This window comes from Medicago sativa, chromosome 6 (genome assembly GCF_051527215.1).
Source record: "Medicago sativa cultivar Bolivia chromosome 6, Bolivia_mono, whole genome shotgun sequence".
NCBI classification, from domain to species: Eukaryota; Viridiplantae; Streptophyta; class Magnoliopsida; order Fabales; family Fabaceae; genus Medicago; species Medicago sativa.
The window spans coordinates 5,591,780-5,735,958 of NC_140754.1; the positions used below are offsets into that span (position 1 = coordinate 5,591,780).

A 144,179-nucleotide genomic window follows, 5' to 3' on the forward strand; every position below is an offset into this window, starting at 1 on the left:
CAAATACAACACCATGGATAGTTTGGACATCTCAACCATAAAAAGAGGGGTAGTTTTGTAATCCCACACCCCATCTTCTTTTCATCGTCTCTGCCTTCTCTCCATTCTTCCCCACAACCCCATTCTAACCACACCACCATCCTCCCCACCACCGTCCTCCCCCACCATCGTCCTCACCACCGCCCCCTTCATCATCAACCACCATCGTCCTCACCACCAAGAAACTGTTCAGATCAGTTCTACCTCACGTCGCGGGAGACCCATTTAGATCACCATCACCATGCCGGTGACGACCTTCTCTCTGCAACACCGTCTTCCTTTCATTTCTTTGCAGATCTTCAAGCGACGATTCGGGCCTAATTTAATATGGATTTGAGTTCTAAATATCCCCAGTACTCTCTTCTCCCATTAAAACACAATATACCTTTTTTTTCCTTATTTTTTTTAAAACACTTGTCACATTTTTCTCTTTTGAAAAGAAGCAATGATTTTTTTATTAGAGGTTCTATCTTTAGAATTAGAGTTGAGCCTCCAAATTTATAGGAACGACCCTGCGTATGAGGATCCATTGACGTGAACAAAACACAATTGTTAAAGCAAAAATAATTTTGATGAATATTTTAATGATAACAAACATCATGGAATAAATGATAAGTTTTATGACAGGAGATCTAATGATGTTTGCACTTGAGTTTTCTTTTAAAAGAACAAGAATCACATAAGTGGATAAGCTAGAAACCACTCATATCAATAAGTGCATTATCTCTACTCAACAATGAAATAAAAAGTTTATCATCAGTTACACAGTAGTATCAAAATCTCCACGAAGGTTCATATAGTAGGCTTTATGACTTAACGATGAACAAAATGGAGACTGTGGAAGATATTAATGCTTTAGGCTGGGGAGTGAATGATGAGGCATGGAAGTCGTGAATGAGGTTGTTTGCTTGGGAGGAGGAGTTGGCGGGGAAGTGTGTTGAGCAGTAAAATTCAGTTGTTTTGTAGGTTAGGATGGGAGGTAAAGGGTTTGAAAGTTACATTCCGCCCAATGTTATATGGTCAACATTGCTTATAACAACTTGATTGAAGTGGAAGAAAACTTCTATCCGGTAAACAATCATATTTTATGGTTAAAAGATGTTAAGATAAAAATTAATATTTTTGCTTGGTGTTTGCTTCTTAGTTGTGTTCCGACAAAGGATAATTTTCTTAGGTGGCGGATTATTGCTCTAAACGATCAAAATTGTTCGACAAATTATGGTTTGAATGAAGACAAGAATCACTTATTTTTTAAATGTAATTTTTATGGTAGAAGTAGAACCTGACCACTAATTTCAAACACTTAGATCGGTGAAATTATTTTGTGGCTTAAATAGGTCTTTCGTCCCTGCAAATATATGTCATTTGAATTTTCGTCCCTGAAGTTAGTAATCCTTCCAATCTGCCACTACAAAATTTAATCATTTGACTTTTGGTCCTAATTAGGTTTTTTTGCTGAGGTGGGCTGTCATTAGCGACGTGGTGCCCATGTGGCAAGAGATGATTGGGCGACGTGGTTGGCTTAAATAGGTCTTTTGTCCCTGCAAATATAGGTCATTTGAATTTTCGTCCCTGTAATTACTAATCAGATGTAATTAGGACCATTTTTCAAATGATTAATATTTGCAATGGCAAAATGGAAGGATTTGTAATTTCAGGGACGAAAATTCAAATAACCTATATTTGCAGAGACGAAATACCTATTTAAACCTTATTTTGTTCAACAAAATTATGTTGAAATCTGAGGTTTTTCAATTCGACAGTTAGATCTTTGAATATTAGTTCAATTATTCATGCATGAATAGTTACATATTTGTATAATTTTAACATTAATTGATTTATAAATAATTGTCAATATTTAATTTATTTTCATTTTGAAAATATAGATTATATGTTGTAATGAAAACTTATAACATGTTGCAATACTAGGGTGAAAACTCAAAAAAAATAAAAATTAATGTAAACAAAAATAAAAGGATGAAGTTTTATAAGATTGAATTTTAGAGAAAGTGAATATATCCAAATTATTGTGTATGTAGGTGAGTATATGCTTTAACACGCAGACGTTATAAAAAAATAATAACATTCATAGTAAAGGTACAATAAAATATGAAAACCAACGTGTAAACTATGAAATTATAATCTCTCATTTATTCATATTATCGTATTATTCAAAACATAATAGAACTTTCTCAAGCTCAAGTATGTTATTCCATAAAGTAACAAAAAAGCTACAAAAGTTTAAGGATTTGTTGCCTTCCCAGAAGGAGGGGCGCAACAATGGTGTGGCCTAAAGCATGGCAAATATGGAAAACAAATAAACTTTCCTCCCCCAGTCTCTTGAACAACTTCATTTCCTTGAACTCCTCCAACAAGTGTGTTCACAATGGCAAAAAGCATTACTACTAGCTTTAACACTACCTTCAAAGAAGAATCCATTTAACTTCACTTTCTCGACAAATAAACCAAAGCTGTTATTAGCTTGTAATGATACATAAGAGGGATATGTGCTTATTTATACAAATTACAAAATGTTGATAATTAACTAATTTCCATTTTCCATGGTCAAAATTTTGAATAATTTGTTGACTATAATTAATTTTTTATTCTTGCTTTGAATCTATTAAAGCTAAAAATATTTTTTACGACTTTTTTATTATGGAAAAATATTTCAAAAGTATATCGGTAAAAAAAAGTATCAATATACTTTTAACTTATAGTAAAAAAGAAAAACAAGATATTGGCCAAAATTCAATTTTTTTTTAGACCAATAGCAAAATGACATCAAAAAGAATAGTGTCCAACTAAGTTGGTACCTCACTCTTATCTGTTGCCAATTGCTCATATATATTATTAAAAAAAATTACATAAAAACTAAGGGGACATAAAACCTGACCCAGTCAACAACTCTAACGGACAAAAAAAAAAAATCCACAAAGTGGATTCAACCCTAAACAAATCTAACACTTAAGCGTGGGTCTAAATTTTGAAGCATAAATCAATCGTCAATACGAATCAGATCACGTACCATCAACTCTCTACAACAATGACAACAAGCATTGACGACTCTTTTGAGTCCATACAGTCTCATGTCAATCAACAAGATGACTGGGATACCCGAGAATGGTGTGTGAATCAATTGTCAACATAGAGAGATTCAACAAATCTTTAGAGAATATATGGATATCTTCACCTTTAAAATGAATTACCAAGTAAGCGGAACAAGACACGCTTTGATGTCGTACCAACATGTTAAGACATCGTATTTGACATTTTGCTAGAACTAATGTTTTAACAAAATGCAGCCATTACATGTCTAAAAACCTAACAATTTTAATTGATAGTGACAAAAATTTATCATAAGTATGATTAAGAAAATAAATTATAAGCTAAATATAATTTATTTTCTTAATCATACTTATGATAAATTATTCATTTAAATTTTTGGGCATATCGATCATTTAATAAGTTATAAAATGTGTAGAAGCCATTATGCTTTTTTTTCTTCCAGGAGCCTATTTAACTAAGGGTCTTGTTAATATGTGTCCTAGAGGCACAAGATAAGACACTACATGTAGAAACTTAATCTTGGAAATTATGTATTCATAATCTGAAAAGCATAAAAATTTATCTGTTCAATGTAACATTTATTTTTTAATTCTATTTTCAGGTTCTTATCTTGTGTCCTTGGGACAAAAGTTAGCATTTTCCTTTAACTAAACATGTCTTGAAAGTTAAAAATTAGTCTGATTTTTTTAAAAAAAAAACACATTGATTCTTTATTAGATTAAATGTTTAAAATACAAATTATTTACCACCAGGGTTTAGCGTAAGTATTTGGTGTGATGTATGTTAGAATATCATAAACACCGTTATGAGCATTTTTTTTAATGACAAATATATATTATATATTGAAAATAAAAAGGAAAAACTCCAACAAGAGTCCAAACATACATACAAATTTTCTTACAAGAACTTAGGTCAAGCAATAACAAAATCCAAAAAATCCTCCCACACAAAAACAAGAGAAAAAACTAAAACCACAACAGAAGAACAAAACTACTAACATGAACATCCAACGATAAGTTGGATGGGTTGAAGACACAACTTAACAGATACTTTGTCCATTTTGGTGAAAATCAAAGACAATCTCATGTATTTTTACAGGTGTCATGTGTGAATCTAACGGTGGATATAGATGACGACAATTGAAATACCGTTTATATATTTTCCAAAAATTATCTATGATGATGGCGATGTAGATTAAATGTTTAGGTTCATGGTTGAAAATAATATCCTACATCTTTGTGACCGCTCCATTGAAGTGTAATATGTATTGAGGTGTAATAGTGTATTGTTCGAAATTGTGTCCGCTCCATTGAAGTGTAATATGTATTGACGTGTAATAGTGTATTGTTCGAAAAAATCCTTGACTATGTTGCACTTTTAATGAAACTCAATCTTTTGTGGATTGTGTATTATTTAATGAAGAATTTGTGTAATTTGAATCAGTTATGAGCGATTATGTTATGATGAGTATTATGAGTGAATATGGTTGTTGAATTGATGTAATTTGGATCAATTATGAATGTGCATTGATTACGGGTCATTAATGAATTGGTTACATGTATTCATTAGCATACCAGAACTCAACGTGAGTTAACTCACGCTGCTTCTATCGAACATGACTTAACTCACGTTGGATCAACGTGACTTAACTCACGCCGGTTCTAGCGGATGCGAGCTAACTCACATTTGAGGTTATTTTTTGGAGTTTGAGGTGGGAATGAGCAAAGCTAATAGGGAAAAAAGCAATTTTCCCTTGCCTCCAACCTCCTCATGACACTCTCTAGTCTCATCTGATCCCTCAAGTATAGGGGATGTGACCACCAAATGCATATAAACACCTCCGCCATGCAAAATAGAAGCACAAACTTCCGACGTGGAACCCATTTGATAATCACGTGGTCCTAAAACAGAACATCACATCTATCTTCATCATCTTTACCTGAGGGTTATGCGCTTGATTGTTACTTATAAAAAAAATATAAATTATTCGATGAGTAATTACCATTCCTGTAATTATTTTGTTTGACTATATTATGTTGAACAGTGAGGTTTTTCAATTCACCAATCGGATCTTGAAATATTACTCTAAGTAATCATACATGAATACTTAAATATTGAAAATAAATATGATAGGTTGTTAGGAAAACTTATAAGATGTTGTAATTTTAGGGTTGATTGGGTGAAAACTTTTAAAAATTAATATGAAAAAAAATAAAAGGATGATGTTTTGTAAGATTTATTTTTAGAGAATGTGAATATACCCAAATTATTGTGTATGTTGATGAGTATATGCCTTAACATGCAGATATTATAACAGAAATAATATTTGTTGTAAAAGTACAATATAATATAAAATCAAAGTGTAAAATATGAAATTATACTTTTTCATTTATTCATCATATTATTGTACTATAAAAATCATAATAGAGCTTTCTCAATTGAAAAGGTGACAAAAAAACTATAAAATTTTAAGGGTTTGTAACCTTCCTAGAAGGAGGGGGGCAGCATGGGCCTGGCAAAAAGCATGGTAAATATGGCAAGCAAGCCTTTCCTCCACCAATCTCTTGAACAATTTTATTCCCTTGAACTCCTCCTACTAATGCATTCACAACAGCAAAAAACATTACCACAAGCTTCAACACTACTTTCAAAGAAGAATTCATTTTAACTTAACTTTCTTGACGAATAAAACCAAAGTTGTTATTAGCTTTGTAATGATATGCAAGAGGGATGTGTACTTATTTATACAAATTTGCAAAATTTGGATAATAAACTAAATTTCCATTTTTTGTCAAATATAACTCATGACCCTTTTTTTTATTGAAAAATAATACAAAAGATATTTGTCAAGAAAAATAAAAATAGTGTTCATTTAATTTTTTTAAGGAAGTGTTAATATACTTTGACATGTGAAATTATTGTGATCAATGTCAAAGTATCACAATTGCAAATAAGGTAAAGATACGTATTCGTGATGATTAATAGCAAATTCAATTCAATTTAATTCATGTCATATCGAGACAGCAAATCGGATTCATGATGATAAACTGAATTAAATTCAATAAATTTGCCATTAAAATGAGATATTTACTTGACAAAAAAATAAAATAAGATATTTATGCAATGATGTCCCGACGATTATTGAACAAATTTTAAATCAAATTCCAAAAACATTCCAAACAATGTTTTAGTGGAAATTTTACCCTATACCCCTACATACATACTTTCACCCCTGCAATTCTTCAAAAATTCCAATTTTATCCTTTTAGTCACCTAAGCTTTTAAGCATTAATTTTTCACCCTCCCTTTCATCATTTCTCAAAGTATGAGTTCACCCCACATTTTCCAGTAAAAACAATTCCGATTTGTATTTTTTTTTTTTTTGACAAAAACAAAGGATATTCATTCATTCATTCATATTGATAGAATACATCAAAGCCAATAACATGATCAATATCGCTAAAAACGTAAAGGGTGAATCTGTGAACAAACTAACAGCACCCAAGTTAATAGCATTCAACGGCAAAATGGCTACAAATAATATGATAAAATCTAAATCACCAGAATACTCATGCTTCTGGATCTGCAACGTTGACGCCCAAATCATTGATTGAATTTGTGATTGTCTGAAGTTGATCTTTCAATACGAAGCAAACGAACACCACACAACAAAAGATGCGAAATCAAACAACGCCGCACAAGACGACAAACAACACAACGTCGCACTAAGACGACGAAATCACGAAAAAACACAAAAGAAAAACTTGATGTATGTGGAGATCACTTATTAAGATTGAAAGAAAGGGGAAAAGAGATGCACAGGGGTGATTTTAGGTCAAAAATTGACCTAAAATCACCCCTCCTCGATGTGTGAAAGAGGAAGAAAACTTAGAGAGAAGACAAAGTTTCTCTCACTAAAATTGAGTATTTGGCATTTAATATTATTCCGATTTGTATTTTGTTTTCTTCCAGAAATCAGGATAATAAACGTACTTTTCCGAATTCAACAAATTGATGTAACACTCATGTTTATGTTTCCAAATTGCTTCCATAAAACTATTTTTTAACACTTTAAACCTTTCCGAATTCATCAAATGGTTTCCCTGTAACAAATTGCTTCCATAAAAAATTAAATAAAAAAAAAATACACTAGATTCAATCGTAAAAATAATGTCAACAAAGAAACAATTAAAGGGTATACCATTTTGGTAAAGATAGTAGATTCAATCCCATCCCAAAGATTGGGATGTATGGAAGCAATCACCTGGAATGCTTTGCATCCATTTTCCGGATTCAATCGAGCAGAGAATCAAGCAATGGTAAAGGATTTCGGAAGTTATATTTTTCTATAATCGAGCAGTTCTAATTTTCCAAATTCAAGTAGTTTTAAACCTTTTCCGGGAAACAGAACGATGCAAGGAACAAAATCCAGAAAAATCAGTGTCAAATCCTTAAAACTTCAATCAATGATTCAGGGACAAAATCAATCGATTGTGATAAAAGAAACACAAAATCGATTGATTCCAGGAACAAGAAAGGATTTCCGGTAATGCATTTGTTTTGTTGAGAACTAAGTGAAAGTTATTGATGGTTTTTATCTTATATAAAAGGATAATTTAGGTAGTTTGGGTCAAATGTTGGGGTCAAAGAATAAACGTAGGGGTGTGGGGTAAAACTTCCTGTTTTAGTCTTACTATCTTAGTGCCCTTTTCTTTTTTTATGGCTTTTTTAAGAAGAAAATCAATATTTTATCTTAAAAAAAATCAATATTTTAAAAACAAAACCTAATGCGTAAACTAATTTAACTCCTTCAAAAAAAAAAAAAAACCTAATGCATAAACCCTAGATGCTAACGAAGATAGTTCATCCTCTAATCTAGTTATCTCACCGACTGTCTCTGTAATCTATAGGATATACAGGATTGGGATTCTCTCCATTGAAAATTCTCTCAAGTTTTCTCCATTTTCAATCTCCACCTTTAAAATGCAACAACCATTTTTCTTTATAATTTAATTATAACTTTCTCTCTCATGTTTGACGGCTGAGATTCCACATGAGAAAACTTGAGAGGATTTTCAATGGAGAGAATCCAAATCCGGATATACGTATTCTTAATGAATATGCATTGATCTGTGTTTATCTATGATCTATGGTTAACTGTTATTTCTAACGATTGGTATTAAAGTTTTGGAGCAACATTTATAGCAATTTTTAGATTGATTGCTAAGAAGACATTATCGTAAAAAATAAAATAATAATCCCTCAAATTAGTTTTTTTAGGGAAATCCCTCAAATTAGTTGAATATCGATATCGATAAATCTGGGTGAATGCAATATTAATTTGGAACATAATCTGGTCATACGAGTATCGTTAGAGGTGTAAGTGGTTCAGACAAAACCGGCGAAACAAAAAATTCAAACCGAGCCAAACCGAAAAAGTATTTGACCTTGTTTGATTTGGTTCAAAATTAACCAAACCGAATCAACCTAAACTGATCTAGTTTGATTTTGATTTTTTCAGTTTTTGATTTTAAGATCCGAATAACCAATGAACTTAATCGATGTTAACCACACTCTTTATTTACTAATATTATCCCTCATCACCCACACTTATGATCAGGCCTAACATAAAATACTTCTTAATTAGTCCATTTACTTTCTACCATCATCATCTCATCTCATTACTCAAACTCTATTGCATTTCTACTACAAATGAGAAACCCTAGCCACCACCTATCTGCAACCAGAGCCGTCTTAACAAATTCATAGGCCCCGTTTTAGTTTTATAAGGGATGCAAAAAAAATTAAATTATGGGCTGGGAAAAAAAATTACACAAGTCATTACACACATTACACTTTGGTGGGACTTGAACACATGACCTCTCATTCACCAAAAGCTACCCGCGCCACAGAAGCACACTTAGTAGATTGATATTATTTGCTTTTAATACATATATAACCATTATTTAGTGTCTTAAATATTTTTAAAAAAAATTTTTGGGCCCCAAAAAATTGGAGGCCCGGTGCCGTAGCCCAGCCTCGACGGGCTATGGGCCGGCCCTGTCTGCAACCCATTGTTCCTTACTGCTGCTGAGATTGTTCATCCCTTGGTAGTATTTTCAAGTTTATTCCTTGAAACTTTTGGAAAAATACCGTATCATGCCTTGAATTATACTCAATATATGCCTTAATTTAATGCTCGTTCCTGCCTGATAAATATCGTTTTATTTTCGTTTAGTTTGTGTTTGTTATCTGTCATTCGAAAAGCATCCTCATATTTGTCCTTTATATTTTTTCTAATTCCAAATTGTGTTAAGGAAATCATTCAATGGTTGATCAGCTGAAACCTTTTTCTCATATTTTTTCTCAAACTTTAATTATTCCCACTAGTATTTAGATTGTATTACATCGTGTCTACATGTATTATGTGACCCGAGGAAAAAGTTTGATCACTTGTGTGTTTCTAAAAAATGAAATGAAACTAATAAAATAATTGTATATTTGGATTAACTCGTATATATCTATATCAATATTGATATTTTTTTAATTGTGTTTTTCAATAAACCGATCAACCAAACCAAACCAAACCAGTTAGTTTGGTTCTTAATTAGCTTTACGTTTTTAGACTTAGCAATTTTTCAAGCTCCTTTGTCGTCAGTAACAAAAAACGGCTCCTTTGTCGTCTTCATCAAGCTCGTTAAAACCCATGGCAAGCAAATAATTAGGTCATGTACACCACATATCAATCATTGAACTACCGATGTGAAGAAAACACCTGAATTATTGAAAAATTGTTATGGTGTGTCGATGTTGGGTAACACATAACTTAGGGTGAAGATGAGAGATTCAAGTAAATTTTATGTGGTTCACTGTGAGCTTTTTTTTTTGCAGATGGGATAAAGATGAAGAAATAGAGAGAGGCACATAATCATTTTTTTTTCAAAAAAACAAAGAACCAGTTGTTTTTTTTTTTTTTATTATAGACAAAGAACACAATTTTTAATTTGTAAGAGAGTAGTGTGTGTTTGTGTTTGCTTGTTGAGACGTGATAGTTGTTTTTGAGCATAATTTTGTTTTGGCAATTCTTAAAGGTCAGATATATGCGCTCAAAGAATGACATGGATGATTTTTTTTATTTTTGAAGTTTGAATAAAAAAAGATAGTGAGCCTATGTAAACCAACATAATAGGTTAGTAACAGGTACTTGGTTTTAAAAAATTGATGACGTGTGCCAATAGTTGAGGGATTATTTGAGAGTGTGAGAGAGATTGCACATTCATTCCTCTTAGTATTAACATACACATTGGTTATTTATACACCCATACAACACATATGATACAATTGTATCGCTCAACTAAATAGCTAACTAACCAATTGTACTCTAACTAACAGTAAAAGCGGTTATACACTCCCATATCTATTATTACTTGCATCACAAGTAATCTCTAATAATTTGAATTAAAAACTCTGAACATTTAATATATGTATGTTAGTTCCTTTATTATAGTTTTGAGAAATGCTTAATTCTTTCACATGTTTATGTTTTTTCCTTCTCTTGTTACTATCACTTTTTATCTTGATAAGGATCCTACCGTGGACAATGATCAATACCTATCAACCTTTTAGATAATAAAGTATTGTGGTTAAGTTACCGAGCCTTTTGTAATGTCATGTTATTGGTATTTGATAGGATTTTGGCAAGTGAACCAAAACTATCGAAGTAATAAATAAATTCGTATCCACGGGGATCGTTGTTAACTTCTCAGCAATTTCATTATCGAAATGATGTATTAAATTCATGGTTGCCGTAGGCAGTTAGATTGGTTTTTGTAACATAAACTGTTTGAAAACGATAAAAGCTTGGTTCTGGAAATTAAAGAGAAATATGGTTAAGACCTTCGAATCCTCTGATATTCTTCCACGGTAATTTGCACCCCAATCCAATCAATGTTCGTCTATTTTACCGAAAGATTAACAAAGTAATTATACCCAATCTTTTGACCTAGAGTTCTCTCCGCAAGTGACAACCCCTTATTTTTTTCAAAAAGATAACCTTTTATATGTATTTTTTCAATTATGGCGGGGTTTACTCATTATTGTGTGGATTTTTCCCTTTTGATGTGAAAACCCTATTGTGCAATGTATATTTTCTATTAGTGGCGTTCTAGGAAAACAAAGGTGTGGCGACGCTGCAACGTGTGTGTGTGTGCACGAGCATGCATGCGTGCATAGGTTTGACATATGTGCATAGTTGTTCGTCTAGTTTAAGTTTAAAAAGTAGAAGAGAGACATTGTCATATATGATGTCTGCCTTTTGATTTTCATAATATAAACTAAGATGATTGAGAAAATTATGAAGTTGGATCTTATCATATTACTCAAACAATCACAATAATTTAGGTATAATATTTAGACACACTAACCAAAATGCATATTATTTAAATATATTAAAAATACAAATTTCACAATTAAAGCTAGGCTACACCACAACAAACACCTACTGCCCTAGCCAGCTAAAGCAGCGCCCAACAGGAGCTGTTACAGGCACCAAAAACTGCTTAAAAACAGCAAAATTGTGCACAAAACAGTAACATTTTTGTTTTGTCTTGTTTTGTTTTTTGATTTTTTTTTTACTTGAAAAAAACCAATTGTCAAATGACTTGTGTATTGATGCCACGAGTGAACTTTTTTATATTGTTAGTAGATATATTTAGATGACTTTTAATCAAAAAATATATTTATATGACTATGCCGCATGTAGCAAAATAGGACAGTGCCACGTGGACAAGTGTTAATTGAATTAATAATGGAGTAAATATTGTTTACTTTTTTTTATTTAGTGAATTTTTTTAATAAACCTAACTCCTAAGTGAAAAATAATAGAGTTAATATTGTTTACTTTTACTATGAAATTTACTTAAGTGAAAAAAAGAATAGAATAAAGTGTGAACACACTCTTAGTGTTTTCTTAAACATTTTCTTAAACATAAGTCTCATTTCATCTCTCTTCTCTTAACAATGTCTTCGAGTGTGTCTTCCATTCAAGAAATGCAAACCAACATTTCATGGGATGGTTTGATTGAGGAGTGCTTGAAAGTCTTCACTTGGGGAGACTTTTTAGAAGCCCTTTTAATAGCATTTTCCATGTTTTTTGATGCTTAAGCATCATTCTTAATCATTTACAAAGAACGACTCCCAAATTTGCATTGCATAAATATATTGTCGTGCAATGTCACAATCTCTGTGAAACCCCAAGATCCTCTTGGTCTTGGGTTTACAAACAATAGGCACATGTGCTTGTATTGTTGACCAAGAAAGTTGGTGGTAAATGGAGGGTCAAGATAGGGTTGTTAGAGTTGTTTCAATTTAGGTGACATGTTGTTACCGGGTTTGGGGTACTTTTTGAGGAATTCCTCATGGAAATATCGGGCGTTTGTTTAAGGGTTATAAAATGTATTCCCATGTATCAACTTTCCCAGGAATGTGAAGGTTAAAATTTTATTCTCAGGAAAATATAGAAAAAAGTGTTTGGTTAATTGTTTAATTCCTGGGAACTTTTTTTAAAATAATTCCAGGGGACAAGTAAAATACGTTTGATTTGTGATATAGAATCCTGGGAATGAACATTATAATTACACAAACACCCCCATTGTATAAACCATAAAACTAACGTGTATCAGTGATCTTTCTTTACACTCCAATTTGCTGTGTGCAAATCAATTGAGAAGGAGTATCGTTGTGCCTTGATTAAAGATGCTGGTAAATTGTGAAAATAATTAACATCTGGGATTTTGGAGATTTTTTAAAATATGCCTGGATTGTAATTCCATTCTACTTTTCGATACCCATGCAAAATCAAAATTGTGAAAACAATTATTTGGAATTCCTACCCAAATGGAACATAATCATTTTATCAATCGAAGAACTACAACAATTGTATCACAAACTGCCACAATTTTTCTGCAATGCCTCAAGATTATGGGAAGTTGGTAAATTTGAAGGTGCTAATGTTTTGTTCCTCTTCTGATTTAAAAGAGATGCCAGAATCCATTGCAGGCCTTAACAAGCTATGTTGTCTCGACATCTCAGACTGTGGGAGTCTTCAGAAATTACCAAATGGTATCGGTGATTTGAAAAGGCTTGAGAAGTTCTACATGAAGGGTTGCTCAAACTTGAGTGAGTTGCCTGACTATGTCATAAATGCTGGAAACTTAAAGCATGAAATGCAAGTGATCTGTGATGAAGAAGGTTCTGCCTTATGGGAACAATTTCCCAACATTCCAAATCTAAAGATAAATATGCCTAAAGTAGGGCATGAATTAGTTTGGCTTCATGGAACTCATTCCTGAGTGTTGTTTCATGAAAAAAAAAGTGACTTGAAGTTGTGTTGAAACTTGTAAACTTGTGTATATTTTCCTATTACAATAATCTTCTCCTTGTATGAAAAGAATAGCGGGAATGAAAAGGGTAGAAATGGTATTTTATTGAAGATGATGGGTTTCCATTTCCTGGGAATAAAACTTTCCCAAGCTATCTCATGGGAATAAAAAGGATATGGAAAATGGCTTGAACGTGGGGGTGTAGTGGGGGAGAACGTGTCTAAATTTTTTTCCTGGGAATAATGTATTCCTAGGCATATTTGTGTGGTTCCCACCTACCAAACATAGGAATATTCAATTCCAGCCCTGGATTCCTGGGAATTATATGTATAACCCTGAAACAAACACCCCCTTATGCTTTCTTTACCCTTAATTTTTCTTTCTGTTTTCTTTCTTCATTTTTCCTTGTCAATGAGTCGCCGAGATGGCATCTCATGCAAGGAAAAGAAAAACAACTCATTGCCGTGTTTAAAAGAGGTAACCGTGCAAGTTTTCCTCCTAGTATAACCAGCTTGCCTCTTCCAGCCCAAAATCAAAATCAAGTCTCCTTTTACCAACTCTTAACCTTTGTTAGTGATATTTTTAGGGATAGGTGGACCTTATAAAGGATCACCTTAGTTATGTTCCTAGGTGTCAGTAAATATCTCAGCAAACTACTCATTATCTATACTTCTATACTATACTACACAAATATTAAAAATAAATTAAAAACTTAAATAAAATATTTAGTTTGATAAGAACAATGTAATAGCTTATTTTGGATTGAGCTTATTTTGAGTTTATGAAAAATAGCTTATGTAAATAAATAAGTTTTTATTTTAATTTATAAGCTCTGATAAGTGTCATAAAAGTGTTAAATTCATGTTATATTTTAAGCACATTTTGTTGCTTGCTTTGCAAGTAATTGAAGGAAAAGCCGAGAAATAAACGTTAAATGCCTTATTACGCTTTACTTATCATTACTCTATCCTTTTGTGCAGTAATTAGCCTCAAGACACTGATCAAAGTCCAATTCATCATGAAAAAGTGCAAAATGGTAAAAGCTGTCCAGCAAGCTTGAAGAAATGGCGCTAATAGCGTGTTCTACGCTATTAGCGTGTTCAAAGAAGTGTCAAAGTCCAGAGAGATACGCTATTGGCGTATCTGGAGCTTAAAGAAATTTCGCTATTAGCGATTTTGGCGCTATTAGCGTAAGTTAGGCGGTTTGCTCAATTCAAGTGGCCCACTTGCTATTCTTGGAAGATATTATGTTAGATATTATTTAGATATTATGTTAGATATTATGTTAGATATTATTTAGATATTTTGGGCTTGATATATTATATATTATTAGAATTTCATTAGAGAGATATATAGTTCATATTAGTCTTAGTAACTTAGTTAGTTTTTCATAGCTTTTCTCTTAGTTTTCATTGTAATATCTTAGAGAGAAAATAGGGTAGATCATATGAAGTGAGAGTGATTTTGGAAGTTGGATCCTTATTCCTTTGTTGAGACATCACAAGTGTAATGGTTCCTTCCTTTTCAATCCATCCTTGCAAGGCTTCCATGATGATGTGTAGCTAAACACTCTTTGTTGGGATGAGAGGTACTTGATTCTTGCTAACATGTAATCTTTTGATCTTGCAAAATATGATTCTAGCAATTTATATTCAATATTGTTGTTATTCTTGTGTTAATGCTTTCAATGAGATTCAAGATGATTTGGACACAAACTCTTGAATCTAGAGCTAGAGTAGCAATATATCTTAGGTTATATCATTCTTGACAAGTTTGTTAATCTTGTGATAATCACCATAATCAAGAGTTAAATGCTTTCGGATACTTAATCAGGCTGGACACGGTCGATTAGGTTATTCGATCGACTTTGTTATCGTTTAAGGGATTTGGACACGAATGTTTAAACGATACCTTAGAATTAATTATATCGCTTTGGGCACGAAGGATAGTTTAGAATTGATTGTGATAATGTTGTTTATAAAGCTAGAATTCGTATGGATCATTAGTTTACGTGTGACGCTTGGTTAAGGAACGCTACTCCTAACAAGTTTCAATCCTTATTAATCTCATCTTTTACTTTTTGCATTTAGTTAACATAGTTGTAAATTCAAACAAACAATCACCCTTTTTACTTAGAATGATATTTGATGTTGAAATATCCGTGATGTCGCACTAATCCATGTGGAGACGATACAAATACTTATCTTGTTTTTGATGCAAAACTACTTCATCAAGCTCTCATTAATGAAAATTGTGTCTTCATAAATTGTTGTTTCATAAAATACCTTAACAAACTTATAAATAATACATAAAAGCTTATTTATTTGTATAAGCTGTTTTGTATAAGCTCTAAAATAAGCTAATCCAAACGGGAGAATAGGGGGTTTTGGAAAGATTTTGGGATGTACTCTTTTTTATTATTCCAATTTTACTCACAAACAAATTTTTCTATAATGGTGTTATATTGTTGTTATTATTAAAAAAGATAAGAATTTTTGTCATATTATTGTTATCATTAAAAAAGAAAAATATGATTTTTTTAACAGAAAGATAAACATGGTTCGTCACATTGAAAAGTCCCAAATATTTATACTTATATTTTATTATATATCAAAATATTTATATCAGTATCGTTTGTAATTTACACACAATTTCTATGAAATATTGATAATCTACACGTGTTAGCGCAATAAACGGGCGGAGAGATGGGCACGTGAGTATTAATGGATATTTAACAAAACTCATATTATGTCGTTGTCACATTCGTGTAAATAGGCGTTAGATGAGTATTAACGGATATTAAAATGTTTATAAATATTTGCAAATGTTAACGAGTAAAATGATTTTTTTATCCAAAAAAATGCATAATTGTAAAATAATTGAAATTATGTAGAATTTATTCCTTAAATTTTATTATTAATATTTGTGACACTAATAATCATTTTACAACTGTTCCCTGTGAGATTTGAACAATTTCTCTTGAAATTACAAAGTCACCGTTGATTTGACACATCTTAGACTCATTCCTTCTATTTTTATAAGACAAAAATATTATACCACACACTTTCACTTTGAAAACAAATTACTAATAAAATAAAAATGATTAATTAAGAAATTAAGTTATATATTATTTCTCGATGATTAATTAAATAATACGACAATTGTATAATTTTATAAATTTGATAATGAGTATAGGTTTTTGTGAGTCCGGATACTTAAAGTATGTTAATTTTATTCTATATGTGTTAATAATTTTAATAAATCCAATTAATTTCATCAGTCTACGCATCTATTAATCCACAGGTACTTAAAATATGATTTATTTTATTCTATTCGTGTGTGCCCATTAAGATATTGTTGGTGTACATGTTTTTGGTATATTTTATTTGCAATACATGTATACAAAATTTTGGATATCCTTAATTATATGTATAATCCGGGCAACGCCAAGTAAATACACTAGTTTATGTATAATATTTAGGCACACTGACCAAAATACATGTTATTTAAATATATTAAAATACAAATTATTTAAACTTGTTCACTTTCTATCTTTTTCTAAATATGTGAGTTTGATCAAATATTATGTTCAAATTTTTGCGATACTTTAAAGCTCTTGTATGCAAGAGTAGATTATAACACTTGAGAGGTAAGAGTATATACACACAAATAACAGGTACACACAAATAAAACAAGTGAAAAAACTAACCCACTTGGGTTGGCCTAGTGGTATTGGCTTGGGACCTGGGAGTGTGCTCCTCTTCGAGGTCTCAGGTTCGATTCTCTCTAGTGTCAATTTGGATGTGCTATTTGGATGGGCTAATCGAGGTCGTGTCAATTTGGATGGGCTAATCGAGGTCTCAGGTTCGATTCTCTCTAGTGTCAATTTGGATGGGCTAATCAAATGAAGACGACATTCAAAACCTACAAAGCACTGAATTGGATACAAATACCTAACACGAAGCACTGAATTCGATACAAATACCTAACACATACAAATACCTAACACGACATAAACGCGTCGATACGGTTGTGGTCAAAAAAAAAATACAAATACCTAACACATACAAATACCTAACACGACATAAACGCGTCGATACGGTTGTGGTAAAAAAAAAAAAAAAGAGAACAACATTGATACCTATATATAATTTTTTTCTTTCATTATATCTATCCCTTTTTTGTTTCTGAGTGAAAACGAATATAATTTTTTTCTTTCATTATATCTATCCCTTTTTTGTTTCTGAGTGAAAACGAATGTTTATAAAAAGAGATGGAGGAAATAATTAGGCATGGCAACAAAACCCATACCCGTGGTTACCCATCCGAACCAAACCCAATTTGACGGGTTTCCCCGTTTTGACTGGGTTTGGGTATGGGTTTGGGTTTTCCCCGATTTCAAAACACGGGTATGGGACGGGTAACGGGTATATAGGTACCCACCCCGAACCCATACCCAAACCCGTCTCGAACGCAAAAAAATACTTTATGTTGATATGTCATGTTATTTTGTTTAATAATTGTCGTGTTATAAAAACTATCATTGATATTTAAATGAGCAACTAAATGAGTCGGTCCAACAAATGTTAAAGTGAACATATTGTTGGATAATCCATTACAATATTTCTCTAGGGGTTTCAAAAAAACTTCCATTTTTTATTAAAATAAATTATTCAATGCGGGGATGGGTATGGGGCGGGGATACCCGAACCCGTCGGGGACGGGGATGGGGTTCAATTTCTCATCCCCGTTGGGTATGGGTAGGGTAACGCCATGCCTAGAAATAATAATCAAAGCATGAATAACCAAAGCAATTACTCTAATAAGAAAAGATTGTTTTAAGTTTGGGGCAGTTGCATCATAAGGTGATGGTCCCCCAAAAGGAGCAAGACAAGTCACACTAAATTATTCCCTCAACTTGCCCTAACCCTAAACATTACCTTCAAAATATGTCAATTCAAAAACAGCAAATATGAACATAATTCATAACTTTAATTTTATTAAAAAGTTTCAAAGCATTATTTAGAAAACTGAAATAAATCCAAACTAAATGTATGACAACATTCTCCTTAATCTATATTAATAAAAAATCTTCCTCATATTTTTCACTTGCCTCCTCCACCTTTTCTTCAAATATTTCACTTGCCTCCTCCACCTTTTCATAATTGTTGTTTATCTTTTTCTGCTTTCAGTTGAGCTTTCTCAGTCTTTTTCTTTTCTTCCTCCTTTGCCTTTTTCTTTGCAATCTCAAGAGACTGAATCAGATTCTTCAAGCAAGTTTCGACATCTTGGATGATCGTCTTTGGCATCAAATTCTCAGCAACATCAGCCGGTGACATATTAGTCTCTCCCAACAACTTTTCAATAATTGGAAACAAATCATCATGAGACTCAACATCCAAGTAGTTCTTTGCAAGCACCTTGAAGGCTTGATAGCTACAATAGGACATCTCTATGTGCTTGTCCATCCTTCCCCTCCTTATAAGAGCAGGATCAAGTTTGTCCACAAAATTAGTTGTGAAAATTATGATCCTTTCTCCTCCACATGAAGACCAAATTCCATCAATAAAATTCAGCAAACCCGAACGAGTTACCTTGCTTTTATTTATCTCTTCTTCATCTTTGTCTTCGTCTTCCTCATTCTCATCATTATGATCTTTCTCTTTTTTCTTCTTTCTTTGGCCAGTGAGATCGAAAGAACAATCAATATCTTCAATAACTATAACTGATTTGCTTGTTGTCTCAATCAAGAGTTTTTTCAACTCATAGTTATCCTTGACAATTGTTAATTCAAGATCATACACGTCGTAGTTCATGAAATTTGCAATAGCAGATATCAAGGAAGATTTTCCGGTACCTGGTGGACCATAAAGTAGGTAACCACGTTTCCAAGCCTTTCCAACTTTAGCATAATACTCTTTCCCTAACTTGAATTTAACAAGATCGTTTATGATCTCTTCCTTCTTCTCCTGTTCCATGGCAAGTGTTTCAAACCTTGCGGGGTTCTCAAAAGTTGTGTGACTCCATATCGATTCTTTACATCCCCACTCATTGCTTGGTTTGTTGGTGTAAAGCTTTAGCTGCCTGTTCTTCTTTGCAATAGTCTTTCCTTGTTCCAACACATGTTGGATGTACGAGGTAGTGATGAGATCACCGTGCCTTTTGTCGAAGGTTAGGGTTAGGTATCTCATCGCATCCGAATTAGGTCTTCCTGAAAATTCTTGTGCCATTGGAATTGTGCAGTTAGCAGACCACCAAACTTTGACTCCGTTGAACTCATCGACGATCTCTTCGTTGTCATCCATTCTAAGGACAACCGGAGTTTGGCCATCTTCGACAACTTTTGGTCTCTGTGTCGAGTTGGCACCGAGATATGTTTGGATGAGTGTGTAAGTTTCGCTTTGTTTGAGAGGCTCTCCGGATAACTCAAAGAAACTTATTTGGCTGTAAGGGGACATAAGGTCTACAAATTTGTGCGTGTATTTTTGAACAAACCTACGAAGATCAGAAGGGCAGAATTGCTCAAACATGGCACATACAAACATGATAAAAGCCACAGCTGAGGCCAGTTGTGTCAATCCCCCAATTCCCATTCCCATTCCCATCGCTGATACTTTGAATCGTTTGAATGAATTGGGTTGCGATTCTATTGTTTTCTGTGTTGTTTACACTCTCTAATGGGGTGGTATTTATAAGGAGTGGTTTAGGGTTTCTTCATCAAAGCAGGTTTTGTTTTTTTCTTGCCAGTTTCTTAGTGACCAAGTTATACTAGGAGACACAAGATTTGTTTTTGTTTTTTTTTTTTATGGAACACAATATTTGTTATTTTTTGTTTTTGTGGTGAAGATTTGTTATTTTACACAATTTACGGAGAGATTAAAAAGAAAGAAATTATAAAAACGAAAAAAAAAAATCTATTCTCATATTTTTTTGCGGCTTTTGTTTTTTATTTTATCATATCTTGTATTCTCACAATCTGGCAAAGAAATATTTAGTATCTCCAATTTGTATCGATTGTGTAACTCAAATCTTATGGCTTAATTGCTGTTTTTTTTTTTTAAGGTAGCTTAATTGTTTTTTTTTTTTTTGCGTCTCATATTGCTGAATTTTTGGGGTACTTCAAAATAAATTGTTATTAAAATTTAATGATCGACTAATGTTTTTTTACTGGCAAAGTAAATTATATATAAAACTAGCATGGACACCCGTGCCAAGCACGGGCTAGAATGTCGTTATATTTGATGGAGGGAATATTGTGATGTATCAGGTGTTACTTAAAATTTTAGATGGAGTTTTGGTTGTATCATTATCACTTGTGCGGTTTCTCTTTATCCAAATTGTCGATCTACATCAACGTAGGCTCCCACAGAAAGCCCAACGGTGGTATCACATCCGGGTTCGACGTTGTGGGGGATCGAGAGTTGTTCTTGGTGGTGGACTACAGACACAAAGATCCTAACACTTAATGGAGGGATGTTAATGTCTCAAGTGTGAGTTAAAATTCCGTATTGTATGCAAGAGTTGATGTGAGAAACATATAAGTGAAATGACTCATATACATAATGCCTTAAGACTTTGAAAGAAGATAGGATGTGAATCTCACTTTTGTGATTGATCTTAGCTTAGTGGGATAATACAAAAAAAAATAACCTTTGTCATTTCAAATTCCTTCACTTATGGTATTTCATGGGATCTTGCAATGGAAAAATGTATATGTATGATGAGTTGACAAAATACACATTCGTTAGACATTTTAAATAGATGTACATATTTTCAATAAATCTAATATTTTGGCAGCATAATTGCCCAGTAATATTCAACTTCTTCAACAAATCCATAAAATCACCAGCAATTCATTATGTTTCCTATGCTCTCACGAATAAAACGCACACTCCTTATTTTTTTTTCTCTTTTCATTTCTATCAAGTTCAAATTCATTTTTAATCTTCTTTTCTTTTATAATTTACTTTATCTCTTCTCATGAAAGAAAGAAACAATCACCCCTCTATGAAACTGCCGCCAACCCACTTTTCTTCAAATGTTTGTATTAATTTAATACTGAAAATAAAATATATGAAATTCCGTGAGAACACATAATTCAGAAATAAAGTTGCAATAAAAATTTAGATTTTTTTTAAGCCAAATTCAGAAATAATCATAGTAATAAAATTCAGAAAAACTTTTGCAACGTAAGAATCTAGAATATGTCAAAAAAGAAACTTAAGAATCCAGAAGAGAAGCTGCAACAAAGAAAAATGAAACCCTAATTCAAAATTCTTATAATGTAACACTAATCCAAACAACACAAAGAAGAAAAATAAACAAAAGCCTTAAAAAGACTAAAATACACACTTATTACATATGATTCGTGGTATAAAATGAGTAAATGACAAATTACCAAAAAAACTAAAGTTTGGCCCTAACAGTTAATATAGGATACACGACCTTGAACTGAATATATAGATAGGAAACTACTTTGTTCTCAATATTATAAAGGTCTCTGCAAAATAATGAACACATTGTAAACAAAATCGATAAAAGAAATTTCAATAATGTTGAGTTTCCTCCCAATTAGAAGAAACACAACCAAACTGGAAGGAATTAAAGTCGATTAAACTGAGATATACTTTAGTTATAAATTCGATAAGTTCTTTGTAAATTTGAGGAACATTGAGTTGCAATATGGTCATCCGCAAACAAATATATGGGAAAATAAATGTTACATTAATAGAAAAAGAAATTTAATGAATAAGATCATATCGTTATATGATGAAAATAATGTCTCAAATGAAGCATTTTCAAAAATGATATATCGTAGACAATTATTTGGAACAAAATATAAATCAGAAGCTTTTTCAAAAATGATATATCGTAGACAATTATTTGGAACAAAATATAAATCATGAGAGAATTGGAACAAAATATAAATCATGAGAGAAGATTCAAGATCCCTTTCGTTTATGCCTTTCTTCAGCTTCAAAATCAATTTCTCAACAAATTATTTGATAACTAACATTCTCCCTCTTATTTTCTCCTGTACAGCTAAAAATCCAACTATTAGCAATAAAATCCTAAACCATGGTCACAAACCATGATGAAGGGGAACGGTCTGATGCAATCAACAATAAAATTTGATGAAATTGTAGGAACTAAAGGTGTTCTTGATCTTCTTACAGTTCTCAAAACCATTTTTGAAAAATAGTAATAGTGATGAGAATAGGATGGGAGATAAAGATCTGAGCTATTTTATTAATTCCTCTTTGTGACAAAAAGAATCATTACCTTTCACTATTTTATTTTGGTTTTAATTTGATTTTAATAGGTGAGAAACAATTCAACGATGGTCTTGAATTAGACCAATTGTCAACATTCTTTTTTAGGACTGTTATAAGTGTTGAATAATTTGAATTTAATTTCATTTCATTAATTGGCTGTTGATAGTTTCTTGTTTGATTTTTTTATGGGCAGTTTCTTGTTTGATTTGATATCAGGCAATTAAATTTCTAGATATCATTTTGATCATAATAATAAATCGAATGATTTCTTAAAATAGAGGCAGTATATGGAAGTATGTGTTGAGACTGAAATACCAGGTGCTAAGCATATATCATGTAATGGAAATTTGAATTTTTCTAGCATTAATTAGCCTGACATTAATTAGAATGAGACTATAACATGCCACATGTACTTTTGAATGAAAATGGTTTCACTTGTTTATATTGTAGATGTAGATGTAGATTGTAGATGTAGATAAGGATACGGATAGAGATATTGATAGTTTAGCCGAGATTGTTGTCTTTTTTTTAATATAATTTTAAAAAAAATAAAAAAAATATGGGTATGAAATAAAGGCAAATAAATATTATCGATGTTGATGAATGACTCAAACAACCATAAGTAGTGTTTTATCATGCAATTTGTAAAAAAATTAACAAAGAAGTTTGAGTATGTGTTGATGGCAGAAATAAATAAATATCGGGAGATAAAAATGGAATGCTTGATTAGGTGATAAAGAGTATTTGATGCATGTGAACTAATTTATCAAATGAAATGAATGGATGAGATTTGATGTTAAAATAATTTATGTGAAATAATATATATCAACGCCATGTTTAGTGAAAATGAGTGATTGACAATAGAAACGAAAAAACTTAATAAATTAAATCAGTTCTTTTGAATAGGAGCAAATGAAAATAATAAAGAAAATAGTGAGGTTTAGATAAAATTCATTGAAAAAAAAATAACTAAAATAAATTTTCTACATTTTCGCAGGGGTCGGTCTTGTTCTACAACATACATGAATAGTTTGCACCACAAAAATGTAAGATAAAAATATAATATCTTGAGAACTATCAACTAATATGTTACCCAAAAATACTTGAGAATTCTCTGTTTTTTTTAAGGAAGAATTCTCATTTATATGCACAACTTCAACGTTGGAAGAACAAAACATTAACATGCCTTTCACATATCTCTCATTATTAATAGTGGCAAAAAAAATAGTTTTGTAATGAAGAAATCTGATTTAAAACATCTTTCAATTACGTCGCTTCAAATTAATAGAAAAATAATGAAATTCATTAAAACGTGAAGCAAACTTTTTCAAAAGGTGTAAATATATATATTGTAACACCCATACTAGAAATTACCTAGGATATCTAGTATGCTCGTTAAACTTGGCATTGGATACATTAAAATTACAATAATAAAAATTTCTTCTGAACATATTATAAAACAACTTGTCTATACATTTCAAATAGTACCACTGACGTGTACAACATACATGCAATGACAAGTAAACATAATTGTCCAGCTTCTTTTGCTACTTCATCACGAACTGCCCTGCTTGCGAACCACATGTGTATCTGAAATAAAATAAAAGGGATTGGGATGAGACGGGATGTCTCAGTGAGTTCCAACTATCCTAGGCTGTAGGCAATCTCAGGGAACCTAGGATTGCCATCTATCTCTAAACTCAACCCATTTTGGGTTTATACAGTTGTGTCATGCATAACTGAGCGATTGAGGGATAACTATGATCGCTGTCTGAAATACTAATATAATTCTGATACTAATACTAAAATCATAGCCATAATTATAATCTTAATGTCTGTCATATTATGTTAGAAATGTTAGCGTTGAACAAACAATATTATCTGAGTTGATTTTACGGAATAAACCCAGGTGGAGTAACCCCGGAATTTATTCCACTCTGACCGGTAATAATTCCAACTGGCGGGAACCCAACTGACGGGGATACCGGACTCCTCTGATTATCGTGGGGTCATCCTTACGGATAGTGCCCGTTCCAACTGGCGGGAACCTTTCGTATCCAACTGGCGGGATAGCGAAAGCCACGACTTAAAAATATTTTAATAATATAAACTGACTGATTTCTCTAATAAATGAAATAACCCTCATCTCCACTACTAACGGGGAGTTAGAGAGACATTTTATCTTAACTGATTTCCTTATAATAATATTTCTAAATCTGTTAATAAAGACGTAGTAATTCCGTATTTATCCTGAAATAATAATAGGATGCTCATAGCTCTGTCATAAAAAATTTTCTCGGGTTTGTGACCTACCCATCACTGATATTCATGGCTAATTTATTCTAAACATTTTCTTGCTTTCTCAAACATAGGCATTATGGTAGGATATAAATTGGAGAATTCCAAAACATGTTCAGCTACATATCCGGAGAAATGAGAATTTAAATCCTTAGCTGAACAATGACCATTCATTTTCTTAAAAGTTTCATTTACATTATCTAAGGATTGAATTAAAGTCATAAAAATCCAATAATCTCAACTTCCGGAATTTTAGCCGAAATCATGTATTTATTCACAAATGCATTAAAACTTGTCTAACAATCTTTCCTCCAATTCCTACACTACCATAAGAATGTTTATTAATATAAGAGCTATTTTAGAATACACTAGCATAGGTATTTAATTTAAATCATAATGTCACTAATTATGTTCTAATGCACAATATCATAAACCATCATTTTAGTGGCATGATATAACTACCCAAAGGAAAGTTTTTCTATCTAAAGGAACTCACCTCATCCTATTCTGAATCCTTGAACAAATAAGCATCAGCCATTGCTCTTCACTTCTGCCTTTATTTCAATTCTCCAAAGAAAAACCAAAGTTGCACTAGCTTAAACATCAACAACTTAATCTTTGGTATAGCACAAGTCCTACATCAGTCCCCATACTTCAAAGTAGTCTCTAGACTTCAATAATGGGTCAAAATTCGTGAAACTGGTACCGAAACGTCGGAAATTTCGTTAGCTATCCATAGCATTAAAAATCACTTGATTCCAAGGTATAGAGAGAAAGTTATTACCATTTTAGTGGAGCCCTGTCCCAAAACCCGTAGCAATTTTCCAGCAGAAATTCACAACTTCAAACGCACTTTCTGAGTTCATCACTAATTCAAATCACACGAAATTTATATCCGATTTGAAGGGAAATAAGTGTAGAATCCGAAACTTCAACAATTACTTAATTCCAGATTACACAGAAAGAGATATGATGAATATACTACCAATATGCCATACGAATTTTTACCCAATTTTCATAAGGTTCAAGTACAATCACCTTTAACAACAATACACCATTTTGATCACCAACTCATCTTTCTTACATCAACAACAAACCATTAACAATGATCTTCAACAACAATTCTCTAATTATCTCATTTCATGAACCAAGCTACCATACCATGAAAATTTATCATAGAAATTCAAACTTTCTCACACAATTCACATACCCATTAAACTTAATCAACAATTCAATCTATAACAATTCAAATTCAAGTTTTAATTTAAGATTCTCACCTTGTATCAACTTTTGCATCAAACCCCTGACTCCTTTATTCTTGTATCTTGCTCCTAACCATCTTCATAACCCACCATGAGTACACACCAAGTCCAAAATTAGAATCAAATTCCCAAAAGCTTGATTTTGGAACACTTCTCAAAAGAGAGATGGAGGGAAGGTTTTGATTAAGATGGAGAAGGGAAATTTTTGGTGCTTATAAGCTAACCAAAGTGGTCTAAGAATCCCATGCTTGTAATTTGTGTGTTGATTACATGAAGAAATTGAAGAAAAGGGAAGATAAGCATGAAGAGAGGTGAGGGGCGGTTGGGAAAAGAAAGAGAAGGGTGGAAAAAAATCTGATTTTGGTAGGAAGAGAAATGAGTGGAGAAAATGAAGAAATTTTGTATGGTTATCCTTTAATAGCCCTTAGATTGTAATGACCAAAATACCCTTTTCTACACTCTTCCTCAACTAAAATATCCGATAAAATGTCGTGAAAGTTTTAAGCGGAATATTACATTCACCGTGATCCGTTGGAATAATTTGATTCGGTCCAGACAATCTTATGCGAAATTACTATTTTGCCCTTCTCTAAAAAAAACAAAGATCAAATAATTGATACTGAATTTTTATATGCGGGGTATTACATATATGGGGATGAAAACCCTAAAATAATTAACAGAGCCGACTGCTAAACCTATAAAAGGGAATCAAAATTCGGAAGGAAAAAAAAAGGTGCCTAAATCAATTTGATAATAATGAAATCAATAAAATTGAATTGGTCAGGAGGTAGAAATATTTGCATTTCAAATAAATGATATTATAAACAATTTGTACGAAAGGAAGATGCATATACAAATGATGAAAGACAAATTGACTATATATAGGAAAAAAAACTCAAGATTGGCTAACTTAATATGGTGATGTGTTGATTACAATTTGATTGGATGATAATTAAGAATTATGTACCAACATGTAATTGGTACATATCTTGTCATAAGCCGTTAGAACTCGAGGGTATCATAGGATGAATATGTGAATTTGAACAAAATACATGGATATATACAACATGTAGTGGAGTAATATCATAAATTGAATCAATTTTTGAAATTAGAGTGATGAAAAAAATATGTTAAGAAGAAAAGTGTTTCAATAAAATAAAAGAGAGATTTTGAGAATAATTTTAAAATTTTAGTATGAATTCTAAATGATGTGAAGATGTTTGAGATGAACAAACAATATTTATAGGAAAAAAGAAGCAAGTAAGTCACATCAATTATGCCATTAATTTAGTAATGAAATTAGTAACACATTAAATAGCAAAAATAATTTGAATAAAATATTCCATTTATTTTTTTGTCATTATAAGCCTTTTAGTCAACTTGCATAATCATGTTAATTACATAAGTCTTGCACAAATCACATAATATGTACCAATTACACAAAACATTAAATGCACCTTTCAATATAAGGATGCCATGTGTACTATCAAAATAAAGTAGTGCAAATATATATAATAGAGATAACAAAAATCACAACCCAAACCGGAAGTTCCGGGACCAAGTACAAAAGAAGCCACAAGAAAAGAGTACAAGGAGTACTCAGAATCCATGACTCAGAGTACAAATATCAAAAAATGCAACAAAAGAAAATCTAATATATATATATATATATATATATATATATATATATATATATATATATATTAAAGTAAGGTTATTTTTGTTACGACAATTTACAAGTGTCATCACCTTATGCATTCGATTTCCCTCCTATTTTATTTTGCATATATATTTCAACAAACTAAATCTATTCTTTATTTTTTTTTCTTTTTTGCATAAATATCTCAACAAACTATTTAAATCTTTTTCATAAACAAACTATTCAAATCTTTTTCATATTAGTGTGTGTGTATATATATATATATATATATATATATATATATATATATATATATATATCCCTCAACGTCACGGTTATTATATGTTGAGCACGTGTTTACCGTATTTTGGTTAAATCGTTGTAGGAGTTGGAAGCGTAAGCTTTGTTGCTCGACTTCAATGGCCGCAGCGTCTTCTTCTTCTGTTCGAATTGTGGTTGTCGGTGATGTGCATGACTGCTGGAACTTTCAACAAGATTCCAAGGCACTTGAATTCCTCCAGCCAGACTTGGTGCTCTTTACAGGTGATTTTGGCGAGGAAAATCTTGAAATCGTTCGCAGTGTTGCAAATATTGAATTTCCTAAAGCAGTTATATTAGGAAACCATGATTCCTGGTTTACTAAGCGGTTTTCTGACAGTGAGAAGGATAGAGTTGAGCTACAGCTAGAATGCCTTGGCAAGGAGCACGTGGCTTATCAACGTTTAGATTTACCTCTAATAAAAGTAAGTGTCGTTGGTGGGCGGCCATTTTCATGTGGGGGTAAACCATTATTTCGAAAAAAGCTTCTGTCTGCAAGATATGGAGTTAAAGACATGGATCAGAGTGCCAAGAGAATCCAGAAAGCTGCTATTGGTACACCATAGGATCATTTTCTGATATTACTTGCACATAATGGACCCACAGGCCTTGGTTCTGGTTCGAATGATATATGTGGAAAAGATTGGGAATTGGATGGTGATGGTGATCATGGTGACCCAGATCTAGCACACACAATATCCTTGCTAAAAGAGAATAATCAGGTATCTATTCCTTTGGTTGTGTTCGGCCACATGCACAAAGAGCTCGCACATGGCAAGGGTTTTAGGAAAATGATTGTCGTTGGGGACGACAACATCATATACTTGAATGGGGCCATTGTTCCTAGGGTCAAAAGTTTGAGCGACGAGGACATGAGAAGCTTAAAGGTTGAAAGTCCTATTTCCTCACTAGAGGCAAAAGGTACAGCAAGAGCCTTTACTTTAGTTGAGCTCTCGGAAGGAAGAGTTACCAGAGTTGCAGAAAGTTGGGTATCAGTTATTGACGATAGGACCACATTAAAAGAAGAACATATATTATTCGAAGGCAATTAAGAATCAAGATCCTCATCTTCTAAGTTGTCGTTTTTACTTAAGTGACATGCTATCTAATGCATAGATGAAAACAGTTCGAGGTGACATGCTTTGATATTAATTCCTTATATAAATGAATATATCGTATCTATTGTTAATATAGGGTAATAGACATCATAACATCAGCTTTGATACCAATTCCTTATCTAATATATATATATATATATATCCAATTTCCCTCCAATCGTTTGTTTCTATATTTTTTACAATTATTCATTTTAGTCCATTAAATAATATTTAATCAATTGAAAATATTCCATTATTAGATTATACATATAACAAATTAAGCCAATTCTAATTCTAAATTTACTATGCATTCATTTCCTTCTTCTTTATTTTTCTAAAATTTTAATATTTTTTTAATAATATGAATTATACATACATCCACGTTTATAGGCTTTATTAATCATTCAATTCATACGTTCTATAAAAGCATAATATATGCAAGGTCTGGGGTTCGAACCCAGCCACCACCAAAAAAACAAATTAATCCACTATCCCTAAAAAAAATTAATCCACTTTTTATGAATCATACACTCCTTTTTTATTTGAGGAAATGAATCATACACTCTTATACATTGATCAGCCGTTTATTTTTTTTATGTCGAACAATTATATGTTCACACACACCAACGTTCACACTGACAATGTCAGCTCTTTTTATTGCGCTAATGCATATAAATTTGGAAAAAAAGTTATTATAAATTTTCGATTAAAACATATATTTTGTTTTGTATTATAACAAATTATACTTATCTTTTACAATGACACCAACAATATAGGAAATCTCTATCTCTATTATATATATTTGCCTTAATTTTTTTTGAAAAGTACACTTGGCACTCTTCTATGTTAAACTTCATTTAATATATTACACACTTAAGCATCACTAATACACATGTGCACCTCATCATCTAATTTTAGCTTGATTATTGGCTATTGATAAATCATTGTTAAATATTAACACATGTTTGACCTTTCCATTTATTACAATTGATACCGATATGAATGTCAATACAAAAGTGGCATCCTATAAGAATATTCTCTCTATTGAACCTACAACCATTTCATTTTGTATGTGTATTTCCACTAATCAAACAATCACACTTTAATGTCCATAAATGTCTTATAATTACGTGTGAAAAAAGTTCTAATTTAAGATATGCATCAACAATTGTATTGCTCAATTTTTCTCTATAAATATTGGTTCAACTTTCACCATTTCATATTCATTCAAAGAATTCAGAATGCTTTCCAAATATCGTAACGAAAGTTGTATATGATGGTGGTTCGGGTAAAAAGGTGTTTTCATTTATACTATTTTCTGTTAGTTTTCTCTCATTGTATTGTTTTTATTTGGTAGTATTATCTATCATTTTTTTAAGTCACTTATAAATTCTAGACTTCTTTATCAAAGTCCAGGGATTATGAATCTAATATGTAACTGGAGGCTAGACCTAGCAATTAGACATCTAAATTTTGAACTCACACCTTTCAAGCGATCATTTGATATCTGGATCAACACGTAGCAGCAGTACAATTTCGTCCAAGAATTTTTGAAGAATATTAAGATTGAGAAGGATTGATAAGGATCTATGAAACATGGAGATTTTTTTTTCTTTCTATGAAACATGGATATAAACATGTACTAATGTTTTTTTTAGTGTTTACTGGCGTTATCATCAAATTGTTTGTTGATAATTTATTTTTTTGGCTGAAATATATAATTTAGTTTTTTTTTGAAGGAATAATTTAGTTGTTTCTCCTTAAAAAAATAATTTGGTCGTTTCAAATTATAATTTTGCTACGTTAATGTTGTTGGTTTTTTTTGAAGGAATGTTGTTGGTTGGTTTTTATTGTCTTTGTTTATTTTTTCATATTTTTTAATTATATTTTAAAACAAAGCAATTTGATTAGGTGCACCAATAAAACAAAGTGATTTGATATATCAATAAAAAAAAATTGTTGGTATATACAAATTAACTCATTCACTATATACGAAATTACGAATCTATATTATTATAAAGATAAAAAAAAAATACACATGACATTTTAATTTACTTACAAGACTTAATTGCTCTTAATTCTTCATTTGTAAATTTCCTACAATAAACACGTTACTTCTTTTTTGTTATTATTACTTACTCATATTAATTTAGTAATTTTTATGAACATTCAAAGTTATTATTACTTACTCATATTAATTTAGTAATTTTTATGAATAGTCTTAATCAAATCAAGAAAGAGAAGATTTTCACGTGCCAAAGCAATTGCCCTTTTTTATGGTGAAAATTTTATAATTTTTTGTCAATCATTTCTATACATGCTAACAATTCAATTAATAATCTTAAACAAAATTAAAAAAATATCTACTTCGAATCTCTATAATAAACAAAAGGCATGCACAGCAAAAATAAATCAAAATAGGCGAATAATTATTGATTTAAATTGTACTAAAAAAACTGATTATGATTTTATTATACAGTTTCCACTCTATTTTATTACTCAATTATAACTTAATCTTTGTATTTTCTTCATGATTTTTTTAATCTATGAAAATAATATCCTAAGTAAATAGAAAATCATTTTAACGTATTAATTTTCCTACGAAAAATTTAAAAAAATAGTTTTCCAAATATTTGTTTTAATTTTTGGAAAAATAAATCAAGGAAGGCAAATTTTCCAATCAAACTTATTAGGCCATATTTTGTTAAAAAATTGAACAAGCAAGAATTTTGGTTAAGAAGTGTCCATTTAATCATACATTATCACTGCAAGAATTTTGTTTTGAATGAAAATTATATGCATTGATTTTAGTTGATTACATAATATGCATGTTCAAAGATAATTAATAACATTTACCTTCAATTCCTTAATGGTGATCATCATTTACCTTCAATTCCTTTTTCCTCTAAAAAATAATTTGTTCAATTCCTTCAACATGATAAATAATGGATGATTTGCGTTTTTAATCATATGTTTAATGTTCAATAATCTGCTAGCCTTTTCCCTATATATAGTCGATCCATCTTACATCATTTTCACTTGCTTATTCATTTCATATGATCTTATTACCTTTAAAAAATTTGCAATGGTACCATACACATCTTCCATTTCCGTTGTTTCTAAATATGAATCAACCATTAACGTTAGAAAAAAATTAATCAAACAACGTGTTTTACTTCTCTTGCTTGAAACAGAAATTTTATAACATCAAATAAAATGTATAATTAAATTAAATAAAGGATTAAATGACAATGAAAATTCATGAATGAGTTTGAATGAAAAATAACCGTTAAAATAAAGCTTATAAAATAAAGCTTAATTCTCTCGGAAAAAAATAAAGCTTAATGAAATTTTTTATTTAAAATAAAGCTTATAAAAATATCCAAATAAGATCAATTACATTGGACAAATCCTTTTGCTTAGTAATATTTGTTTTTTCATACATTTTACTTAGTATTTTAATCTCAACAAGAGTGCACTAAAGATCCTATGTAAATCTTCTTTCTTTTTTAATTTCACTAAGATAATAAATAAAACGATGGTAACCCTTTACCGCTGATTAAGGATCCATTTCCTAAAAAGATATACCCTTCATTACCAAAAAAATATATTTATGAGTTGATTATTGTTTGTATAATACTACGAAGTTTACTCCGCTAATTATTTTTTACCAAAAATGGTAACAATCACATTTGGATTGAATCCGTGTGAGACACAACAAAATATAAAGTTTTTTTTAATTGTTTTTCTTAAAAAAAATTGGTATATGCAAATTTCACTATTGTAAACAAATAAAAAATAGCTTCATTTTTTTCAATGAAAAACTAATTGAATTTTTTATCACTTATTAATCATGTTTCAAAGGCAACCATCAAATTATCATCATTGTTTGATTTCTCAACCAATCAAATGGAGTCATGTATTCTTTGCCTTAACTTTCTACCAATTAGAGTAACTAAATCATCATAGGTTTCAATCATACACGTATTTGTTAACAAGTAAATCAAATATATATATAGGTACAACAAATATAACTTTCTAACATGCAAAATCTTAAATGTTTTTCTGCTCAACTTTCAACTAGCATGGTGACGTGACATTTTTTTTTCTTGGGCTTTCATTTTCATTTTTTTTTTCGTTTCTCAAATATGAAACGTATCATTGATGTCATTACAAGAACCATTGAATTGCTTCTAAAATGCAAGGACCATTGAGTACGAGTATATGATATAACATAATGAGTATGTGTAACATTCCAATTTGAGTATTAGAATTTAAAACTTTTTCAACTCAAATGGAGTTTTACTTTAAGATTTCAACTTAAAACTTCATATAAATGACTTTGAATAACTTTATTTAGAAGAAAGATTTATAAAATATTTACATTTACATAAAAGACACCTTAAAAAATACAACGAATAATGAGACCCTAAACTAGACTCTACTGTGATCCGGCCTCTGATGATACTTTGAAAATTACTTATACCTGAAAAATAGAAATAAACGTGGGGTGAGAGTATGAGTGTATGTCATTGCAAGGACCTTTGAATTGCTTCTAAAATTGAATTAATTCAAATTATTTCTGGTCAATTTGTTTTGATAAAAAAAAAAAAGGATCCTAAAAATATGTCAGATTATATAGTTGATTTAATTATAATGCTATGAAGAGTATCATTTTATTTTTCTACGAAAGATGCAAAATCATCTTAGCATTTAATGAAATATCAATTGTCTAATTGAATGTATTTATTGGTTTTCTTTGATTGTGTTTTTCAGATGATGTTAGAGGTTCTTGGTACAAACTCAGATGAAGAAGAAAAAAATTAATTTTGTTTTGAGAAAGAAAGAAAAATTAATCTAACAACTAATTATTAAAATTTGCCATTAAAAAGCCTTTGGTTAATAGGATATATTTTTTCTTAATTAAATATATAACTTTTAACCTATGATGATCAATAAAATCTTATGTCTTACATTTTAAATAGTATTCTAGACATTTTTTAAATTAAAAATAGAAAATAATTGATATTTTAAGGATCTTTTCTAATAAGTTTTCTTAAGAAAAAAATTTATGGAGAAAAAACAAAAAAAAAACTAGGAGACGTAAACCTAATCTGATAAAAATTTAGGGACATAAATCGAATCCAAGAAAAGAGCTAACATGAACTAAGTTATATAATCACATTAGGTTAAGAACAACCACATTAATTAACACTGCATCTTCGTCAAAATCCTTAAGACATTAGATATATGGATCATCTCATTTATATGTTTCTCCTCATCTACTGATGCATTCAATGTGAAACTTTAACTCACCTATGACACATTAGCACCACTTAGTGTGATTTAATGGATGGAGGTTTATACTCATTTCTTTCATGAGAAAAGAGAAAGTAAATTAGGAAATGAAAGATGATAAACAAAATTGAACATGAGAGAAATGATAATGAATATCTCCGCAATCAATACATCATAGAGTTCAGAGTTATGCGGAAGCCTACAATGAGTTGGATCATTACATTTGTCTAAGAGAAACCCCACAAATGAGATTGACACCACATCTTCATTCAAAACCTTAAGACATTAGGTATATTGGACATCTCATTTATATGTTTCTCAATATTTACTCTTGCATCAAATGTAAAAGGTTAACTCACACATGTCACGTTAACTTCTTCTCTCTAAGGGTGCGAATCTTGGTGTCTATGATTTGACGAAATATCCAACTAAGATTGGAGACACAACCTGTAAAAAAGATGGGTTGGTGGCACTTTTATAGAGCGGCGTTTTTACCCATTTCTTTCATGAGAAGAGCGTAAGTAAAATAGAAAAAGAAAGAAGATGAAAACGAAATTTAAACATGAGAGAAATGGTAAGGGAAAATAACGAGTTTTTGATAATTTATGAGTTTGTTGATGAAGTTATAAATTATTGGGTAATTTTTCTACCTAATATTAGAATCATTAAAAAAAATGTCACATAAATTTAAAATGTCTAATAAATGTGTATTTTGTCAACTCATCATAACACATCTACATTTTTCCTTTTTCAGATCCTCCAAAGACCAATAGAGAAGGAATTTTAAATATTGCTTTCACCAAAAAATAATTCCATCAAAGTGAATGACATCAAAAGTTTAAAATACAAGATAATAAAATTAACACAAATGACACCTAAAAATTAACAAAAACAAATCATTGTAATGCTGGGACTTCCTATGAAGCTTACATTGAATTATATTCACTATCAGACTAAAAGAAATCAAACAAATGAGATTGACACCACATTTTTATCCAAAATCTTTAGATACATGTATATGAGTCATTCACTTCTATGTTATTCATCATCTACTCTTCCATCTATTGTAAAATTTTAACTCATATCAAACACATTAACATCTCTCTCTCTCTCTCTCTCTCTCTCTCTCTCTCTCTCTCTCTCTCTCTCTCTCTCCCCCCAATGTGCGACCCTGTGTCCTTAATTATGTGACATACTACATTGTCAAATAAGGTCAAATTAAGACACAACATGGTCAAAAAAGTGGATTGATGTAATTTAATGGATTGAGGTTTATGTTCCTATCTTTCATGAGAATAGAGATAAAAAAATTAGAAAACGAAAGAAGATCATGAAAAATAAATTTGAGATTAAGAGATGTGATAGTGGTAAAAAAAAAAGAATTGTGTGTTTTGTCCATGAGGTTATAACAAATAGAGTGATTTTATAGCAATTTTATGGGTATTGAAGGAGTTTGAGATATTTGAGTAATCGATTTACCAAAAAATTAAACTCAATTAAAAATACGCCACAACATTTAAAAATGTTCAATAAACATGTATTTTGTCAACTCAACATAACACATCAATGTTTTTCTATCGTGAAATCCCAACGAAGACCAAAACTGAAGGAAGTTAAAATAATAGAGATTGATATTATAAAATATTGCTTGAAAGCGAACAACATCAAAAAACTTCAATTTAATATAGAAAGTATACAAACAATGTTGAAAAAACTAACAAAATAATTCATCAAAATGTTTAGAGTTTCATGGCCACCTACAATGAGGTAGATCATCACAAAGCACACAACTGAGATTGACACCACATCATCGCCCAAAACCTTAAAATATTATGTATATTGGTCATCTCACTTATATGTTTTTAAAGATCTACTTGCATATATTGTGGAATTTTAAGTCACAATTGGCACTTTAACATATCTCCCATAAGTGTGAGACTCTTGCGCATGAGGTCTGGTGACATAGCCAAATAAGGTCAACCAGAGGCACAACATGGTAAAAAAATATGGGTTGATAGTGTTTTGATGGACGTAGGTTTATGATCATCTTTCATAAAAAAGAGAAAGGAAATTAGAAAAAGAAAGAATATAAAAAATATATTTAAAGATAATAGAAATGATAAAGGAAAAAAGTAGTGTGTGTTTTATTCATTGAAGTGTTAGGAATATAGCGGGTTACTGGTAATTTTATGATATATTTGAAGATTTATTAGTAATTATTTCACCCAAAAAGATAATCAATTAAAAAAATATTACATAATTTTTAAATGTCTGATAAGCATGTGATTTTTTTTGAGGGAGATAAGTATGTGATTTGTTAACTTAACATAACACGTCTACATTTTTCTATTACTAGATCCCACCAAAGACCAAAAGTGATGGTATTTAAAATAGTAGAGATTGAATATTTTTTTTTTCTTTCATGAGAGTGAACATCTAAAAACTTATACTTAATATAATAAAATTAAACTAATGACATCCAAAAACTAAAAAAAAATAGTTCATCATAGTGTTTGGAGTTTTGAGCGAGCTTATAATGGATTGATCATCACATTTGACTAAGAGAAACCCCAAAAATGAGATTGACACCACATCTTCACACAAAACCTGAAAGACATTATGTATATTGGTCATCTCACATTCATGTTTCTCAATATATACTTTTGCTTCCAAAGTAGAAGTTTAACTCACACATGACACATAAACATATCTCTATTATGTGTGAGACAGTCCGTATTTCTGATCTGGTGAGAGAGCTAAATAAGATCAGAGGCATAACATGTTAAAAAATATGGGTTGGTAGTGATTTTATAGAGAAATGTTTTTGTTCCTTTCTTTCATGAGAAAGGAGAAAGTATATTAGAAAAATAAAGAAGACGAAAAAGGAATTTGAACATGAGAGAAATGAAAAGAGAAACAAGTAAGGAGTGATTGTTTTTCTCTAAGATAATAAAGTATATAATGAGTTATTGGTAATATTATACATTTATTGAAGGAGATAAGAATTAATCTGTAATTATCTTACCAAAATATTAGACTCATTAAAAAAATTCCACAACAATTTAAAATTTCTAATAAACATGTATGTATTTTTTATCTCAACAAAACACATCTACATTTTACTATTGTCGGATCTTACCAAAGATCAAAAGTGAATGAATCAGATATAACAGAGGTTGAATAATTTTTTGACATTTAAGATAAAAAATTAAACAAAACGACATTCAAAAACTAACAAATAAAAATATCACAACGTTGGAACTTCTGTGAGAGTCAAAATTGAGTTGTATGATCACATTAGGTTAAGAGCAATCACACGAGTGAGCTTAACATCACACCTTCATCCAATGTCTCAAGGCATTTCAGCATGGATCATATTATTTATTTGTTGGTCACATCTACTCTTTCATACAATGTGAAATTTTAACTTACACTTAACACATTAACATCTCTCCATTAAGTGTCAGACTCTCCGTGTTCGTGATCCACCACCTAGAACACTCCCGCTCCCCTACAACGTTGAACCATGATATCATACCACAGTTGGACTTTCTGGAGAAGCCAACAATAATGTGGATCAACTCATCGGAGAAAGGGTAACCACACGGTGAAAATGAGACTACATTTTCATCCAAAAATTTAAGGCTTGAGTATGAGTTTTTCACTCTTTTGATGTTCAACCTGTACTCTTTCATCTAATGTTGAACTTTAACTGACTTTTGCTACAACACAATATTATCTCTTAAGTTTGACGGAATTCTAGCCCGTGCTTGGCACGGGTTTCAATGCTAGTTATAAACATTTGGCTTGATTTCTTTTGATAGTACACGTGTCATGCTGAAATTCTAAGATACATTTAATGTTTTTTTATTTACACAACAAAATGTAACATGCTGGAATTCTAATGTGCATTAATTTTGGTAACAGGAAGGTACACACGATTGAAACTAGAATTTTGGTAACCAAAAGGTAATAAACTGTGTCATTATTTTTTTTTTTAATAAATATTGTGTCCTTATTGTTACTAAGCAAATAAAAAATTTAGTAACTGAGAATCAAATTTTTAAATTATTGCTTCGTTATTGAAAATTTTTAGTGTATTTAAAATTGTTGTTTTGTTGTTGAAATTTTTTAGTAATCGAAAATCAAATTTTTAAATTAATTTGAACACGTCAAATTAAAATTTTACATTGTAATTGGCTATTCTTTATGACTCTTTCTAGTCTCACCCCATATAATTCTAGTTACACCCAAATATATTTAAAATTATACAATAATACCAAAATTGTCCTCTTTATGTAAATTTCTAAAAACCCTTCTTTCATTATCATTCTAAATCCTCTCACCCCTTTTTCACCCACAAACCACTATGGATATGCAATCAATACCTACTAAAATCGCCAATTAAATCAACATCTCTTCCATTGATACGTACTCGATTCATACAAGTAAGTGAATTTCATAAATTTCTTCGAGTTTCTATTTATCGTTTGCTCTATGATTTATTTGATGTTGTTAATTTTACCATGGATGTTTATCGTTATTGTTAATTTCATGTTTGTCTGTCGATTTGTTTGATTTAATTTTACGTCGAAGGGTAACGTAATTTAAGTTTACATAGGTCTCACGTGAATTTAGTTTACTTACATATTCTAAAGAGGAATAACATACACGTAAACTCAGTTTACATGAACTTAAGTAAACTTAGTTTACATAAACTGTGTAAACTACGTTAGTTTACTTAACTTATGTAAACTCAGTTTACATAGTGTATGTAAACTCAGCTTACATAAACTACGTAAACTGTGTAAACTCTTATTGTAAACTCAGTTCATAGTGTATATAAACTCGGTTTACATAAACTACGTAAACTTAGTTTACATAAACTGTGTAAACTCAGTTTTCGTAGTGTATGTAAACTCAGTTTACATAAACTACGTAAATTGAGTTTACATAAACTAAGTAAACTCAGTTTACATAAACTGTGTAAAATCAGTTTACGTTAGTTTACTTAACTTATGTTAACTCAGTTTATGTAAACTCAGTTTACATAAACTACGTAAACTTAGTTTGCATAAACTGTGTAAACTCAGTTTACTTAGTGTATGTAAACTCAGTTTACATAAAATAGTTTATTTTAATTAAAGGGTATATTAGTAATTTTGGGGTGTAACTTGGATTATTTGGGGTGTGGGTAGTATCTGTCATTCTTTATTCTTGAAGAATTCTTGATGTTATTTTTCTAGAGATATAGCATTGCTCTTTAACAATTGTTATTAGTTATTATTATTGTGCATATATTGAATCAACATCAAACACGATGATACAAATTTGAACTCTCCATTTATAACACCGATTTACTTTGATTTTCCATTTATTATGATTTTAACACCTTCTGTCCCATCATCACACATCTTATAAACGGTCTACACCAACAACATGAAGATTTCCATTTATAAAGATGATGGTCAACTTAAAATCAAATATTGTAATCAATTTGATTTATATGCCAATAAATATTTAGCATGAATCATGTGTTATTCATCCCTACAATTCAATTATAAAATAGTCACAATGTCATCCTTGCATACGAAATACTAACCATGATCGATCCATTCCTTCTTTCTTATATGTGTTGTTGTGTGTACATCATTTAATTTCTTATTTCTTCTATATGTGTTTGTGTGTATACGTGTTTGGTTTACTTATTTATTCATAAGCATATGTTTTCTTTGCTTCATCATTCTTTTGTTTTTCATACTAATTACATTGCATTTGTTCTCTTCATAGATTACTAAAGTTTGCAACGTTAATCGCAAACAACATATTAGCATTACAGTGAATTTAAGGATATCCACTGGTTAATACTCAAGTATCGCCATAATCATCTACATAATATGTGATATTTTGTTTTTTCAGTTTTTTAAGCATATTAATAATGGAGCTTTTGAATATATTTTCAAAACATTGAATTTATCTAATTTTTTATATTATGAAGGAAGAAATCGTCTAACTTGAAAATATTGATGTCCTCGAAGATTCAGAGATTCATCATTCAAAAAGTTTTCTAATTGGTCTAAATATTATTAGCTTAACAGTAAAGTATAACTTCTTGGTGGATGTAACATAGGCAATTTCATAGAATTGATTTTGTTGATTAAGGAAAAATTATAGAATCAGGAAATGAATAAGGTTACATCTCAAAATTCACCAATGTTTGGATAGAATAATTTTAACATGGTTGACGTTATTTTCATTTCCAATTTAATTTATATCTCTTTCATGGATAATAGTTGGTTTGATTATCTTTTATTGTTGTGTATGTTTAGGTGATCTATTTGAAGCTTTTCAAAAAAGAGACTAACTACTCTATATTTTTTATTATGTACGTGTCTCTATATTCCTCTCATTATATCTTCTTATTTTTTGAATTCAAAATATTTGTCATATTCATTCTTTGAGTTTAATTTTTTCTCTCACCTCTTCCTGTTAATAATGTAATTGTTCAATACCAATGGATCGTAAATATTTGAGGACATGAAGGAGAGGGGGGAAATGGTAAGGTATATACCTTAAACAAGATGTCCAAGATAATGATGTATAAGAGGGATCCATCAACTAATTTGTTCTCAAGCTCGAATTTGGGTTGAGGACTGAATTCAATTGACAGTGTTTTTTTAAGGAAAAATTCAATTGACAACTTAATTGGCATTAGGTGAATTTGGGTCGAGGATTTAAATTGAAAATTATTCTCTTTATCAATTACTCTTTTTCAATGAAATTAATAATGTTATATATTAAGAAAATTCAAGTTTGTTCTTTTTAAACAAAGTTTCTAAAAAAATAGTTGCTGAAAAGTTTAAAGTTTTTCTATATTTTGGTATATAATAAAAGTCCCAATTGATTTTATGATTGTCATTTAAGAAAAATTGTAGGTTAATTCCTCTCCCACGTATGACAAATTAAAGATTTTTCTTATAAAAATGTTTACTCAAGTGTTTTTAATAGAAAGGAAGGACGTAGTTCACAGGTCCAAGCATACTTGACAAAAATGTTGAAATTTCTATATAGTACGTTGTGATCGAGTTTGAACTTTGACTCATTCATTTATGTGCGTGAATTTTTAATCACAATTATCATTTCATTGATCTTTCGCAAATAATTGAAATGGAAATCAAAATACACATTTCAATTTGTAACCTATTTGATAAATATTTAATACTACCAATCAATTGAGAGAGAGAGAGAGAGAGTTTTGTAACAAAAAAAAATCAATTGAGAGTTTCTTTATTTTTTTTAGGGGAATCAATCGAGAGTTTCCATATTTAAAATCAAAATTTATTCATATACTCATTGTTCATTAAGGAAAAATAGTAATTACAAATGGAATACATGCTTTTGTTTCCTCATTAAAAATATATTGTTTTTATTTGTTTTCAATAAATTGTGAATTATTCATCTTTTTTAAGAAGGTAAACCAACCCACCAAAATTGAAGTCCTAACTCAAATGGTTAAATGTCGAAATTGTTAGGACGGACGCCATGACCAGGGTTCAAACCCCGGCGCCTCCACTTGTGTGTGAATTTATAATGGCTTTGTTATTTCGTCTACGGGTGTTCGTGGTGCGGTTAATTTGGTTCATTTTTGAGCAAAAAAGTCATCATAACCGCGAGATAAAATAGCATGTTGTTTAGTTTGGTTTGGTTGGCTTTTAAAAAGTTATCCGAATTAAACCAAATCAATTTCATTTCCAACATTAAAATAAGTTAAAAAGGTAAAACGCAACAAATTTTCAGCAATGTTTTATAGTTTATCCAATATTAGAATTTCATTTTCACCCAGCAACAAAGACCAAATTAAAAATGTGGACAAAAAATAATTTTATTCTGTAAGAAATGTATAAGACTATGATTTTATCATTCTCTAAAAGTTCATGTAGCGCCCAAATAATTTTTTTTTAAAAATAAAATGCAAAGAAGAAACTTTTCAAGAGAAAATATATGTCATTTTATAAAAGTTTCCATTGATCTTTCAAAAAATAAAATAAAAGTTTCCATTGAATTTCTAAGAGTATTGATTTAGGTGACATATTTAATGAGTGTTATTTTTATGTTGCAGTTTGGTTTGGTTTGGTTTGGTTTGATTGGTAAAATAAAAACCGCAAATCAAACCAATCCATGCGGTTGAGTAAAAAAATGATTTGAATACATCAAAACCAAATGCGGTATTTTACAGTTTAAGGTTTTTCTATTGGATTTGTTCGGTTTGGAACACCCCTAATTTCGTCTATCTAAAAAAAAATTAAAATCTTGAGAGAAACATACTTTAAACTCTCAAGTCAATACCAACGTAACAACTCAAGTGGGTTAATTGTGAATTATTGACAGTTATTTCAAATTATATTACGATACTATTACAGTATTTTTTTTATGATATATTTATCGTAATTCATTAAAAAAATTGGATATTTACTGTGAGATTTGTTCGTATTAATTCGATAGTTCCAAATTACAAAAACTAAAACTTTCATTTTTGACTGAGTTGATTTTCATGGATCAAGAAAAATGGATGACATCCAAAATCTAAAATATAAGAATGAAAAATTCAACAAATGACACTTAAAACCAACAAAACAAATCATCCTAATGTTGAGACTTTCGGTGGAGCCTACAATGGGTTGTATAATCGCATTATATTAAGGAAAACCACACAAATAAGATTGACACCACATTTTCATCCAAACTATTTACGAACATGTATTTGAGTCATATCACTTATGTTTGACACACTATAATCTCTCCCACAAGTGTGCGCATATATTTGGCTATATATTCGTCTGTAATAAAGAGACATACCCAAATAAGGTCAAACAAATGCATAACATGGTAAAAAAGGTGGAGTGGTGGTAATTTAATGGAGAAAGGAAATTAAAAAAAGAAAGAAGATGAAAAAGTAATTTAATGGTAAAAAGGTGGAGTAGCGTGTTTTGTCCATGAGGTTATAAGAAATGGAGTGAGTTGCTGGTAATTTTATTGGTTTGTTGAAGGATTTAGATATTTTTTGGCCACAACATTTACAAAATTCAAAGAAGGATGTATTTTTTCAACTCATAATAACACATTGGCATTTTTCTATAGTTAAATCAAATCAAATTAAAGACCAAAACTGAAGGAATTCGAAATAATAGAGATCAAGTAAAAAATATTGCATAAAAATGAATGACATCCAATTTTTTTTTTTAAAATGTCTATAAGCATGTACTAGACAAAAAAAATCAAGGTATTTTAAATAAGGGTTAAATATGTTTTTGGTGCCTATAAATATGTCAACTTTTCGTTTTAGTCCCTAATTTTTTTCCTTTCAACTTTTTGTCTTCTAGAAGTTTTTCATCTTCACTTTTGGTTCCTCCTTTAAAGTAAACTCATATGTAGAATTCATATTCTTGAATAAATTTTTTCACAAAAATTTATAATATTATAAGAATCGCTCTCAAAATTTTATTTTTTAACAAATCATGAATTAAATATGAATTTTTATATTTTTGGTGGTTAAAAATTTATATTTAATTTATGCTTTGTTAAAAAATTATAATTTTTTTTTGGAGTAATTTTTACAATAGTTTACACATTTATGTACAATTTCTTTAACAATACGAAATTTGACTTAAAAATAAGGATCAAGAGTAGTTACTGGAAAGTTTATAGAGACTAAAATGAAAAGTTAGTATATTTATAGAGACCAAAAATATATTTAACTCTTTAAATAATAGTGCTTGAATAAAAAAATAAAAAATAGCAAACGACATCAAGGAAACTATATTTAACCCTTTAAAACATATATTTAATAAAAAAATTAATCAAATGACATCATAGAAACTAAGAAAAACAATTCATCATAATGTTCGGAGTTCTGAGGGAGCATACAATGGGTTGGATCATCACATTTGACAATGAGAAACTGCACATGTGAAATTGACACCACATCTGAAACCAAAACTATAAGACATTAAACATATTGGTCTCACTTATACGTTGTTCAATATATAATTTTTCCTCCAATGTAAAAGTTTAACTCACATGTAGCATATTAACGTATCTCCATTAACTGTGAGATGTTATGTGTTTGTGATATGATGAGATAGTCAAATAAGGTCAAAGGTAGAAAATGGTAAAACATGTGGATTTGTGGCGGTTTCAGAGAGGGTTGTTTATGTTCCTTTATTTTATGAGAAGAGAGAAAGTAAATTCGAAAAATAAAAATAAGATGTAAAAAGAATTTGACCCTGGAAGAAATAATGAGAAGGAAAAAAATTAAGGAGTGTGCGTTTTATCCATGAGAGTATATTAGACTAATTAAAAAAAAAAACAGCACATCAATTTAAAATTTCTAATAACATATATTTTGCCAACTTAGCCGAACATATCTACATTTTCCATTGTCAGATCCAACCAAATACCAAAAGTGAAATAGGATTGCATTCAAAAACTAAAATTTAATTTTTTTTTAAACAAATGACAGCTTAAAACTAACAAAACAAATCACCATAATGTTGAGATTTCAATGGAAGCCTACATTGGGATCACATTAGGTTAAGAGCAACCACACAAATGAGGTTGACATCACTTCTTCACCAAAAATCTTAAGACATCAGGTATATGGGTCAACCCACTTATATGTTTGTCAATATTTACTCTTGCATGTAATGTAAAATTATAACTCAAACTTGACACTTTAGCATCTCTCTATCAACTGTCAAACTCTTTATGCATGTGATCCACCACCAAGAACTGGTCCTACTCCCACCCACAATGTTGAGCCGGGATATGATGTCACCATTGAGACCTCTGAGGGAGCCAACACTAGTGTGGATCAACACACTAAAGAAAGTACAACCACACAAGTGAGAATAGTACCGATCATCTTCCAATATTTTATGTCATAAGTATAAATATTTTCACTTATTTGTTGTTCAACATCCACAACAAAAAAAAATGACACTTGATACATCACAATATTCTCTGTCAAGTTTGACGAAATTCTAGCCCGTGCTTGGCACGGGTGTTCATACTAGTATGATATAAATTCTTATCTTTTTTAATGCTACCAACATATAGCATTTTTTTAGGGGAATATTGCATTCTTATAGAGGTGATTTTTTTAGGGGAATATAGCATTCTTATAGAGGTAAATTTATGTAAGGGTATAGATGGAGGTGAAAACCGACCATAAAATCATTTATTCCATTTCCGCATCAATTGTATAAATTATTCTATAACTCAAAATTTTGATGTCGTGTTTATTTTCCTAAAAAATAAAAAACCAATTATACTAATTTAAGATATATATATTTGCTTATTTATATTTTCCTCCAATTTATCTACTCTATTATTATTCAATTTAAAGAAATTCACTGTTAAAAAAATTCACTGTTAATATCTCTTTATTCTTTAAAATTCTCTCCAATTTCCTTTTTATATAGATTCAAATTCTCTTCAATTTCCCATTTATATATTTGACATAAACATCACAACAAACTATAATTGATTTTGTTTTGCATAATAACCGTAACAAAGAACATTACTTTGATTTTATCCATTAAATATATAGTTTAATTTTTAATTCAATTCTAATAAGAATTAAATTATATTTTATTAAAATTTACTGAAAATAGAAGGGTCCTATGTTGTACGAGGTCGATATTAGACAACCCTAGAAAATATATCCTCAAAACTATACAGTGTTTTTATTCAGGTTCTAGAGAGAACAAGCAATTATGTCTTTCCTAATTTAATATATTTGAACTAATTGTTCTATATCAAAGTCCTATTTATTTTTCTAACGATACACATCTCAAAAATGTTTTATCTGTTTGTCTTTTAAATTGTCTATCGGACTGTCTTTTTATCTATATGTTTATTTATTTGTCTATCTATTATATATAAGACATATCAAGTGAGAATGTTATCATTATGTGAGAACCATATGAATAAATGGTAGCCGTTAGATTAAAATGAATGGTTGAGATTAAAACATGACTTAATAAGTAAATCATGTGTTAGTTCTCACTTCATTCTTTAAGCACCAATGTGTTAAGGCTGAAGTTTCTTCTTTTTTACGCGTTCAAACCCTACTTCATTTTCTTGCTTCAACATTTCTTCTTCCCTTCCAATTATTCATCTCAATTAAAAGATAAATCAATCTCTTCATCTTTTGTTGAAGGTAAATTAGTCTCATAATCTTCTCCAATAGATTATAAACAAAATTCAAGTAAGAATCTAAGATTTAATATTTGGGACTCTCAAGAACAACATGTTTAGTCATGATCTTTATTTATCTTTATTTAGAGAAGCAAATACCAAAAAACTCTGCAAAACAAATTAGAAAATTGCAGTATGAACAAATACATAAGGTTATGATTAAATTTTTATTCTCTATTTGTAGTTATTATTCGAGGGCGAGAGACCAGAACCAGAAGATGCGAGAAGCGTTAGCACGTTGGTGCATAAGCGATGGAGCAAGAATTGGCACATGCTTTGCACATGTCTCACTTAAAGTCATGTTTTAATACGAGGGCTACCATTTATTAATATTGTTCTCCAATTACACCCCCCCCCCCCTCCTCACACACACACACACACACACACACACACATTTCCAAGTACATCATCATCGAGATATCAACAAAATGGGTCGGGAGAGAGGATTACATTCTACTCCATGTTCCTATCAACTAACATGGTCATTGTCTCTGTCTCCACTACCCACCTAACCAACCCTGAACCTAACTACCTACAATAAGCAAAGACACATACGACAAATAAATGGCTATCAAATTTGATTGGATCCCCACAAAACACACACAAATAACCACTAAGATCAATGATGACCATATTTCCAAGAGCAAAATATTTAAGCATCTGTCAAGACAAGATTACTTTGAAAGAGACCCAATTTTCTAAACCTTAGCAAGAAGTTAGACCTCTTCCTCATGTGTTGCTCTCTCCGTGATGAAAGCAGCTAATAGAATCGTGTATGTTGAACTAACTGACTAGACCCCTTCGTTTCATACTTCCATGACAAAAAAAAACCCTTCGTTTTATACTTCCATGACAAAAAAACCTTCATGGAGAGACTCAATCATCCAACATCAACCTCATGTTGCACAAGATCTCATGCATACCCTTCTCTCACACACCTTTCTCTTACTTTTTTTTTGTTACAACACCTTTCTCTTACTTGATATAGTGAGATTTTTTTTTAATGTTTATCAATATCCTCCTCTAGCAATAAAAATGTATAAATTGGACCTATAATGAGAAGCAATAAAAATATAAACATTAATTGGACGATAACCAAATAAATTTTGGCTAAAAGATATGTCATAATATGAGTCATCATCGAGTCATTAGGAGCAATCCCGTGCTCCTAAATAAACGTACTAGAGAAAATAAAATCATTCTCGGGCCTCTAGATAGACTACACAATAGTATGCTTTATCAAAAGAAAACAATGTTTATCCTTACCCCTTCCTAAACCTAGGAACAAATTAAGAACACCCCCCAACTCACTAGGTAAAACAAGCGCCCAACATAACCATCTAAACACACTATACCACACACGGCTAAAGAAAATCCTTTTAAGCAATCATTCAAGATAATCATATCTTATTTTACATAAGAGAAATGATATTTGTACAACTTTTGAACAACTATTTATCTCATTCTCACATCATGTGTTTGCTCTCTCTATTGTTATTGACCAATAAAAAGAGAGAAAAAGAAGATTGTCACAAGAGCTGTCATCAAATATCATTACTCTTTACATAACAAGTGACAGCTTAAGAACACTTAACAAGTCGGGCACTTTAAACCATCAGTCAAAATAATCATATCATTATCTTTAATGACAACTGACGGTTTAAACACACTAAGTTTGACGTCTAAACCGTCAGATACATAACCAATGCGTAAAATGCGTTGACAAATTATAGTTGCTCCATGGGTTTTGAAATTGTTTCCTTTTAGTATTATCTATCTCAGTTTAGTCATTTGTTGAAAGCTGATGCAATGGGGATTTTTACCCCCGGTTTTGTTCTCTTTTTCCAGGCTTCGACACAGACCCGGCCCTGAGGGGGTGCAAACAGCTCAAGAGAGTTGGGCCTCCCTCAGCCATGGGCCTAAAAAAAATTAAATACCCACTAGTACTACTGCCCTCCAATTTTTTTTTTAATACCCTCAACCATTTTCTGTTCCCTTGTTTTAGCCTTTTAGGCCTATTAGAATTAGGTCCTCTTGCTTTTGGTGTTAGGTGGGGGTTCCTCATGTATACGGTAGTCATTTTCACCTTTGAGTGTACCGCATATATACGGCACCTTATATTTATCTTTTAAAAAATATAAATAGAACATTGCTCTTTTAAAAAAAAATACGTTTTGATTTTATCACTGGCCTCTTTTCATTCCCAGAGCCGAGCCTCCGAATTCTTAGGGACGACCCTGTTCGACACTCCCTGTTATAACAAAAAAAAAAATGGTTTCGTGGCTAGTAGGGGTTAAAAAAAAGGAATGATAAGGAGGTTAAAGCATCGATCTCAACTTCCCTATAATACTGAATTATATTATTTATTTTTATAATAATAACAATTTTTTTTTGAGGGGACAATAATAACAATATTGGTCATTTAAATAATAAATATTATGATGGTGAAACTAGGCAGGATTTGCATTATTTTTTAGGTAGATTGCAGTAAAATAAAATTATAAGAATAGGCTTCTATTTTTCTTCAAAAAAAGAATAGGCTTCTATTTATGAGGATGGAGTTGTACGTAAGTTATTAATATTATTTAGGTAGATGACAATAAAATACCGAGGTTAATTGAATAAAAAGTTAGTGTTTCACACAATTATTCTATGGAGCAACATAGCATATATGCGTAACAAACAACCTTCTTCAGTCCTTTTTGTCTTGTTGCGTTAGAGTGCATGTTTGATTCTTCAAAAATGGTAGAATCCATTTTGATTCCTGATTATATAAATGCAATATCACATGGGTTCAGAACATTATCTGCATGTTTTCCATTTTTAGAGGAAAATCATAAAGCAACTTTTTCTTTGATTTTCTGTATATTTCTCATTCTTTGCAAATAATACAACTCATAGTCCTGCTCCATAATTACGAGCAATCACCTAAATGGAAATTAATGGATAGTGGGTGGAGGAAAAAATAAAGATGAAACAGAATAATCAAACACAAAAGAAGAAACATAGGTTATTTAGTGAGTTGAAGGATTAGGATCACATTTGGCTTAGTTTATTGAGTTAAAGGATTTTGCTATTGCATGATTTAAAGTATTAGAGCATGTTTAGTTATGTGATGATAAAAAAATTGATTTTATTTACAATTGAGTTAAATATAAAGTTATTTATATTTGATTCCATTCATGTAGAAGTGAGTTGTCTAAACTTAAGTGTAAAAATTATGTTCACACTGTCCACCTGTTGCTGTAATGATTGATCTTAATTGTTGGAAAATACGGCTATTCATATCCTTCCAACTAACCAATACAATCGACAACCACATCACATTGAGAGTAGAACATAATTTTTTTTTTTTAAATCACTCGCTAAATTAAAGGAGTAAAAAGTTGGAAGTGATCATAAATTGGTAACATGTCCGCCGCATGTATGCCAAGTCCCAAATATGCGCCTAAGTGCTACCATAAAATGCACAACCCACAAATATATGATCTACATTTTCCGCTTGACTAGAGCCACTGACAAAATAAGCTGGAGTTTGCAGAATAATTCCAGAATGAATTCGTAGGTAATCGATTTAGTAATAACCACGAAGCAAAAAACGAGACCTTTAGTGGTGCCTCTTTCTTCAGAGATGTTTCTTTCTTCAAATAATTATTGTTTTATTGTTTTAATTTAACCAATTTAATTCCAATTTTATCTTCAAATTAATAATTTGTTCATCCCTTTAATTTGAATTTGGTTACCATTGTCTAGATAAGAAATTTTCACCAGCGTTTCTGGTTGACTATTCTTCGTTTAGAAATATGTTGGATGCAAGATGAATTCTCCTATCTCAGTGAAATTTTCTCCTTACATAAGAGTAGTGATTAGAGTGGTGATACATTGGCCACTATAGGTGGCACACACCTTTTCTACCACCACACACAAATGTAACATGTGAACATGTGGCCCTCGCCACTCCACCTAACAGTCTCTTTCATATCCGATGAAAGTACTAAAATGTCATTTTATATAGGTGTATAATAAAGATAAGGAAAAAAGGGTGTCAACATAGCACACCACTGCTATTTTTGTAATAGTCATTTTATCAAGTGACAAAAGTCTTGTTTATTTATGCATTGGTAAGAGGTAACTCAATGGACAAAAAAAAAATAGAGCAAAAATAAATCAATTAAATAGTGTAAGCTGAAACTCTTGTTTACCTATTTCCCACTATATATATAGGGCAGAGGTAGTGACCAAAGCACCAAAACACAAACAATATTTACACTCATTAAGCAAACCATGAATCCCTTTTTATCCCTTACAATTTCCTTCTTCCTATTTGCTTTTATCACCAATCTTTCACCAAACAATGCTGCTAAACAAGTCTTAGACATCCATGGTACCCCCCTTATCCCTGGTAGCCAATACTACATTTTTCCAGCTAGTGAAAACCCTAACAGTGGAGGACTAACCCTAAACAAAGTTGGTGATTTAGAGTGTCCAGTAACTGTCCTACAAAATAATGCTATGATAGGTTTACCAGTTAAATTCACCGTCCCAGAAAACAGCACCGGTAATATCTTGACCGGTACCGATCATGAGATCGAGTTCACAAAAAAGCCTGATTGTGCTGAATCATCAAAATGGTTGATGTTTGTTGATCATACTACTCAACTAAGTTGTGTTGGTATTGGTGGTGCAACAAACTATCCTGGTATAGAAACAATAAGTGGCAAATTCTTAATAGTGAAACATGGATCTGGCCATGTTTATAGGCTTGGATTTTGTTTGGATGTAACTGGTGATTGTGGCTATATTGGACTTCAAATGTTCAATTCTGAAGAAGGTGGATCACGTTTGTTTTTGACTGCAATTGATGCTTATTCCGTTGTATTTGTTGATGCTAATGGAAATAGTGCTTTGGCTATTTAGTATGAGTTCTAATGAATAAGTGGAGTACTACTTGTAATGTATTCCTTTCATAATGAATAATAATCACACTTGCTTTGTTGTAATTGATGATCTTACATTCCGTTTTCTTGTCTTTTTAATTATTTGTTTATTTGTTGTTCTTGATGTTGATAAAAATTGGCAGCCATGTTCAGTAGTAAGATTTACATCTCTAAAAAAAAGTTTTAATACTAATCTTAACTCTAATTACAATGATAATAAGGGTATAAATTGGTTTAGTAGTTAGGCGGAGTAGTTATGAAACAAGATGATAAGGAGGTTGAAACTTCAATATAGACTTTACATCTATATCAATATCAACTAATCTTAACTCTATTTTCTTTTTTACAATTTACAATAATACTAACAATCATTAACAGTACTAATTAATATGGGTCATTTAAATTTTGTAAAAAAAAAAATACGGGTAATTTAAAAAAAATAAAATACTATGATAATGGTCAGAATAGGATTCTATTAATTACAATAAACTTTTATGTAGATTACAATAAATGGTCAGAATAGGATTCTATTATGGAGTGAGTCTTCCATTGTCACAAAATATGATTACAAGTCTTAACACATTAAAAAAAACAAAATCTTGAATTAATTTTTTTATTCTTTTTTAAATATTTAAAAGAATAAAAACTATAATAATGTTATGAAACTAAGTAAATAGAAACAATAATAGAGAGAAGGAGAAGAAGAGAGAATAGAGAGAAGTATTATTATTCTCTGTTGTAGTTGAGAATGTTACAAATGAGCTCTATTTATAGGGAAATAGAATAGCTTATGGACTAAGCCCAATGATCTAGTAGTATAGCCCATTAACCCATTTACTATTTGGACATCCACTATAATATTTATAACACTCCCCCTTGGATGTCCATCGAGGATATGCCTCATTAAAACCTTACTAAAATAAAACCCAGTGGGAAAAAATTATAGTGAAGGAAAAAGAGTACAATATCCTTTTGAGTGCGAACTGCCTCGTTAAAAACCTTACCAGGAAAACCCAATGGGACAAAACCTTGGTGAAGGAAAAAAGAGTGCAGGACACATTTATTTCTCCCCCTCATGAAGACAAATATACGGAGAAGACCAAATCTTAATACAAGTTTCTCAAAAACTTTACTTGGGAGTGACTTTGTAAAATCATCTGCAAGATTATCACACGAACAAACTTGTTGAATGCATATCACCATTCTTTTGAAGATCACGGGTGAAAAAGAATTTGGGAGAAATATGTTTGGTTTGGTCTCCTTTAATGTATCCTTCTTTCAACTGAGCAATACATGATGTATTATCTTCATAAATGATTGTTGCATCCATTCTTCCAGAAGATAAACCACAATTATTTTGTATATGTTGAATCAATGACCTTAATCAAACACATTCTCTACTTGCCTCGTGAAGTGCTAAAAGTTTTGCATGATTTGATGATGTTGCTGTTATGGTCTGATATACATATCTCCATGAAATGGTTGTATCTCCACTTGTAAACAAGTAACCTGTTTGTGATCTACCATGATGAGGATTTGACAAATAACTTGCATCTCGAAGCTAACGAAGTACATGTTTGACTCCATTCCAATGTCTTCGTGTAGGTGAAGAACTATATCTTGATAATAAATTGACAGAAAATGATATATCAGTACGTGTATAATTAGCAAGATACATCAATGCTTCTATTGCATTGAGATATGGTACTTCAGGACCAAGTAGTTCTTCTCCCGTCTTCTTGAGGTCTGAAAGGATCTTTTTCCACATCTATGGATCTTACAACCATTGGAGTAGACAATGGATGAGATTTGTCCATATCAACCTTTATATAACAAAATTTAAAATCTCTTCAGGAGTTCTAATAATATTTATACCATTATCATAAATTCAATTATAACAAGTCCATTTTCAAATCCTTAAGATGGGCAAATGATGTCATCTTTTCAATAGTTTTGATGGCATGTTTTATGCAAATGAAATCCTTCAGGGAGTTTCATATAATCATCACTATTAAGTGAGTGATACAAATAAATTGTAGTGCATCATTCATATAATTTGATCCTTTCATGTGCTACTAAACTTAATCAAGTATGAAAAAGTTCTTGAATTCACTTCATGGTGAATATGTCTCTTAAAAATAGTTGTCTATTAAAAATAAATGGTAAACATTTACCAATTCACTTCCGGTGAACATATCAAACTCTATATACATGTATTTTATCAATCTAATTCCCCTTTCGCGCGAAAAATTATATATATCCATTTAACTTCACACCTTCAAGTGTGTGGACTACAAGTCCAAAAAAGTCTGCTTTATGAAGCGAGTTTGATTTCACTAGAATTGTCTCTTTTCATTTGTAAATATTTTGATTATCTATAACTTTAATAGATTTTAACATGTGATCCTCATTTTTACTTATCACATATAGCGCTATATTATATGCAAAAACACGTCAATGTTGACTTCATTTCGGTTCCATCTCATTCCATTGAGATCTTTCATTCATGACATAATTAATTGATATTTCATAAATTTTAGGTACCTGATCAGTTCTTCTGGAACTGGAAAATCGATTATGTCATAACACTCTTTTAGATTTTCTATATCCTCGTTTGGGTTATCTTTCCTTTAAGCTCCTTTTCTTATTTGAGGATTTTTATATTTGGAACCGATTGGTCTACCATGCTTCAGGCACGGTTGAGACTCATTTGCAATATTAGAATATCCTACAGGGATATCTATTTCGTTTGGAGCATTAGCAGCTAATATTCAATTTGTTTAACTTTGCAAATGAGTTATATCTTGAGGATCATGGTGAGACAATAATATTTCCTTTCAAATAATTTATTTGAACTTCAGGTTCACATTTTTTAGCTGCTTATCATCTCCCCCTAATATTGGGAAAATTAATCCATCAATCGATAATCAACCTACTGGGTTGTAAACAAGTTGACTTAATAAAACTTATGATAGATGGAGATTCATATCAAAAATGTTTTCCCAATATTCTTTCAAGATTAATCCTAGTGTATTATATTGGAGCAATTGTGATATACACAACACATCCAAAAATTTACTAAGATGAGAAATATTAGATTGTTAACCTAAAACCAATGATGAATTAGAGGGAGGACTTACATATAGTAATAAGTTGGCTTGATGCAAATCAATATATCAACATAAAAGATTGTTGATTCCCAAAATAGAGTTTATAATGTATGGTTTCATAAGTATCAATCATACAATTAACTTTAGACGTCTAAAGAATGGATCTTCAAGTCCATTTTTTTATGAGCATATGCTAGCAATTTTTCAATATCAATTTTAATTAACAAATGATACTTATCAAACGCTTTCTGAAAAGTTCAGAAAATAAACTCATTGTCAAATTTGTTGACAAAATAATTTCACATACTTCTGGTTTGTAAGTTAACAATAATCATACATTGTTGGTCGAATAATCTCACAAGCTTCAGGTTTGTGAGTTAACAATAACCACACATGTCATTTAGTTGATCCATATTTTCAGTGTATTTATTCACAAATATCACCTTATACACATTTACATGTATTGAAGGACTAAAATCCTCAAATTTTCTACTTCCTTGAAGAAAAAAAATTATTTGATTGAAGAATCTACTGGATCTTCAATACAAATCCATTAAAATTTATCTATTTTTGCATCATAATAGATCCGGGATAACCCAACCGGTCTTGCCAACGACAAACTTAATATAATATGTAAACTTCTGGTTTACATAATATGTGCTTTCATTGCACTAATATAAGCGTATTACAAATCATAGACAACATCATTTTTCCATTACGCTTATTTTCACCATAGTATATCTCGTAATAGAGATGTTTAACATATATTTTTCAATATGATATCCATTTAGATGAATATCTTAAAACTCAATAAAATTATATTAAATGTAACCTCAATGTGGAATTTTGTTACTCTATGTAACAATACATTAGCTCTTCAGGAGCTTTGGGTAATCTTTATAGTTATTCAGGAACTATATTATAAATGATCAAGAAAAATCATTTTGAGCAATCCTTCAGGGATTGTTATATATTTTTAAGAATTACCATTTGAAAGATGATTTGTAAACTTCTGGTTTACAATAATATGTGTTTCATTTGTTTTTATCCATTTGAGGTTTGAAACATGATTTGTAAACTTCTGGTTTACAATAATGTGTTTCATTTGTTCTTATCCATAATGTTTCCAAATAAAACTATATAATAAATATGATAAAGTCTTGATTTATCTCTTGTATTACTATAGATATAAAAAGAGGTAAACTCAAAATTTATCCAAGAAAAAAAAAAACTTTATAAATCATATGTATTTTTCAGGTGAATAATTACGCAACAAAAATTTGTCCATAAGATATATTTCAAAATTTTGATATCTTCAAAATGTAAATTACATGTGAGATCACGAGAAAATATATATATCTAACATGTAATATTTATGAGATAATAATCTTGAAGAATTTGTGCTTACCTTGTAATCCAAGCCATATAGAAGAAAATCATAACCAAACTTTGATCAATACGGAGACAATCTTGTAAATTTCAATCCATATAATAGAAATATGATCATATCAATAAAATCTTTGATCACGTAGTAATTTCTCAACTGATCTAAGTTCATACTAAAGAAATCGTACGACCTTGACATGTATCATATCAATAGTAATCTTTACTAAATCAATTACCATAATTATGATATTAGTTATATAATACAAATAGTATGAACCATTCACTTCTGGGAATGACGTTCAATGTGACCTTTCACCATTTTGATCAAAAATCACTCACTATTCAATTACAAATGCGAGTAATTTTTCAAAAATATTTTTGAAGATATTCACTCATTTTGCTACTTCAGGAGCATATTCGAAGTGGTATAAAAACATGTATTGTCTCACATTTTCCTCCTTTTTTTTATGATCAAATAGATCTTATAAATTTTTGTTCTGTTATGATTTAAATGTGTAGTTCTTCAAGAACTTAACATCAAATTTACATAAACGGTGACCAAGAAAAATCACTTTTTTTTATGGCCCACAAGGGTGTTTGATACTATGGTATTAGTTCTTCAGGAACTATGTCACGAATCTTCATGAACAATGATTGAGATGATTCATTCCTTAAGTAGTCCTTCAGGGATGCTTCCAATGACATGTTTATTTTAGTTCTTCAAGAACTATATCATAAATGTTCATAACCAATGATCTTTGAAAAATCATTCTTTAAGTAATCCTTCAAGGATGTGCTAATAATAAACAATTGTAATTCTTTGGGATTAAATCATAAATGATATTAATAAACAATTATAATTCTTTGAGAAATCTTTCATATATGGTTTAATATTAAAAAAAAATTATTTCTTCAAAAATATGTCCACAAGGATCAAGAACCAAACAATAGTAATAATAATAATTACAATAATAAAATCTTAATTATGAAAATGAAGACCTAATTAATGTTGTAGAATTGTTAAAATTGTTAGAATTGTTAGGTTTATGTTTTATGATTTTAGGATAGTTTAGGTTAGAATTGTTAGAATTGTTTAGGTTTAGGTTTAGGTTGTTATGAATTGTTATAATTGTTATAGAAGTTTTATTGAATTGTTAGGTTTAGGTTTTGATGAATTGCATGTTGTAGAATTGTTTGAATTGTTTAGGTTTAGGTGTAGATTTTGATAATAGTTTAGGTTTAGGTTTTGATGAATTGTTGTAGAATTGTTAGAATTGTTTAGGTTTAGGTGTAGGTTTTGATGATAGTTTAGGTTTAGGTTTTGATTTTTTGATTTTATGATTTTATCGCATTGTTGTTTAGTTTAGGTTTTGATCGTCAATTTCTTTTTATGTAGACATGTCTTAGAATCAGAACCAGGGTAACGTTCAGAGTGATGAGAAGAAGAAAGAAAAATCGCATATGACATGGTACGGAATCACATGTGATGGTTCCGTCAAAAAGAAGGATTCGAACGTACCGATGTACAATCAGTCGAGGTTGAGGAGGAGCGGGAGGACATGCTACTTTGGTCCTCAACCAAAAGCAGGTGCCGCAGGGACCGTAGCGGACAACCCGATTGACTTGTGTGACGATGAAGATGAATGAATGTAATGACTTGTAATGCCCAATTGTTTTGGATCTTTTTTATCTTTTTTTAATATGTCGCTCACATTTTGCTACATTTTCCTTGACATTATGGTGCTTTTGAATAAAAATCGCGTTTTGAATAATTGCAATTAAAGTCTCGTTTTGAATAATTGCGTATTCAAATAAAAACTAATTAAATCTAACGTGAATTCGAATAATTAAAATTGCGACAACGTGAATTCGAATAAAAATTGCGTATTGAATAAATTCGAATAAAAAGGTACATTACATTCGGGTTGCACCTTCAAACTACAACAATTATCTTACCTCTGAATGGGGTAAATTCAAACTCGCTAAGCAGCAGGACTCCAACATCTGACCGGCATTCCCATTGTTCCATTCAAAAGATTAAATTCTTATTAGGTTTGGTTTAAATGACGGTATTCAAGTGTCAAAAGAATGAGGTCCATTCCTTGACACTTCAATGCCTTCATTCAAACCAGCCTAACAAGAATTTAATCTTTTGAAAGGAACAATGGGAATGCCGATCGAATGTTGGAGTCCTGCCGTTTAACAAGTTTGAATTACCCCATTCAAAGGAAGACAATTGTTGTAGTTTGAATGTGCATTCCAACTACAACAATTGTCTTACCTTTGAATGGGGCAAATTCAAACTTGCCAAACGGCAGGACTCCAACGTTCGTCCGACAAACCCAATGTTCCATTTAAAAGATTAAATTATTGTTAGGCTTGGTTTAAATGATGGTATTGAAGTGTCAAAAGAATGAGGTCCATTCCTTGACAATCCAATACCTTCTTTTAAACCAGCCAAACAAGAATTTAATCTTTTGAAAGGAACAATGGGAATGCCGGACGAATGTTGGAGTCCTGCCGTTTGGCAAGTTTGAATTACCCCATTCAAAGGAACACAATTGTTGTAGTTCGAAGGTGCATTCCCTACCTAATCACGATTTTCTGGTGGAATCAGACTCTTGATGATATCTTCAGTTGATCTCAACAACGTTACCCGCATATCGATCCACTAGAATATGTTGTGCTCCCAAAACATGCTCGTCACGTTTTCGTCATTCTTTAATTCCACCCAAATGAATGATACTCTCCCCTCGTCGAGCGTTGGACGTTTATACCGAACGTATTCCACCCTCCTTGTGTCTCCGGGGTTGACTCCTTGGTTGAATTCATTCAGTTCATCCTCGAGACCTCTTAACGTTACACCAAGGCACCGAATCTTCAACCAATGAGGTTCTCCGCCGTTGAATTGTGCATGAACGTCGATCCACCTGGCCATTGTTTCAAATTTACACAATAAGAAATTGAAAACAATCAATGAAAAACTCATTCAAACATTTCATCAAACACTTGAAGTGTAAATTATACATAAACCCTAAAAATCATAAAAATAACCCTAAAATGTTTTACCCTAAAAAAAATAAAAATAATGTAAAATATAACAAAATTATTCAACTTATATCTAATCTTAAAATAAATCATATACTCTTACATGTAAATTTACTTAAAAAATAAAATAAAAAATTAAATATAAAACACCAAAATAAAAAAATAACACTAAAATTCTAAACTATAACATAAACATCATGCAAACATTTTAACTAAATTAATCAACTAACATCTACTCTAAAAATGAATTATAACATGTTAATCTACTCAAAAGCTAAAATAAATACATTTATAACAACTAAAATGTAAGGTAATAGCATTATGATTACTTGCTTGTGATTTTATTGAATAAATTTGGTTGGATTTGGTTGGGTTTTGTAGAGAGATTTTAAAAACTTTTGGTAAAATGAGAGTAATAATGGATGAGAGAGCTTCTGTCAGATTTGTAGCAGGAGCGCATCGGCAGTTAACTGCCGAGGATTTCCTTGGGAGTTAACTGCAGCCGGTTTCAGTCAAATTCGGCAGTTAACTGCCGAAGGGCATTTGAGTAATTTACATGTGTTTTTCAGCCCTATCAAATGTGTCAACATCAATTTTCATACATAGAACTAATGTTGGTATTTCAAGTGTGAGTAAAATATCTCTCATTGGAGGGGAAAAGTATATGTTGAACACTTTATAAGTGAGAGTACTCATAAACAATGTCTTATGATTTTAGGTTAAAGTGAAGTGTCCAACTCACTTTTAAGATTGTTCAAAGTTCAATGTGAAGATCCATCATACCCCCTCATGACCCAATAGTGGTATCATAGTCGAGGTTCGACCGACTTATAAGATTGTTTAAAACCCAATGTGATGATCCACCAGACCCCTTCATGACCAATAGTAGTATCAGAGTCGAGGTTCGACCGACTCATATTGTAAAAGGTCTTACTAGAGATGTTCAGGTGACATCTATCATTGAGTGCAGCAACAAGGGTCCAAGTGGATATAGATTGAAATAAAAAAGCTTTCGCTGGGGGGGGGGGCATATACATAAAGAAAGGATAGAATCAAACTTGAAGGGTTTATTGTTGAGTAAAATGTTCTGCATTGAATTGGAAAGCTGTTGAAAACTATCTAAGTCGAAGGACTCGTAACTTAATACCTTTAACATTGAATAAAAGAGTGGAAGTGGAACAACAAATAAGTGAAAAAGTTGATAGAGTGGTGAATCACTTACACGGAGAGTCTGAAACTTCATAGATAAATGTTGATGTGTCAAGTGTGAATTAAAATTTCAAGTTGTATGAAAGTAATTTTGGGGTGGGAATGGGTAACTTTGAAAGGGAGAAGAATAATTTTCATAAATTGTTACTATGTTTTCGAACATATTTAAAAAAGGTGCAGAATGTGCACATGGCCGGCCAAAGGCATAGGCTAGAGACCAAGGGTGCGCCGGCCTAGGGACCAGGCAGGCCTGTAGGGGGGCCAATTTTTTTGTTTTTATAGGCGGAAGTGTATATAGAAATACTTGTTATCTAGGGGAATATATATCAAAAATCGCAAAGAGGGACCAATTATTTATCAGACTTTAGCCCAGTAGCCCTTCACTTATTTTATTTTACAACTCGGCAGCATTTCATTTTCACACCCCACAACCCAGTGCTTTCATTTTCACATTCCCCCAATATTGGCCAAAACACTAAACTTAGAAGTATAACGTAAAACGCAAAAACAACACGTAAAAAGCAAAATCTCTACTCCTTCCCAAAGACCGTATTTGTTTATATTTTGAGGATGTTTTTTGGCGTTTCAAATTGAAGATAAACTGAATTTGTATTTATATTTGATAATATAACCATCTTGAATGTTTCATATTTGCGGCATCAAATTTGGTTTTGTATGATTTTTTTTGTAAGCAGCATATCATATTTTATTGACAAATGATAAAAAGTTTTCATGTTAATGGTTTGAGGAAAATGTATTTTATACTATTATAAATTTTTGATGATAAATGATTATGAAACTCTTTGAAAAAATTTGAGGTGGTAAATCAGCTGGATTATCAAATCAGATAAAAAATATTATATAAAGTTTGATGTGTCTACCTATCGTTTTACTTAGTTTTGTTTGGTTTCGTTCGACCCCTCATACTTTTTTTCGTTTTGTTATTTTTTTATTAATAATCTATATGACAAAGTGTATTTGACACAATGTTCTTAATCTGAGGTGTCGTCATAGTTGAGTTTCAAAACATTGAGTTATTGTATTATAGTGACTTAGGATGATAACATAGTTGGGATGTCAAACATCACGATTAATACATGTTCCATTCATCATTTATATAAAAAAAAAATCTGATATAATTATATAAATGGGTCATTTTCTCAAACTTAACCTAAAACTTATAAAATGCTAGGGACGAGACTTATACATATTAGAAACAATTTTATTTTATTTTATTTTGGATAAAACAAGATCGAACAAAGAATGCAAGGGACACTCCAATCAATTTGCATCAAATAAAAGTCAGATAAAATACAGTATTTGTTGTTTTAAAAGACTACACTAATTAGAAAATCTAGAATAGATACTACAATTTTCATTTTTATTTTAAGAAAAAGATTATACAATTATTATAAACCAAAATCCAAAAATTGAACCCCCAAAGAAACCATATCAAAGCTAGCATCTCCAATCAATATATGTGGCTACAAGGCCAAGTATCGTACAATCCCATCCAATATATGTGGCTACAAAGGCACATATCATACAACCCAATCCAACAATATATGTGGCTACAAAGGCCAAGTATCATACAATTTTTATTTTGTTTATATTTATGATTAGAGGGTGTGTATCTTAAAAAAAATGATATTTGAACAATTATTTTGTAATAATTTTTTGATAATTTCCTATTTTTTTTCTAAAAAGTTGTCAAAACTCACAGGTAGCCGTACAAATATAATTCTTGTATGTTAAATAAGGCCTTCTTCATCCACGTGTGTCTATCATACGATTTTTTTTAAATAGTATTAAATAGACACAAATATTAAATAAGAAATATGAAAATCATTTTGAAAATCTTCATATAATAAGGACACGAGGGAGTGCCAAAAGAATTGAAACTTAATTCCAAAGACCAAGCTTTTCATTTTCTTGCTGACTCTCAAAGATGTCATCCTCCTGCTTGGTGGATATCAATGCGATGCTCGACATAGCAGAGCCACCTTCAACCGATGACTGTTGCATCTACAAAGTCCCCTCTGCTATTCGCAAACTCAACGAAGATGCATATACTTGTTCAGAACAAAATACTGGAAAACTGGCTTGGAGACAGTGATTCTGTGGCTAACTTGTTTAATGGTCTTTGGAAAAATGTTATACGTTCTAATATCAGTTCTCAATTCTCTGGTCTTTCCAATGACTTAAATGCTTTCTGTAGTAATCGTTGGAATAAGTGGAAGGCTACTCTCAGGCGTGATTATTGCAAAACTCCTTGGCAAACTGCTGCTTCAATTGCTGGAATCTTGCTACTTGTTCTCACTTTACTTCAATCTATTTGTTCTGTCTTGCAAGTTGTACAAGCCTCCTAGCTTGATTTCTTTTATTGTTGAGTTCATAATTATTATTATCAATGTACGTTGTTTGTTTCAATGGTTTCATTATTTTGTGTGTTGTATTAGATCGAAATTCTATTAGGTGTTCTGCCAAATAAAAGAGCAACTTGATCATGTTGTATTGTTGTTGAACAAAATGGGTCTGATAGTGTTCATGGCAAAATCTAGGGGTGCAGGTAGAAACTCCTAACTAATGTCACGTCTCATGTGTGTTTGGTTATAAAAATTGTTTTTGAATGAATTGATTTTGTAGAATTGATTTAGGTGAAAAGTGAGTTTAACTTAAGGTGATTTATGTTTTGATACCTTGTTTGAAAAGTGATTTTTCATAATTCAAGTTGTTTGGATAATTTAGATCAAAATTACTTTTGAGTGCGAATTTACCAAAACTGGTTTGAATGATTAAAAAAGAAGAGGCACGTTAATAAAATAAGTGAGTGCTTGAGTAAATGGTAAATTGATTACCAAGTCACATACTCACATCAATAAAATGTTGAGGCCAGGTTTATCATTTTATTCTCAATAGTTTAGGCTTGATCATCCAATAGTAGTGGATTTTGGGATTGTTTCGTATCTTTCCAGCTGTGTTTTTTGGTTATCCATAGCGTGTTTTGAGGCTTTGGTGGCGCTCAGAAAATTCAAAAGGTCCATGGTGATTCTAGTATGATTGCAGGGGCTGTTTCAACTAGTCTGTCAATCTCTGGTGTACTGTTTCGGCGGTTTTTCAGTTTCTTAGATTTGTGTATTGGAGTTGTTCTATTGTGTTTTTCTTAGTATCAGTTGGTTGATCGGATACCAAAGCTTTTCATTTTCTTGCTGAATCTCAAGATGTCATGCTTGGTGGATATCAATGCGATGCTCAACACAGCAGAGCCACCATCAACCAATGACTGTTGCATCTACAAGGTCCCTTCTGTTATTCGCAAACACAATGAAGACGCATACACTCCCAAAGTCGTTTCCATTGGCCCCTTTCACCACCGTCAACCCCAGCTCCAAAACATGGAAAGTCAGAAACTCATTCACTTCAAAGCTTTTCTCCAACGAACCAACACAAGTTTAAACACCTTGGTCAGCTACATAGAATATTCTATCTTACCTCATTTCAAACGCTGTTATTCTGAAACCTTACCATTTTCTTATGATGAACTTGTTAAGTTAATCTTAATCGATTCCTGTTTTATTATTCAACTTTTTTGGACAGACCCTTATGATGATAAACCTTGGTTAGATACTGGTATAGTATACGATTTATTATTACTTGAAAATCAGCTTCCCTTTTTCGTTATTGAAAATATTTACAGTCTTTCATTGAGTTCTACAAATGCTAGTGTTCCTAACACTAACTTCCCTTCTTTTCTTGAACTCACTGTTTATTACTTTCAATATTTCAATAAATCGAACTTGTATTTTGATGATGGTGATATTAGTATAAGGCACTTCACTGATCTGATTAGAGGATATTTCATTTGCAACATCCTATTGAAAGTCGACCGAGTAGAGTCAGAGAATGGATGAAACATCTACCGAGTGCAACTGAGTTGTTAGAAGCTGGAGTTAAGTTTAAAGTGAACACTAAAAGTAAGTGTTTACTTGACTTCAGGTTCTCAAAATCGGGAGGAGTTCTTGAAATTCCTCAATTAAAAGTTCACGATGGGACCGAAACTTTATTTCGGAATATGGTTGCTTTGGAGCAGTGTCATTACCCAATGGAGATATATATTTCTGATTATGTTGTTGTTTTGGATTACATTATAAATACTGGGACCGATGTGGATATACTTGTTCGGAGGGAAATACTGGATAATATGCTTGGAGAAAGTAGTGATTCTGTGGCTAACAGGTTTAATGGTATTTGCAAAAATGTTGTATATTCTAATATCAGTTCTCATTTTTCTATTCTTTCCGAAGACTTTATTGCTTTTTGTAATAATCCTTGGAATAATTTGAAGGCTACTCTCAGGCGTGATTATGGCAAGACTCCTTGGCAAACTGCTGCTTCCTTTGCTGGAATTGTACTACTTGTTCTCACTTTTATTCAATCAGTTTGTTCTGTCTTGCAAGTAGTACAACAACCTAATGCCTCCTAGTGATTTCTTTCATTGTTGAGTTCATAATTATTGTTATTGTTATTATCACCAATTTACGTTGTTTGTTTCAATGGTTTCATTATTTTTGTGTGTTGTATTAGATAGAAATTGCAATTTCCTATAAATAGGTATTCTGCTAAATAAAAGAGCAATTTGATCATGTTGTATTGCTGTTGAACAAAATGGGTCTGATAGTGCTCATGGCAAAATCTAGGGGTGCAGGTAATTGTTTTTGAATGAATTGATTTTATAGAATTGATTTAGGTGAAGAAGTGAGTTGAATTTAACATGATTTATGTTTTAATACCTTAATTGAAAAGTGTTTTTTCATTATGCAAGTCGTTTGGATAATTTAGATCAAAATTACTTTTAGTGCGAATTTACCAAAACTGGTTTGAATGATTAAGAAAGAAGAGGCACGTTAATAAAATAAGAGAGTGCTTGAGTAAATGGTAAATTGATTACTGGGTCACATCAATAAAATGTTGAAGTGCTTTTCTTTGGACGCAAAAGCTACCTATATTAGCGCCAACCTTAAATCGATTTTGGAACAATAATCACGTAAAATTATTAAGAGCACCCAAACAAGTTTATTTAGTACATAACTCACGTTCGTGTATTGCCTTCCAACTCACAACCAAACAAGCACGACATTGAATTTTTTTACCATATAGCCCTACATTTATACTCTCACTCTCCATTTTACTTAAACTATCTGTTATGCCCATTGTGTTGAACTATTTCGGTTTAAGTTTTTATTTCAGAAAACTTTATGAATGTTTTCCAGTGTTATATCATTGGTTTCGAAAAGGTTGAAAACCGGTTTCCGTGTAATATTTTATACCCAAGAAAGATATAAAAACATTACAACCAATTAATTCATTTTTTTTTAAAGAACAACCAATTAATTCAAATAAATCAACGAACCAAAATTCTCCAATATTACTTTTGAAGCATTGATAATTAAGTAGAGTAGTAACAGGTGTAGCAAACCTAGGCTTATAAGCAAAACCATGCAACTCAAACCCATCATATATAACTTCATAACCACCATCAGGACAAGGTGGAATCCACTGTAAACTGAACATAAAGTATGTTTCAACCCAACCACTTCCACATCCTTGTAAACTCCTAACCCTTAAACTCTTAATAGTCAACTTACTCTTATCGACAGCAGCAACAAGTAACAATTTTCGTTTGCATTCAACCAAATTAGGTGACCTTAAAAAGCTCCTCATAGATGCTTGAATTTTCAACCAAGTTTTCTTCCTACATCATAAGCTAAAACACTAAAAAGAACCAAGTTTTTCAATTACATGTCAATGCATATAAACTAAAACCTCCTCATAGATGCTTCAATTCAGGATGGTTTTCATCCTGAACCAAACCATGTCCGCCCCGGGAAAAAAGGTGAGTAGAATGAACAATACGGTTGTGCTAATATATAAGGTAGCCAGAAGTAAATGTAATAGATGTAAGGAAGGTGGGTGGAAGTAAACGTAGCAATGAGAAAGGCTAGAAACATTATATTTTGAACACTTTTTCTAACAATTACTTTTTATTGAATAAAATTTGGGTGTACCATAGAATTTGCCAACATTTATGGGAACTTCTACGGTACACCCCTCTCGCTTCATAATTTTATAAATTAACGATCATTTTTCATGTAAGAAATAACTATTTTTCAATATTTAATTATATTTTAGAGAACATCATTTAGTAAGAAAAAACATCATTTCATTGTTTATAAGAATCATAGTAATTTTTTTTACATATTATCGTAAAAAATAATCAATGTTCTCAATCATAAGTGATAAAAATTCAAAAAAAATTAATTTTATTTCGTTGACACTTTTGATGAATAAGATTTAGTTATTATAATTACTAGCGTCCAGACGGGCACTCCCGTGCCCGTCTGTCCGCTTTTTCTACTGCGTTAAAGTACTTACATATGTATTGTACTATGTTTAGTTGTATAAATTAATAAGTAGTATGTATACACAAATATATTTTATTTTACTCTCATGGCAGTCAATTCGTTTTTATATTATGCAAACGTTTGCATATATTTGAAGAGTTAAATGGTAATGCAATGGAGATTTGTGTACAAAAGTGGTTCCACATAACAAATTGAATTGAAAATCAGATTATCATACTCACAAATGTGAGTGTTTGCAAGTCATTTGTGATTTGGCAGGGGTAACATCTCAAGAAATTTGATTTGGACTTAGCACAAAGGATAAAAAAGATATATAGCTTCAATTTTGGTAGAGCTATAAGAAATTAAAAGTTAGGTCACCACACAAAATGAGATGCATGTAAGAGTTTTACTTTAAGGAAAACAAATCAATGCAATGCTCTACTTTTTTTTTTGAGGGGGATGTTTCGTAATATATTTTCATCTCGTGAATGTAACCTTACATATAATTTGAAAGCAAAGACACGTCATGCATGTGTCTCACAATGGTGCTTCATTAGTTTTTCCGATAGTTTATAGATGTGTGTAATGCGACTCAAGCCTTTTTCTCTTCTACATGCAACACGGGTCCCTTCTACTTTGTTGATGACCTTTTTATTTTTTGCATCGTTACATGTCCTCAAGATATAACAACAAACAACACTATGAAAATATTTGGTAAGCAAAAAGTTATGTCTTGTACAATATTTGGTAGGCAAAAAGTTATTTGTCTTCTTAAGCATTGCCATTCAACTTCTTCCTCTTCTTGAGGTTCTTCACAAAAAAGCACAGAGAAAATGAGTGTTTGTGTCATACACTCGCTGCCAATTAAAACACTTAAAGAGAAAGCGAAGTGTGAGAAAAACAATATGAGATTTAAATAAATAAAAAACCATTAATTGGGTATCATATATATTTTTCGATGAATTGTGAAGAACTAAATAGAGGAAACATTTCATTAAACCTACACCAATGCTACCTAGATCTTCATTGTGTCTGCAAAATTTAACCGATTTTGTAAAAAAAAAAAAAAAAAAATTCTCATCTCCAGCTAATTCTAATCTTACACAACTCCAGGCTTTATTAAATTATATTATTTCGGTTGAATTAAACTTACCCAAGACAATGCCAATCCACCACATCTGCTCGCCGCAGTCTTGAATCGTACAAATTTTATTTTTCTCTTTTGGTGCACCTCTACACATCGAAATCACCCTAAATTGATATCACCTTATCTTTACCTTTACCGTTAAGACAACCACACCCCATTCCCATGCCTGCTTCGTACGAAATGAGTTTTCATGCGTACCGGAAATTATAGAGATGAGTGGTCCCTAACCCCTTATTTTATGTTATAGTGACTCTCAAGTATAGGAGAATTCTCCACAATTAGGATACCTTTTTTGACTGTGTACAATAAATCAAAACAAAGTCTCACCAGGAAACATAGTTTATCAATCCTACAACAAAGACTTCAATAAATATCTCAAAAGAATGTCACACTTAATCCTTCCACCTTACTTCAAAGCTTTGAGTATCACCTGTCATTCAAAACCAACTCATCAGATCAAAACATGTAAAAAAGGAATTATACTGATATTAAGAATATTGTATTGTACTCCTTCTTAATGTTTCAAGTTCGATTGGCTAATTTAACTTCTAAAAATATTGAAAATATTGTAGTGTTTTTTTATACGTAAAACCCTCGGTTACAAATTGTTATCTCTCAAATTTGTCAAACCCACATTCATTGTTTATCTTCAATCTTGTTAGTGTGTTGATATTCACTTACATATGAAGAAAACTAATTGAAAAGGAAATAAAAAGTCACTGGAAAAGTAATAAACTACTATCAAGCTAAAAATAAGAGCAGATGCATCAGCGTGAGTGAAAAATAGTGATGGAATCTAAGAGTAGCACAACGAAAAGTTTCAACATCTGCACAATCTTGTTGTGGTTCATAGACTTATTAACACTCCACTCGCCCTCTCAAAATGGATCAGATCAAAGTGTTTTTAATGGATCAAGAGGATTATGATGCACTCAAACAAACACAACAAATAAGGAAGCAATTAAGATTAAAATTAAGCAATAACAAATAACAGAAAGTGAAAACTATAATAGGAACAAAAGGAGTTGACAGTTTATGAAACAAAAATATATGTCTTACTGATGGCAACTTCTCTTGTGTGCAAGGTTCTTCTTCCTTCAATTGTAGTACTCTTCCCATCACATTCTCAATACGTTCTAATGGTTGTTAAAGTATCCCTTAAACATAATATTGTTCAGATTTGGAAGGATTTGAAATTAACAAACAAAAACCGGTTTGTGTTTGGATAATCACGCTAATATATTTGTCTTAATCATGTTATTGCGAAATATTATTCTGGAATTTTAATTAAAAAGGATTTTGAACCCTATCAATTCTCTATTTTGTAACCCTATCTCTTATCTGATTTTGAACCCTATCAATTCTCTATTTGATAATCCAAACCCTACTGTGTTTTAAGTTTTCTACAGCATATACTCGAAATTTGTATGATTTCTGATTTTTCCCCTATCAAATGCTTTCAAATGAGGACCAAACCTATAACAGAAATCATGAAATAAAGATTGAAGAAATGAGCATAACATAAAAGGAAGCCCGTAACACAATTTTTGTGGATCCTTGTTGTTGTTGCGGCCATATCTTGTGCTCATGTTTACGGTGACGCTGCAAGCAGCCATTCCACTATGTTTTACTTTTTAATGGTAGCCAAAAACACCACAATCTGACCATCTCCTTATCATTACCCTATATTGTATCTTTCTCCCTTTTAGGTTCAATATTGTTAGATGTAGTTTTGAGGTTGAAGAGGAAAATTATAAGTAAACGGAAAATGGACAAAATTCATCAATAAACAGAAAATTTAAAATAACAAACAAATAGCGATTCCATTGTTAGCAAATCAATGGTAGTGGAGAGAAGAAATCAAAATACTAAACCTTGATATTGTGTGGCTTCCTTCTCTATCCATTTTTATATCCTCTTGTTTCTTCTTCTCTTTGTCCGTCTTTAATTTCCAATTTATAAGATATTTCACTCCATCCCTTTCCTCCTACTCTCTCTCCTTTTACCATACACACGCATGTTTTCATTAAGGATTTGAATTGAGAAAAGCCTACAGTTATTTTACAGTTTCATATCTGTGTTTTTTTTGGAATATTTGCAATACTTGGAGGGTAAAATAGGAAAGAAAATAGGCTACACCAAAACTAAGTATTGCCTTTATTAATATTCTCTAATTGATAGTTTTAAGTTTTAACTTAAAACTTAAAACTTATAGGTTTGGATTATCAAATCAGATAAAAAATATTATATAAAGTTTGATGTGTCTACCTATCGTTTTACTTAGTTTTGTTTGGTTTCGTTCGACCCCTCATACTTTTTTTCGTTTTGTTATTTTTTTATTAATAATCTATATGACAAAGTGTATTTGACACAATGTTCTTAATCTGAGGTGTCGTCATAGTTGAGTTTCAAAACATTGAGTTATTGTATTATAGTGACTTAGGATGATAACATAGTTGGGATGTCAAACATCACGATTAATACATGTTCCATTCATCATTTATATAAAAAAAAAATCTGATATAATTATATAAATGGGTCATTTTCTCAAACTTAACCTAAAACTTATAAAATGCTAGGGACGAGACTTATACATATTAGAAACAATTTTATTTTATTTTATTTTGGATAAAACAAGATCGAACAAAGAATGCAAGGGACACTCCAATCAATTTGCATCAAATAAAAGTCAGATAAAATACAGTATTTGTTGTTTTAAAAGACTACACTAATTAGAAAATCTAGAATAGATACTACAATTTTCATTTTTATTTTAAGAAAAAGATTATACAATTATTATAAACCAAAATCCAAAAATTGAACCCCCAAAGAAACCATATCAAAGCTAGCATCTCCAATCAATATATGTGGCTACAAGGCCAAGTATCGTACAATCCCATCCAATATATGTGGCTACAAAGGCACATATCATACAACCCAATCCAACAATATATGTGGCTACAAAGGCCAAGTATCATACAATTTTTATTTTGTTTATATTTATGATTAGAGGGTGTGTATCTTAAAAAAAATGATATTTGAACAATTATTTTGTAATAATTTTTTGATAATTTCCTATTTTTTTTCTAAAAAGTTGTCAAAACTCACAGGTAGCCGTACAAATATAATTCTTGTATGTTAAATAAGGCCTTCTTCATCCACGTGTGTCTATCATACGATTTTTTTTAAATAGTATTAAATAGACACAAATATTAAATAAGAAATATGAAAATCATTTTGAAAATCTTCATATAATAAGGACACGAGGGAGTGCCAAAAGAATTGAAACTTAATTCCAAAGACCAAGCTTTTCATTTTCTTGCTGACTCTCAAAGATGTCATCCTCCTGCTTGGTGGATATCAATGCGATGCTCGACATAGCAGAGCCACCTTCAACCGATGACTGTTGCATCTACAAAGTCCCCTCTGCTATTCGCAAACTCAACGAAGATGCATATACTTGTTCAGAACAAAATACTGGAAAACTGGCTTGGAGACAGTGATTCTGTGGCTAACTTGTTTAATGGTCTTTGGAAAAATGTTATACGTTCTAATATCAGTTCTCAATTCTCTGGTCTTTCCAATGACTTAAATGCTTTCTGTAGTAATCGTTGGAATAAGTGGAAGGCTACTCTCAGGCGTGATTATTGCAAAACTCCTTGGCAAACTGCTGCTTCAATTGCTGGAATCTTGCTACTTGTTCTCACTTTACTTCAATCTATTTGTTCTGTCTTGCAAGTTGTACAAGCCTCCTAGCTTGATTTCTTTTATTGTTGAGTTCATAATTATTATTATCAATGTACGTTGTTTGTTTCAATGGTTTCATTATTTTGTGTGTTGTATTAGATCGAAATTCTATTAGGTGTTCTGCCAAATAAAAGAGCAACTTGATCATGTTGTATTGTTGTTGAACAAAATGGGTCTGATAGTGTTCATGGCAAAATCTAGGGGTGCAGGTAGAAACTCCTAACTAATGTCACGTCTCATGTGTGTTTGGTTATAAAAATTGTTTTTGAATGAATTGATTTTGTAGAATTGATTTAGGTGAAAAGTGAGTTTAACTTAAGGTGATTTATGTTTTGATACCTTGTTTGAAAAGTGATTTTTCATAATTCAAGTTGTTTGGATAATTTAGATCAAAATTACTTTTGAGTGCGAATTTACCAAAACTGGTTTGAATGATTAAAAAAGAAGAGGCACGTTAATAAAATAAGTGAGTGCTTGAGTAAATGGTAAATTGATTACCAAGTCACATACTCACATCAATAAAATGTTGAGGCCAGGTTTATCATTTTATTCTCAATAGTTTAGGCTTGATCATCCAATAGTAGTGGATTTTGGGATTGTTTCGTATCTTTCCAGCTGTGTTTTTTGGTTATCCATAGCGTGTTTTGAGGCTTTGGTGGCGCTCAGAAAATTCAAAAGGTCCATGGTGATTCTAGTATGATTGCAGGGGCTGTTTCAACTAGTCTGTCAATCTCTGGTGTACTGTTTCGGCGGTTTTTCAGTTTCTTAGATTTGTGTATTGGAGTTGTTCTATTGTGTTTTTCTTAGTATCAGTTGGTTGATCGGATACCAAAGCTTTTCATTTTCTTGCTGAATCTCAAGATGTCATGCTTGGTGGATATCAATGCGATGCTCAACACAGCAGAGCCACCATCAACCAATGACTGTTGCATCTACAAGGTCCCTTCTGTTATTCGCAAACACAATGAAGACGCATACACTCCCAAAGTCGTTTCCATTGGCCCCTTTCACCACCGTCAACCCCAGCTCCAAAACATGGAAAGTCAGAAACTCATTCACTTCAAAGCTTTTCTCCAACGAACCAACACAAGTTTAAACACCTTGGTCAGCTACATAGAATATTCTATCTTACCTCATTTCAAACGCTGTTATTCTGAAACCTTACCATTTTCTTATGATGAACTTGTTAAGTTAATCTTAATCGATTCCTGTTTTATTATTCAACTTTTTTGGACAGACCCTTATGATGATAAACCTTGGTTAGATACTGGTATAGTATACGATTTATTATTACTTGAAAATCAGCTTCCCTTTTTCGTTATTGAAAATATTTACAGTCTTTCATTGAGTTCTACAAATGCTAGTGTTCCTAACACTAACTTCCCTTCTTTTCTTGAACTCACTGTTTATTACTTTCAATATTTCAATAAATCGAACTTGTATTTTGATGATGGTGATATTAGTATAAGGCACTTCACTGATCTGATTAGAGGATATTTCATTTGCAACATCCTATTGAAAGTCGACCGAGTAGAGTCAGAGAATGGATGAAACATCTACCGAGTGCAACTGAGTTGTTAGAAGCTGGAGTTAAGTTTAAAGTGAACACTAAAAGTAAGTGTTTACTTGACTTCAGGTTCTCAAAATCGGGAGGAGTTCTTGAAATTCCTCAATTAAAAGTTCACGATGGGACCGAAACTTTATTTCGGAATATGGTTGCTTTGGAGCAGTGTCATTACCCAATGGAGATATATATTTCTGATTATGTTGTTGTTTTGGATTACATTATAAATACTGGGACCGATGTGGATATACTTGTTCGGAGGGAAATACTGGATAATATGCTTGGAGAAAGTAGTGATTCTGTGGCTAACAGGTTTAATGGTATTTGCAAAAATGTTGTATATTCTAATATCAGTTCTCATTTTTCTATTCTTTCCGAAGACTTTATTGCTTTTTGTAATAATCCTTGGAATAATTTGAAGGCTACTCTCAGGCGTGATTATGGCAAGACTCCTTGGCAAACTGCTGCTTCCTTTGCTGGAATTGTACTACTTGTTCTCACTTTTATTCAATCAGTTTGTTCTGTCTTGCAAGTAGTACAACAACCTAATGCCTCCTAGTGATTTCTTTCATTGTTGAGTTCATAATTATTGTTATTGTTATTATCACCAATTTACGTTGTTTGTTTCAATGGTTTCATTATTTTTGTGTGTTGTATTAGATAGAAATTGCAATTTCCTATAAATAGGTATTCTGCTAAATAAAAGAGCAATTTGATCATGTTGTATTGCTGTTGAACAAAATGGGTCTGATAGTGCTCATGGCAAAATCTAGGGGTGCAGGTAATTGTTTTTGAATGAATTGATTTTATAGAATTGATTTAGGTGAAGAAGTGAGTTGAATTTAACATGATTTATGTTTTAATACCTTAATTGAAAAGTGTTTTTTCATTATGCAAGTCGTTTGGATAATTTAGATCAAAATTACTTTTAGTGCGAATTTACCAAAACTGGTTTGAATGATTAAGAAAGAAGAGGCACGTTAATAAAATAAGAGAGTGCTTGAGTAAATGGTAAATTGATTACTGGGTCACATCAATAAAATGTTGAAGTGCTTTTCTTTGGACGCAAAAGCTACCTATATTAGCGCCAACCTTAAATCGATTTTGGAACAATAATCACGTAAAATTATTAAGAGCACCCAAACAAGTTTATTTAGTACATAACTCACGTTCGTGTATTGCCTTCCAACTCACAACCAAACAAGCACGACATTGAATTTTTTTACCATATAGCCCTACATTTATACTCTCACTCTCCATTTTACTTAAACTATCTGTTATGCCCATTGTGTTGAACTATTTCGGTTTAAGTTTTTATTTCAGAAAACTTTATGAATGTTTTCCAGTGTTATATCATTGGTTTCGAAAAGGTTGAAAACCGGTTTCCGTGTAATATTTTATACCCAAGAAAGATATAAAAACATTACAACCAATTAATTCATTTTTTTTTAAAGAACAACCAATTAATTCAAATAAATCAACGAACCAAAATTCTCCAATATTACTTTTGAAGCATTGATAATTAAGTAGAGTAGTAACAGGTGTAGCAAACCTAGGCTTATAAGCAAAACCATGCAACTCAAACCCATCATATATAACTTCATAACCACCATCAGGACAAGGTGGAATCCACTGTAAACTGAACATAAAGTATGTTTCAACCCAACCACTTCCACATCCTTGTAAACTCCTAACCCTTAAACTCTTAATAGTCAACTTACTCTTATCGACAGCAGCAACAAGTAACAATTTTCGTTTGCATTCAACCAAATTAGGTGACCTTAAAAAGCTCCTCATAGATGCTTGAATTTTCAACCAAGTTTTCTTCCTACATCATAAGCTAAAACACTAAAAAGAACCAAGTTTTTCAATTACATGTCAATGCATATAAACTAAAACCTCCTCATAGATGCTTCAATTCAGGATGGTTTTCATCCTGAACCAAACCATGTCCGCCCCGGGAAAAAAGGTGAGTAGAATGAACAATACGGTTGTGCTAATATATAAGGTAGCCAGAAGTAAATGTAATAGATGTAAGGAAGGTGGGTGGAAGTAAACGTAGCAATGAGAAAGGCTAGAAACATTATATTTTGAACACTTTTTCTAACAATTACTTTTTATTGAATAAAATTTGGGTGTACCATAGAATTTGCCAACATTTATGGGAACTTCTACGGTACACCCCTCTCGCTTCATAATTTTATAAATTAACGATCATTTTTCATGTAAGAAATAACTATTTTTCAATATTTAATTATATTTTAGAGAACATCATTTAGTAAGAAAAAACATCATTTCATTGTTTATAAGAATCATAGTAATTTTTTTTACATATTATCGTAAAAAATAATCAATGTTCTCAATCATAAGTGATAAAAATTCAAAAAAAATTAATTTTATTTCGTTGACACTTTTGATGAATAAGATTTAGTTATTATAATTACTAGCGTCCAGACGGGCACTCCCGTGCCCGTCTGTCCGCTTTTTCTACTGCGTTAAAGTACTTACATATGTATTGTACTATGTTTAGTTGTATAAATTAATAAGTAGTATGTATACACAAATATATTTTATTTTACTCTCATGGCAGTCAATTCGTTTTTATATTATGCAAACGTTTGCATATATTTGAAGAGTTAAATGGTAATGCAATGGAGATTTGTGTACAAAAGTGGTTCCACATAACAAATTGAATTGAAAATCAGATTATCATACTCACAAATGTGAGTGTTTGCAAGTCATTTGTGATTTGGCAGGGGTAACATCTCAAGAAATTTGATTTGGACTTAGCACAAAGGATAAAAAAGATATATAGCTTCAATTTTGGTAGAGCTATAAGAAATTAAAAGTTAGGTCACCACACAAAATGAGATGCATGTAAGAGTTTTACTTTAAGGAAAACAAATCAATGCAATGCTCTACTTTTTTTTTTGAGGGGGATGTTTCGTAATATATTTTCATCTCGTGAATGTAACCTTACATATAATTTGAAAGCAAAGACACGTCATGCATGTGTCTCACAATGGTGCTTCATTAGTTTTTCCGATAGTTTATAGATGTGTGTAATGCGACTCAAGCCTTTTTCTCTTCTACATGCAACACGGGTCCCTTCTACTTTGTTGATGACCTTTTTATTTTTTGCATCGTTACATGTCCTCAAGATATAACAACAAACAACACTATGAAAATATTTGGTAAGCAAAAAGTTATGTCTTGTACAATATTTGGTAGGCAAAAAGTTATTTGTCTTCTTAAGCATTGCCATTCAACTTCTTCCTCTTCTTGAGGTTCTTCACAAAAAAGCACAGAGAAAATGAGTGTTTGTGTCATACACTCGCTGCCAATTAAAACACTTAAAGAGAAAGCGAAGTGTGAGAAAAACAATATGAGATTTAAATAAATAAAAAACCATTAATTGGGTATCATATATATTTTTCGATGAATTGTGAAGAACTAAATAGAGGAAACATTTCATTAAACCTACACCAATGCTACCTAGATCTTCATTGTGTCTGCAAAATTTAACCGATTTTGTAAAAAAAAAAAAAAAAAAATTCTCATCTCCAGCTAATTCTAATCTTACACAACTCCAGGCTTTATTAAATTATATTATTTCGGTTGAATTAAACTTACCCAAGACAATGCCAATCCACCACATCTGCTCGCCGCAGTCTTGAATCGTACAAATTTTATTTTTCTCTTTTGGTGCACCTCTACACATCGAAATCACCCTAAATTGATATCACCTTATCTTTACCTTTACCGTTAAGACAACCACACCCCATTCCCATGCCTGCTTCGTACGAAATGAGTTTTCATGCGTACCGGAAATTATAGAGATGAGTGGTCCCTAACCCCTTATTTTATGTTATAGTGACTCTCAAGTATAGGAGAATTCTCCACAATTAGGATACCTTTTTTGACTGTGTACAATAAATCAAAACAAAGTCTCACCAGGAAACATAGTTTATCAATCCTACAACAAAGACTTCAATAAATATCTCAAAAGAATGTCACACTTAATCCTTCCACCTTACTTCAAAGCTTTGAGTATCACCTGTCATTCAAAACCAACTCATCAGATCAAAACATGTAAAAAAGGAATTATACTGATATTAAGAATATTGTATTGTACTCCTTCTTAATGTTTCAAGTTCGATTGGCTAATTTAACTTCTAAAAATATTGAAAATATTGTAGTGTTTTTTTATACGTAAAACCCTCGGTTACAAATTGTTATCTCTCAAATTTGTCAAACCCACATTCATTGTTTATCTTCAATCTTGTTAGTGTGTTGATATTCACTTACATATGAAGAAAACTAATTGAAAAGGAAATAAAAAGTCACTGGAAAAGTAATAAACTACTATCAAGCTAAAAATAAGAGCAGATGCATCAGCGTGAGTGAAAAATAGTGATGGAATCTAAGAGTAGCACAACGAAAAGTTTCAACATCTGCACAATCTTGTTGTGGTTCATAGACTTATTAACACTCCACTCGCCCTCTCAAAATGGATCAGATCAAAGTGTTTTTAATGGATCAAGAGGATTATGATGCACTCAAACAAACACAACAAATAAGGAAGCAATTAAGATTAAAATTAAGCAATAACAAATAACAGAAAGTGAAAACTATAATAGGAACAAAAGGAGTTGACAGTTTATGAAACAAAAATATATGTCTTACTGATGGCAACTTCTCTTGTGTGCAAGGTTCTTCTTCCTTCAATTGTAGTACTCTTCCCATCACATTCTCAATACGTTCTAATGGTTGTTAAAGTATCCCTTAAACATAATATTGTTCAGATTTGGAAGGATTTGAAATTAACAAACAAAAACCGGTTTGTGTTTGGATAATCACGCTAATATATTTGTCTTAATCATGTTATTGCGAAATATTATTCTGGAATTTTAATTAAAAAGGATTTTGAACCCTATCAATTCTCTATTTGCTAGTTACTGTGTTTTAAGTTTTCTACAGCATATACTCGAAATTTGTATGATTTCTGATTTTTCCCCTATCAAATGCTTTCAAATGAGGACCAAACCTATAACAGAAATCATGAAATAAAGATTGAAGAAATGAGCATAACATAAAAGGAAGCCCGTAACACAATTTTTGTGGATCCTTGTTGTTGTTGCGGCCATATCTTGTGCTCATGTTTACGGTGACGCTGCAAGCAGCCATTCCACTATGTTTTACTTTTTAATGGTAGCCAAAAACACCACAATCTGACCATCTCCTTATCATTACCCTATATTGTATCTTTCTCCCTTTTAGGTTCAATATTGTTAGATGTAGTTTTGAGGTTGAAGAGGAAAATTATAAGTAAACGGAAAATGGACAAAATTCATCAATAAACAGAAAATTTAAAATAACAAACAAATAGCGATTCCATTGTTAGCAAATCAATGGTAGTGGAGAGAAGAAATCAAAATACTAAACCTTGATATTGTGTGGCTTCCTTCTCTATCCATTTTTATATCCTCTTGTTTCTTCTTCTCTTTGTCCGTCTTTAATTTCCAATTTATAAGATATTTCACTCCATCCCTTTCCTCCTACTCTCTCTCCTTTTACCATACACACGCATGTTTTCATTAAGGATTTGAATTGAGAAAAGCCTACAGTTATTTTACAGTTTCATATCTGTGTTTTTTTTGGAATATTTGCAATACTTGGAGGGTAAAATAGGAAAGAAAATAGGCTACACCAAAACTAAGTATTGCCTTTATTAATAGTTATAGATAAATGATAAAAAACAATATTTTTTCCTTCAAAAAAAAAACAATATTTTTCTTCAAAAAACAACTCATTTAACTATTAATTTAAACAGTAAGTGTACCTGTACACTCAAATATATTGGGTGTACCATAGAATTTGCGATAAAATTTATATGGTCTCACTCTTTTTTATGGGATCAACTTTTAAAGTGTAAAACTCATAAGAGTTTTATCAAATAAGAGAATGTGTGTTGAAGAGTATTGATAAAATAGTGTTCATAACACTCTTCGACTAATAATATTTAAATTTTCACATAGTGACTGCAAAGGAAGGCTGGTGGAAGTAAACGTAATAATATTTAAATTTTCACATAGTGACTGCAAAGGAAGGCTGGTGGAAGTAAACGTAATAAATGTAGTTCCTCTCAATTTCAAACTTTCATCTATCTAAATTTTATGTTAATTATCAATTTTCATCTTTCTTTTTTTTTTTTTTTACAAAAGTTGACATTCCATTGACTTCTTTGATGACATATCTATATATATACTGTATATAAAGAAAATATATCATTTTAGACTGATTTTTTCTCTTTCTAATTATACTTTTAAGCAAATTTGACCATAAAAATGATATTTTATTCATGTCATTAAAAAGATAAGAATTTATATTATATTTGTTATATTTTTTGTGAGATATTAAAAAAGATAAGTTTAGTTTCTTACTTCCTTAAAAAAAATGTTTAGGTTGTTACAATAAGAAAATGAAAAACATCTATTATCTATACCTATAATTTTAATCAAAATAAAATTAATTTTAATCAAAATTTCATAAAAATTTGTAAGTTAAAGTCTCCTCTGAAAACAATTTTTGGCGAGGTTATATTTACCCTACAATCGAATTTTGGATTACGAGAGCCCCTTTCCCTGAGAACATGGGGCTAACACCAAAAAAATATGAAGGATTTGTGTAAAAATATGAAAGATCAAAATTACAAAATGAAAAATGAAGGGATCCAAATAAAATAAAACCTAATAAACTTATGATTGCTAACCAAATATTTTCTTGTTTCTTTCGTTTATATTAATTATCCATAATCGATTGATAGTTGAAGGAAGGTTGATGGAAGTAACACGATAAGTGGTAAAGAAATGGTATATCGACATCAAAATTAGTTATTCAACAACAACAAAGATCTCAAATCTGAAGAAATGGGACAGAAATTACCCATTTATTTTATTAATATACTAAATATAAATTTCTTCCCTTATATTTGGTTCATCATCTACTTTTCTATTCAATATGAATTTTTTAATTTACATTTGACTTACCAACCACTTTTTGCTCAGGGTGATATTGGAATTGAGAAATGGTATGTTGGCAGTGACAAAATTAGAGTAAATTTTCCGAGGAGGTCAATTATAAAGATTTTTTTAATATTTATATAATTAACTTAAGGGTTAAATATATTTTTAATCTCTATAAAAAATGTGTTTTTTTGAAATGAATAAATCTATCGATTGAGGGATAATTTTTTGGCTTTTTGGTTTCTCTTTTTTATAAATAAATTTATTTGAGGTTGCTTAAAATATATTATTAGAGTAGCTTAAATAAAATGTACTCAAATCAGTCAAGATAAATAATTCTTTTGGTTAGCTTTGGCTACCACATCCTTACAAGATGTTTCAACATTGGGGAGCTTTGTTTTCTTAAGGGAACTTTGGGGAGTTTATTAAGGGCATATCTTAAAAAGAAAAAAAAAAAAAAGAGTGTCACTTGACACTTCAGACTTCACCCCTTAACTTTTGCATTTTAGGTTAGGGGTTGAAGTCTCATATACTCTTTCTTACATATATTTCATAGATGCTGTTTTAAAAAAGAAAATCAAACCAATAATGTTTGTTTTGAATATTTTATGAGTTTAATATGTCGAATTCCCGGCAAGGTTTAACATATATATGATTTTCGTCTCAAAATAACAAATATGTGATTTTAAAAAAAGTATAAATCCTAAAATCTTCTAAAGATGAACTAATAATGGTACATGAACAATATACAATTGTCTCATAAGTCATGAGAGATTTGAACTCTACCTTTCAGATTACAAAGCTAAATTTTCATCACATCACATCTCTTATGTTGTATATAAATCAGTTTTATAAAGATGAATTAAATTTAATTAATATAAAAATGTACGATGATATATTAAAATCTATTGATTCTAGCTAGTGGACCCCTCTAGAGAAAAGTATATTATAACTTGTCTTATACATTCCTTTTCATGCTGAATGAATTCAAATTGATCCCACGAGGAACAACTATCTCCCATATTTTCCATTGACCATTAAATAAGAAGCTCTCTCAATTCATTGTGTTCATCGAAATGGAACAAGTGGCCTTTTCTAGAACCTCAAAAAATAATTTTCAATTTCATTATAATACTCCATCCGTTTCACAATACTTGTCCATTTTGGAGAATAATTTTCAAGTTTCAATGCAACATTAATTATTGGTTTATCAATAATACCCTTATCTATTTATTGTAGAGAGAGAAATAATATAATGAAATAATAAATGAGTAAGGGTATTATAGAAAAAACACAAAGAATTTCATCAAAAATGACAACATTTATTTGATTCCTTGGTATGTGTAATTTTTTCAAAATGGACAAGTATCGTGAAACGAAGAGAGTAGTAAATTAATCAAATGTAAGCTGCCTGTAAGTTTCTTGAAAGGGAAATGGTGGGGTTAAATTATATCATCAACTTTGAAATCTTTGCATCATCAACCTTCTATTTTCCCACTTCCAAATTCCGGCAACTTCACAGCAATTCCTGCATGTGGTTAAAGTTACTTATGGCAAGGACAAATTAAATAAATAAATTAAAAGATCAAGACTAAAATCGATCTATATATACCTATGTAACATGTTTGTATGAAGCAAGTAATAATCAAGGAGTAGGCAATGCGAGGTTGGTTTGAGGGAATCCTGTCGCAGGAGTGATGGGACCGGCCTATGGTATAGATGTGAATGTCTATGATATGAATATTATCATATAGTGGTGCCATCCTCCTGCGACAGGATTCCCTTCAACCTTTGGCTGACAACATAATTTTGATGTTTTTTCTCTTTACGTTAGAAACTTTCAATCAGCAGGTTCTAGAACTGGTTGGTTTGTAAGTTCAATCTTGTTTGTACTATAGTTTTGTCGAACTGGATTGAAGAAGTTGAGTTGTGATCGGTTTACCTACTTTTATTTTACAATTTGTTTTGGTATAATTTTTTATGTTCATGTCCTTTTGATAATTAGAAAATTATTTGCATGTCCTTTTAAACTTCTCCAGCAGTGCTATTCTGATTATTTTAGCTATTTTTTTTTTTATACAAAAAAAATACAGAAACATTGCTAAGCATCTCTACTGCTCTAATTCCTTCTTTTTGTCATTTTTTCATTGAAAACAAAGGAGCAGCATTATTGGTAGCAGCAACAGAATAAATGGTGATTCTGATGAACAACATATATTCTGTTGACACCATCTAAATACATTTAAACCAAACTGGTAAACTTTGAGTTTGTAAGTTGTAATGTAACTAGAACTCTGAATGAAATATTTCACTATAGTACATCTTAAAATTCTATATTTACTTGTTTAAACGACAAATATTAATATTGCTGTTAGTTTTTACACTGAGGATGTAACCGGAAGTTTGTTTGTTTCATATTGTCCTATAATAATTCTGTCTATATCTATGTGGAGTTTTTAAATTTAAATTTGGAATAAGAAGTACGTTGACTATATATTTGTATACAAATATGTGATCAATTTTTTTTTTTTTATCATAGTTCCTTTTACATAAAGTAATCATATTTGAAGTGTGTATAAAATACTAAATTTAAGAACCTCATCTAAATTTGAGATACCAAAAGTAGAAATATTTCTTCAAGTTTTATGCATTCTATTTATTACAAATTCAAAAAATAAATTTAATACACACATTCTAACCAAAAATTACTATACTTAATTCATTAACTTGTGTCTTAAGACATTTTCCTTTAATTACTATACACACATTCATTAACTTTTTCCTTTAATTTATCATGTTGTAATAGTCTAATCTCTCTTTTTTTAGATCCAACTATATATATAGCAGTGTGTTTTGATTAGTTGGAAGACGCTATTAGCATTTTCACATTATGACATGTGAAAAGGGCATGGTTTGCGGCCACAAGGTGTTCACACGTGGTGTACAATTATTTGATGACTTTGACAAATTTGACCAATTAGAGAGAATTTGATATGAATTGTGTACGAGGTGGCAGGTTACCTTTTCTAGCATTCCTCTTTCTAGCATACTATGAGAGAGATGATTGAGGCAAAATGAAGAGGGAAAAAAAGAGTGAGATATAAAGAAACAATAATACATAGGTTCTATCCCATAAATTAAATTTGACTGGATAGTTTAATAATATGTTGTTCTTTATATGCGGTGTAGCATTGTAGCTAATCTTTTGTAAAATAATCTCTAATTACTTTTTTCTATACAAAAGTCTATAAAAGTTACTCTCTCCATCCCATAATAAGTGAGTCTTTTGTGAAAAATATTGTCTTAAAATAAGTGATCCATTTCAATTTTTAATACATTATTAATTACTTTTTTCCAATTATAACTCTAAATAATACTACTTTCATCACTCTTGATTCAAAATATTCCATTCTGTATTTATGATAGTGGAGAATGCATCAACATTTAACAAGAGCACTTAAAAATATTTTTCTCTCCCCTTCGTTTATACTTTTTTCTTCATATGTGTGAAATGAACACATGACTCATTTAATCAGAGACGAGAGAGTAATTTTTGTCAAATATTCGATCTTGGCATTTTCTTATTAATTGAACATCACCTATCCTCAAATTTATCTTTTTGCATTATTCTTTCCTTCATTTCTTTTATATTTTCAATTTGAGTTTCAAGTTTCAAACATCACTCATTCTCTCATACTTGATAGAGGATTGGCAAGTGTACCAATAACTATCGAAGTAGTAAAAATATTGATCCCACAAAGACGGTTTTAATCTCAATAATTCAATTGCGTTATAGAAATAGGATGTATAAAAGTTATTTTTGGATTGCCACTAGGCAGTAGATTTGGTTTGATTTTATGAAATCAAATAACAGAAAATAAAGATTGGTTAAGAAAATTTGGAGAGAGATGAGATCAGGTCTGTCGAATCCTCTATGGTTCCCCTAATTGGTATACTGCACCTATTATTACGAATGATTCTCTAGTTTCACGATAGTTAACAAATTACCCCTAATCAATCCCTTGAGTTAGGACCCTCTTCTCAAACTACAGTCCATAATTCCTTAGGTGGTCTAATAATCATCAAAGGTTTAAGCACGTTAACCTAATATCACTAACAAACGATTATCCATTCCTAGACTAACCATGTTTATTAGAACAATTCAATTAAGTCTAAGTCGAAAGCTATGGTCAGTAGTCATTCGTTCTCACAAAGTCATATTTATATTTGATCAGGATATAAAAAGCATTAAGAACAATTGAATTGAATAAAAACTAGAATATCATTAATAAGTAATAGAGTTTCACAGCAACATAGATCAATTAGGGTTACATAGATTCATCTCTGACCTAATCTCTGAGAGATTTAGCTACTCATAATTGAGTTTACAAATAGCATAATCAATGAAATAATTAAAACATACATGAACTGAGTAAAGGAGGAGGAAATCGCCCTTCAAGCAGTCTTCAAGTCTCAAAATCGCACTTTTGTTCCCCAAAATCGTAACCCTTGTTTCTTAGACTGACTTCTGTTTAAATAGGAAATATTTTCCTGAGTGTCCAATCGCGCCACGCCTATTCCAATCGTGTCACAATGGCTTAAAAACCTCGAGTCATTCTGGATCCTTCTTCTTAATCACGTCACGCTAACAATCCATCGCGTCACGATGTGAATAGCTGAAAATCATGTCTCTCTGTTTGCCAAAATCGCGTCACGATGTGAGTAAACGCGCCGCGATGAATGCCTTCAAGCTTTTGATGTTTTCTTGCTGTTTTAACACTTCTGGACCCTTATAGTTGCTTGAGAACTCTATCAAATTGTCAAAATAAGTCTTAAAAATTACGTAATGATAGCATGTCATCAATTTCTCGCATCAAGAAACCAACTCTCTTTTCCACTTTTCTTTCAAAACACTCATTCCATCATTTTAATCTAATTCTCTCAAACCTTTTTCACCTTTTTTTTCTCTAGACATCATTCATTCTTTCCCTTTTTTTTTAGCAAAAAATCAATTTTTCTCTTTTCCTATTAATAAGTAATTTATAATTACTCTTTTCTATACAAACGTAATTGTATTTCCTAATACATATGAAATTCTTTGAAATATAATTTGGGATAGATCGAGTAAATAGAAAAACAAAAAAACCAGCTCTCTTTTGTCAAAAAAAAAAAAAAAACCAGCTCTCTTTTCCCTCTTATCCTTATAACTCCCTCCGTCCCTAATTATAAACCCCTTTTAAAAAAATCTAGTTCTTATATGTCTCTATACATATACTAGGTGCATTTGTTATTATTTTTTAAACATACCCTTAATTATTACTACTACTAACTTGCATTGGAATCCGAAAAAGTCAAATTAAGTAATAGACATACAAATAAAGGACAAATTAGTAAAATTCACATACAACTTTGACACATTATATTAGTCAAATGAGCTTATATTAAGCGACGGAGTGAGTGCAATCATTAATTGTAAATATTAATTCATCCGTTTCAAAATGAATGTCGTTTACGATTTTTACAAACATATTAAGAAATGCATTAATTAAAAGAAAGAGAGATGTTATTTTACCAAATTATTCTAATCAACTATTGATTTGTTTTTCATTAAAGAAAAAATAATACTTTGGAAGTAGTGTATATAGTATTAATTAAAGGGTACAATTGAAAATAAAAATTTATTATTGGATTGAAAACTGAATTCATTTTGAATTTCTTTTTAGCAAAAACGACACATTTTAAAATGGAAGGAGTAGTTTTCTTAAAAATTGTTTTTTTTTCTCTCTTATTTTTTCTGAAAGGATCTCTCTTATATTAAAAACACCTATTTTCAACATGAAACCACGGTCACCTTTTTTTTTTTTTTTTTTATAGTGAAACACAATTTTTTTTAAAAGACAAAAATTATTTTATCAATGACTATATCCAAAACAAACGGGAACTGCATAAATTTTGTAAGGTAGAATATGAATTAGTTAATTCTGTAAGTAATATATAGTTTTGATGCTTGTTCAAAATAAATTGGTATACCTTTAAAGTAAAAACTTATGCAATGAAAGCGAAGAATTAGCCAATTCTTTTACTTACCGCCAACGTAAAATATTCATTCCAATGCAAAAGTAATAACCAATCGGAAGCAAGGTATAACATGAGTTATACCTTTTTGAAAATCTTCATCTTCATATAATAAGGATAAGAGGGAGTGTCAGAAGACTTGAAACTTAATTCCAGCGACCAAGCTTTTCATTTTCTTGCTGACTCTCAAGATGTCACTCTCCTGCTTGGTGGATATCAATGCGATGCTCGACAGCGCAGAGCCACCTCCAACCGATGACTGTTGCATCTACAAGGTCCCTTCTAATATTCGCAAATTCAACGAAGACGCATACACACCCAGTGTCGTTTCCATTGGCCCCTTTCACCACGGTCACCCCAAGCTCCAAAACATGGAAAGTCAGAAACTCATTCACTTCAAAGCTTTTCTCCAACGAACCGACACAAGTTTAAACACCTTCGTCAGCTACATAGATTCTATCTTACCTGATTTCAAACGCTGTTATTCTGAAACCTTACCATTTTCTCATGATGAACTTGTTCAGTTAATCTTAATCGATTCCGCTTTTATAATTCAACTTTTTTGGAGAGAAGCTTATGGTGATATTCTCTTTAAACCTTGGTTAGCTAATGATATAATAGAAGATTTATTGTTACTTGAAAATCAGCTTCCCTTTTTCGTTATTGAAAAAATTTACAATCTTTCATTTAGTTCTACAAATGCCAGTGTTCCTAACTTAGAGATCCCTCATTTTCTTGTACTCGTTATTAAGTATTTTGGTTATTACAATAAATCAAATTTGTCTTTTGATAATGGTGATATTACTAGTATATGGCACTTCACTGATCTGATTAGGATATTTCATTTGCAACATCCTATTCAAAGTCGGCCGAGTAGAGTCATAGAATGGATAAAACATCTACCGAGTGCAACTGAGTTGTTAGAAGCTGGAGTTAAGTTTAAAGTGAACACTAAAAGTAAGTGTTTACTTGACTTGAGGTTTTCGGGAGGAGTTCTTGAAATTCCTCAATTAAAAGTTATGGGTGGGATAGAAACTTTATTTCGGAATATGGTTGCTTTGGAGCAGTGTCATTACCCTTATGAGTCATATATTTCTGATTATGTTGTTGTTTTGGATTACATTATAAATTCTGGTACCGATGTGGATATACTTGTTCAGAGGGAAATACTGGATAATATGCTTGGAGAAAGTAGTGATTCTGTGGCTAACAGGTTTAATGGTATTTGCAAAAATGTTGTATATTCTAATATCAGTTCTCATTTTTCTATTCTTTCCGAAGACTTAATTGCTTTTTGTAATAATCCTTGGAATAAGTTGAAGGCTACTCTCAGGCGTGATTATGGCAAGACTCCTTGGCAAGCTGCTGCTTCCTTTGCTGGAATTGTACTACTTGTTCTCACTTTACTTCAATCAGTTTGTTCTGTCATGCAAGTTGTACAAGCCTCCTAGTGATTTCTCTCATTGTTGAGTTCATAATTATTGTTATTGTTATTATCACCAATTTACGTTGTTTGTTTCAATGGTTTCATTATTTTTGTGTGTTGTATTAGATCGAAATTGTAATTTCCTATAAATAGGTGTTCTGCTAAATAAAAGAGCAACTTGATCATGTTGTATTGTTGTTGAACAAAATGGGTCTGATAGTGTTCATGGCAAAATCTAGGGGTGCATGTAATTGTTTTTGAATGAATTGATTTTGTACAATTGATTTAGATGAAGAAGTGAGTTGAATGTAATATGATTTATGTTTTAATACCTTAATTGAAAAGTGTTTTTTCATTATTCAAGTTGTTTGGATAATTTATATCAAAATTACTTTTGAGTGTGAATCAACAATTAACAAAAATTAGTTTAAATGATTGAAAAAGAATAGGAACATCGATAAAATAAGAGAGAGCAATACTTGAGTAAATGGTAAATTGATTACTGGATCACATCAATAAAATCTTGAAGGGCTTTTCTTTGGATGTAACCCATACTAACTCCAACCTTGAATCGATTTTGAAACAACAATCACTTAAAATTATTAAAAGTTTCCACGACAAATTGATTTAGTACATAACTCACGTTTGATCTTGTGAACTTACGACAAGTGTCTTCCAACTCACAACCAAAAAAGCAGGACATTAATTTTTTTTACCATATATCCCTACATTTATGCTCTCACTCTCCATTTTACTTAAAAAAGCAAACTTTTTGATCTATGGCTTGATAAAGTTAAATGTGCTGTCGATATGATAGTGGAAGAAGAGGGTGTAAAGTTGGTAAATTGGAGATGGAGACAAAAGTTGTTTCAATGGGAGGAGGGAGATGGTGGATGTCTGTAGCAGTTTGGTTTTGGGGGTTGCCAGAGTGGAGGGAGAGGAAGATTGTTTGGAAGTCGGGGGATGAAGCCTACAATCTATTAAGTGAAGTAGAGTTGGAAGAAGTAGAGTTGGCCTAAGATGTGTGGAATCCATTAATTCCCTCTACAATGTCGGCTTTTCCTTAATAAGCTTCATTCTAAGGATAATCTTAGCAAAAGAGGCGTTTATTTGAACTCCTACGTTCTTTGTTTGGGTGGGTGCGGTATGATTGAAACAATAAATGATAGCTTTTTTAGGGCTGGTGAATCTAGTATGATTCCAGGGTGTTGTTTCAACTAGTCTGTCAATCTCTGGTGTACTCTTTCGGCAGTTTTTCAGTTTCTTAGATTTGTGTATTGGTGCTGTTCTATTGCGTTTTTCTTGGTATCAGTTAGTTGACAGGTTACCTTTGAGGTTTGAGGTGGTTTGAATCTCTGATTGGTGTTGTGATCCTAGCTTGTGTGATCACTCAATTTTTTGTAAGTAGGGATAATCATCAACAGTGATGCTAGTAGAACTGTAATGAGCGTAAATTATCTCATAATGGAGTGATATTATTTGAATACAAATTCCTAGTACATGATTAAATACTCTGATAGTTCATTTTTGTAACAAAATAGGTCTTTAAATATTTCGTACTAATGTCGATTTGTTCAAATTCTACAACACTATAGCACTGTTATAGCAGTTATTTGACAACACTAGACTAAACATATTACATATATCATATATATAGCTTTTCACAACTCAGTTTAGCAGAATTGAAAATATATGTTGAATTTTTTTTCAACTGTTCAATTTTTTCAGTAGTTTGGAGCGAGACTCCAAAATCGCGTGATTTGGTTTTCAAATGTTTGGGTAGTATGGAAAGCTGGAAACGTCATGATTTTTTCTAAAGAAGGATTTGAGTCGGAGATGGTCGTAGAAGTGGGTTTGTTTAGTCAACTAATCAATGGATTGTGAATCCTTTGATCTGTATAGGATTTGGACGTATACGTTAGTATGTTTTTTGTATTGGTTGCTTGTGTTTTGGGGTATTAGCAGTGGGTGTTTCTGTTTTCTTCTCTGCATAGTCAGTAGCCGATGGTACTTTCAGTAGGTCCGGTTCTGCTCTGCGGGGTATTAGTTATCTGGTTGTCATTGGGCCGTGCTCAGTCTTAGTCATCTGACGAGGGTGTTGTGTTGCTGCAATTTTTATTTGGTCGTTTTTGCACGGTGTGTGTTCTGCATACACCGTTTAGTTTTGCTGCGTTTTTTTCTGTCTCATTAGCGAGGCTTGGTTGAGCGCTTCTTGGTTTTGCTTCGTTGCGCTTTTAGCTTTTAGTAGCATCGTTGTATAGAACAATTTTTGGCGTTCAAAAATAAACATACAAATCCTACTCCTTTTTCATCTTTTATAAAAGAGTCACTACAAGAAAAACTGCATTTTGCGACCTTTAAAATGGCAGATTGCGACTGTTAGAAGGGTCGCAGATGTACAATTGCGACCCTTCCCCAACAGTCACGGATGTTGGGGTCGCAAGTGTCTTTTGCGACCCTTCATAGAACAGCCGCACCAACTGCCGCAAAAGGCACTGCGACAGTTGCTAAGGGTTGCAAATGAGGAGATTCAAATGGATTTCAAGGGACTTGCGACAGTTGGGGAAGGGTCGCAGATGCATAAAATTTATTTATAAAAAAAACATTGCGACAGTTTGCAAGGGTCGCAGATGTTGAGTTAATTTAAAAAAAAAAATCAGTTTTTTCCTGAATTTTTAATAGAACTATTTACTAATAAAAAATATATAAAACTAAAATAATTCATAATAAAAATATGAACAAATTCATAAACTAAAATATGAATTTTACATTCATATAAAATACAAACAAGTGATACAATAAGGTTTCTTGAGTTCATAACATGAAAATTTAACCAATTATGTAGATGATATTTGGCGAGGAAGTTGTTTTGATCAACTAGAGATGAATAGACTCCAAAGAATGTTACGCTCTGTTTGGTGATTCCAAGTCTTCCACCTAAAAATAAGTCAAAGATTATATAAGACACCAATTAACAAAAATTAGCAATAATGTCACACAAGTCATGATTCTAACTTATCGCGCAATTAAACTATAATTAGTTTCTGATAAAGATGTCAAAAATAACCACTACGGAATAACCATTAGCTATTTATTCACAAAACCACTTAATTGCATTCGATGTGAAACAAATAAATCACTACCTTTCCTTCTTAACTCCTTACTAGATATCTAAATTGGCAATAAGATTAATTCTCTTTGGAGTCTTGTATAATATGTTTAGTTGAACTAATGTATGCTTTTATAATATTCTTATTCTCTATAATAATATAAATACCTTCATTAAAGCCATCTTGGGTCTTTGGCAAATTCCTCAACAAATGGCAATAAATATGAAGCAATCATTTAACTAGAAAATAATTCCCAAAAAAGGACCATAGAAATGGTTTCAATCAAACAGGCTTGAAAGGCTTTGAAGAGTAAACTACTAACCAGCTTAGCTTTATCAAGAATCAGTGCGGCCCTTTCATACTCTTTCATCAAATCTTCCTTTGACTCGGTAACAAGAACAACATCTTCTTGCTTCACTTCTTCAGTAGGTTGATACATCTGAAACATTTAAAACATTATTCTAGCAATTGATGAAGGCAACGTAACTTGTTATAGAGAATGGTTATGTGAGTGTGCACATGTATATTTGGCAAATATAATGTTGACAGTGTTTTGTGCAGACATTCAAATAAACAAAGAAACACAGGGAAAGGATGTTGTTTTCAGATCAGAAATTTGACAGCATTATCACGATTCATATTAAGAATTAAAAAGTTACTCCAGATCAATATTGTCAATCGCAGATTGGTTCAAATTCCGCTACACAATAGAGCTATAGTACCACTCTAGCCGTATTTTTGCCAACATTTCATACTATATAGCTTTTCACAGAACAATCGCAATTTCATAAAATTCTGCTACGCAATAGCGCTGCTACTCAACAACATTGCTCTGCTATGGCGCCACTACTTATGAAGATTATCAAATTCAAAGACATGAATTTACATAATGATGACTGACTCACATTGACGAAGTAATAGTAGGAAAAACAAGAGGGATAAAGAAGAAAATACTTACGATTTTTCATTATGTTTGGATTATCTCTTTTTCCAGATGAAAAATGAAGTGACGAAACAGATCTGAGACTTGAAGAGTAAAGTAGAAGGAGATTATTACATATTGAGAGTTTATATTAATTTTTAATAAAAAAAATATAGCACAGAAGAAACGTATCAGAAACAACAAATGGTATGTCTGCAAACACAGTAAGATCGTAATGAACACACAATGATTCCGAAGCTCCAAGAGTTATCTAAAAATTTTTTTACTAACGAGTTAACTTGTTGATAACTGCACAGTAACCACCGTGAAAATTGTTCTTTCCAATCAGACACTAAGTTGTATGGTTGATAGTTGGAGAAACACTTTGCAAGCGAAAACTACTTTGTAGAACGAACATGCTTATGGAGAAAAACAAACATGTTACAAGTTCTAGTATACTAACATTCAAAACATTTTAAATACAATATGATAACTGTTAAGTAGTTGCATTTTGATTAGCTTCATCTTAAATGAAAAAAATAATATATTTCTGCTAGATATGATCAATATATGATCAAATTCACATATAGAATGAGGTCATCACAACGGTTCATAACTTAATGACACACTAAAAATAAAAGCAAGTAGCTAAGATTAAGACACATACCATCTGGATGATAAAATTTCGCCAAACGTCTATAAGCAATCTTTATCTGCTCATCATTAGCATCTCCTTCCAGTTCTGTTGTTTCACCATACACAATTGAAGAACAAACATTCAAAACAAAACAATTATCCACATAATTTCCATCTCTATTGTCTTCCTACAAAAAACACCAACATCACACAACCATACTTAAACAAACCCAAACACATTAACTTCTTCTTTTTTTTTTACCATTACTCATCATCTAAATACTTTTAGTAACAATGGGTTCATTCTTCAAACCCAAACCTTTTACCTTTTTGTATATGTATGTTGCAATGATATGATTGTTCAACATAAACCTGAAAAGAACAAAGAAGCCTCATGTAATGTCGTCACATTATATTGTTTCATGGTAATTTACGTGCGCCTGACCATATATTAATTATGAGACTAACCTTTGTGCTATCCTATTGAAACATCTCACTATATGCTTTTTCTCTAGATCAGTCCTATCAGATATCTGCAACAAACATAACAAATTAAACTCCAGAGAAGGATACATAATGCTTCAATGCTCGTTTCAAAGATGCACTCACCTTCTTCCTGACCGCAGCTAGTTCCTTTTTTATTCCAGCTAAACATTGCAACAAAATGTTATAAGGTTCGGTGTAAATGGCCATATACAAGTGCATGAATTTTTTAGTTCTTAAATAACCAATTTTTAGATTACATCATTTGGACATTAACTTTCAGCTTGCATCATTAAAAAGTTTATTATTCTTTTGTCCATGTATGTCAAGAAAACCGACTCTTAGTTATGACTAATAAATAATGTAATGTAATGTAATCACTTATAGCACAGAAAAGTACACCACAAAGGTTTGATCCAAAATAGTATGTTGATAATAACTAACCATCATTTGGCTCCAAGGTCAGTGCCTTCTTAAAGCTTTCAACTGCAGCATCAATGTCATTGAGAACCATGTATGCCTGGTACATTTTTGTTAACAATAGCATAATCACCAGAAGCTCTACAAAAACACCACGGTCGCCTACATGACCCTCAACATTACAAATCACAGCACCTTCAGGAATAGATCTAATAGGTAAAACATTACCAACAACAAGGGAAGCTTTTTTACCGCTTTAAATAAACTGACCGGTATACAAACCCTCAGCAGCAACGAAAAGCTCCTTTTGTTTAACGGAAGGGATGACGGAAGTATATTACTAACCTGGAATGAGAAAAAGAACCTTGATCAGTTAATCGTTCGATATCAAAAGGAAAGTGTGTTTATTTACACAGTGAAAATCATCATAATTGATTTTATCTTTGTCAAACATGATTTGAGTGTGCGTTTGGATTGGCACGAGTTTGACATTAGATAAACATTTCAATCAAAGTCATGTTTGACAAACGCCAAATACACATATAGGTTGATCGCAATGAATTTCATAAGTCTTACCTTATCCCATAATCCATCTGAAGCTAATATGAACAAGTCATGTTCAGGTTCAATTCTAATAACTTTAGTCTCAGGCTCTGCTGTCACCCATTGTTTCAAGTGTCGATCTCCGATTCCTCTTGATACAGCAAGAGATCCTTGAATCCTCCAAACACGGCGACATAAATCAACATAACCACCCTACAAGACAAATTTCAAGCATAAGATTAAGAACCAAACTCAAAACACAAGGTTTCAAAGAAACATAAATTAAAGAGAATCAAATACACAAATGGTAAGAAAATTTACCAGGGTCTCAATTCTGTCCTTTTCGTCTTCCCTTGAAGGTCGGTGATCAGATGTTAGTGCCTCAGCAACACCTCCTCTACTAATAACAGCACGGCAATCACCAGCGTTAAGACACAACTAAGTTACCATTCCTAATGAATGTTGTTACACAACAAGAACCACCATGCAGATCTTTTTTCATGAACTCAGAATCGGTATTGAGGTAACCGCGCTTCACTGCCTCCTCAACATCATCTTCATCACTCATGATCACCTCGTCCAAGATGTTCTTTTCTAGGTTATTCGCCGCAAATTCAGCGGCTTTTGCACCTCCATGGCCATCAAATACACCAAAAAAAGCCTGCAATTATCACAAAATAAACCTGTACAAGTTAGATTTTACACAATCACATCTGATATAAGTCCAAGTCATCAGCCACAACAAGCAAGCAAGCATATTCATCAAATCTCAATTAAACATTGATCATATGTTTCTAATTTGTTTCAACTATCTACACAATTCAAATTTAACTAATGCCTAATCACTAAGACAAACTTTTTAACTTCAAAAGCAACAACTCAAAAAATCCTAGCAGCTTAAAATTGACTTTTTCAACTACATAAATTAATCTCAAATTTTCCATATGCAGCTACCAAATCAGACCAAAAAAACAAAATATTGAAATTCTGCAAACAATTAGATCCAATAAGACCAGAGCAATTAAGAAATCAAGTCTGAAACTTTCAACAAACCCAATTGACAAAATCATATCAACATCAAAACCATCCAAATCAATATTATATATTCTTACCAAATTGTTTTCACCTCGAAGATTAACCCCAGCTGTATAACGATCTTCCATATACTCCCTCCTCCCTCTCTTACAATAAACAAAAGGTACCGGAAGGGATGACGGAAAGTGACCTTAGCAAGAGGTGCACCGCGACCTGGATCGTGGATGACATCGGTGACGACACCTTTGAGGTAGCTGTTGCGTTCGCCGAAGTCGAGGGAACGGAAACGGGCGAGGACCTTTCGGTGGTGGATGTGGGATTGGAAAACGGAACCTGCTCCCTTACGTTGATCACGGATGACACGACCCATTTTTGCGGCGGCGAGGAATGGAAAAGGGGGGAGAGTGAGATTGAGGATGGATGTGAGATTGAGGGTGAGCCATATTGAGATTGAAGGAGATTTAGGTTTCAGATTGAGACAAAGTGAGATTGAGGAATAAAATTGGATTTTAGGGTTATAGAGTTGTGGGAGGGAGAATGATATTGTGAGAGCGGGAGTAACAAAAATATTTGGGGAAAAAGAATTTTTGTGAAATTGTGAAGGTGTTGAAAATTTTAGGCTTAAAACCTGCGGCTGTTGAGCTTAAAGGTCGCAATAAATGTCGCAAAAGTGTACTTTGCGACAGTTTGAAGATAAGGGTCGCAGAGTAAGTGTCGCAAAATGCTAAATTTCTTGTAGTGAGTGCGTAAAAATAAGTGTTAAATGAATGTTATAACTATATGTGAAGTCCCTATAATAGTGTCAATACCAAAACCTAAAATTATAGGGGCAATCCTTTTGAGAAAATCAATCAACTAATGACTTCAGAAACTGAGATGAATAGTATAATTAATCATTTACAAGAAGTCAAATTGGCCAGCTATTTTATTTAAAACGGGACCTATATGAGTTTTCCACTTTAATGGATTCAATAGTTATATGAGTTTTCCTCCTTAATTATCCACATTTAGAAACAAAATCACATCAAAACTATATAAATTGATATCTTATAAAGCATTAAACAAGAGTCCATGAGACTTAGCTCATCTATCAACGTCGATAATGTTAGATCAGAAACTTAGTATCAGAACATCACAATTATAGGCGGTGTTTGCCACTTCGTGTACAAAACAAAAAATAATATTGATCAAATAATAAACTACATTCTTGACATGGGAATAAGCTTGTTCAATTTACACTTTTATTTATCAAGTGTTCAATTATACATTTATACCTCAAATAATGGTGAAAGAAAGAAAATTAACAAGAATTTAGGTGATAAACTTGACCTATATCCCAATAAATAGAGAAAGTGAGAAAACCCATAGACTTGTATTTCATGAAGTATATTAACATGAATTTAAGTTTTCATTGGTCGCCTCAGAAATCCAAGTCACCTAAGTTAATTTCGATAAATAAAAAAAGGTTAATGATTTTTTTTAACATACATAATGTTTTTTTTTGGACAAATTTAACATTTATAATGTTGATATCGTTGCTTAATCTCTATAAAAAATAAGTCAATAATCTTAAACCATTGTCATGACTTAATTATAGTAATTCCTCTGTTTAATCTTTGATCTCTATAAAAAGGTCATATTTCATACTCTAACTAATAACTTTTTAGCTCATGAAAATAAAAGATATTTAAAAACCTCTAATATTAGTAATGTACTTAACGCAAACAAAACAATAGATGAATTAAACTGTAGTGCTAGTTGCTAATCAATGTCTCCCCCAAAGTCTGCATGTGAAGAAAAAATAGAAGGAATTTAAATGTAAGATGTTCTTAATTAATTACCTCTTCATGAAACAAATTCGGATGTATATGGACTTCAGTCGAAGAAAGGTAACAACTCCGGTTGAAATTGGTTATACAAATACGCAATTTGTAACAGAAGGTATCATCTCTCTTGCGACCGAAGTCCCTAAATATTTCTTTAACATATAAAAGTTTTGGTGCATATATGCATATTATGTTCCTTTGCTCAAAGAAGTTAAGGCCATACTTATAAGGGAGATAGTCTCTTGTGCTTACAGTTTGACTTGAGTCTAGTTAATTAGGTGGACAAGGGTAGGTACTATTTGGTGATGCATATACCCAAACACCTTGACATAAGCATATTAGTGATTATTTTACAAATTAAACACCTTGACATAAGCATATTAGTGATTATTTTACAAATTAAACTAGAGTTTCAAGTTAATATTATTTTATAAGTAAATTTATTAATACGAGAATAATGATAATCAAAACTCATTACAATAAGAGTTTTCATACATTTTGAAGACAATATTGTAAATCTTCTCTTTGTTTTTTAATTTATTAAAGTGAAACGATCTATAATTTTGATGGTTGAAAGCTAAACACAAACACTTAACTTTTGATTTTTATCATGGGTGGATAAATCATTGTCAGTGCTTGAACTTTGTTTCCTAACTTTTGCTCGTGCTGGGTTATAGCTAGGGTTTTGTTGTTTTTTTTGTGTGTGTGTAGGTATATGATTTATAACATAACTTGATATTCTTTTAGACCCCATCTTTGCACTAGTTGTGCATGTTAGGATTGAACGTAAGAAAAACACAAGAGGGGGGGGGGGGGGGGGGGTTGAATTGTGTTTTGAAAAATTCTTCGTTTCTCCTAAAAACTGAACACACTGATCAGAAGCTAAGTGAGACAACTTCTGAAGTGATAATCAGAATCTAAATGCAGCGGAATAAAACAGAGAGAGAGAAGAAGAACGACACAAAGCAATTATACTGGTTCCTTCCACAATCCGGAAGTAGTCCAGTCCCCCTTGCACTTCCAAGGAGATTTCACTAAGAGTAATATCTGATTACAATTGCTCAAGCACACAAGCAAGAGACTTCCTTTGCTCAAGCACACAAGCAAGAGACTTCCTTTGCTCAAGAACACAATCAAGAGACTTCCTGCTCAAGCACAACTGCAAGAGACTTCTAACTAAACAAAATTACACAGAAAATTGTTTAAGGTTGAACACTTGATATACAATCAGAGGTGCTCACAATACAAATCAGATACAGACTCAATGAACTTAAGAATTTCTAAGATATGACTTGAGACACAGAAATTCTAAGTGAATGCAGAACAATTTCAGCAGAGGTTTGGCACTTGTAATAATGTTGTGAGTCGTTTGTTCAGCATTACCAAAACTCTAGGTCTTCACTCCTTTATATAGAGGTGTGAAAGAGACGTTGTGAAATTGCCAGCACACCAAAGAGTCGTTGTTGAAGCTTGATCTTTCACCTTTGATCTTTTGCCTGATTTGGTTGTTGTCCTATGAAGAACTAATTTGAAATCCATTCCTTATCCAAAGGAACATCTATGCAGGCGAAGCCGTATTCTGGAGCTGTTTTCTTGTCTTGTAGCGTGGACACAAAACAGAGTAGTGGAGAACGTGGTTGTACAATTCGTACAAATGTCAACGCTTTCGTCCAAATTGCAAGCACATGCCTTCAAACACTTTTGAAATGACCGTTGCAAAATTCCACTAATCCTTTGTTGTGTTTTTGAATCCAATAGACAGCTTTTGCAGTGATGATTCTTTAATCCTTGAATCTTTGCAAATCCAGTTGATATTCAGCTTCTGGTGAAATGGCTTCTGATGAGGCAGCTTCTGCAGCTTCTGATGAAACAGCTTCTGATGATATGACTTCTGGACCTCTTGTCTTCAGGAGCACTATTCTTCAGGAGCACTATTCTTACTTCAGAAGCGACTTAACTTCAGGAGCGTTTTTTCTCTTCAGTAGCAAGTTGCCTTCAGGAGCGTCCAAACTTCAAATTTTGTTGTTTCCTTTGCTCTTTATTTGCTCATTCAGAACCAATGATGATGTAACTTTTTAATTATGGTCATGTACACTTGAACAAATATTAGCTAGTCCAATTTACAATTTTTAATACCTTGTTATCATCAAAACTCTTTAAGGTTCATTGTTAAACACATTTTGTTCCAACAAGGATCTCCTCTTAGTTTAACATATTTCATTTTAACTTCTTAAAAAAACATCACGCATGTTACAAAACATTAAAAAAGTTTGCTTAATTGACCATTTATTAATTTTGTAAAAAAAAAATTGACCTATTAATGATGCAGTAAATATGGTGTAGTAAAATCCCCGAGCTTAGCTCAATTGGCAGGGATATTGCATATTATATCCAGGGACAAGGTTCGAACCCCGGACACCCCACTTCTCCACAATTAAATTGTGTGAGCTCTAACCACTACACTACTTGACAAAAAAAAAATGGTATGGTTGACGTTCACAAATTATATGATTTACCCATAAGTACAAGAAATAAAAGAGTGTGAGCTCTAACCACTACACTACTTGACAAAAAAAAATGGTATGGTTGACGTTCACAAATTATATGATTTACCCATAAGTACAAGAAATAAAAGAGGAGTACACAAGAAATTACGTGGTTTGTTATCTCATGCTTATATCAATGGAAATATATCGAAGAAATAAAAGAGGAGTACACAAGAAATTACGTGGTTTGTTATCTCATGCTTATATCAATGGAAATATATCGAAATGTATTCACTAAATAAGCTTACAATGAGTTTGTCCAGACTTTATTTTGGCCCGTCTAATTCCTTTGTATTTTTATTTTAATTTTTATGATATTTTGGGGAGCTGTAGCAAGCAATTGATTCTGTTTTTGGTGTCAACTCAATTAAAATCAGTAGTTTGAAGTTTGAACAATGATATATTGCACTCTCTTTGATTTTTTTAAAAATGTATATCACCTTATGATTATGATATTCTCACTCGAGGTATAAAAACAATAATACCTACATCTCACACAACAATCTATAAACAACTACAAATTAAGATAAAGGATAACAGTTAAATTTTACCCATAAAATAATCATAAGCAAGTACTCTCTACTCAACACACTTCTTATATATAATTTTTATTATTATGTCAACTTTAGGGGAGTTCTATATTAAATTATGTGCATCTCGCTCCTTACACTATTTTATAGGAATCATATCCTCTTTAGTGATAACAATGAATCTTATATAAAATCTCTCCAAAAAAAAAAATGAATCTTATATAATAATATAAAAAAACAATATATGACACCACTATATGATTATATTCATATCATATATGTACCATAGTTTGGTGTCATCTCGTGCGGCAGGATACCCTCAAAACAACCTCTTATTGTTTTCTCAATTGATTCTCAATTGATTTATTACTTGCTTCCTTCAAACATGTTTCATATGTATATATAGATCGATTTTAGTCTTGGTCTTGCAGCCAAAAGTGACTTTAACCACATGCAGGAATTGCTATGAAGTTGCCAGAATTTGGAAGTAGGAAAATAGAAGATTGATGATGCAAAGATTTCTATGTTGATGATTTAATTTAACACCACCATTTCCCTTTCAAGAAACTTACAAGCAGCTTACATTGATTAATTTATTATTATAATATTGAAAGTTCCACTTGTTGATCCATTTCGATGAACACAACGAAATGAGACAGCTTCTTATTGAATGGCTTAAGCTAAGAGATACGTTAAAAGTTTGACTTTGTATTTAATTTCAAAAGACCGAGTTCAAATCTCTTATGGCTTAAGAGACAATTGTATATTGTCCATTGCCAGTATTAATTCATCTTTATAAAGTTTCAAGAATGTTTTTGTGAAATCATATTTTTTTTGTTACAATTTCTAAATCATATATTACCAAAAAAAAAATTGTTAAACTTTGGCGGGAATTTGACATGTTGACTTCTCATATATAAAAATTCAAAAACATACATTATTGATTTGATTTGATTTGATTTTTTAAAACAGCAAACCATGAAATATATGTAACAACGAGTATATGAGACTTCAAACCCTTAATTAACATAAAAGCAAAAGTTAAAAGGTTAATTGTATAAAGTGACAATTCTTTTTTAAGAAAACAAAGCTCCCCAAAGTTGAAACATCAAGTGATAATTCTAATATAATATGCTCTATTTCAATATAACCTTGAGCACCAAGTGGTTATTATGTCAAATGCAAATTAGAAACTTCACCAGATAAAAAAGTGGATGATGGACTAAATATAAGTGAAGAAATGCATATACTTAATCTCTTATGATTTTGAATGAAGATTTAATTCACCTGTGTGGCTGTTCAACATCCAATATGACGATCCATGGCATTTAGGCTTCATACACAACATAAGTAGCTAGTAATGTACTTACCACAAACAAAACAACAGATAAATTAAGCTGTAGTGCTAGTTGCTAATCTATGTCTCCTCTAAAGTCTGCATGTGAATAAAAAATAGAAGGAAGTAAAATGTTAGAGGTTCTTAATTAGCTACCTCTTGATGAAATAAATTAGCATGTAAATGGACTTCAGTCGAAGAAAGATAACAACTCCTGTTGAAATTGACATGAAATCATGTCATTAGTAACAGAAGGTGTCATCTCTCCTGCGACTCAAGTCCCTAAACATATCTTCTACATTTAAGCCTTTTCGTGCATATATGGATATTATGTTCATTTGATCAAAGTTAAGGCCATATTTATAAGGGAGATGGGTCTCCTAGTCTCTTATGTTTACAATTTGACTAGAGTCTAGTTAATTAGATTGGGCAGGGGCAGGTACTATTTGGTGATGCATTTATCCAAACACCTTGACATAAGCTTATCAATGATTGGTTTATAAATTAATTAGAGTTTCAAGTTAATATTATTTTATAAATAAATTTATTAATGCAACAAGTGTAAACAGTTATAACCGATAAATTCACTGAACATACCATCAATAGATTGGGTCAAGTGTTAAGAGACTTGAGTCCCTTAAACATGTGGTTAATGGTTCGATTCTTAACTTATGTTGATGGAAAAAAAATCGAGGTAGGAGAGGAGAACCCACACTGTGTGCTCTACAAGTTCCTCGATGGAGATTAATAATTGCTAAACGGCGGTGGAAACTTCGTATAAATGTCATGATAAAAAAAAACAGTAAATATGTTGTGGTAGAAATGGCAAATTGAAATTATATGATTTACTCATAAGTACAAAGAAATAAATAGAGGAGTAAACAAGAAATTACGTGGTTTGATATCTCCTGCTTATATGATATCAATGGAAAGATATTGATATGTATTCACCAAATAAGCTTGCAATGAATTTGTCCAGATTTTATTTTGGTCCCTCTAATTGCTTTGTATTTTAATTTTAATTTTTATAATATTTTAGGGGTGCTAAAAGCAATTGGTTCTGTTTTTGGTGTCAACCTAATTAAAATCACTAGTTTTGAATATACTGCGCTCTCTTTGTTTTTTAAACAAAACATATATATCACCTATGATACTCACTACTAAAAAAAAGCTATTTTGGGACAGAATTTCGGACGGATTAGGGACGGAATTTGCGGACGTTTCCCACGGAATTTGGACGAAATCATGTTTACAGACGGGGTTCGGACAGATAGGGCGTCATCTGAAAAAGCCGCGTCGCAAATTAGAATTCCGTCCCAAAAATATTTCAGATGGATTTCGGACGGTTTTCACACTAAATCTGAAATCTAAGTTTGTGGTATATTGCGTTAAACTTCGGACGATTTTCGGACGGAATTAAGTAGAAATTTCCAACGGATTTCGGACGGAATTAAGTTATTAAAACTTCCTACGAATTTCGGACGGAATTAACCAAATATTTAAAAAAAATATATTTCTAAAACCAATATTCAATAAAAATAATTATCAGAGTGAAAATATAATCAATCTCATAAAATGTACTACTAAAAGTCAAGTCATTTCAGTAAAAATATAACAAGAGTATCACAATGTACTAATACAACTCAACAACTCAATATTCATTTCAGTAAAAACATAATAAGAGTATCACAAAATGCACTTAATACATTTTAACATTTCCTTTTAAAAGAAAACTCAACATTCATATTAGCTAATAGAAATTTTAATAATAAATAAAATAAAACATTCCCCAGCATTAGATGATCATCCTCTTGCATCCATAGGAGCGAATCAAGCTCAGTTGCATCATCAGTTACCAAAACGACGTCAAGACTTAATCTTTAGTACTCCTACATAAAAATTAACATGATCAGAAAATTATCAAAAACAAATGAAAGAGCAAAAAGGAATAAACCCTCAGAAAAACCATGGTAACTATCATGAGACTTATCTATAACCACTCAATTTATTAAAACTCTACTAAACAACAAAACTCGACCCAAATTAACAAGCTCAAAGACAGGTACAAACACAATACTAACAGTTGCATAACCATCATAGCAGTTGAGAAAAAAAAAGGATTAATGTCTGCAAAATCAGACTCATAACCAGCAAAATAACTCCTAAACCAGCGAAAATAAACCTGCACAAAACCAGAAGAAATTGAGCATACCAAAGGAGAAAATTGATGACAGATATCTGAACCAAAAAAACCAGAACAACATCTATGTTTGATTTGAAATTGTGCACCTTACATCATCTAAGTTTGACATGCATGGTATGCGTAAAATGTGAGAATTGGATCTGCCACTTTTCTAGCTTGAACCCTCTAAATTACCAAAACTATCGAATAATATTCTATGGCGGGGGCAACGAGCATTTGTTATCCCATATTTTGGACTCAGGTTTACATACAAGCATGTTAATTGATATCTAACACTTTTATTAGTGCTTACCTAGTCAACTAATATCCGACAATTTATCCTTAGTACTAACTTGAGAAAACTTGAATTCATTGATTTGAGGTTTCAAATCGAACATGTCAAGTAGAGATTCTGCTAGATCTGAAACAAAAAACAAACACATAAGAAGCATAAAAGAATGAATGATAACTAAGTCAAATACAACTTATGAACGATGACTATAAAATTTCAATTTGAGCAGAGAAAGCTCACCAAAAAAGTCATCATAATAAAAAATAAAAAAAAGTAGATAGAATCACAAAGTGCACTATAAAAGCTTATTTCAATATGAATCAATCGCTAAAGATTGATGGATCAAGTTTGCAAAGACTAATTCTCTAATCTCATCTTAAGAATGATCAACATGTCAAAGTGACACTACTAAAAAGACCATTGTTGGCCTCACTTTTATATATATGTTTTGTAGAGAATCAATGGTATACCGTGCAAGAGAAAACAACAACAAATTAATACCTGCAACACCAAAAACCAGTGTACCTAATTAGATTACAAAGCATGCTAATGTGATCGAACAAGAAAAAAAAACATGAGGTTTTGTCAAAGAGGCAAACTAACGTTTTGTTTTTGGCATACATAGTTTCCTACCAGAAAGTTGTACATCTAACTCTATAGTTTAAAGACACAGGGTTGGCTCACTCTTAACTATAAGACAAATCGAATGGACTAAATCTAAACCTGCAATGGTTTCAAATTTTGGATCAACCTCATATTTCTTTTCTGTAATTAACTAGCACTGTCACAAACTACATCCTGCAGTTTGCAATTCAAACCCTATTATTATTCCCAGCTCATTATAATGTTACAACGTATTCAAACAAGACCTTTTATATAATTAGTAAAAGTAACACCAAAATCCAGTATACCGTTCTATGTCTTCATAGGAAAAACCCAACAACAAATTAATCTAACAGTCATCAATAATTAGCAACAAATAACAAATTTCAAAACAAAATTATAAAATTAAAAAGGAAAAACCCAAAACACCACAAATCAGCCCATTTATCATACTAACATCAGTTCAATATGATATAAAAAAATTCATAACATAAATGAACAAATGACCACAATTTAATCAACATACATCCAAATTCCCCCAAATCACCATATCACTAACCCTAATAAGTAAAACAATACCTTGAATGAAAAAACTAAGAATCTGAAGAGATAGAGCCGAAATTGACTTTGGAAGAGCCAAAATCTGAAGAGAGGCTTTCCCCAATCTGAAGAAGAAGAGCCAAAATCACTTCCAACCTGAAGATGAATAGCGGAAATATGAAGATGAAGATGCAAAATTTGAAGCAAAACCTGAAGAGGGGGAGTGAAACTGAGAAAATGATTTATCAAAGGAGGGAGAGAGAGCGGTACAAATTTGGAATAAATTTTTTAGGGATTGAAGAGAGAACACGCGATGGAAAGCTTTAACACAATAGCTGGATATGAAAAGAATTTATCAACACGGGCCGTCTGAAATCCGTCTTAATGTTTCACACGGTTTTGGGACGGATTTGTTTTTTTAAAAGAAATTCGTGCGAAATTCGTGGGAAAAAACTTTGTTTGAACTTGTCATGAAAATTTCACACGATTTTGGGACGGATTTGGGACGAAAATTCAGCTCCGTTAAAACTGTCCCAAATCCGTCCGAAAAATTCAGACAAAATCGTATCCGTCCGAAAATTCCGTCTGAAAACACTGTTTTTTTAGTAGTGACTCTCTCACTCAAGAGATATAAAAATAATAATATCTACATCTCACCCAACAATCTAAAAACAACTACAAATTTGTTATAAAATAAACATAAAGAACAAGATCAAAGAAGAAGAGGAAGAAGATGATGAAAGCTTTGTGCTATTCTCTCACAAGTCTGTCTTTACATGGCAATGTAGGTCCTATTTATAGGATACAAAAGTTGTAACTTACAATTACATGAAGAGCCATGAGAAATATCAATAAAGTCATTTAGTCATAATAGTTAAGGAATATATAAGGTCTAGGGACAATGGACATCCACATCATATTTTCATTTATTCATAACAAAATTAAAATAAAGGGTAACAGTTAAATTTTACCCATAAAATAATCATAAGGAAGTACTCCCAACACACTTCTTATATATAATTTTTATTATTATGTCAATTTTAGGTGAGTTCTATTAAATGATGTGCATCTTGCTCCTTAAATTTTTTATAGCAATCATATCCTCTTTAGTGATAAGATGAATCTTACAAAATAATATAATAAAACTAATGTTTAAAAAATGTGTAGTACAACTACAACACCAGTCACCAGTTATATTCATGTTATATTAATATATGATGAATACAAGCATATTCTCTAGGATTTTCGAATGATTTTATGATTTGATTATCATATTGTTAATGGAAAAAAATTATTATTAATTTAGAATATTATAATGTGCTCTGATCACAAACAGCCAAATGATAAGTGGCTGAGATCCTCATCATCTTCTCAATCTCCCTCTGCTCCCCTAAATCTCTTAATGGCTTTTAAAATAAAGAATGAAGATTAAGCTCGTCCTTCACAATTTCCTTACCATCCAATTAAGTTATTGACAAAAAGTTATACTTAAATTAGTCTATAACATTTTCGTAATTGGGATTCAATTCAGTCATTGCACTCATTGAACGAAAAATGAAACCCACTTGAGTTGGCCTAGTGGTATTGGCTTGGAATCTGGGAGGGAGTGTGCTCCTCCTCGAGATCTCGAGTTCGATTCTCGTTAGTGTCAATTTGGATGGACTAATTTAGCTTCTTCAAATGATACTATATCAGTTGTATTGTTCCAATTTAATTAATTCTTCTTAGTATAGTAATACATTCTTCTTCACCGCAGTTTAAACCCTAATTAATATTTTGACTCGACTAGCTATTTGAAACCTTAATTCAAACTAATTAAATTATCCAATCACATTAAATTTATGTGATTGAACTATGTATTATTATTTTTACTAAAAATAAACGATATCATTCATTCAAAATGATAGAATGCATTGATATAATATAAATTCGCTAAAACAAGAATAAATCTGCAAACAAAATCACAATATCTATGTTAATAATATAAAATGACAAAGTACATAAGTAGATAAATATGAATATATTCAAGTATCCGGAATAGTCATGTCTTCGAATCTGCAACGTTGACGATGACAAACTCATTGATTAAACCTGAACTTGATTGAAGATGATATGAAAATTTGAATTGAACAAAAATCTGAACTACACCGAAACTAAAAAAACGTTGTACAAAGAATACGAACAAAACAATGTCGCATTAAGACAACAAAATAACAATAGAAAAAACTAAATAGATATAAAAATCACTTATTAAATAAAATGAGATAAAACATGTGATTTAGATGAATGATTTAAGATTAAAAATTGACTCGAAACCACCTCTATTTAATTGATGAAAATAAACTTTTAGACACTTTATATCTTGACTTTTTTTTCTTTCTTTTCATTGTGCGGAGTCATTCTCTCATAGTATATGTTAGATATGGTAATCCGGCACCTAATTCATATTATATTTTTTTTTTTTTTGGTGAAACACAATTCATATTATATTTTCTCTTTCTCTATATATATAACGATAATTGGTCAAATTTCTCAAAGTCATCAAATAATTGTACACCACGTGTGAACACCTTCTGGCCCGCAAACCGTGCCCTTTTCACATGTTATAATGTGAAAATAGTACTAATAGTGTCTTCCAACCAATCAAAACACACAACACACTTACATATTTTATGAGCGCAAGTTTTATTTTTTGAAAATATAAGTGTTTATATATAGAGTTGGATCTAAGAAAATGGAGATTAAACTCTGACAAAGTAATAAACTAAATTATGAATCTTTGTTAATAGAGGTTCCCAAATTTACTATCGTACACATGTCTCAAATATAGTTACTTTACGTGGAAGAAACCTATGATCAACCCAAAAAAAAAAAAAAAGTTGATCACATGTTTGATTTGTATATAAATTTACCCGTGGTAAACATACTTATTCAAAATTTAAATTTAATTAAAACTCGACACAGACATAGACATAGGTAGATAGACTTATTGTTGGACAATATGGATCAAGCTACCCGGAGATCCACATATAAAAATAAGTTTTAAGTCATTCTCATCCTAATTGTAGAATTTGGAGTGAAATGATAAGATAGGATTAAATCTTCAATCCCCATCCTCTGTATAAAAACTAATAATACTAATAATATTAATATTTCTCATTTAAAAGAAGAAATATAGAATTTTAAGATGTACTATAGTGAAGTATATATTTCATTCATGAGAGTTCACACACTCAAAATTTACCAGTTTTAGATGGTGTCATCAGAATATATGTTGTGCATCAGGATCACCATTTCTTGCTTCTACCAATAATGCTGCTCCTTTGTTTTCAATGAAAAAAATGACAAAAAGAAGCATTAGAGCAGTGGATATGCTTAACAATATTTTTCTTATAAAATAATCAGAATAGCCCTGCAGGAGAAGTTAGTCAATAGACATTGTTTAAAATGACACACAATTGAGTTCAAATGGTTAATAAACTCCATCGAAGACAAATTGTTCAGAAGAACCTGAATTTAATTCCTGAGTGAAACAATTCTTGCTTAGACTTTGTTTACCTCTCGGTCAAACTCCAGATTAGTATGACCAATTTATCAAGTGAACTGGAGGCTTAACACCAATAAAAAGAACAAAAAAAATTGCAAAAATTGTACTAAAAAGAAGTTGCAAAATAAAAATTAGTGAAACCAATCACAACGCAACTTCTTCGATCCAGTTCGACAATATTATAATACAAATAGGATTGAACTTACAAACTAAGCAGTTCTCAGTTCAATGAGTTTAGCCAAACAATTTCATTTTAAAACACTAGAATAGAGTATATATATGATAAAATCCAAATGAGATACCTGTTGATTGAAAGTTTCTAACATAAAAAAAAAAAAAAAAAAAAATCAAAATTATGTTGTCAGCTAGAGATTGAAGGGAATCCTGTCGCAAGAGGATGGCACCACTATATGATAATATTCATATCATAGATATTCATATATGTACCAGAGGCCGGTCCCATCACTCCTGCGACAGGATTCCCTCAAACCAACCTCGTATTGCCTTCTCCTTGATTATTACTTGCTTCATGCAAACATATTACATATCTATATATAGGTCGATTTTAGTCTTGGTCTTTTTATTTATTTATTTAATTTGTCCTTGCCATAAGTAACTTTAACCACATGCAGGAATTGCTGTGAAGTTGCCAGAATTTGGAAGTAGGAAAATAGAAATGTTGATGATGCAAAGATTTCAAAGTTGATGGTATAATTTAACCCCACCATTTCCCTTCCAAGAAAGTTACAAGCAGCTTACATTGATTAATTTATTATTATAATGACCTTTGAAAGTTATTTTTGAGGTTCTAGAGAATGCCACTTGTTACATTTTGATGAACACAATGAAATAAGAGAGCTTCTTATTGAATGGTCAACGGAAAATATTGGAAAGAGTTTTTCCTCGAGGGTCCAATTTGAATTCATTCAGCAGGAAAAAGAATACAGGCTGATAAATATAAGACAAGTTATGAGATACTTTTGTCTAGAGGTGTGGACTCAAACCTATAGATTTTTTTTTATGGTGGTCAGGGTTTGAACCATGGACCCTGTAGATATTATGCATTGTCCCTATCAATCAAGTTAAACTCACGAGGACACTTAAACCGATAGATTATGATATCACCTTAAATTTTTATATTAAATTTAACTCATCTTCATCTTTACAAAACTGATTTATATATAATATAAGAAATGTGATAAAAGTTTAGCATTATAATCTCAATAGTAGAGTTCAAATCTCTTATGTCTTATGAGACAATTGTATGTTGTCTATGCTACCATTATCAATTTATCTTTAAAAGATTTCATGATATTTTTATTTTTAAAATCATATATTTGTTCTTTTGAGAAGTTAAAATGAAATATATTAAACTAAGAAGAGATCCTAACATGCACGAGTAGTGTAAAGATAGAGTACAAAAGAATATCAAGTTATGTTATAAATCAGATATCGACACGAAAAAATAACAAAACCCTAGCTATAACCCAAAACGAGATAACAAAGGTTCAAGCTCCAACAAGGATTTATCCACAAGTGATGAAAATCAAAAGTTATTTGTTTGTGTTTAGTTTTCAACCACCAAAACCATACAAGTTTCACTTAGTAAATCGAAAAACAAAAAGAAGATTTACAAATATTGTCTTCAAAATGTATGACAAATCTTGTTGTAATGGGTTTTGAGTATGATTACTCTCGTATTAATAAATTTATTTATAAAATAATATTAACTTGAAACTCTAATGAATTTATAAACTAATCATTGATAAGCTTATGTCAAGGTGTTTGGGTAAATGCATCACCAAATAGTAACGACCCCTGCCCAACCTATTTAACTAGACTCAAGTCAATTCTTCAAAAAAAAAAAAAAAAAACTAGACTCAAGTCAAATTGTAAACACAAGAGACTAGATGATCCATCTCCCTTGTAAATATGGCCTTAACTTCTTTGAGAAAGGGAACATAATATGCATATATGCAGGATATGGTGTAAAAGTGAAAAATATGTTCGTGGACTTCAGTCGCAAGAGAGATGACACCTACTGTTACTAATGACATGATTCTGCAGCCAATTTTAACAGAAGTTGTCATCTTTCTTCGACTAAAGTCCATATGCATCTTAACTTGTTTCATCGAGGAAATTAATTAAGAACATCTTACATTTAAATTCCTTCTATTTTTTCTTCACATGCAGACTTTGGGGGAGACATTGATTAGCAACTAGCACTACAGTTTAATTCATGTATTGTTTTGTTTGCGGTAAGTACATTACTACTTATTGGGTCAATATTAGAGGTTTTTAAATTCCTTTTGTTTTCATGAGATAAAAATTGATTAGTTAGAGTGTGAAATATGACCTTTTTATAGAGATCAAAGATCAAACAGAGGAATTACTATAATTAAGCCATGACAATGGTTTAAGATTATTGACTTATTTTTTCTAGAGACTAAGCAACGATATCAACATTATAAATGTTAAATTTGTCAAAAGAAAAAACATTATGAATGTTAAAAAAAAAAAAAAACTCATTAACCTATTTTTATTTATCGAAATTAACTTAGGTGACTTGGATTTCAGAGGCTTGCAAAGACCAATGAAACCTTAAATTCATGTTAATATACTTCATAAAATACAAGTCTATGGGGTTTCTCACTTTCTCTATTTATTGGGATATAGGTCACGTTTATCACCTAAATTCATGTTAGTTTTCTCTTCCCATTTTCTTTCACCATTATTTGAGGTATAAATGTATAATTGAACACTTGACAAATAAAAGTGTAAATTGAACAAGCTTATTCCCAGTCAAGAATGACGGTTATTTGTTGATCAATATTATTTTTTGGTTTGTAAACGAAGTGGCAAACACAGCCTATAATTGCGACGTCCTGATATTGAGTTTGAACCCAATTAAAGGCTACTGAAAGCTAAAAGTGCAACCAAGCGTGACCAGGAAACGCTCAACCAAGTTTGAGACGATAACGACACACTCCAACCAGCCTCGCTAATGAGACAGAAAAAACGCAGCAAAACTAAATGGTCTCAGCAGAACACACACCTTGCAAAAAACGACCAAATAAAAATTGCAGCAACACAACACCTTTCATCAGCTGACTAAGGCTGAGCATGCCCCAACGACAACCAGAAAACCAATACCCCGCAGAGCAGAACCAGACCTACTGAAAGTACCAACGGCTACTGACTATGCAGAGAAAAAACTGAAACACCCACCACTAAGACCCCAAAACACAAGCAACCAATACAAAAACTAGACTCAAGCCAAATTGTAAACACAAGAGACAAGATGATCCATCTCCCTTATAAATATGGCCTTAACTTGTTTGAGCAAAGGAACATAATATGCATATATGCAGAAAAAGGTGTAAAAGTAGAAGATATGTTCAGGGACTTCAATCGCAGGAGAGATGACACCTTCTCTTACTAATGGCAAGATTCTATAGCCAATTTTAACAGGAGTTGTCATCTTTCTTCGACTGAAGTCCATAAGCATCCTAATTTCTTCACATGCGGACTTTGGGGAGACATTGATTAGCAACTAGCACTACATTTTAATTCATCTATTGTTTTGTTTGCGGTAAGTACATTACTTACTTATTGGGTCAATATTAGAGGTTTTTAAATTCCTTTTGTTTTCATGAGCTAAAAAGTTATTATTTATAGCATGAAAGATGACCTTTTTATAGAGATCAAACAGAGGAATTACTATAATTAAGTCATGACAATGGTTTAAGATTATTGACTTATTTTTTATAGAGATTAAGTAACGATATCAACATTATGAATGTGAAATTTGTCAAAAAAAACATTATGAATGTTAAAAAAAACTCATTAACCTTTTTTTATTTATCGAAATTAACTTAGGTGACTTGGATTTTAGAGACTTGCAAAGACCGATGAAAACCTTAATGCTCAAAGAACAATTACATCATGTCTTCGTGGATACGAACTTAATCTTTAGTCTTGATTTTGGAGAATCTGTTGTTCTTTCATAACAACTGAATTGCTCACAATCCTTAGCTCAAATTACACCAGGTAGATAAATAAAATTAAAAATCAAGATGATGCTACCAATCCACCTAGTGGCTGCAGAGTTTTGGACAAAAAAGGGAAGCAGAGTAAACACAGCCGAGCGAAACCAGGAAACGCCCAACCAAGCGTGAGAGCTAGACGATAACAAAACACTCCAACCGCAGCAAAACTAAACGCTCTCAGCAGAACATACACCCTGCAAAAACAGATTAAGCAAAGTACACCAATCGGGATACGTCATCCACTTTCCAATGCGACTGAAAGCTAAAAGCGCAACCAAGCGAAACCAGGATTCACAATCCATTGGTTAATTGAATAAACAAACCCACTTGACATTGATTTTATAAAATAGACAAGGTGTTTGAACCTCCAAAATGGAGGGCAGCCGACATCCCAAGCCATTTCAGAGTCTTGCTCCAAACTACCGAAAAAATTGAACAGTTGAGAAATAAATTCAACATATGATTTATTTTCAATTCTGCTAAACTTAGTTGTGAAAAACTATATATGATATATGCAATATGCTTAGTCTAGTGTTGTCAAATAACTGCTATAACAGTGCTATAGTACTAGTGAAGCAGAATTTGAACAACTCGACATTAGTACAAAATGTTTAAAGACCTATTTTGTTACAAAAGTAAACTATCAGAGTATTTAATCATGTACTAGGGATTTTTCTTCTAATAAAGTCACTCCAATATGAGGTAATTTACGCTCGTTGCTGTTCTACTTGCATCATTGTTGATGATTATCCATACTTGATCATTTTAACATATAAGTTCTAAAGCCTAAAATAGTTTCAAAGGAAATTACCCAACTAGCTAGGCATCAACTATTCAACTTCTGTGATTGAATTAAACATATTGTTCAAAATCAAACTATAAATCAGACTAAGCATTTCAAGACAAACAAAAATTAGATCAATAATGAATTTATTAAAACACACTAAACCAAGCACAAGATGTACAAGGTATAGAATATTATAAAGTTCGAAATTAGAAAAAAAATTGAGTGATCACATAAGCTAGGATCACCACCAATCACAGAGATTCAAACCACATCAAACCTCGAAGGTACTCGATTAACCAACTGATACTAAGAAAAACGCAATAGAACAGGTCCAATACACAAATCTAAGAAACTGAAAAACCGCCGAAACAGTACACCAGAGATTGACAGACTAGTTGAAACAGCCCCTGCAATCATACTAGAATCACCATGGACCTTTTGAATTTTCTGAGCGCCACCAAAGCCTCAAAACACGCTATGGATAACCAAAAAACTATTGTGAATAAAATGATAAACCTGGCCTCAACATTTTATTGATGTGACTCGGTAATCAATTTACCATTTACTCAAGCACTTTCTTATTTTATTAACGTGCCTCTTCTTTTTTAATCATTCAAACCAGTTTTGGTAAATTTGCACTCAAAAGTAATTTTGATCTAAATCATCCAAACAACTTGAATTATGAAAAATCACTTTTCAATCAAGGTATCAAAACATAAATCACCTTAAGTTAAACTCACTTAAGGTGACATTAGTTAGGAGTTTCTAATCAGTAGGATGTTGCAAGTGAAATATCCTAATCAGATCAGTCAAGTGCCTTATACTAATATCATTATTATCAAAACCCAATTTTGATTTATTGAAATCTTGAAAGTAATAAATAGTGAGTTTAAGAAAAGAAGGGAGCATAGTATTAGGAACACTAGCATTTGTAGAACTCAATGAAAGACTGTGAATATTTTCAATAACGAAAAAGGGAAGCTGATTTTCAAGTAACAATACAACAACAACAACAACGCCTTATCCCACTAAGTGGGGTCGGCCAAAAATCCGTAGGCATGACCCAGATTTTCAAGTAACAATAAATCTTCTATTATACCATTAGCTAACCAAGGTTTCAAGAGAATCTCACCAACAGAGGATGTCCAAAAAAGTTGAATTATAAAAGCGGAATCCATTAAGATTAACTGAACAAGTTCATCATGAGAAAATGGTAAGGTTTCAGAATAACAGCGTTTGAAATGAGGTAAGATAGAATCTATGTAGCTGACCAAGGTGTTTAAACTTGTGTTGGTTTGTTGGAGAAAATCCTTGAAGTGAATGAGTTTCTGACTTTCCATGTTTTGGAGCTGGGGTTGACGGTGGTGAAAGGGGCCAATGGAAACGACATTGGAGATGTATGCGTCTTCGTTGAGTTTGCGAATAACAGAAGGGACCTTGTAGATGCAACAGTCATCGGTTGAAGGTGGCTCTGCTGTGTTGAGCATCGCATTGATATCATCCACCAAGCCGGAGGATGACATATTGAGAGTTAGCAAGCAAATGAAAAGCTTGGTCGTTGGAATTAAGTTTCATGATTTTTGACACTCCCTCTTATCCTTCTTATATCATATGGTTTGATTTTCAAAATGACTTTCATATTTCTTATTTTCTTATGTTCACACGTGGTGTACAATTTTTTGATGACTTTGACTAATTAATTTGTCCAATCGAGGCCCCGGACAACACCATTCGGGCCTCGATTTTGACTTTCCAGCAAACTTCAATTCTCCAATTTTGAGTCACTTTCACAATGGATGACACCATCTAAATACATTAAAACCAAGCTTATAAATCTTGAGTTTGTGACTAGAACTCTCAATAAAAATATTTCACCATATTAATATAACATGAATATAACTGGAGACTGGTGTTGTGCTACACATCGTTTTAACACTATTTTTATTATATTATTTTATGTAAGATTCATTGTTATCATAAAGAAGATATGATTCCTATAAAATAGTTTAATTAAGGACCGAGATGCACATAATTTAATATAGAACTACCCTAAAGTTGACATAATAATAAAAATTATATATAAGAAGCGTGTTGAGAGTACTTGCTTAAGATTATTTTATGTGTAAAATTTAATTGTTATTCTTTATCTTAATTTGTAGTTGTTGTTATTAGATTGTTGCGTGAGATGTAGATAATATTATTTTTATATCTCTTGAGTTAGAGTATCATAAGGTGATATACATTTTTAAAAAAAAATGAAAGAGAGTGTAATATATTATTGTTCAGACTTCAAACAACTGATTTTAATTATGTACGTTGACACCAAAAACAGAACCAATTGATTGCTACAGCACCCTAACATATTATAAAAATTAAAATTAAAATACAAAGGAATTAGAGGGACCAAAATAAAGTCTGGACAAACTCATTGTAAGCTTATTTAGCGAATACGCAAGCAAGAGATAACAAACCACGTAATTTCTTGTGTACTCCTCTTTGATTTCTTGTACTTATGGGTATAAACCAAATAATTTGTGATCGTTTACTACAACATATTTACTGTATCATTAATAGGTCAATTTATTTTTTTTTACAAAATTAATAAAAGTCACTTAGGCAAACATTATTAATGTTTTGTAACATGCGTGAGTATTTTTTTTTAAAGAAGTTAAAATGAAATATATTAAACCAAGAGAAAATTCTAACATGCACAAGTAGTGCAAAGATAGGATCCAAAAGAATATCAAGTGATATTATTATAAATCAGATACCAACGCAAAAAAAATAAAATAAAATAAACACAACAACAAAACCCTAGCTATAACCCAGGATGAGCAATAGTTAGGTGAAAAGGTTCAAGAACCGACAATGATTTATCCACCAGTGATAAAAATCAGAAGTTAAGTGTTTGTGTTTAACTTTCAACCATCAAAACCATCGAAGTTTCACTTTAGTAAATTAAAAAACAAAAAGAAGATTTACAATATTGTCTTCAAAATGTATGAATACTCTTATTGTAATGAGTTTTGATTATCATTATTATCGTATTAATAAATTTATTTATAAAATAATATTAACTTGAAACTCTAAATTAATTTATAAAATAATCACTAATATGCTTATGGAAGGTGTTTGGACATCACCACATAGTACCTACCCTTGCCCAACCTAATTAACTAGAGTAAAGTCAAGTTGTAAACACAAGAGACTAGATGATCCATCTTCCTTGTAAGCATGGCCTTAACTTCTTTGAGCAAAGGAACATAATATGCATATATGCATCAAAATATTTATATGTTGAAGAAATGTTTAGGGACTTCAGTCGTAGGAGAGATGATACCTTCCATTATGAATTTACGTATTTGCATAACCAATTTTAATAGAAGTTGTCATCTTTCTTCGACTAAAGTCCATATGCATCCTAATTTGTTTCTTCAAGAGGTAATTAATTAAGAACCTCTAACATTTTACTTACTTCTATTTTTTATTCACATGCAGACTTTAGGGAGGACATAGATTAGCAACTACCACTACAGCTTAATTCATTTGTCGTTTTGTTTGTGGCAAGTACATTTCTCATCTACTACCTTTTATGGCAGATATTGATGCACAAACACCCTTTTTCGATATTTTTAAAGAAAGAGAATTAATATATAATCTATTTGAAACTGCGAAGGTATGAGAATGATATGCATAATTATTTTCGTATTAGAGGAGTAGTGGCCGATCTACTAGTTGCTATCATAAAAGAATTATGCATATCATTCTCATACCTTCGCAGTTTCAAATAATACGAAAATAGTCAGCCAAAGTATAAGCTATATCGGAGTATGATATTTTGGATATATGATTATGATTATTACTAGGATATTGTTTCGGTGAGTATTCTATGGCAAGGATTGTTCAATGAAGAAACAACATAATCCGAAGAAGTGATGCGTGAAAAGTACCCACGCTTATTCGAAACCAAGGCTAGTAGTGGTTAAAATTCGGGCACCAATTTTCTTAACTGGGGAAGAATGAAACGCACCGTTTCAATAATATGTTAAAAAAATAATAATAATAAAATAATGCAATAAATAAATATCAAGAAGGATCCAGACCCCTCATTTTTTTCTTTCTTCTTCCACGTATCCCACTTTTTCCTTTCTTCTCCTCTGTTCCTGCGATGACTCCCTCCCTCTTTTTCATTATCTTCTTACTCCAAAACCATCAAATTTCCATTACTTCCCATCTTTCTTTTAGCCTTTCCTTTTTGTTTCATCACATTTCTATATCAATTGTGGATCCAAGTTTGAGAAAGATATACGTGTGAGAAGTAAAAGTACCCACTCTTGGGGACTTCTCTCTTTGGTGTTCCTTGAGGTAAAACTTTAAGATTCATGTAATATTGAGTTGATATCTAGCTTGGAGTTGTAGTGAAACTAGTATAGACAGTATAATATTAGATTTTTATGAGTCCCTTTCAAACCATAGGTATAACAATTTGGGGGTTGTATCTTATTCTTTGATCTATCGGTAATGTGATCTTAAATAGGTTTAAACTGGAGCTGAAATCAATGTATGATGTTCAGATTCGGTGAGGATTGTTCCGGTGGTTATATTGAAAGGCATTGCTAGGAACGGAGTTGACTCGTCATATTTGTGAGTTGATAACGATCATTATCACACATTTTCACTATTAAAATTATTGATATTTTGATAATTTTCTATGATAAAGTGTTATAAAAAATGGGAAACACACCCTTTGAACATTTTTCTTCTCATTGATACTTATGTTTAAAGTCATCGATATTATTATGGTCTCTATTTGGATTTATCTATGACTTATTGAGCAAATGATTTGAAAATAGAGGTTTGATTGCATATACTATGACTTGAGTTTTGAGATATGGAGAAATACGGTTGAGATATATGTTCTTGGAAATTTTTGATATTAATATGTATTTTTATATATTAATATGGATTTTTATTTGTGATTTATAAAGTAAAGAAATTGAAACGGAGGATTTGATTTTATGTATTTTCGTAGTTGTTTTGATATGTTGTGAAACGTGGTTTTGAAATATGCGTTTTTCAAAGGTTTGATGTTAATTTGAATACGATTTGGATTTTGAAATTTGGATTTGAATTTACTTATGATTCTAAGTAGTAGATTTTCGATTGAGTTTTGATGATACGTATTTTGAGATAAGTTTCATTATGTTGTGAAATATGGTTTTAATATTGTGTTTTAAGAATGATGTTTTGAGAATTATGGATATAATGACGACGACCTAGGTGCACCTAGTATGTGATTTCGATTAGGGAAAGTAATCCGTTAGATGGAACCGCCCCTATGGAAAGGCCACCATTAGGAGGAGAGGGCTGTCAACGAGATGGCGCTGGTTCTCGATTCATCCATTTTGTTTATTTTCACATTTTCACTAAATGGTTATGTATTTATTTTTAAAGGCTTTTATCAGGGCTGTCCCTATAAAACTAGAGGCTCGGCTCTAGTAGTAAAAATAGGCCCCTAATAAAAAAATCGTACAATTTTTTAAAAAGATTAGTCTTCTATTTAAATTGAAAATAACACTCATATAATGGTTATTAGCCACCGAAATTAAAATTAGCAATTATTTAGACGTGCTTGTTAATGGAAATAGATGACAAAAAATTCAAGATATATAGTAGTTTTCTACATTCATAGATAACTCTGAAATGCATTTTAAATTATAATGGCCTAGTAGTTGTGTATGTAATTAAGACTTTTATATTTGGTTCAAATTCACACAAATGCTCGGGATTGAACCTCAAGACCGATGACTCAAATGCATTCTATTTTACTACTAAACTATTCCAAGATATCTATTGATTTTTTATATTTTATTTTATATACCTAACACTTTTGAGTGCTATATTAATTTTTTTTTTTGAGGCTCCTAAGATTGCTAGGCCCGGCACCGTAGCTCACCTTGCACATGGCAAGGGTCGGGCCTGGCTTTTATTATGATTTTCGGCAATTTATTTTTAAAGGCTTGTAATTTTATTTTCATGTCTTTACGATGTTGGACTTTTCGTTGAAGTATACCTATTTGATTGGAAATATTTACAAAGTGTGGATTTTCATGCGTATAAACGGTTGCGGGTTATTAAAATTTTATACAGCTACTAGATTTGCAAATTGACATTAAATTTTGAGAAAAGAAAATAATCGTGCTCTTGTGTGTTACTCTTCTAGTTGGTGGTGGTTGTTGTCTCTCACCAAGTCCTTGTGACTTACCCCTTTTTCTTATATTTTTTTACAGATTCAAAGTCAATTGCGTAGAAAGCTTCTAGCAGGGTTAAAGATCTATCAGTGTCACTCTTTTGGTAGGTTTCCTATGTGTATAAATTGAATGGTCAATGTATCTGCAGCTATTGGTAGTTTACAAATGTTTTGTTTTGAGTTGTACAAACATCTATTTATGTCACTTTGAGATTCTAATGATAATACAAGTATATAGACAAGATTCATATCTTGGAAAGTATTCAAAATACAGAGGATACTCTGTCGAAATTCAGTGGATATCATTTTAAGTGAAAGTCAAATTTGAAAATTGTTTAAATTATAGTTTGTCAAGTGTCGTCAATAGGCTTGCCGAACTAGAATGCTCTAGTTCGTGCGCCGGTCACGATATTGAATTTTGGGTCGTTACAATTTGTTGGTCAATATTATTTTCGTGCCAGTAGACGAAGTGGCAAACACCATCTGATACCCAATCTCACATAACTATGGTATTTTGAGTTCGAACCCGAATGAAAGTGTCTAATCTAACAATATCGACATTGACATATGAGCTAAGTTTACGGACTCTATTGATCTATACTATAGTAATATTGTTTAATGCTTTATAAGCTATAAATTTATATAGTTTTGATGTGATTTTGTTTTTTAATGTGGATAATTAAGGAGGAAAACTCACAACTATTGAATCCATCAAGGAGGAAAACTCAGATCATGTTTTAATCAGGATGATGCTACCAATCTACCTAATGGTTTCAGACTCCTTGTACAAAAAAGGGAAACAGAGATAAAAGCACAGCCGAGCGAAACCAGGAAACACCCAACCAAGCTTGAGACGATGACAATATACTCCAACCAGCCTTGCTAATGAGACAGAAAAAACGCAGCAAAACTAAACGATCTCAGCAGAACACACCTTGCAGCAACAACCAAATAAAAACTGCAGCAACACAACACCCTCATCCGATGACTAAGACTGAGCACGCCCCAATGATAACCAGATAACCAATACCCCGCAGAGCAGAACCGGACCTAATGAAAGTACCAACAGCTACTAATTATACAAATCAAAGGATTCACAATCCATTGGTTAATTGAATAAACAAACCCACTTGACTTAGATTTTATAAAATGGACAAGGTGTTTGAACCTCCAAAATGGAAGGTGGCCAAAATCCCAAGCCATTTCAGAGTCTTGCTCCAAACTACCGAAAAAATTGGACAGTTGAGAAATAAATTCTACATATGATTTATTTTCAATTCTCCTAAACTGGGTTGTGAAAAGCGATATATGATATATGTAATATGCTTAGTCTAGTGTTGTCAAATAGCTTCTATAACGGCACTATAGTGCTAGTGTAGCAGAATTTGAACAAGTCGACATTAGTACAAAATGTTTAAAGACCTATTTTGTTACAAAAATGAACCATCAGAGTATTTAATCATGTACTAGGAATTTTTATTCAAATAATGTCACTCCGATATGAGATGATTTACGCTTGTTACTGTTCTACTTGCATAATTGTTGACGATTATCCCTGCTTAATCACTTTCACATATAAGTTCAAAATTACAAAAACTTTAGTGATGACACAAGCTAGGATCACAACACCAATCACAGATTCAAACCACCCCAAACTTCAAAGGTAACCCGTCAACTAACTTATACTAAGAAAAAAACAATAGAACAGCTCGAATACACAAATCTAAGAAGCTGAAAAACTGCCAAAACAGTACGCTCGAGATTGACAGACTAGTTGATACAGCCCTACAATCATACTAGAACCACCATTGACCTATGGAATTTTCTGAGCGCCGCCAAAGCCTCTAAACACCGTATGGATAACCAAAAGCCACGGCTAAAAAGATATGCAACAATGTCAAAATCCACTAATATTGTGACGGTCAAGCCTAGGCAAGGCCCGCACCACACAAGCAGTAGAAACCATTCCCTGAAGCAGAAAAATGAATGCTGCACAATAACCAGACCAGGCCCCAATGTCTTAACAAACAAATACTAATCCTGAACCAGAAACAGACATACCAGCCCCTGCACAAGATCAGAAGACTGCACTCACAGATGTAAAACTGAAGCCGAATAATGATATGACAAAAGGAACCGCCCAGCACGTAAACACTAATAACCACTCTGAAACAAACTAAAGGATTCAACGGCCACTCAGTTAAAGAGTAATTAAATCCTTTAGTCCTCGATCTAAGAATACTCCACAATGAAATCTTTGCCTCCTCCGCCATCTTTTCCTAATAAAATCCAACTTGATTGAAAGTCATATCGTTTCTTTCCTTCTAAATTGTAGAGACGTTTGAGAACCAATTTACACCGAGGCTCTCCCTAATATTCATGTTACCCACCTTCCACGGTCTCGCTCCAAACCACCGATAAAATATGATAAAAATGATAACAAATACCGAAGTTACGCCGAGATTATGTGATATTTACCATGGTCACTTAATCAAAATTTACTTTAAAATATACTTTAAAATGACCTTTTTAGTATCAAAATTTGAAATACATGATATTATATGAATTGTTCTACGACAAAATATAAGATCAAATAATTAACTAAACAGTATTTTAAACCAAGATCTCATTTTTTTTAACTCTAATAATATCCCCTTCTTTTCGAAGATTCTGCCATTACGGCACAGCCAGATTGACCAAAGTACTGCTATCCAGATAAGGTGTCTAAACCTTCTAAACTTCTTTGCTTTAAAGATCCATCCAAAGTAACTAAAATGATTTAAACCATCACAGGATGCACGGCTATATTACCCAACCAACAGAATATTTGAGACCATATTGTGTAAGCAAAAGAACATTGGAAAAATGAATAGTTCGCACTTTCTAAACTATTCCTGCATAACAAACACACTCCATCACGGGAAGCATCCAATAGACCTCTATGTTGAAGGGCATCCATCGTTGGGAGTAAATTTTTAAGCGATCTCTACGCAAACACTGCACACTTGGACGGAGAAGAATACTGCCACAGTTCATTTACTGCCTGCATCAAATCGACGCTGCTATGAACCAGTGCGAGTTCTGCCAACAGCAGGTTTTACACGCTCTTGACAATTATGAGACGAGTGTTATCTTCTCAAATGAGAAATGGTAAACAACTTATTAAACCTTTTCAAGATTGATATAAAACATCAAAATACTTTTTTCTCTTTTCATTTATTGTGGCATTACAAGCCTATTCTTTGCATTTAATTAAAAATTAAACAAAAAAGAATGATCGGACAAATAATATAAACAAATTACACGTGATATAAACAAAAAATTGTGATTAGCAAGGTAGAAACCAACACAAGTAAACAACTAAATCAAAGATAGACCTCTTCCATATTGATAACAACCATCAATATAGTAATTCTTTTCATTTATTTTTTGCATTACAAGTATATTCTTCGCATTTAACCAAAAAATTAAAGTTTTTCTCGAGTTTCTACTAAATCTCTATCCTAGTTGCTTCACCGGTAGCAATACTAACCAGACTCGTCTAACCCGGACATCCAATGTTCAAAATAACATCACTCCAGCACATAACATCTTTCTTATCTTTGCCACTACAGTGATGGTGATTCATCTCCTTACAACCGAAGGAGAGTAAGGGAGTTTAATCAAGAAAATCACAATTGTTTTCAACAACAAAACCTCCACCAATGAGCAAAATGCCTATGTCATCATCTTCGTAGTTTCTATGGTGACAGATCTTCAACCATTGCAAACGGAAAACAACAAAATGATGACATGAGTTAGACAGCTGAATATTAAAAAAGCAAATAAGTATTTATGAGCAAAATAAAAACAAAATCAACTCAACATTATCATAAAAGAATTTCGATTATGATTCAAAAGCATAAAAACACAGTTAAAATAAACTGACATTTGTGACATTGGCCAACCACAATGTCACAAGTGTACAATAAAACAAAAAAAATCTTGTAAAAGAGAAAGAAGAAAACCGTCTATGATATTGTGATTGACCAATATCACCATTATCGCCAACTACAATATCACCCAAATGTTACCTCACCACCACGTGACACAACAAGACTCCAAAACATACAATAGCACATTGGAGCAATCAATACAAGCTAGTGGCAAGCAAAAGCAAATCACACTTCTCCAAAAGTCACGAACACATAGGCCCACCAAGGCAAAAGGAGACAAAAGATTCCATTAAGAGACGCCTTCTTGAAAACTCCAAAAAAACTACCACCACCAACCCAGTTAAACTATATTCAAGCCATAAATACACGCAGCTGGTCTATACTTTGGTTATGATGGGTTTGAGTTGCATAGTTTTGCTTATGAGCCTAGGTTTGCTGCACCTTTTACTCCTCTACTTAATTATCAATGCTTCAAAAGTAATACTGTATTGGATAATTTTGGTTCGTTGGTTTATATGAATTAATTGGTTGTAATATTTTTATATCTTTTCTTGGGTATGAAATATTACATGAAAACCGATTTTCAACCTTATCCAAACCAATGATAATACCGGAAAACGTTCAACAAAAATATAGCACATCTCTTCCAAAAATAATTATTAAACCAGAAAATATTCAACAACAATAACTCATGATCAAGTTGCTTTTTTATTTGGCAGAACACTATTTTTATTTATATGAAATTACAATTTCGATCTAAGTACACAGTGTTAATGATACAAATACAAAATAAAGAAAGAGACAATAAGAACTGTAATAAATAAGAATTGAGAACAACGGGGGCTAAGGTTGCATAAAATATCAATAACTTAATATTACAAAAAGGCTCAATAACTTAAGAAAGAGAGAATGATAACAACGGAGGCCAGGGTTTCATAGAATATCAATACACGGCACACAAAATAATGAAACCATTGAAACAAACAACGTACATCGGTGATAATTAATACTAATAGCAATAATTATGAACTCAACAATGAAAGAAATAACTAGGAGGCTTGTACAACTTGCAAGACAGAACAAACTGATTGAATAAAAGTGAGAACAAGTAGTACAATTCCAGCAAAGGAAGCAGCAGCTTGCCAAGGAGTCTTGCCATAATCACGCCTCAGAGTAGCCTTCAACTTATGCCAAGGATTCCTACAATAAGCATTTATGTCTTTGCAAAGAATAGAGAAATGAGAACTGATATTGGTATGTACAACATTTATGCAAAGACCATTAAACAAGTTAGCCACAGAATCACTGTCTCCAAGCCAATTTTCCAGTATTTCTTTGTGAACAAGTATATCAACATCCTTACCAGTGTTTATAAGGTAATCCAAAACAGAAACATAATCAGTAATATATAAATTGTTAGTGTAATGAAACTGCTCCAAAGCAACCATATTCCGAAATAAAGTTTCGGTCCGATCCTCAACTATTAATGAAGGAATTTCAAGAACTCCTCCCGAAAACCTCAAGTCAAGTAAACACTTGCTTTTAGTGTTCACTTTAAACTTAACTCCAGCTTCTAACAACTCAGTTGCACTCGGTAGATGTAACATCCATTCACCGATGTTGATATCCTTGATATCAATTCTACCCGGCCGATTTTCAATAGGATGTTGCAAATGAAATATCCTAATCAGATCAGTGAAGTGCCTTATACTAATATCACCATCATCAAAAAACAAGTTTGATTTATTGAAAGAAAAAAAAAATTAATAGTGAGTTCAAGAAAACAAGGGATCATAGTGTTAGGAACACTAGCATTTGTAGAACTGAATGAAAGACTGTAAATTTTTTCAATAACGAAAAAGGGAAGTTGATTTTCAAGTAACATTAAATCTGTTGTTATACCATCATCGAACCAAAGTTCAAAGACAAACCCACCATAGTGGTATCTCAAAAAAAGTTCAATTATAAAACCGGAATCGATTAAGATTAACTTAACAAGTTCACTATGAGAAAATGGTAGGGTTTCGGAATAACAGCGTTTGAAATCAGATAAGATAGAATCTACGTAGCATACTAAGTCGTTTAAACTTGTGTTGGTTCGTTGGAGAAAAGCTTTGAAGTGAATGAGTTTCTGAGGTTCCATGTTTTTGAGCTGGGGGTGACCATGGTGAAAGGGGCCAATGGAAACGACAGTGGGGGTGTATGCGTCTTCGTTGAGTTTGCGAAGTTTAGAGGGGACTTTGTAGATACAACAGTCACCGGTTGAAGGTGGCTCCGATCCGTCGAGCATGGCATTGATTTCATCCACCAAACCGGAGAATGACATCGTGAGAGGTCAGCAAGAAAATGAAAAGCTTGGTATATCCTTATTATATCATATGCATATGATTTGATGCTGCTTCTTGATTTTCATATTTCTTATCTTCACATGATGACATATGAAAAAAGCACGGTTTGTGGCCAGTGTGTTCACCAGCGAGAAAGAGAAAATTATTTTCATATTCCAACAATGTTGTGGGGTACAATTATTTGATGACTTTGACTAATTTGACCAATTATCATATGGACATAGTCACCAAAAGAAAGAGAAAATTTGTGATGTTTACCACAACATATGCACTATTTTTTTTACCATAATATTTGTACAAAGCTTCCACTGCAATTTATCAATGAGTAATCTACGTCGAAGAATTTGTGGAGCACACAAAGTGGGTTCTCCTCTCTCAACTAGATTTTTTTCCATAACTTGTCTTATATTTATCGGCCTATATTCTTTTTGAGTTTTGGTGACAACTTCCTTTTTTTATTGGTCAAAAACAATAGAGAGAAAAAAAATAAAGAAAATACAACATAATGTAAGTATAAGAGAGTTGTTAAAAAATTGTCATAAGTTGAATAAATATTATTTTTCTTCTTTTTTCTGCTGAATAAAATCAAATTGATCCCGCAAGGAACAACTCTTTCCAATATTTTCCACAGACCATTCAATAAGAAACTTGTTGCTTTGATTATTATGCTTTTGATGTTGTTTTACTATAAGATCTAGGTATAATTGTTGTTGATATTGTTTGAAGGAAGCAAGTAATAATAAGGAGAAGACAATAAGAGGTTGTTTGAGGGTATATCCTGTACATATATGAATATAATCATATAATGGTGTCGTATTGTTTTTATTATATTATTATATAAGATTCTTTGTTATCACTAAAGAGGATATGATTCCTATAAATTACGTTTAAAGAGTGAGATGCACATCATTTATTCTAGAACTCCCCTAAAGTTGACATGATAATAAAAATTATATATAAGAAGTGTGTTGAGAGTAAAATTTAACTGTTGTTCTTTATCTTAATTTGCAGTTGTTTATCATAAGGTAGTAGACATTTTTAAAAAAAAAAAAAATCAAAGAGAGTGCAATATATCATTGTTCAAACATCAAACTACTGATTTTAATTAGCTGACACCAAAAACAGAACCAATTGCTTGCTGCAACACCCTAACATATTATAATAATTAATTAAAATTAAAATACAAAGGAATTAGAGGGACCAAATAAAGTCTGGACAAACTGATAGTAAGCTTATTTTGTGAATACATTTCGATATCTTTCCATTGATATAAGCAAGAGATAGATAACAACCACGTAATTTCTTGTGTACTCCTGTTTAATTTCTTGTACTTATGGGTAATTCATATAATTGGTGATCGTTTTTTTTTTTGTTGACCGAGATTTGAATCCCACACCTTGCATTTATTATGCATTGCCCTTACCAACTGAGCTAAGCTCACGAGGACATATAATTGGTGATCGTTTACTACAACATATTTACAGGTCAATATTTTTTTGACAAATTTAATAAAAGGTCAATTAAACAGACATTATTAATGTTTTTTAACATGCGTGAATATTTTTTTTAAGAAGTTAAAATGAAATATGTTAAACAAAGAGAAGCTGTTGTGAATTCGATGAAAAATCACACCAATAATAAACTTGATGTGTGGAGCAAGTGATAGTCAAGCAACCAAAACAAAGTGTATGAGAGTTATAATCACAAACCAAAAGTAAAAAACAGCGAGAGAAAGAAAGAGAGAACACAAAAGAATTTGTTGACTCAGTTCGGTCCAAATTGACCTAGTATTGGGGAGAGAGCAGCCCTCCGTTTCACTATAATGATGAGTAACTTTACAAAAGATATATCAATGGGTTACAAGAATAAGTCTCCCGCCTAATTCTACCCAAAGCCTCAGTCTCTTCCCGTGACCAAGAGACTCAATCCTAATAGTGTTTCCCAAGGTGAATCAACTCAACCCTAGTGTTTTGCTGCCAAGAGAAAACTTTATACAAACCCTAGTTTGATTTCTAAACCCTTGTTTCAGCCCCCTCTATCTCAAGGTTTACTCTGATACAAGGTCTATATTTATAGTAAAGTATAACTCATAAATTTGGAACGAATATCACACTGAAAGATACCTTTCTTTCTTTTTTCTCCTAACATTTTCCACCTTGACTCTAAATTAGTGATTATTCCAATTTAACATCAACCACCATGCTCCTCTTTTCCTTGCTTCCCACTACACCATGTAGCTCCACAAGTTTACACCCTAACCTCTTCAACCATCAGAATGCTTTCGCCCTTTTGAAGATCCTTGTGTCCAAATTACTCAAGGAATTTTAGGTAGTTCCACAAGTACACACCTTAACCTCTTCAGCCATCAGAATGTCTTCCGCCTTCTCGAAGATCCTTGTATCCAAACTACACTAGGAATTTTAGGTAGTTCTACAAGACTATACCATACCTCTTTAATACGGAATATCTTTCGCTTCCTTGAAGATCTACTTGTATCCAATCACCCTTGGCTTTTAGAGTAATCCACAAGTACACACCTTAACCCCTTCAGCCATCGAAATGTCTTCTGCCTTCTCGAAGATCCTTGCAGTCCAACTACACTAGGAATTTTAGGTAGTTCCACATGCATTCACAATAACCTCTTCAACACATAACATCTCCTGCTTCCTTGAAGATCACCTTGCATCCAATCACCCGTGGCCTTTTTTTAGGATAATCCTGCAAGCCGTGCTATACATTCTTCAACCTCTGGAATGCTTTCCGTCTTCATGAAGAAATCCTTTGCTCACCACTAGAGCATAACACCTTAGGTCCTCCATAGTTGTACCATTCCCGGTGTGTTCAACTCCACCTAAAGTTGAGCTTCCAATCTCTCAACTAGCAAATATGTACATCCCACTATGTCTTCAACCTTGAAACTTCACCTTAACAGGTAGATCATGAGTATTGTTGCCTCCGCCTCTCCAGACTGATCATGAGTATTCTTGCCACCGCTTCTCCAGGCTGATGTTGAGTGTTTAACGTCTCTCCAGGCGACCACTGCTCTACTAGGCATCATTCTCAAGGTGAGACACATCACCTTCTTCATCCTCCAAACAACACACCACCAAAACACCTACATCCTCATAACCCTCAGAGACAATATTCTCCAAGTCATCAAGGATTATGTTGAACTCCGCAAGTTGCTCCATGATGTCCTTTGACTCCACCATCTTGAATGAGTAGAGTTGTTGCTTTAGGAATTGCCGATGAGCCAAAGACTTTGTCATATACAAATATTCGAACTTTGACCACATCGATTCCGCGGTTAGTTCCTTCGCTACATCTCTCAAAACTTTATCCCTGAGGCACAAGACAATGGCACTCCTGGCCTTGTCCACCATCTCGGCCTTCTCCGCTCGTGACATGGTGACCAGTAAATCGCCTTCACCTTTCAAAGCTTTCTCACACTTTTAATGTATTAACACTGCTTCCATCTTTACCTTCCATAACCCAAAATCGTTATCTCCGGTAAACTTCTCAATATCCCACTTCGAACCCGTGGTACTTGATTATCCTTTGACCCTTGCCCCACGGTGGGCGCCAATTGTTGTGAATTCGATGAAAAATCACACCAATAATAAACTTGATGTGTGGAGCAAGTGATAGTCAAGCAACCAAAACAAAGTGTATGAAAGTTATAATCACAAACCAAAAGTAGAAAACAGCGAGAGAAAGAAAGAGAGAACACAAAAGAATTTGTTGACCCAGTTCGGTCCAAATTGACCTAGTCTGGGGGAGATAGCAGCCCTCCGTTTCAATATAATGATGAGTAACTTTACAAAGGAGATATCAATGGGTTACAAGAATAAGTCTCCCGCCTAATTCTTCTCCCGCCTAATTCTACCCAAAGCCCTAATCTCTTCCCGTGACTAAGAGACTCAATCATAATAGTGTTTCCCAAGGTGAATCAACTCAACCCTAGTGTTTGTTGCCAAGAGCAAACTCTATACAAACCCTAGTTTGATTTCTAAACCCTTGTTTCAGCCCCCTCTATCTCAAGGTTTACTCTAATACAAGGTCTATATTTATAGTAAAAGTATAACTCATAAATTTGGAATGAATATCACACTGAAGATACGTATCTTTTTTTTTTCTCCTTTTGTGAAAGAATATTTGCATCAAAAATATAATATTCCCTTTCAAAATATATTTGCATCAAATCGTCCTTCATACGGTACAAAAATATATTTATTGTCCATAAATATATTTTCAGCCCAAAATATATTTGAAACAAATCTTTTATATTTTTAGCAACAATATTCTCCATCCATCAAATTTTGAATCATACTGCAACAGGAGATCCTAACATGCACAAGTAGTGCAAGGATAGAGTTCAAAAGAATATAAAGTTATGTTATATAAATAAAACACTGACACGAAAAAAGAACAAAACCCTAACTATAACCCAAAACGTCAATAGTTAGGTAACAAGGTTCAAGCACAGACAATGATTTATCCACCAATGATAAAAATCAAAAGTTAAGTGTTTGTGTTTAGCTTTCAACCACCAAAACCATATATATAATTTCACTTTAATAAATTAAAAAACAAAAAGAAGATTTACAATATTATTTTCAAAATGTATGAAAAAGCTTGTTGTAATGGATTTTGAGTATCATTATTCTTTTATTAAGAAATTAAATTATAAAATAATATTAACTTGAAACTCTAATTAATTTATAAATTAATCATTGATAAGCTTATGTCAAGGTGTTTGGGTAAATGCATCACCAAACAGTACCTAGCCCTGCCCAGCCTAATTAACTAGACTCAAGGCAAATTGTAAACACAAGAGACTAGATGATCCATCTCCCTTATAAGTATGGCCTTGACTTCTTTGAGCAAAGGAACATAATATGCATATATGCATCAAAATGTTTATATGTTGAAGAAATGTTTAAGGACTTCAATCGTAGGAGAGATGTCACCTTCTGTTACTAATAGCATGATTGCATAACCAATTTCAACATGAGTTGTCATCTTTCTTGGACTGAAGTCCATATGCATCTTAATTTGTTTCATAAAGAGGTAATTAAGTAAGAACATCTTACATTTTAATTCCTTTTATTTTTCCTTCACATGCAGACTTTAGGGTACACATAGATTAACAACTACCACAACATCTTAATTCATCTGTTGTTTTGTTTGTGGTCAGTACATTACTACTTATTAGGTCAATATTAGAGGTTTTTAAATATCTTTTGTTTTCATGAGCTAAAAAGTTATTAGTTAGAGTATGAAATATGACCTTTTTATAGAGATGAAAGATCAAACAGAGGAATTACTATAATTAAGTCATGACAATGGTTTAAGATTATTGACTTATTTTTTTATAGAGATTAAGCAACGATATCAACATCATAAATGTTACATTTGTCAAAAGAAAAAACATTATGAATGTTAAAAAAAGTCATTAACCTTTTTTTATTTATCAAAAATAACTTAGGTGACTTGGATTGCATCATTGTTGATGATTATCCCTGTTAATCACTTTCACATATAAGTTCTAAAGCCTACAATAGTTTCAAAGGAATTTACCCAACTAGCTTGGCATCAACTATTCAACTTCTGTGATTTAATTACACATTGTTCAAAATCAAACTATAAATCAGACTAAGCATTTCAGGACAAACAAAAATTAGATCGATAATGAATTTATTAAAATACACTAAACCAAGCACAAGGTGTACAAGGTTTAGAATATAAGCTAGGATCACAACACCAATCAAAGATTCAAACCACCCCTAACCTCAAAGGTAACCTGTCAACTAACTTATACTATGAAAAACTCAATAGAACAGGTCTGATACACAAATCTAAGAAACTGAAAAACTGCCTAAACGGTACACCACAGATCGACAGAGTGGTTGATACAGCCCTGCAATCATACTAGAACCACCATGGACCTTTGGAATTTTCTGAGCGCCACCAAAGCCTCAAAACACGCTATGGATAACCAAAAAACTATTGTGAATAAAATGATAAACCTAGCCTCAACATTTTATTGATGTGACTTGGTAATCAATTTACCATTTACTCAAGCACTCTCTTATTTTATTAACGTGCCTCTTCTTTTTTAATCATTCAAACCAGTTTTGGTAAATTCACACTCAAAAGTTATTTTGATCTAAATTATCCAAACAACTTGAATTATGGGGAGACATTGATTAGCAAACTAGCACTACAGTTTAATTCATCTATTGTTTTGTTTGCGGTAAGTACATTACTACTTATTGGGTCAATGTTAGAGGTTTTTAAATTCCTCTTGTTTTCATGAGCTAAAAAGTTATAAGTTATTCGTTAGAGTATGAAATATGACCTTTTTCTAGAGATCAAAGATCAAACGGAGGAATTACTATAATTAAGTTATGACAATGGTTTATGATTATTAACTTATTTTTTACAGAGATTAAGAAACGATATCAACATTATAAATGTCAAATTTGTCCAAAAAAATAACATTATGAATGTTAAAAAAACTCATTAACCTATTTTTATTTATCGAAATTAACTTAGGTGACTTGCATTTCAGAGGCTTGCAAAGACCAATGAAATTTTAAATTCATATTAATATTCTTCATGAAATACAAGTCTATGGGGTTTCTCACTTTCTCTATTTATTGGGATATAGGTCACATTTATCACCTAAGTTCATGTTAATTTTCTCTTCCCATTTTCTTTCACCATTATTTGAGGTATAAATGTATAATTGAACACTTGACAAATAAAAAGTGTAAAGTGTCAAGAATGACGGTTATTTGTTGATCAATATTATTTTTTGGTTTGTAAACGAAGTGGCAAACACAGCCTATAATTGTGATGTCCTGATATTAAGTTTGAACCCAATTGAAGGCTACTGAAAGTTAAAAGCGCAACCAAGCGTAACCAGGAAACGCTCAACCAAGTTTGAGACGATAACAACACACTCCAACCAGCCTCACTGATGAGACAGAAAAACCGCTACAAAACGAAACGGTCTCAGCAGAACACACACCTTGCAAAAACGACCAAATAAAAATTGCAGCAACACAACACCTCTCATCAGCTGACTAAGGCTGAGCACACCCCAACGACAACCAGAAAGCCAATACCCCGCAGAGCAGAAACAGACCTAAGTACCAACGGCTACTGACTGTGCAGAGAAAAAACTGAAACACCCACCACTAAGACCCCGAAACACAAGCACCTTTTTATTATTTTTTGTACACATATTAAGAACATAAAAAAACATTTCCCACAAAAAATTAGAATTTTTCGACAACGGATGGATTAAATATTAATTTTTAATGTGCCAATAACTCAAGAAACCAAAACATCAAAACGTCGATCCAGAAATTGAATTTTGATCTGCTTTTTTTGCAGACAGCTCTAAAAATATATATATATATATATATATATATATATATATATATATATATATAGAGGGCCTATAAAGTTTCGTGAAATTATGAATAAGTTTCGATTTATTTTGATTTTTCGACCAAAACGCGTAAAATCACAATAAAAAGTAGCAAAGCCAGAGGTAGTTAACTACCTCTGGAGGAGCCAGCGGTAGTTAACTACCTCTGGAGGAGCCAGCGGCAGTTAACTGTCGGCGCATATGCCAGAGGTAGTTAACTACCCCTGGGGATAATTTGGTCATTTACTTGTGTCAATAGGAAGTATTCTATGTCAGAAAAGCAATTTTCTATCGACAAATGATAGACAAATCTTCCATATTGATACCAACCATAATGATAGACAAAATTAAAGTTTTTCTCAAGTTTCTACTAAATTTGTATCTTAGTTGCTTCACTGGTAGCAATACTAACCAAACTCTTGACATCCACACAAAAATCTGACACGTGGCCACGTGGAGCGACACAAACACACTGGCCACGTGGAGCCACACAAACACACTTTCTCTTCCATCTCCTCTTCTCTCTTCCTAGTGCATGGGGTGTACAAGGGTGTATGGAAATAAATGGTGTCTGTGTAACATTTTCCTTCTTATTTTCACACGATGACATGTGAAAAGGGCACAGTTTGCGACCACAAGGTGTTCACACGTGTTGTACAATTATTTGATGACTTTGACCAATTAATTTGACCAATTATCATATGTATATAGTCACCAGAGATAAAGTTTTCGTGAGCTTAGCGCAATTGGTAAGAACAATGCATAACATAAGAACATAATATATGTAGGTCCGGGGTTCGAACCCCGGATAACACAAAAATAAAATCACTAGTGAGAAAGAGAAAATTTGTGATGTTTACCACAACGTGAGAAAGAGAAAATTTGTGATGTTTACCACAACGTATTAACTATATTTTTTTTACTATATATTTGTACGAAGCTTCCACCGCCGCTTATTGATGACAGTCAATCATTCACTATTTTTAGAGTCTTTTTAATTAAGTTTTAATTCCATTTTTATTAGTTTAATGTTTAATTTAAAGTCATTTAGAATAAATTTGTCAATTTTAATTTATTGAGTCAAATAGCAAAAGATTGAGATTACAGGTTCATTATTGCTAAAGTTAGTAGCCACATGACCAAACAAAAGAATAAAATATGTGTGCCACACATGAATAGTGTGGTGAGCCAATAAAAAGGTGTAAAGAATAGCATTTGAAGAAAACAATAGAAATGAGCCTGAGAATAAGGTTCATTATTGCTAAAGTTAGTGACCAAACAAAAGAATAAAATATGTGTGTCACACATGAATAGTGTGGTGAGCCAATAAAAAGGTGTAAAGAATAGCATTTGAAGAAAACAATAGAAGTGGGCATGAGAATAAAAAGTCTACGCAACACAAGTGTGGGATAGAAGAGAGCATATATAAGGAGGCACTTTGGACATAAGGAATTCATTCACGTTTTTGGTGATTGACGGCTAGGCGAGAGCAAAGTGCGATTTTTCTTGTTAAAATTTAGGATGGTGGGAGTATTAAGCTATGAAAGAATATAAAATATTAAGTAATATATATTATATTTGCAAGAACTAAACACTGCGACATACTTGGTTTAGTAGTAAAAGCTTCTTAAATGGCTTTTAGGATTTGTGTTCGATTTCCAACCACTTTATTTCATTTTACTTTGGAAGGAATTCAATTATTACAATTATTAATAAGAAAATATTATCGAGGATAAGAAAATTAAAGAAAACAAATGTAATACGAAAAACCAAATACAGTATATCAAAAGGCAAGTCAATTATCTTTGGTTGAGCCAAAAACTGTTGTGCTAACATGAAAGTGAGACTAGTGTCATTTATAGGGTGAGGGAAACTTGGGTTATTACTTATTGGTGCAAAATCTTTGGGTCAGGTGGTGCAATGTTAAAATCTCAGGAGGTTCAAGTAGCATTAAAACAGTGCCATCATGTACAAAATTTAAAAGCCCAGGGGATGCAGCAGCATCCCCTCAATTATACGTTGCTCCGCCACTGGGGAGAGAGTATGAGATCTAGTCTAGTCTCCCTTAATATAAGAAAGCATTATGATGTGAAAACTCCTTAATGACCTATCCTCATTGACGGCCAAGTCACTCATTTAGGGGTAAATCAAGTCTTAATATTACTTTATGCAACTAGATGACCTCAGTTAACCAATATGATGTCATGTAATCAAAAGTACACAATAGTTTGGTTTATTTGCACATTAGAATATAAATTGTATTCTATCCCAACTAAACAAACTTACTTGTTTTTGAGAGGGACAAAAGTGCATTTGAAATCAAATTTATATTTGCAGTATACAAATCAATCACGTTTCAGAGTCTTGCTCCAAACTACCGAAAAAATTGGACAGTTTAGAAATAAATTCAACATATGATTTATTTTCAATTCTGCTAAACTGAGTTGTGAAAAGCCATATATGGTATATGTAATATGTTTAGTCTAGTGTTGTCAAATACACACTATAACGGCGCTATAGTGCTAGTGTCGCGGAATTTGAACAATTTGACATTAGTGTGAAATGTTTAAAGACCCATTTTATTACAAAAATGAACTATCAGAATATTTAATCATGTACTAGGGATTTTTATTCAAATAATGTCACTCCAAAATGAGGTGATTTACGCTTGTTACTATTCGACTTGCATCATTGTTGATGATTATCCATACTTAAGCACTTTAACATATTAGTTCTAAAGCCTAAAATAGTTTCAAAGGAATTTACCCAACTAGCTTGGCATCAACTATTCAACTTCTGTGATTTAATTACACATTGTTCAAAATCAGACTAAGCATTTCAGGACAAACAAAAATTCTATGGATAACGAAATTACACAGCTAGAAAGATACTAAACAATGCCAAAATCCACTTCTATTGTGATGATCAAGCCTAACGTATTGAGAATAAAATGATAAACCTGGCCAGCACCACGCAAAACAGTAGCAACCACTCCCTGAAGCAGAAAAAAGAATGCTGCAGAATAGCCAAACCAGACCCCTAATGTCTTAACAAACAAAAACAGATCTCGATCAACAAATAGCACAGAAACGGACACACCAGACCCTGCACAAGATCAGAAGACTGCACTGACAGATAAAAAACTGAAGCCAAATAATGATATGACAAAAGGAACCACCCAGCACCTAAACACTTTAACCGATCTCAAACAAACTAAAGGATTCGACAGCCACTCGCTTAAAGAGAATACTCCACAAGAAAATATTTGCCTCATCCACCACCGTTTCCCAATTAAACCCGACTTGATTGAAAGTCATGTCGTTTCTATCCTTCCAAATTGTAGAGACATTTGAGTACCACATTACACCGAGGCTCTCTATAATATTTCTGTTAAATTTGTCAACAAAAAAAAAAAGTGAATGTTAAAAAACTCATCAACCTTTTTTTATTTATCAAAAAGAACACTAATACATTAATTTTCCCAAAACCAATAAGAACATTAATTATAAGACTGTTATAGATCATTACATCAAGTAGATAAATAAAATTAAAAATCAAGATGATGCTACCACCTAAATGGCTTCAGACTTCTGGACAAAAAAAGGAAGCAGAGATAAACACAGCCGAGCGAAACCAGGAAACGCCCAACCAAGCTTGAGACGATAACGACACACTCCAACCAACCTCGCTAATGAGACAGAAAAAAACGGTCTCAGCAAAACACAACACCTTGCAAAAACGACCAAATAAAAATTGCAGCAACACAACACCCTTGTCAGATGACTAAGACTGAGCAGACCTCAACATCAATCAGATAGCCAATATTCTGCCGAGCAGAACCGGACTTACTGAAAAAACCAACTGCTACTGACTATGGTAATATGGTTTCCGTGAATTAATAATTTAGAATACTACGGAATTCAACATATGATTTATTTTCCATTCTCCTCAACTGGGTTGTGAAAAGTTATATATGATATATGTAATATGCTTAGTCTAGCGTTGTCAAATAGCTTCTATAACGACGCTATAGTGCTAGTGTAGCAGAATATGAACAAGTCGACATTAGTACGAAATATTTAAAGACCTATTTTGTTACAAAAATGAACTAACAGAGTATTTAATCATGTACTAGGGATTTTTATTCAAATAATGTCACTCCAGTGTTGATGATTATCCCTACTTAATCACTTTCACACATAAGTTCTAAAGCCTAAAATAGTTTCAAAGGAAATTACCCAACTAGCTAGGGATCAACTATTCAACTTCTGTGATTGAATTAAACATATTGTTCAAAATTAAACTATAAATCAGACTAAGCATTTCAAGACAAACAAAAATTAGATCGATAATGAATTTATTAAAATACACTAAACCAAGCACAAGGTGTACAAGGTATAAATTATTATAAAGTTCGAAATTACAAAAAATTGAGTCATCACACAAGCTAGGATCACAACATTAATCAGAGATTCAAACCACCCCAAACCTCAAAGGTACCCAATCAACCAACTGATACTAATAAAAACATAATAGAACAGGTCCAATACACAAATCTAAGAAACTGAAAAACCGCCAAAACAGTACACCAGAGATTGACAGACTAGTTGAAACAGCCCCTGCAATCATACTAGAATCACCATGGACCTTTGGAATTTTCTAAGCGCAACCAAAGCCTCAAAACATGCTATGGATAACCAAAAAACACAGCTAGAAAGATTCGAAACAATGCCAAAATCCACTACTATTGTGATGATCAAGCCTAGGCATGGCCAGCACCACACAAGCAGTAGCAACCATTCCCTGAAGCAGAAAAATGAATACTGCACAATAACGGAACCAAATATCTTAACAAACAAAAACAGATCCCGATCCACAAACTGCACAGAAACGAACCCTGCACAAGATCAGACGACTGCACTCAGATGAAAAACTGAAGCCGGATAGTGATGTGACAAAAGGAACCGCCCAGACACAGCCCTTTAAAAAGACTTGATTGAAAGTCATGTCGTTTCTAACCTTCCAAATGGTAGAGACGTTTGAGAACCAAATTACACCGAGGCTCACCCTAATCTTCGTATTACCAGACACAGCCCTTTAAACATATTAAGTTAAGATGAGCATACCCACCTTCCACAAAAGCAACCAAGACACCAAGCCAATTCACGGTCTCGCTCCAAACCACCGATATAATAGGACAGCTAAAAAGCTATGATTTATTGTTTCAATCATACCACGCCCACCCAAACAAAGAAGATGGTGTTTTATCTTGGTTTTTCGGGTGTCAAACATTGATTACGTTTGAACCTTTCTAACCTTTGATATCTCATTTTTTCTTGGGAAGGGAAAAATAAGAAAAACCCTTGAGAATCGAGGTTCGGGAGTTGTTTTCGTTATGGGAAGGTGTTAGGCACCCATAACGACTATAGTATCCTATAGGAACCGTCTTTATTTTCTACACGCGCGCTTTATTTTTAAATGCTATTTGAAAATGTTATTTACACCTAAAGGTTTACTAAGTGAAGAATTGGAGGGAGAAGAATGTTTGAATTTTTATTTTATTTGAATTGAAGGAATTTTGATTCCTTGCCTACGTACCCTTTTAAGGGATCAAATCCATCGTAGTTCTCTTCCAAAAAATGTTTTTGTTTTTGTTGGTTGATTTTAAGTTTGAAAATGGAATTTTGAAGAATAAGAGAGAGAGGCCTCAAGGGCATGAGATAGTGAAAATGTGAGGTGGAATTACTTATTTTGCAAAAGAAAGTCTAAGTATCATTAGGATTCATTAAAGTTTTATTTAAGAAAATGAAAGGAAAATACAATGGGATTTTGATCCCAAAGTTTATTTAGAAAATGATTTGAGTGAAATTTGTTCATATTTTCGGGAAAAAAGGATTTTTGTGTAAGTTTTAAAGTTCCTAAACATACATCTAAGCATTCAATCACCTAAACATACATCTAGGCATGCATACCCTAAACATACATCTAAAGTACTTATGTGATGTGTGTGCATGTGTCGGTGCTTGTGTCGGTGTACATCATTAGAGTCCATTGTCCTTTACATCATTTGCCCTAGTTTACATGCTATGGTCTTGCAAGAAAAGTAAATGACATGAAAGTAATATTACAAGTCCCTAATTCTTTACATACTAAGCTTTTGTAAGAAATATAATATTGCAAGAAAATTAAGCTAGAATATGAGATGAGATGAGCTTATGGAATGCATGAAACATGAAATAAAAGGGGTTAGTAGCATAAGGTATAATAGCATGAGAATTATAAGCAAAAGAAACCCTAAAAAACTTGACAAAAAGTAATGAAACTCTTAACCTAAAAGTAGCAAAATACACCTAAAATTTACCATGACATCAAGACAAGTATATGGCCTATAATCCTCATATCATGACAATTTTCTAAAGGTTTTATTACAATCAATAATATGAGAATTATAAGAACACATCCAAATCAAGAATTATGATATATTTTTGGACATATTTGGCACTTTTCCTTTCACAAACAAAAATTTACATGACTTGTAAAGCAAGTAATTAACCACACATATTTATATACAGCAAGAAGCATATCCAAACAGTAACAAACTCACCCCAAATTCACATCACCAATCACAAACATATATCAAGGATTAGAGCCAAAATCATGCACATTTTCACAAGCTTTTTAACATGAAATTCAAGAATTAAAAACAAGAAAATATATCAATATTTTTTTATAGAGTTTTTCAGTGCAAAACTAATACAAAAACATCACAAACATATCAAGAAGTCTCTACAAATTTTTAGAGAATTTTTCCTAAAATATTTTAGGCATGTCAGGGGTGCAATTATCAAAGGAAGTGTGTGAAATAGCAAGAAAACAAGCACAGAACGTAATGGACAGACAGACTAAGCCCAAGCCCAAGGGAAAACGGATCTTGGATCATCCAAGCGCATCAGGAGCGTTGGATTGATCCAGATCAACCTAACCCTAGATCAGACGGTTAAGGCTTTGGTCCAGAGGTGAACCAGACTGGTTCAAACGAACCAGTCCGGTTCACTCTCTTATATATGTACAAAGGACCGGTCCAAAAATCATTTCCCTTCTTTCTTTCTCTCTCTAACATCTCTCTCTCTCTAAGAGCTCTGCAAATGACTCGCCGGAGAGGATGAATGCTGGTCGAAAACTTCATCTTCTCCGGCACTACCTCCAGATTTCGATGAACATGAAACCTAAACGTTTTTGATGAAAAGAAACACTGTAACACTCGTTTTTTGTTCTCTTTCTGAATCTTTCCTTATTTCTTGCGAAAAACTTGTAGATCTTTCTAGATCTACACTTTTATGGTTCGGTTATGTTGAAAATTACAAAGAATGAGTTGAAACGAGGCTATGGCGTTTGTTCTACGGTGTAAATCCTCTTCTCTTCCTCTATTTACAAACGTTTTCAAGGAAAAACGAGGAAAGAGGCGAAGATTCACACCGTTTCACTTTTTCACATACGCAGTTCAAACATGAAGAAAAGGACAAGCTAAACTAGAGAGAAGAGGCAAGATCTTTACCTCGTTGAATTCGGAAGATGATGAAGAGCTGAAATCTTCACGAAACTCGTTCTTGATGCTTCAGGTAAACGAGAACGAACTGAGAATTGAAAGGTATATTCCTTCTTCTTCTTCACCGGTCCTGTTTCGGCTTCGAACTCTCTTCTTCTTTCTCTTGACGCCTTCTTTGTGATCGTGTTGAATTCGTCACGATTATTGACGGATTCACGCTTGAATTGCAAAGAATCAAGTTCAATGATGAGGATTCTCACAGAGAACCACTGAGAACTTTAATTAATTCGCAAAGATTTTGTTGAATTGAACATGCTTTTTGCTTTGATTCTCTGGCAATTTGTGTTGATTTTGTGTTTTTGATGAGAAATTCAATGGAGGATTGGTGCGGTGGTGAATCTGAGAGCTTGTGGTGGTGATAGAATTCTGTTACGGTGGTTAGGGTTCTGTTACGGTGGAGAGGATTTGGAGAAGAGAGAGAAAGTCGTTAGACTTCTCTGTGATGATGTGTCAATGAACGAATGGTGATCTTTTTGTGTAATTGGTGATGTGGCCGTATTTATAAGCTGACATGTGGCCTTCTGGACTAATAATGAACTGACACGTGGACTGGACTTGCTTTGGACTGAATTATGGACTTATTGTCTTGAGGGACCGATCTGCAATTTCTTAAAACCAAAGGACCAATATGCAATTGACCTGAAAAAGACTAAAAACAAAAGTTTGACTTGAAGGACTAAAATGCAAATTGGAAAAGATTTTAAAAGAAAAAATAAAATGGAAGAAAGGACTAAAGTGCAATTTTAACAACTTTGAAGGACTAAAATGAAATTTAAAATAAAATTGGTTAAAAAATGTAATTTTGAAAATAGCGTAAAGTGAAACGATTAAAAATAACAAAACGGACTAAAATGAACAAATTACTTAAATGAGGTACTTTAAAGTAACCTCTCTCTGCCAAAATTTCGTGTGAAATGACCAAAACGCCCCTAGGGACTAAAATGACTCAAAATGTCTCAGATGCAGATTTAAAATGGATTTTTATCAGGGAATTAAAGCAAGAGTTCATACAAGCAAATTAAAAGACTCAGAGACAATTTTTAGGGATTTAAAAGAGTTTTAACACAAGAAATGACTAAAATGCCCCTAGGGGCTAAACTGACTTAACATGACTCAGATGCAATTTTTTGAAATGGATTTTGACATGGAATTAAACAAAAACTCATTCAAACCAATTGAAAGGACTCAGGGACAATTTTTCAAAGATTGAAAGAAATTTTAACATAGGAAATGACTAAAATGCCCCTAGGGGCTAAACTGACTCAAAGTGACTTCAAATGTGATTTTTGAAATGGATTTTAACATGGAATTGAAACAAGGACTTATTCAAACCAATTGAAAAGACTCAAACAATTTTCAAGGACTAAAATGAGTTTGACTGTAGGAAATGACTAAAATACCCTTTTTCATGAATTTTTGCAAATGATATTGAAATAAAATGCAGAGAAATGTGCAATTGATCAGAGACAAATGCAAATGACTTGAAATGCAAGAAACATAGACAAATACACAGTTGAAAAGATTTTCAAAGCTAAGTTGGGAGAGAAAGCAGAGTAAAATGTCAGTGTAAACAATAGCAAATTGGCAATTCTTCAAGAGTAATAGACATATATCAAAGATGAAAGAAAATTTTGAACAAGTATTTTTAGGTCCAAAATTAGGGTATAACAGATGGGAGTTCAAATAAACGCCTCTTTTTCTAAGATTATCCTTATAATGAAGCTTATTAAGGAAAAGCCGCCAAACTAACACCGACAATGTAGAGGGAATTAATGGATTCCGCACATCTTAGGCCAACTCTACTTCTTCCAAGTCTACTGCACTTAATAGATTGTAGGCTTCATCCCCCGACTTCCAAACAATCTTCCTCTCCCTCCACTCTAGCAACCCCCAAAACCAAACCACTACAGACATCCACAATCTCCTCCTCCCATTGAATCAACTTTCATCTCCATCTCCAATTATATAACTTTACACCCTCTACTTCCACTGTCATATCGACAACACATTTATCTTTATCAAACCATAGATCAAAAAGTTTGCTTTTTAAAGTAAAATGGAAGACACTTGACGTAAGTTCACAAGATCAAACATGAGTTATGCACTAAATCAACTTGTCGTGGAAACTCTTAATAATTTTAAGTGATTGTTGTTCAAAAATCGATTCAAGGTTGGAGTTAGTATGGGTTGCATCCAAAGAAAAGCCCTTCAACATTTTATTGATGTGACTCAGTAATCAATTTACCATTTATTCAAGTGTTGCTCTCTCTTATTTTATTGATGTTCCTCTTCTTTTTCAATCATTTAAACTAATTTTTGTTAATTCACACTCAAAAGTAATTTTGATCTAAATTATCCAAACAACTTGAATAATGAAAAAACTCATTTTCACCTAAATCAATTCTACAAAATCAATTCATTCAAAAACAATTGTTATCACCGTGGAGCCAAACTATCAGACTGATTTTGCCATCCACACTATCAGACCCATTTTGTTCAACAACAATACAACACGATCAAGTTGCTCTTTTATTTAGCAGAACACCTATTTATATGAAATTACAATTTCAATCTACTACAACACACAAAATAATGAAACCATTGAAACAAACAACGTAAATTGGTGATAATAACAATAGCAATAATTATGAACTCGACAATGAAAGAAATCACTAGGAGGCTTGTACAACTTGTAAGACAGAACAAACTGATTGAAGTAAAGTGAGAACAAGTAGTAAAATTCCAGCAATGGAAGCAGCAGTTTGCCAAGGAGTTTTGCAATAATCACGCCTGAGAGTAGCCTTCAACTTATGCCAAGGATTCCTACAATAATCATTTAAGTCTTCGGAAAGAGCAGGGAATTGAGAACTTATAGTAGATTGCATAACATTTTTGCAAAGACCATTAAACAAGTTAGCCACAGAATCACTATCTGCAAGAAAATTTTCCAGTATTTCTCTCCGAACAAGTATATCCACATCCGTACCAGTATTTATAAGGAAATCCAAAAAAGCAACATAATCAGTAATATATGACTCATCAGGGTAAAGACACTGCTCCAAAGCAACCATATTCCGAAACAAAATTTCGGTCCCATCTTGAACTGATAATTGAGGAATTTCAAGAACTCCTCCCGAAAATCTCAAGTCAAGTAAACACTTGCTTTTAGTGTTCACTTGGAACCTAACTCCAGCTTCTAACA

General features: G+C 31.9%; 3 protein-coding genes, 6 long non-coding RNA genes and 6 pseudogenes across 11 annotated transcripts in view; 6 read left to right on the forward strand and 9 right to left on the reverse strand.

Annotated features, from left to right (window-relative positions):
• Positions 1–18,561: 18,561 nt before the first annotated feature.
• On the reverse strand, positions 18,562–20,593 carry LOC146912315 (AAA-ATPase At3g28510 pseudogene; annotated as a pseudogene).
• A 3,558-nt stretch (positions 20,594–24,151) lies between these two features.
• Positions 24,152–26,947, reverse strand: LOC146912316 (uncharacterized). Its single transcript, XR_015016410.1, has 4 exons — positions 26,338–26,947; positions 25,845–25,928; positions 25,557–25,759; positions 24,152–24,352 (listed from the first exon to the last, which is right to left on the reverse strand). It is a non-coding gene; the product is annotated as an uncharacterized LOC146912316 (long non-coding RNA).
• A 1,357-nt stretch (positions 26,948–28,304) lies between these two features.
• Positions 28,305–29,508, forward strand: LOC146912317 (uncharacterized; annotated as a pseudogene).
• Positions 29,509–51,160: 21,652 nt separating this feature from the next.
• On the forward strand, positions 51,161–51,932 carry LOC146912318 (kunitz-type trypsin inhibitor-like 1 protein). Its single transcript, XM_085720408.1, has one exon. The coding sequence runs from the start codon at positions 51,217–51,219 to the stop codon at positions 51,847–51,849; it is 633 nt and encodes a 210-aa protein (XP_085576534.1). The 5' UTR covers positions 51,161–51,216; the 3' UTR covers positions 51,850–51,932.
• An 11,566-nt stretch (positions 51,933–63,498) lies between these two features.
• On the forward strand, positions 63,499–65,417 carry LOC146912319 (UPF0481 protein At3g47200-like; annotated as a pseudogene).
• Positions 65,418–67,296: 1,879 nt separating this feature from the next.
• On the reverse strand, positions 67,297–70,321 carry LOC146912320 (uncharacterized). Its single transcript, XR_015016411.1, has 3 exons — positions 70,048–70,321; positions 68,180–68,603; positions 67,297–67,836 (listed from the first exon to the last, which is right to left on the reverse strand). It is a non-coding gene; the product is annotated as an uncharacterized LOC146912320 (long non-coding RNA).
• A 2,115-nt stretch (positions 70,322–72,436) lies between these two features.
• Positions 72,437–74,203, forward strand: LOC146912321 (UPF0481 protein At3g47200-like; annotated as a pseudogene).
• A 2,080-nt stretch (positions 74,204–76,283) lies between these two features.
• On the reverse strand, positions 76,284–79,203 carry LOC146912322 (uncharacterized). Of its 2 annotated transcripts, XR_015016413.1 has the most exons (3): positions 78,930–79,203; positions 77,118–77,541; positions 76,284–76,774 (listed from the first exon to the last, which is right to left on the reverse strand). It is a non-coding gene; the product is annotated as an uncharacterized LOC146912322 (long non-coding RNA). The 2 variants fall into 2 exon arrangements; XR_015016412.1 differs by having other exon boundaries at positions 76,284–77,541.
• A 7,499-nt stretch (positions 79,204–86,702) lies between these two features.
• Positions 86,703–88,195, forward strand: LOC146912323 (UPF0481 protein At3g47200-like). Its single transcript, XM_085720409.1, has one exon. The coding sequence runs from the start codon at positions 86,776–86,778 to the stop codon at positions 88,033–88,035; it is 1,260 nt and encodes a 419-aa protein (XP_085576535.1). The 5' UTR covers positions 86,703–86,775; the 3' UTR covers positions 88,036–88,195.
• A 2,562-nt stretch (positions 88,196–90,757) lies between these two features.
• LOC146912324 (putative protein phosphatase 2C 25) lies at positions 90,758–95,905 on the reverse strand (annotated as a pseudogene). Its single transcript, XR_015016415.1, has 11 exons — positions 95,237–95,905; positions 94,446–94,785; positions 94,158–94,337; positions 93,834–93,926; positions 93,606–93,681; positions 93,288–93,325; positions 93,147–93,211; positions 93,005–93,050; positions 92,710–92,866; positions 91,443–91,559; positions 90,758–90,947 (listed from the first exon to the last, which is right to left on the reverse strand). The product of XR_015016415.1 is annotated as a putative protein phosphatase 2C 25 (transcript).
• Positions 95,906–102,973: 7,068 nt separating this feature from the next.
• LOC146912325 (uncharacterized) lies at positions 102,974–105,782 on the reverse strand. Its single transcript, XR_015016416.1, has 3 exons — positions 105,054–105,782; positions 103,893–104,000; positions 102,974–103,286 (listed from the first exon to the last, which is right to left on the reverse strand). It is a non-coding gene; the product is annotated as an uncharacterized LOC146912325 (long non-coding RNA).
• Positions 105,783–112,390: 6,608 nt separating this feature from the next.
• LOC146912326 (uncharacterized) lies at positions 112,391–114,974 on the reverse strand. The gene is made up of 2 exons (XR_015016417.1): positions 114,530–114,974; positions 112,391–113,872 (listed from the first exon to the last, which is right to left on the reverse strand). It is a non-coding gene; the product is annotated as an uncharacterized LOC146912326 (long non-coding RNA).
• Positions 114,975–117,526: 2,552 nt separating this feature from the next.
• LOC146912327 (uncharacterized) lies at positions 117,527–121,086 on the forward strand. Its single transcript, XR_015016420.1, has 3 exons — positions 117,527–117,762; positions 117,935–118,041; positions 119,688–121,086. It is a non-coding gene; the product is annotated as an uncharacterized LOC146912327 (long non-coding RNA).
• Positions 121,087–124,409: 3,323 nt separating this feature from the next.
• Positions 124,410–126,086, reverse strand: LOC146912328 (UPF0481 protein At3g47200-like; annotated as a pseudogene).
• Positions 126,087–143,491: 17,405 nt separating this feature from the next.
• Positions 143,492–144,179, reverse strand: part of LOC146912329 (UPF0481 protein At3g47200-like) — a 1,506-nt gene continuing 818 nt past the window's right edge. The window contains exon 1 of the mRNA XM_085720421.1: positions 143,492–144,179. This exon is cut by the window's right edge and continues 818 nt beyond it. Within this exon, the coding sequence (XP_085576547.1) occupies positions 143,650–144,179 (530 nt within the window). The 3' untranslated portion in view covers positions 143,492–143,649.

Excerpts from the sequence above, each read along its gene's own strand:
- LOC146912318 (XM_085720408.1), top strand. The coding sequence starts at position 51,217 with ATGAATCCCTTTTTATCCCTTACAATTTCCTTCTTCCTATTTGCTTTT.
- LOC146912323 (XM_085720409.1), top strand. The coding sequence starts at position 86,776 with ATGTCACTCTCCTGCTTGGTGGATATCAATGCGATGCTCGACAGCGCA.